The 144,179-nt window shown below is 41.2% G+C and overlaps 4 protein-coding genes across 56 annotated transcripts in view; all 4 read right to left on the bottom strand.

Annotated features, from left to right (window-relative positions):
• Positions 1–1,926, bottom strand: part of LOC110533415 (disks large homolog 2) — a 312,764-nt gene extending 310,838 nt beyond the window's left edge. For 6 of the 18 annotated variants that reach the window (XM_036989771.1, XM_036989777.1, XM_036989783.1 and 3 more), the window contains exon 1: positions 542–1,920. In XM_036989771.1, the coding sequence (XP_036845666.1) occupies positions 542–560 (19 nt within the window). In that variant the 5' untranslated portion in view covers positions 561–1,920. Of the gene's footprint in view, positions 1–541 lie in introns of all 18 variants that reach the window. The other 12 variants (XM_036989772.1, XM_036989774.1, XM_036989778.1 and 9 more) reach the window with 5 other exon arrangements.
• A 14,660-nt stretch (positions 1,927–16,586) lies between these two features.
• On the bottom strand, positions 16,587–19,653 carry LOC110533414 (CREB/ATF bZIP transcription factor). Of its 3 annotated transcripts, none has more exons than XM_036989770.1 (4): positions 19,409–19,653; positions 17,820–18,674; positions 17,494–17,616; positions 16,587–17,057 (listed from the first exon to the last, which is right to left on the bottom strand). In XM_036989770.1, exons 2-3 carry the CDS (start codon positions 18,623–18,625, stop codon positions 17,505–17,507), a joined length of 918 nt encoding a protein of 305 aa, XP_036845665.1. In that variant the 5' UTR covers positions 18,626–18,674; positions 19,409–19,653; the 3' UTR covers positions 16,587–17,057; positions 17,494–17,504. The 3 variants fall into 3 exon arrangements, 2 of the variants coding, with proteins under 2 accessions (XP_036845665.1, XP_021473263.1); XM_021617588.2 differs by having other exon boundaries at positions 17,541–17,616; XR_005053589.1 differs by having other exon boundaries at positions 17,494–18,674.
• Positions 19,654–20,888: 1,235 nt separating this feature from the next.
• Positions 20,889–67,429, bottom strand: sytl2a (synaptotagmin-like 2a). 16 transcript variants are annotated; one of them, XM_036989753.1, is made up of 20 exons: positions 67,133–67,428; positions 51,165–51,287; positions 50,736–51,075; positions 48,171–48,322; positions 47,422–47,548; positions 39,506–39,551; positions 39,059–39,167; positions 36,546–37,307; positions 33,215–35,767; positions 29,576–29,674; positions 29,294–29,350; positions 28,478–28,593; positions 26,318–26,437; positions 25,664–25,833; positions 25,158–25,260; positions 24,704–24,865; positions 24,470–24,566; positions 24,269–24,374; positions 22,091–22,296; positions 20,889–21,699 (listed from the first exon to the last, which is right to left on the bottom strand). In XM_036989753.1, the coding sequence occupies exons 3-20, from the start codon at positions 50,834–50,836 to the stop codon at positions 21,551–21,553; spliced, it is 5,235 nt and encodes a 1,744-aa protein (XP_036845648.1). In that variant the 5' UTR covers positions 50,837–51,075; positions 51,165–51,287; positions 67,133–67,428; the 3' UTR covers positions 20,889–21,550. The 16 variants fall into 16 exon arrangements, with proteins under 16 accessions (XP_036845648.1, XP_036845654.1, XP_036845649.1 ...); XM_036989759.1 differs by having other exon boundaries at positions 35,693–35,767; positions 67,133–67,413; XM_036989754.1 differs by lacking the exon at positions 26,318–26,437 and having other exon boundaries at positions 67,133–67,429.
• Positions 67,430–75,945: 8,516 nt separating this feature from the next.
• LOC110533412 (phosphatidylinositol-binding clathrin assembly protein) lies at positions 75,946–139,368 on the bottom strand. Of its 19 annotated transcripts, XM_021617571.2 has the most exons (25): positions 139,224–139,360; positions 138,845–139,061; positions 120,334–120,476; positions 114,729–114,804; positions 113,182–113,284; positions 112,765–112,858; positions 112,447–112,558; positions 110,589–110,695; positions 110,446–110,487; positions 109,504–109,515; positions 109,244–109,329; positions 108,494–108,617; positions 107,802–107,938; positions 106,485–106,585; positions 99,208–99,291; positions 98,758–98,838; positions 98,414–98,524; positions 95,834–95,953; positions 94,888–94,918; positions 94,682–94,781; positions 91,904–91,927; positions 87,274–87,333; positions 82,568–82,672; positions 81,495–81,598; positions 75,946–80,503 (listed from the first exon to the last, which is right to left on the bottom strand). In XM_021617571.2, the coding sequence occupies exons 2-24, from the start codon at positions 138,972–138,974 to the stop codon at positions 81,506–81,508; spliced, it is 2,076 nt and encodes a 691-aa protein (XP_021473246.2). In that variant the 5' UTR covers positions 138,975–139,061; positions 139,224–139,360; the 3' UTR covers positions 75,946–80,503; positions 81,495–81,505. The 19 variants fall into 19 exon arrangements, with proteins under 19 accessions (XP_021473246.2, XP_021473247.2, XP_021473250.2 ...); XM_021617572.2 differs by having other exon boundaries at positions 107,802–107,932; positions 138,845–139,367; XM_021617575.2 differs by having other exon boundaries at positions 95,834–95,932; positions 138,845–139,366.
• Between the last annotated feature and the right edge of the window lie 4,811 nt (positions 139,369–144,179).

Genomic DNA, 144,179 nt, shown 5'->3' with positions numbered 1-144,179 from the left:
GTCCTTTACTGAATATGATGCAAAATATTCAATTACACTTATGATAGGCCTTACTTTACTGAATATGGCATTATAAATCCCTACAAATGTGAATAAATGCTGTATAACCTATTTTACGTGAAATGCTTTCAGAAATATTTTACTAATAGGCCTAGTAACATTACTTACACTATTTAAGTAGGCCTAGTGTAGCTTATTAATGCTTATTCATTAAAGTTATTAAAGGTTTACCCAAAACTCTTGTCCAAAATAAACTATTATCAATGACTGTTCTGTTTCATAGGCCAGAGGGCCAAGGTGCATGCAACAACATATTTTTATTAGGCTTATATTACAAGTTATGGGTCATTTTTATTTGGTTTGCCACTAGCCTACCTACAGGAGCATATTAAGCCGAGAAAGGCAAATGAAAATTGTGTCCTACTTACATAAAGACTACATGCTGAAATCTAGAAGTGCTGAATCTCAATAAAGATCCACTTGTGGCTACATAGAGGCAGCGAGACAACTGTTGTGCCAATTAGTATACGTTTCTGCTCACCTTTTTTTCTTACAGGCATAGTTGAATGCTGGATTCGTATCGGTGATTTACTCTTGCGCCAATAACATAACGTATTCCCAGTTCTCTTCAGTGCATTATTAAAAATGTCAGGCAGTGGTGAAAAAGCGAGTCAGTTGTGCTATAACGTGTAGCCTTAGACACAGAGGCAGTAGGTTTTAGGCTTTTGCTCCAGCAGAATCCGTGGTCTACAGTCTAAAACAATAGACGAGCACAGGGCAAAACAGGCCACAAACAAAAACTATGTTTGCAATGTGGCTGTGTATGCTTGTTCAGTTCATCTTCAACAAAGTATTTCCGATTGGTGTGTGCTGCTGCTGACAGGTGCAACGGCAGTCGCGCACGTTCTGATATCATGTCATGGACATTGACTATAGCCTAGCATAAATGGTAGGTCAATTCCCTCAACTGACAGGAACTTTTCGTGAGCACCCAGCGAGATGTTCCGCGTTCCTACCACTTCCCTTGCAGTTTGATGCTGGCATTGAGTCAATGGCGCTCCCATGTGATGAGCTGGGGATTTAAAACACAAATCCAATGGCAGTCCAAAGAAATGTTAAAGGCGCCGTAACGTTACCCGGCGAGGTGAAATATGCAACCAAGCAAGTCTATTTTGGCTCGTGCAAAAAACGTTGCAGCATGTCATGGGATATGATGACATGAGCAGGGGTATAGCCTATTTGTAACTTAACAGCACAGCAAGTTTAATAAGGCTACACACCTGGCAGCAATTCCTCATAGCTTAATATTTTTTTCTATGCATTTGGGATGGCCCAGTTGGCTAAACGAACCAGGTCTGCGGCTAAGTAGCCTAGCCTTAGGATAACTAGCTATCAAAATACATAACATTGGCTGGCCAACATTTATTCCAAGACATACCACAACCAATAAAATTGTTATGCTCCATCCAATAACTCGGTTAGCTAAGGTTATGTAGCTGTGTGATTCTCCGTCATCTCTCTTTCGTTTAGCCTACATGACATTATTTTTAAATAAGTCTATTCAACTATTCACAAACTGAAATTAACCCAATACTCGCAAACACATGCATCATAGTAGCTTAACCAGCTAGGCTACTTAAAACGAAAACCTGGGCAGTGAAAATGGAAGTTGACAGAGCGTTTGGCTAACGATAACCTAATTCCAGTGAGCAGATTCTCTCCTGACTGTCTGTTGGAAAATACCTGCCTGTCTGATCGTGCCGTAAAACGCATGGCTTTGCAATAACCCCGTCTACTTTACACATTTCATATATTCTTTGCGAAATATCTGGAACTTCCTCGTCCTCTTTTTTTCCCTGTTCCTTGGCAGCTGTCACATCACCACGTTTTTGATTCCCAAGTCTACAACCACGAAGTAGAAAGCAGCAGCATCAGTACCAGTTTTACCAATAGAGAATTAGAGGCCTCTAGTGGCTAAAAGGCCTTACTAGCATGGGCAGCGCCGTTGAAGGTTTCCACCATTTTAATGTAGTCAACTGGGTGGGACTTACAACTTCATTGGCTGATCCTTCCTGGTGACCCTGGTGGAGTCACGTCCAACTGGGTCATCAGGAGGGATCAGCCAATCGGGAAGAAGAAAAATGACTACTTGACAATGGAGATTGGCTCAATGGCGCTGCCCATGCTGTCAGACACTATAACGGCATATATTAGTCCTATATATCTCTATGGTTTTACCTTAGCAGTGGCGAGGTTGGTTACTACCCCTTGATTGACAAAACATTACATCAAATGGCATGTCGAGTTTTTTGTCCATGCTCGGGCTTACTTGCCTCCCAACAACCAGATGTGCCGGTTTTCAGGTGAGACTGAAAGGGCCCGTACACCGTGGTACTTGGGATCCTTGGGACGTCGATACCCTAATGTAGTTGACATTTTAAATAGTTATGGTACAGTTATTATTAGGTAATGGTTTGGAGTATGGACGTCCCTTACAAAAAAAAAGGTAACTATATTTTAAGACGATTAAATACTCTACGAATAAAAAAGCTGTCCTTACACAAGTGTCCTTGTGTAATGTGATATTCTACCCCCTAGCCCAATTGTCCTTCGTGTATTATTTATATATGCTTGTGTTCGCCCATATACTTTCTGTATTGATTTGTTAAAACATATTTTAAATAAAAGTAAAAAATTAATACAAAAAAAAACAAAAGAAAGAGTGTGGGTTCCTGGTAGTACTGACCAAATGGAAAGAGAGCCTGTGATGGGACTTCCGCTTTTGTAAATTAACCTGGGCTGCGTTCAGTACGTTCTGGACTGTTAAATTGAACGGAAACGGCGCTCCTGAAAAACGGGGAAGTTGTGGGTTGGGGAACGCTTTTTAATTTTTTTATTAACAACAAATCATTACATAAAGCACATGAGGGAACACAATCATACATAGATTACAAACAATGGATAATTGAGCTAGGGGGTACAATATCACATTACAATTACACAAGGACCTTAAGGGACATACATGTACTTACAATGTACTTACAAAAAACAAACAGCTTTTTTGTTAGTAGAGCATTTAACCGTCTTAAAATACAGTTACATTTATTTTTGTAGGGTATGAAAATGTGGTTTTCTGTTTGTAAATGTACATTTGTGAATATGAAATTTGGCCAAAAGAATAATGAAATGAATTACATAAAAATGTTTCAGCTTATTTCTATTGTATGTAAAGAATCCAAACAGTACATCTCTCCACAATTGTGTAAAATCTTCATAAATGTGTTCAATTATAAACCTACTGATGTCTTTCCACAGTTTTCTTACATGCATACAATGCCAAAAAAGATGCAACACTGTTTCTGGGTGGTCATTACAAAAGGAGCAATTTGAGTTGATGTTTTCCTTAAACTTCTTCATATAGTGTTTGGCAGGATAATGTTTATGAATCATTTTAAAGGAAACGTCCTTAATTGTGTTAACAAGTAGGTATGTGTGTGGCAACATCCAAACTTTTTTACAACAGATATTATCAATAAATCCATTCCAATAAGGCATGACATAATACAACATCCTGCTGAAACAAGGTTCATATCGCTCTGTTGTTGAATGGACCAAAAGAGAAAAAAAAATCTTTCCTACTAATGAGTCAACAGGGTCAATAGAAGGTAGGCTCTGAGGGTCAGGTCTTGACACGTTCCTGAATAACATAGCAATACCTGAGGGAATGGCATCTAAACCAATTGCAAAATCTTTAGGTGTTACAGGGATCTTGTAAAGTGATAAGAATTCTTTATAACTGAGTAAAAGACCCTCTGCATTTACAAGTTGGCTCACCAATAGGATATTATTTCGGAACCAATATTTTAAAAACAAAAGTATTTCTATACAATATATCCCGATTATTCCATATATAATATCTGTGTGGAGAAAAATTGGGTTTATAAATTAAGGACCATGACAAGAAAACATGCCGATGAAAAGCAGAAAGTTGCACTGGAACTTTGTCCATATTATAATTGCAAAACAACATGAAGTTAAGGCCACCAAAAGTAGGGAAGACATTATGAGGAATAAAATTCCAGATAGAAGTGGGTCTTCTTAGGGAATTGTTTTATCCAATTGATCTTAAAAGTATTATTTAAAGTAGTAAAGTCCAGAAAATTCAGTCCACCATTCTCATAAGTGTTCATTACAACAGTTGTACTAATGTAATGGGTACGGTTTCTCCAAAGAAAGTTTGTTGAACGCTGCTGTACTGAATGAGAAGTTTAAAAAATGGCCGGCGTTGGGTTGTGGGAATGCTATCACTCATTGTTATACCCACCAAACGGGAGCAAATGTACATTAGTCTGTTCAAAAATGTACAAGAACGTTTTGGGGAAACGTGTCGTTCAGTACAAACCATTCTGCAAATAGCAAACTGAACACACCGTGACTGTTCTCAGAGCGGGTCAGCCGGTTTTGACTAGCAGAAGTGACTTTTCAGATAGCAGGTTAGGATAATTAGGTTGTTAGGAAAAGGGTTAGCTAAAAGGTTTCATCAACGCGACTCAAATATATCTAAGCCTGCCCTGAGAAGTATTCATTTCCGCTAATGCAATGCTACTAATGCTGCAAACATAAAAGAAACGCAACCCCTGGTCTGATAGTTTCAACCGGATTGGTTGAACGCTATACACAACAGTCGGGATCAGCATTTAGCCACTTTCAGAAGGAAAGTATACATATCCCCCCCCATTTAATGAAGTTGAAGAAATCAAAGCCTATGCAGCCCGAATGGAGAATGTTTTCGGTACAAACCGGTCCAGGAGGGAGTGATATGAATTGTTTGCCAGCAGCATGCAATGCGTTTGGACAGTAAAATGAAAACTACTCAATATGCCACTTGCAGGCTACCCACAATGTTTGGATTGGGGAGGGGAAACATCCTAGATCTATCTGTAACTATGGGTTATTCGCGGAGTATCTAGCCAATGTTCATTAAAAGTAGTTAAACCTACGGCCCGGTTTGTCATTATACAAGGGACAAACATAACATGGAGTCAGATTGGTAGTCGCTATGACGAGACAGAGAAAATGAGTAACTCTGCAAATTTCCGGACGAAAACTTAACATTCTACCACAAGTCCAGTGACATGAGTAGTCGAAGATGCTAGCTTGCAAGAGCGAGGACAACGAGCCGCAGCAGAGAGTGACATCAGTGAGAGCAAGGCTGCATTGGAATCTGTTGATGAGCAACATACTGAATGAAGTAAAAGAAATTGACACGGTTCCTGTTCTCCATCATGGATAGGCTTAGTCCTCCTACTCCTATGCAGTTAACAGGCAATCTAGCTTCCATTTTTCTGCACGTTATTGGAGAGCATGTATTGGACATTTACAATAGCTTCAGCAAGAGGAGGCAAACTTGACATTGACTGGCTAAATGGCTAAATTTGAGGAGTACTTTGTACCAAGCCTAGAACGTCACGTTTGAGAGATACATGTTGTTCTCTTATGATCAGAAACGGAGTCAGTTTTGAGCAGTATTTGGCTGAGCTGAACACACTAGCAAAACGTGTGAATTTGAAAATCTGAAAGACTCACTAGTGAAAGACAGGATAGTCTGTGGCATACTTGATAATGGACTCAAGGAGAGATTGCTGTATGAGCAAGATGTAACTATGGATAAAGCAGTGAATGTGTCTAGCAGCTGAAACCACCAGAGCACAAGCTAAAGAGCTGCGCAGGGATGAGATGTCAGTGCATGCAATAAAAAGAGGAGCACCACACACAACACCTTACAAAACAAAAACAAGCAAAAGAGAGAAATCAAAACACTACATGTGGATTTATCCACAAGCCAAAACAATTGCCCTGCATATGGCAAATCATGTAACAACTGTGGGAAAAATAATAATTTCACAAAATGCTGCAATGCTGAGGCTACAAAGAAAAAAGGTTCACACAGTCAAGAAGGAGATTGAATAATTATTTGTTGATTCTGTGGAAATATGCAATGCAGTAAAAGCTGAATGGATTGTGCCATTGACTGTGAATGAAACTATAATACCATTCAAGCTTGATACTGGGGAGAACGTACCAGTCAAAGGAAGCTGCATAGTAACTTTGCAGCACAAAGGAAAACAGTGCAGAGCACAGCTGCTGATTGTAGAAAAGAGTGTATAGCAATCTAGAAATCAATGCATGTGAAAAGCTCAGTTTGTTGAAAATAGTGTATGTAGTGACATCACAGACTGAAAATGACCAAGAATCGCTACTGGCTGAGTATGAGGACGTGTTTGAAGATCTTGGATGTTTACCAGGAGAAGACAAAATATGTACTGATGACAAAATTACTCCAGTTGTGCATGTATGCAGAAAAGTTCCATTTGCACTGAGGAAAAAGCTCAAGGAGGAACTCGAACGCATGGACGTCATCACAAAAATGGATGAAGCTACAGACTAGGTAAGCTCACTGGTTATTGTGGTAAAAAAAGAATGGCGATCTTAGGATATGTCTAGACCCGAGAGATCTCAACAAAGCAATCAGAGAGAGAATTTTAAGTTGCCAACCAGAGAAGAGATAATGTCACAGTTTGCTGGAGCAAAGTGGTTCAGTAAGCTTGATGACTCATCAGGATTCTGACAAAATAATGTAGACGATGCAAGCTCAAGGCTATGCACATTCAACACACCTGAGGGCAGGTACAGATTTCTTCGTCTACCATATTGGATTCTCTCAGCGCCAGATGTCTACCGCAAGACAATCCACATGATCTTCGAGCACATTCCTGGAGTGGAGACCATGATGGATGACATCATCATCTGGGGATCCACAAAAGAAGAACACGACACGAGAGTGAGACAAGTGCTGGACCTGACACGGAAGGTCAACCTAAAACTAAACGAGGACAAATGCGAGTTTGGTGTGAAAACACCTTCGTGGGAGACGTTCTTTCAGAGGATGGAGTCAAACCAGACCTGAGGAAAACCTTAGCCATCAACAACATGGAGCGCCCGAAGAACAAGGACGATGTGAGACGGACGCTTCATGGGCATGATCACCTACCTTGCAAAGTTCATACCTCAACTGTCAGCACAGTCCGCTCCACTCAGATGTCTTCTGGAACAGAAAAATTAATGGGAATGGTCCCATGAACAGGAAAACAGCTTCAAAAACCTAAAGAAGACAATCACAGAAGAGCCAGTGCTCAGGTTCTATGATCCAGAGAAAAGCACAAGGATTTCTGCAGACATGTCACAGTTTGGCCTGGGAGCAGTTCTGCAACAGCATGACGGCACATGGCAACCCGTCGCTTATGAATCCAGAGCCTTGACAGGCACAGAGACAAGGTATGCACAAATAGAGAAAGAACTACTGGCAAGCACATACGCTTGCGAAAGGTTTCACCAGTACGTCTACGGACGAGACTTCGAAGTAGAAACCGACCACAACCATTGGTGTCAATCATGTCTAAACCACTAAATGATTGTCCAATGAGAATCCAGAGAATGATGATCAGACTGAAAAAGTATGATATGAAGACGATCTATACCCTGGGAAAGTTCATGATCGCCGCAGACACTCTTTCTCGAGCAGTCGTCACACAGAAAAACACAGATTCAGGCCTACGTCGCCATGATCGTAGCATCACTTCCTGTGTCTTCTGAGAGAATGGAGCAGATCAAAAAAGAGACCGCACCTGACCGAACAATGACAGAGTTGAAAGAAACAACACTGATAGGATGGCCCGCACAGAAAAACAACTGTCCAAGGAGAATAGAGGATTACTGGATGTGCAGAGCAGAGCTCACCATTGTGGATGACAGTGTTCAAAGGCAACAAGATTTGTCATTCCCATGCAAAGAAATGCTACACAAAATACACGAGGGCCACTTGGGCGAGGAAAAATGCAAACGACGAGCATGAGAAGTAATGTACAGGCCAAGAATGAACCAGGAAATCAGCCAGACCACTGCTTCATGTGAACTGTGTTTGACCTACAGGCCAAAGCAGCAAGCAGAGCCGCTAATGCCTCATCCACTACCCAACTGACCCTACTACAAAGTTGGAGTTGACCTTTTTTACTGCAATGGTAAAAGTCACATTGTTGTTACGACTACTACTCAAACTACCCTGAAGTAGCAAGACATGGGGTTGCGTCTGAACTGTACTCGGACAATGGCCCGCAGTTCTCAAGTTCCGATTGTTCGCTAACGACTGGGGATTCCGACACAACACCTCCAGCCCCAAGGTCCAACGGCTTAGCAGAGTTCAGTCAAAAAAGGTTGGATGAAAAAGGCACACGGTGGAAAGGAGGATTTCCTAAAAGATCTGATGATCTACCGCAGCGCACCGCTGCAGAACGGACTTCCACCTGCACAAATGTTGATGGGACGTCGCATCAGAACCAACCTACCCATCCATGAGGACTTGCTAACACCCAGAGGTGCTCACAAAGGAAAAACAGAAAGACAAACAAAAAGTGACACGACAAAAGTGCATGACACTTACCTGAACTGAAACCTGGAGATCATGTACAGTGCCTTGCGAAAGTATTCGGCCCCCTTGAACTTTGCGACCTTTTGCCACATTTCAGGCTTCAAACATAAAGATATAAAACTGTATTTTTTTGTGAAGAATCAACAACAAGTGGGACACAATCATGAAGTGGAACGACATTTATTGGATATTTCAAACTTTTTTAACAAATCAAAAACTGAAAAATTGGGCGTGCAAAATTATTCAGCCCCCTTAAGTTAATACTTTGTAGCGCCACCTTTTGCTGCGATTACAGCTGTAAGTCGCTTGGGGTATGTCTCTATCAGTTTTGCACATCGAGAGACAGAATTGTTTTCCCATTCCTCCTTGCAAAACAGCTCGAGCTCAGTGAGGTTGGATGGAGAGCATTTGTGAACAGCAGTTTTCAGTTCTTTCCACAGATTCTCGATTAGATTCAGGTCTGGACTTTGACTTGGCCATTCTAACACCTGGATATGTTTATTTTTGAACCATTCCATTATAGATTTTGCTTTATGTTTTGGATCATTGTCTTGTTGGAAGACAAATCTCCGTCCCAGTCTCAGGTCTTTTGCAGACTCCATCAGGTTTTCTTCCAGAATGGTCCTGTATTTGGCTCCATCCATCTTCCCATCAATTTTAACCATCTTCCCTGTCCCTGCTGAAGAAAAGCAGGCCCAAACCATGATGTTTGACAGTGGGGATGGTGTGTTCAGCTGTGTTGCTTTTACGCCAAACATAACGTTTTGCATTGTTGCCAAAAAGTTCAATTTTGGTTTCATCTGACCAGAGCACCTTCTTCCACATGTTTGGTGTGTCTCCCAGGTGGCTTGTGGCAAACTTTAAACAACACTTTTTATGGATATCTTTAGGAAATGGCTTTCTTCTTGCCACTCTTCCATAAAGGCCAGATTTGTGCAATATATGACTGATTGTTGTCCTATGGACAGAGTCTCCCACCTCAGCTGTAGATCTCTGCAGTTCATCCAGAGTGATCATGGGCCTCTTGGCTGCATCTCTGATCAGTCTTCTCCGTGTATGAGCTGAAAGTTTAGAGGGACGGCCAGGTCTTGGTAGATTTGCAGTGGTCTGATACTCCTTCCATTTCAATATCATCGCTTGCACAGTGCTCCTTGGGATGTTTAAATCTTGGGAAATCTTTTTGTATCCAAATCCGGCTTTAAACTTCTTCACAACAGTATCTCGGACCTGCCTGGTGTGTTCCTTGTTCTTCATGATGCTCTCTGCGCTTTTAACGGACCTCTGAGACTATCACAGTGCAGGTGCATTTATACAGAGACTTGATTACACACAGGTGGATTGTATTTATCATCATTAGTCATTTAGGTCAACATTGGATCATTCAGAGATCCTCACTGAACTTCTGGAGAGAGTTTGCTGCACTGAAAGTAAAGGGGCTGAATAATTTTGCACGCCCAATTTTTCAGTTTTTGATTTGTTAAAAAAGTTTAAAATATCCAATAAATGTCGTTCCACTTCATGATTGTGTCCCACTTGTTGTTGATTCTTCACAAAAAAATAGTTTTATATCTTTATGTTTGAAGCCTGAAATGTGGCAAAAGGTCGCAAAGTTCAAGGGGGCCGAATACTTTCGCAAGGCACTGTACGACTCCGAGACATTAATACAGGAACCTGGATGCAGCAAGGGTGTGTGCAGAGAGAAGTTGCACCACAATCCTATGAGATCCAAACGGAGCATGGATCACAACGGAGACAAAACAGAGTGGATCTAAGGCTTCAACCATTCACTCAAGGGACTGAGGATCATCAGGATACTGCTGAAGCGTCAAATGCCTTTAGAAATGGCACTTCAGAACGACCAAAAAGGACTGTCAGACCCCCTGAAAGGCTTACTCAGAATTGCTAAATAAAAAAAAAGGGGCACCTGGACGTTTTTTTATGTTAAAAGAAATAGAGCCACAATAGAGTATTGTTGGACAGACTATATTTAGTTGGAAAAAAAATACATCACAATGTTTATTGCCTCTTAAGTGATGAGAGCAATGTAAAAATTAAAAATGGGGGAAAGAAAAGTGTTATTGAAAATTGCGTGTTATGCAGGTTGAGTAAACAAATGTGATGTAACGTGTAGTTACATAGAAAATAAGTTATTTTAAAGGAAAGATGTGTTAATAACATTTAGACTACGTTACCCAGCAGGCTATGTGGGCGGGGCAGGTGGTTGAAGAATGCCTTGCATGGCTAAACAAGGAGTTTTCTAGCTGAAGTATACGTTCATTAAAAATTACTTAAACCTACACCCCGGTTTGTCGTTATACAAAGAACAAACATAACAGAAACGTGTTTTTGGATGAACATTATCCAACCCATCCTGAGGAACATGGGTGTTGTGATTGTGCTACAGGTTCTCTTTGGCACCTACCTAGGCTCCAGACATTTTGACAGCTAATTGAAGTTGCTTCAGTTGTCCACCTCAGGTGACAAGGAACTTGAGGATTAAAACAGTTTTAAACAAACCTAAAATGTGCAAAGTTGTATTTTTATTAAAGTCCATGAATTGCGAAATGCCAGTTGTACAATTTTTGGGGGGGAGGGGGTATACCATTTCCAGCAGACCTTGTCCAAGGCCGTTTACAGGCAGCACAATTCCAATAGTTTTTCACTAATTGGACTTTTGACCAATTAAATAACATCAGAATGGTCTGCCTGTCTGAACAGCCTGTGAATCCACCTTGATTTTGAAGTGGCTAGTATATTAATGAGATGCATAACTGTCTTACCTCAACAAACCAACTCCTCCCATCATTATGCTGTCAAGTTACACATTCAAAATAAATCCTCCCCTTAAGTGAACATTCTTTGATCACTATAAATATAATTTAAATCCAGAATTACACTTTGCTCTGCCCAGAGTACCCCCCCTCACGTGCTTTTTACCAGTAGGCCTATGTTCTTACAATTCTTCCCAAGTATCCCCAGGTTGACAAATACTATATTTGCTCCATTGTTTACATTTTAGTTGGTGGCCGCATTCATTGTGGCACTATGTAGTGCGGTGGTTCCTAAACTTTTTATAGTCCTGTACCCCTTCAACCATTCAATCTCCAGCTGCGTACCACCTCTAGCACCAGGGTCAGCGTACTCTCAAATGTTGTTTTTTGCCATCGTTGTAAGACTGCCACACACACTACATGATACACTCATTCTTATGTTTAATAAATGTGACTTTGTCACAACCCGGCTCATGGGACGTGTCAAAGAGCTTTTACAGGACCAGGGCACAAATAACAAATCAGTCATTTTGCTCTTAACCACCTTACATATTAAACCTCATTTGTTCATTAAATTGTGATTAACTCACCACAGGTTAATGAGAAGGGTGTACTTGAAAGGATTCACATAACTCTGCAATGTTGGGTTCTATTGGAGAGCCTTAAATCATTTTCCACAATCTGTGCCTGTATTTAGTTTTCATAAAAGTGAGGGCCGAGAATTCACTCTCACATAGGTATGCGGGTTGCAAAGGGCATCAGTGTCTTAACAGCGCGATTTTCAAAGGCAGGCTACACTCAGCGCAGCCCTATCCAGAAATCTGGCAGTGGCTTCTGATTAAATTCAATTTTCACAGAACCGCATGCTGCAATTTCGACAAGGCTCTCTTGTTCAGATATCGGTAAGTGGACTGGAGGCAGGGCATGAAAGGGATAACGAATCCAGTTGTTTGTCATCCGTTTCAGGAAAGTACCTGCATAATTGTGCACCAAACTCAGGTGATTCGCTATATCACATTTGACATTGTCCATAAGCTTGAGATAATTTGCACAAAAAAAAAATGGAAAGACCTGTGTGTTGTCCTTGTTAATACAGACAAAGAGCTCCAACTTCTTAATCATAGCCTGTTTTGTCCCACACATTGAATATAGTTGCAGTCCCTGAAATCCTAGATTCAGGTCATTCAGGTGAGAAAAAACATCACCCAGATAGGCCAGTCGTCATGCAAGCGGTCAGATAAGTGAAAATGTTCAGTAAAAACTTTAAGCTTGTCTCTCAATTTTTTTTAAAACACGTCCTTTGCCCCTTGATAACCAGCGCACTTCTGTATGTTGTAAAAGCGTTACATGGTCACTGCTCATATCATTGCATAATGCAGAAAATACACGAATTCAGGGTCCTTGCTTTAACAAAGTTAACCATTTTCACTGCAGTGTCAAATGTCTTTCAAGCCATCGGGCAATTCCCTTGGCAGCAAGAGCCTCAGTGGATGCTGCAGTGTACCCAAGTGGCGTCGGGAGCAACCACTCCACTGTCTCCCTGTCATGGCTTATGCGCCATCAGTAGATACCAACACATCTTGACCACCAAAGTCCATTTGATGTCACAAAGCTGTCCAGTACTTTAAAAATATCCTCTCATGTTGTCTTGGTTTCCAGTGATATACAGAAGAGGAAGTCTTCCTTAATTTAATTGACCCCTCAAATGTAACGGACTCATCCAGCTGTAACGCATATAAATTCACTGGCTTGAATGCGAAGCAGTATTTGTTTCAAAACATCTCCTGCCATGACACTGATGCGTCGTGAAAGTGCTGTCTGATGAAGATATTGTCTGTATAGTTTTTTGGGCCTTTACCCCCAGCATCGTCCCAGCCATATCCACAGCAGCAGGAATAATTAAGTCCTCCACAAAAGTATGGGCTTGCCTGTCCTAGCCACTCGGTAGGTCACCATATAAGACGCTTCTAGACCCTTATTAATGGTATCCGTTGTGGTTATACATGCCTTACCACTCGAAATTCATCTTAATTCTAGCTCAAACTCCCGCGGCTTATTTTTCAAATTGGCACGTTTCTTTTCTAGGTTTCCCGTGAGACATTAACGGTTCATGTGATTGGATGTGAATTATTTGACTAGGCTACCTGTATTTGACATTGCGTTGTTATTTCACTGAACACTAGATGGTTTAATTTTATTTTGGGCAGTGAAACAAGGCTACTCAGGCGAGGGGATTAAAAATACTCACCCAGATGTATAGCCCCGTTGGAAAATGTTAACAAAAAAAGGGAATCACATTTTTCGTGGCGTACTCCCGACAACATTGCACGTACCCATTTGGGAATACTTGATGTAGTGGAACACTCGTAGATATATGTAGAACAGGCCTGACATGGATTCACATCTGCTCTATTCATGGCAATTCTAACATTCAAATAGGTTTGCCTACTGAACGTGGCCCACATCAAGTGTGCTTTATGGGATTACCAAATTACTCAGTGTTCTCACTGTAGTTTCATAACCATATGGACAACTGTAGTTTAACCTCGGGAGAATGGGGCATTCTCGCTTCACTGAAATTAGTATAGAGGACAGAATTCAAAACAAATTGCGCAGAACATTGCACTGCAATTAACTTGTAAAATGCTTCTGCTGTGTTTGAAGTGGAATCCCAGCTAACAGACATTAAATAACATGCCCAGTTCAATATACATGTTATAACGTAATGCTAAATGTTAATTAAAATATGCATTAGGTGATTATCAGTTTGTATAACTGTTCTGGATTTTGAAAATGTTTTTACTTGGCATATTTTTACTTAATGCATGATCCATTGGCAATTTTAGTGGTAAGAAATTACACCTCAGAATCAGGATCGCGATACAATGGTTGTTTAAATCCAGGCCTACCTCAAAGCTGTGTGTTAAATGCCCATAAACTGAGGGTCCTAAATTATTTGAAATGGACACTGTCACAACCCGGCTCATGGGACGTGTCAACTTCAGGATTTTGGCAATGAAGCCCTTTTTCTACTTCCCTAGTCAGATGAGCTCATGGATAGAATTTTTACGTCTGTGTGCAATATGAAGGAAGTTTAGGTAGTTTCACGAACCAATACAAACTAGCATTAGCGCATGCTAGCAGATAGTGCATTGACTTGAAGTCTATGGGTAACGCTAGTTAGCAATTGCGCTGCCGTTACTGATCAACTTCCTTCAAACTACATGCAGACAATGGTATCCACGAGTTCATCTGATGGGGAAGTTGATAAAGGCGTCAAATCCTAAACAAACCCTTTAACACAAAGGCCCCCCAAAAAAGCGTACAACATACCCTATGTGCACAAGGAAAATGTTGAGTGACCTGACATGAAAACAAAGGTCTGAGAGTGCCAAATACATTCATTCATCATTCGGCGGCAGGAAGCCTAGCAGTTTGGAGCGTTGGGCCAGTAAGCGAAAGGTCGCTGGTTCGAATCCACAAGCAGACTTGGTTAAAAATCTGACGTACCCCTGAGCAAGGCACTTTACCCCAATTGCTCCTGTAAATCACACTGGATTAGTCTGCTAAATTAATAAAAATGTAAATGATTCCTTACCCTGACAGTGGTATATGGGCCAGGAGTCTAAATCCAATTGGGATTTTTTTATTTTATTTTTTTAAAGCCACTCACTGCTAACAAAAAAAATCAATGGTCGTGATGAAGGCACCTGTGAAGTGTTCACTTTTGGCCAAATCACCTTTCGTGATTTCAAACCAAGTCATTAAATTGATTTTAATTTATTTGCCAGTGAATTGTTCAAAATTGGACAGCAACCATCACTCCCATTGATTTTTGGTTAGCAGTGGCTAAAGTTGGCTGGAGTTGTGTTTTTAAGAAATCCAAATTGCAGCCAACTGGCTCCTGGTCTACTTTCAGTGCAAAAAAAAACAATTTAACTGTAAAGGTCTTAAATACCAAACTTATTCTAATGGCACAACAATTAAATCAACAGCACCACTACTTGGTTTGCTACAAATCTGCGTGATCACAGGGCTGGAGAAATATAAGCACTCAATTCATAGGATGCATGTACTGACTGTCCACGTGATAGTTTTAACCATATTTTGAAGCTATAGTGTATATAAACAAAGATATTCTTTAAACAATGGATTACAAAACAAATTGGGGGCTATGGTTTCAACGGTGTGTTTTGATTGGGGTCCTTGAAAATCATGTACACCTCAAGTAATCAGCTAAATGCATCAGTCTAAAAATGTTCTGTGTCAACAGGCTCTCAAACCCTTTTACGGTTTCCTATGTCCAACATATATGCACACATCGCAAAATATTCCAGATTTTTCATAAAAACAGTTTAGTTTGCAGTGCATGCCCAAATAAGTAGCCTTGCACGCCACCACCTGTGAATTTTAGCCACCTACCTATACCTATGGATTCTTGGAATACAGCTTAACGCCCCCTGAGCTAACGCCATGATAACCCAAAATAAGGTTGTTTCAAACTATGTATAGCTTAAATATAAACGCAAACTATCATTTCGATCTCATGTATTGTCACTCCTTTCAGCAATAGCTTCGTCTATGAATTTGAAGGTGGTTACATTTCTCCAACCAATCCTTTGGCTTTATAGCAAACAAAAAGTGTTTAGGTCTGAAAAACAATTTAAGGACGGTACCTTTTAACAAAGTTAATTTGTGAAGTAGCCAACTATTTACTTTTCAGATCCAAATGAAAGCGTTGTGGGTTCTCCACATTAAATGCCACTGAAATGCCATCCAGCTCGATAAACTTTAGTGACAGTCCCTTACACCATTTGTTAGATATTTTCAGACCTCAGAAGTGGTCTGTCTAAACGAATCAATGGCCCAAGCTACCAGGTGTGTAAATCCCACTAAATGCCTCAACCCCAAGGAAAGACAGGTGCCATCTGAAATTATTTGAATTTGCATTATTTTAATCAGCACCTGTATTTTTTGGGGGGGGTTCATTTGCGATTGAGGCATACAGCTGGATCTATACAGGTGGTGGGGTGGGACATGAACTTATTCATTACACCAATTTTGAAGTCTGAAAACACCTGAAGCTGATTTGAGTGAAATATCACTTTAAAACTAAATGCAGCAGCATTATGTAAAAAGTACATCGGACTAGTAGGCTTTGAACTCTCCACTGAAATCAGCCCTCACAAACCATCACCACATTTTTCCATTTTGTTGAGGAATTGATAGACCTTTGTCTGCAGAAAGAGCTTGCTGTTTGAAAAGAGAAAAAGAGATGTGTTAATGTCAAATACATTGGGTCACATTCAAGGTAAAATATAACTGAAACGTGTATAATCAAAATAAGATTTATTTTCAATCATATCCATGTTCCTGAAACATTGTTCTCTCATTTAGAAAAAAAAGTTGCCACATCTTTGTACTTTACATAACATTCGTTAAGATTGTCACTTTATACAAAATTGGTGATGTCCATTTCTATCAGGATCACATCGATAACAAGATAGTTTGACTAGTTTTTTTTTTTAAACAACTGGGTTACATACCAATGTGTCAACAAGTCAGGTTAAACTTGTGAACAAACTGTAATAGGACCTCTAATATTGTCAATGTAATAGGTAGTGGAACACTTGTCATCCATAATATATTCTAAATTCACTACTTTTTTACAAAGAAGGTGTTATGGGATACTGGTTGAATGTAGTCACTTACACCCTTTGTTATACTACCTTTAAAAAAATACCAGGCCAAGTTGGCAGCAGCGGGTCCCGCCTCTTCAGCTTCCCGAACAGCAGAATCCACTTTAGCAATAAAGAAAAATAGGGGCGCTAAATGAAAACATCCTTCAGCAGAATAGTGACGTTTCACAAAAAGACAAGTTCTAACCAAACCATGCTACGCCATTATATGTTCTTGTTTTTACCCATTCTGGTTTGAGAGCCAATATGAACTAATAATCATATACTATGAAAACTCTTTGTGAAACGTCACTGTAATCTATTTACAATTATTTATTTTTTTACAATTCCAATAAACTTGACAAATTCAACAGCCCCCATTTCTTTATATTTGGGAGGGAAATCAGTTTGATTTAATATTTACAGGTTAAACGCTTACTGCATAGCACTTAAAACAAAAGTAATTCAAACTAAGATGGAAAGATATGTTCCAATGTAAACTTAATGTTAGTGTAAAAGCCTTTGGTGTATTCTAAGAGGAATAAAACTTGAAAAACACCTTAGAATTTATCAAATCATCAGCTTTTCTTCATCTGAGATCCTTACCATGGAGCCAAGCAGACAGGGACGTTCTGTAACCCATTCATCCAGCATGGTAGAACAATCATCACCTAGAAGAAAACTGGCAACAAGGTTTAACGAGTAACGTGTACTTAAATCATTGGTAAGATTTTTTACACATGCTCAATCATTCAACATTTCTTAATTAAGTATTGATCTCAAATAGTTTTAACAGTGTTCATAGATTCCCCTGACGTTCATTACACTGAAGTTAATCAGGTTCAGTCTCAACATCTGAAAACAGATACAAGTACTTGACCCTACATTTTGAGTGATGCGCTTGCACTCTCTGCACACTTAGTGCAGAACTCCACTGAGACGTTGTTCTTGTCCACGTGCAGACAGACGCCACCAGAAGTCTCCTTTTCCTCCACCTTCACACGTTTCCGCGGCAAGGCATAATCGTGGTCGTCATTCTTGTTGGACCCCTGGAAAAGCGAGGAAGATAATTTCATGCCGTTCACACCGCTCAGCCTTGACAACAGCTGGGCTAACATGCTCTCGTTGGCCAACACAGCTCTCAGGTACCTCGTCTCATCTTCCAACTCTTCTACCCTCTTATTCAATTGGACGTTTTCCTGTTTGAGTATGCGGTTTTCTGACGACAGAGACCCAACTTTATTTTCCAGCCCGTTCACGTATTCCTTCTTTTTCAGACGATTAATTCGCGCAGCGACAGCGTTTTTGTTGATCATGTGCCCAGACGGGTCATCTCTCCCCTTCCTTTTCTGAACAGCAAACACTCCTTCGGGCGATGGGGTCCTGGACGTGCCAATCCAAAAATCTTGATCTGTTGTGTCACCCACACCTATTTCGGTCAACCCAATGTCGAAAAGAGGGGAGACTGCATCCTTCTCAAATGTCCAGTTTAACTCGTCAATTCCAAATAAATCATCCAGCTCTAATCCAACTGTACTATCCCCATTCTCTGACCTAATTTCTTCAGAGGGACTCGTTTTAACATTTTCTATCATTTCAACAAAGTCAGTGACTTCAACGTCAAAAGGACAAGTTGAAGAGTGCACCTCCACATTGGTGATGTCTGAACGACCTCTTCGTCTGGTGATCATTTTTAGCTTTTGATGAGGGACACCACCAATGTATTCCCGCTCAGATTATCTGTGAGAATACAACAAGAACATTGATTAGTGAATTAAGTCTGTTTAATGAATATATTGGGTTTCATACCCCCTAGACATGAGTATTGTGTCCTGTGCTTCAGTGAGTAATGTTAAATTAGGCCTAGCTAGCCTTCAGATCCTCTGTCCCTTACCTCAACCCCCATTTTGAAGGGACTAAAGTCTAGAGGCCATACACGTTTCCTTTACCAAATAACGTTAATCAGTAGCGTTGAGCGATTAGTGCTTTTTAAGTTGTCATATTTCGGTTAGATCATTTGAAATAATCACGGATTTCGATTTATTTTTTTACTGTAAACGTGATTTTAGAGCTTTTTCATGGAAATTCCAAAGCCAAACATCATGAACATTCAATTGCAAAAACATTCATTCTGTGTGGATCTTTCTCGAGAAATTAAACATTTCTAGTTAATGCAGTTGTTCAATGCGTGCTGTATCTAACGTTAGCTAGCTAATTTAGGCGCCATAATGTTGTCTGAACAAGAATGACGTTACATTAGGCCTAACTAGCTAACATTAGCTACCATGCAATCTTTATGTTTTTTGGAACATGTTATAAGTACTCACATTGATATTTTGTTAACTAGTTTGTGGTTTCAACAACGTTAACGTTATTTTTTATTTAACGCTAGTTAGTTATAACAATATTAGCTAGTTGGAAGACCATTGCGCACAAACAAAATGACAAAGCATTTTTGAAGTAACCACACTTACCGTCCGTGAAGCTTTAACTGGATCCTATTGTAGCTATTTGTTCGTAATATTATTCAGCTTTCGTAGGAAAAGATTCGATCTTGTTTGACAGTCTGTAAATTTGTCTAATCCCGAAACAACTACTTGCTGACTAGCGGAGACAACTTCTAAACGTACAAAGGACGCAAAGAATGGCGACTCAACCTGCGGAAATGGTTTTCACAGGTTACCACACCCACAAAGTCAAAATGGCGACTCAACTCACGGAAATGGTTTTCACTAGCTACCACAGCCAAAGTAAAACAGCTATATTGTAAAAAAAAAAGATATATATATATATATAATATGAGATTTTTTTTGCCTTTTGCTCTTAATTTAATTTACGGTTAGACATAATGTTAGCATTGTGGTTAGGTTTAAAATCTGATAAAGATCAATTGTAGACATGGGCGTGGTTAATGACTTTGTGGCTATGGTAACTAGTGACGAGACGGAAAAACATCACTAATAATCATATACAATGAAAACTCTTTGTGAAACGTCACTGTAATTTATTTACCTTTTTTTTTACAATTCCAATAAACTTGGCAAATTCAACAAGCTCCCATTTCTTTATATTTGGGAGGGAAATCAGTTCCTCTGCCCAGGCGTTGCTAACGTCTGCCAGACCTTACATAGGTATTTTACTTCTCAGCGAACCCCATCATGTTATAGCAGTAACTGCCAGTCGGTGCTGCAACCATTGGTTGATGCACGCAACGTCTGAGCAAATGAAGGCGATCTTTCCCATGGGGTCTAGCGTGAGTCTATAAAAATAGTCGCAGCTGTGCTTAGTTATTTGTGCACATTATGAAGGGTTGGGCCTCCTAGCAGGGCTACCTTTTAAAAATAAATATCTTATTTTAAAATATCGAATTGTATACCACTTGGCCTTCATTCGCTCCTGGTTCACAGGGTGGCCCACACGTGGCTGAAATTCGGCCGCTGTAGCATCTTAGACCCTCAGCATTTCTCTACTCCGTTCCACCCCCTCCTCCCTTTCTACTGCTCTAATGTGCGCAAGGCAGCTCTGATCACGCTTGGATGTATTGTAGCCAGATTCGTCAGACTGAATAAGTCGATGCTAGAGAGATCTATAATCACCAGATGTTCAAAAGACTCAAAAGGTCTCATAAGACAAATGAGAGAAACGACCTCTGTGCAGTCAAAAACGTGATACTATGAAAATTATGATTAGTGCCCTGTTTGAAATGACCGCCTGAAATTTCAGCCTGTTATGGTATGCTGTAATGGAGTTTGGGTCTTGCGGTAAATTAGTTAATAGACCAATAAGAAATAGAGTTCCAAACCTCTCTGCCAAATAACAGCAATATATTGTTATTAATAATAATACAAATTCTGGAGCATTTAAAAAAAACTCTGTCCCAAATTCCCCATAGGATCACGGCTCTTTTTGCATTCTCTTGGAAATCCAACTTCCAGTCTATTTGAAAATGTTGTGGTTATTTTTCTCATTGCTTCCTGCCAATTGCTGGCGAAAAATGTCATTCTTTGTGTACAACCATTACTATTGAATTCACACCCCAAATAAATTTCAACATGTGATATTCTATTTATTGTTGGGGTGCCTGAATTAGTGGAAACATTAACTTTGATGAAAAATATATGCTGTTACTATATTGAGTAATGTGAAAAAATGTATTTTACAAAGACAACAATGATAACATAACACCACATTTCTGATTATATATGCTGTTGTATCAATAGTGGAAACATTTTCTTCAGTTAATTTACCATGGAATAACATTATGAAAACATATATAGGAATATATACAAATAGCGATAAATATGCATTGGAATGAATCAATTAAAACAACCTATTTATATCTTAACAATTTCTGAGTAGGTATTTGATCTGTATGACAACAAGCATGATTATGTAAAATGTTAATCTTTCAAAAAAATAAAATACACACTTGTAATGTAATTCTAAGAAGAATCTAAGCACCAAGCACAATACTCCAATGTGCCTGTATGGTCTTTCTCTTTAAAAAGTGAGAGATTATATTACTGATTACATTATCGGTTATAAGTTTCATCAAACTGATACACCCAATGAGCAACTTTCTTCTCATTTTGACATCCAACTTTTCACACACCATCTTATTTTGATAAACCTCTTGCCATTATCAACATTCTCAAGGGTATAATATCCTCAACCCATTCATTGTGAGAATGCATCATTCTCTCCCATAAACTTGCTTCTTCAGAGGTTGAATCCATCCAATCCACCTCTAACCCATAACTTTTACCTGTAAAGACAGATTTGAGATGATCCAGTTAGCTTCCTATTGGATGTATTGTGTATGCATTTCAATATTAATAATTAGGTTTGGAACGACTCAAGAAACTATTTCAATATAAAGACATACTACCTTAGAGAAAAGCATAAATCAGATTCAGAAATGTGGGGAATTTTGTCAACCCATCAGATGCTGTAATTCAATCGGTGCTATAGCACAGCTGAGAATGTGCCTTTTAAAGACATTTTCCCGATGTTCTCAGAGATCGCATTCATGGTCAACGTTGCGCATGTCGGCTCATGTGTAAATTACCTTTAAAAGTCTGTTATAGTGTGTTGCATTTTAACGTGCCTTGAATTGAGTACAGGCCAAACTTTAAACAAATTACAAAGTATCTTACCTGTTCCAAGGCCCAGCCTTAAGCCCCCAATGAAATGGTTAGTGAGCCGGTCGTGATCCCACACTGTGACTTCAATGCAGGCCTCTCGTAGGTCGTCCGGCCGAAAGCCATCATAGACCATGGTGTGATTGAACATGGGGTTGGCTGTCTTCTTCACCACCCTAGTCTTCTGTCGGCTTTTCCTGCTCGTGTCTGGAAGCACGGTGCTAAAATAGCATACAACAACAACGGATTAGTAGCCTAGCACACTCTGGCCCACAATCTGATCCTGTGCATTTCAAGGAAGAGCTTTAGCTCTAACAGTATACTGTAAGTTTAGGACAAAAGCAATCAATGGCCATGTTAGAATATTACAGAAATGCATCCTATCCTTCCTCACTACCATTCTTGAGGTAATCACAGATATGAACTGGGTGGCTTGTTGAAAGTAATAGGGTGTTCACCTTATACCTATCAAATTGCATATAAACTCAGCAAAAAAAGAAACGTCCCTTTTTCAGGACCCTGTCTTTCAAAGATAATTCGTAAAAATCCAAATAACTTCACAGATCTTCATTGTAAAGGGTTTAAACACTGTTTCCCATGCTTATTCAATGAACCATAAACAATGAATGAACATGCACCTGTGGAACGGTCGTTAAGACACTAACAGCTTATAGACGGTAGGCAATTAAGGTCACAGTTATGAAAACTCAGGACACTAAAGAGGCCTTTCTACTGACTCTGAAAAACAACAAAAGAAAGATGCCCAGGGTCCCTGCTCATCTGCGTGAACGTGCCTTAGGCATGCTGCAAGGAGCCATGAGGACTGCAGATGTTGCCAGGGCAATAAATTGCAATGTCTGTACTGCGAGATGCCACAGACAACGCTACATGGAGACAGGATGGAACGCTGATCGTCCTCGCAGTGGCAGACCAGGTGTAACAACACCTGCACAGGATCGGTACATCCGAACATCACACCTGCGGGACAGGTACAGGATGGAAACAACAACTGCCCGAGTTACACCAGGAAGCACAATCCCTCCATCAGTGCTCAGACTGTCCGCAATAGGCTGAGAGAGGCTGGACTGAGGGCTTGTAGGCCTGTTGTAAGGCAGGTCCTCACCAGACATCATTGGCAAAAACGTCGCCTATGGGCACAAACCCACCGTCACTGGACCAGACAGGACTGGCAAAAAGTGCTCTTCACTGAATGAGCATTACACCGAGGCCTGTACTCTGGAACGGGATCGATTTGGAGGTGGAAGGTCAATCATGGTCTTGGACAGTGTGTCACAGCATCATCGGACAGCTTGTTGTCATTGCAGGCAATCTCAACGGTGTGCGTTACAGGGAAGACATCCTCTTCCCTCATGTGGTACCCTGCCTGCAGACTCTGTCTATGGCGTTTCACATGACCCTCCAGCACGACAATACCACCAGCCATACTGCTCATTCTGTGCATGATTTCCTTCAAGACAGGAATGTCAGTGTTCTGCCATGGCCAGAGAAGAGCCCGGATCTCAATCCCATTGAGCACGTCTGGGACCTGTTGGATCGGAGGGCTAGGGCCATTCCCCCCAGAAATGTCCGGGAACTTGCAGGGGCCTTGGTGAAAGAGGTGGGTAACTTCTCACAGCAAGAACTGGCAAATCTGGTGCATTGCATGCAGAGGAGATGCACTGCAGTACTTAATGCAGCTGGTGGCCACACCAGATACTGACTGTTTCTTTTGATTTTGACCCCCCCTTTTTTCAGGGACACCTTATTCAATTTCTGTTAGTTACATGTCTGTGGAACTTGTTCAGTTTATGTCTCAGTTGTTGAATCTTATGTTCATACAAATATTTACATGTTAAGTTTGCTGAAAATAAACGCAGTTGACAGTGAGAGGACGTTTCTTTTTTTGCTGAGTTTATATGCATAAGTGCTTACCTCAAGGAAAGAAGGGAGGATGCATTTTCAAAGTATTAAAACAGGGCCAATATTCAGTGAGTAAAAGAGGACAAAAAATTGCCATCTACAGGAGTACAACAGTATAAAAAAATCTGTATTTCTACAGTGAGTGAATCGCTACAAATCCAATGGTTTAGTTTATATATGACTAAATGACACATTGGCACTATAAACATATTCAATACTAAATTATGCTTCACACCCGTATTTAACCAGGTGCAACATATCCAAAACACATACCATTTCACAAAGGGGTCAATGATCGCACCCCTGATAGCAGGCAGGTTCTTGCAGTCTTTCACCCAAATCTGCACCTCACCCGTCTCAGTTTTGGATGACCTCTTACCTACCAATTGAGTAAAAACACACATAAGTAAGTTATGTTCAATAGAACACATAACAGGCTAGATGATGATGAGAGTGGTCTGAGAAACCGCTTACTGTAGGAGATCTGTGGCAGGAAACGCAATCCTATTCTCATCTCTCCTCTATGGTCAATAGATTGGGAGTGAGAGGGACTGAGAGACTGTGTTGAGATCTAGAGTGAATAGAATAACTTTATTTTTAGTTGTGGCAAGTTGGTACCAGATCAGTCTTTATGAATTACCACCTATATAAAAATTGACACTGCAAAACAGACTGTATACGACCAAAACTAATCCTCTTGCAGTTTACCCTTGCTTTCAAAGCATAATCATTCATCTGCGTGTTGCTAAAGTCCCATTCAGACAAATCCAAGTCCACCTCGCCAAGGAAGCTGTTCCGTCCAAAGTTGTCATTGTGCCACACGGAGACATTAAGTGCTTGAGTCTTGAGGGTCTCCATGGTAACTTTAAACTGCAGGGGTAGAAAAGGGGATAAAAGTTGTTTACTCAATATAGACACAATAGACCGAGCACTGATAGCTTTGTGTCCAGCTAATTTTGAACTGTTGAAAAACAATTTCCCGAGTATAAAATCAGGAATGTACCCCCCCCCCCCCCCACACACACACACACACACACACACACACAGACTTCTGCCATACCCCCTATTGAGATGTTTGTTGAGTGAATCAGGTGATAAATAATCTGAAAAGGAGATTGGATGAGGACTTTAATAACCAGCCATCATATCTCTTCTCTCTTACCCTAAGGATCTCATTGTAAGTGGGGTTCAAGGTCTTCTTTTTCACACTGGCTTTTCTCTTTCCCATCTTCGCTTTGTCCGGTAAGAGGTAACATTTCACATATCTGAAAATGAATATCCAACATCAGATTCGTAGCCACTACACAAATACAAAGCAAAAGCAACTACGGCTGGGATTAAATTAGAAGCTGTGCTATAGTGCGCTGGACATTTAAAGGTAATTAACAACTAAGCAGGCATCTGCAATGTTTACCTTGAATGCGATCTCAGCAAATGCGGTAACATGTCTACAAGTGCAATCGGATAGAAGTCGGTGAAAGTTTCCAAGGCACATCATTGCTTTCCATGCACCTAGTCTCAAATTGCAATAACACACTGATGATCCTATGTAAGGTAATGGGAAACATCAACCTCTGTAAACCTATGCACCTGGAGATGGCAGATTTATTTTACAATGATAGGATAATCACACACACACACAATCTTATTTATTGCAAGAACACCTACGGATCAGAACGGTTCTTCTTGGGTTCTGCCACGGCAAGATCTCTGCAGTGGACAACAAAGATGTGGAACTCCCCGAGCTTCTGGACATAATTCATGGCAAACCGGATTGTTCCCTTCACTTCCACATCCCCATCTACTCCACTGTAGATGCTTGCCACACTGCCGCTCACCTTAACGGTCCACATGATGTTAGGAAGAGACAACAGCATCACCAAGTGTTGTATCAAGCCATCAAACCAGATGTTTGATGTGTTTGATACCCTTCCATTGATTCTGTTCCAGACATTACAATGAGCCTGTCCTCCCAATTTAAAGTGCCACCAGCCACCACTGAACCTCAGCATTATTTTCTTCTAGATGCGGAACAAATGCCTCTCTTAGTCCACATTCAGAACCCTAATATTCCCGATTCTCTATAACCCTAATATTCCCGATTCTCTAGAACCCTAATCTTCTTACATCTGCTATGGGACAATTGTATGATTCCTGTGTATCACATGTGGGGGAGAAAACAAATGTTCTGCTGTATTATGCTAATAACTTTTGTTATTAGCATTATTAGGATTGCAGCCATGTGAATTCAAAGCAAAGTGAGTTTGATTATTTCATGGCACACGTCAACATATCTGATAGGGAAGCTGCATGGGAACATACAGAGGACATGGACGCCATGCCAGAGGAGAGGCTAAGGTTAGTGAGGGAACTGCCCATCCGCTTTTTCCAGCTGAAGTTGAGACTTTCCACTGAGGTGCTGTCACTGTCTCTGCCATCCTTCTACAAGATAGTGCAGAAACAACAATGGCGGGTGGTCAGAAACACACACACACACACACACACACACACACACACACACACACACACACACACACACACACACACACACACACACAGGTTAAAACACATTGTGGGCCTACATGGTGGTTGGAGCCAGGGTCTGCTACATGCACATACAGTGCCTTCGGGTAGTATTACACATTTTGTTCTGTTACATCCTTATTCTGAAATAGATGTTAAAAACTCAGCAATCTACACACAACACCGCAATAATGACAAAGCGGAAACAGGTTTTCAGATTTTTTTGCAAATGTATTACAATTTTAAAACAGAAATACCTTATTTACATGTATTCAGACCCTTTGCTATGAGACGCGAAATGGAGCTCAGGTGCATCCTGTTTCCATTTATCATGCTTGAGATGTTTCTACAACTTGATTGGAGTCTACCTGTGGTAAATTCAATTGATTGGACGTGATTTGAAAAGGCACACACCTGTCTATGTAAAGTCCCACAGTTGACAGTGCATGTCAGAGCGAAAACCAAGCCATGATGTCAAAGGAATTGTCCGTGGAGCTCCGAGACAGAATTGTGTCGAGGCACAGATCCAGGGAAGGGTACCAAAAAATGTCTGCAGCATTGAAGGTCCCCAAGAACACAGTGGACTCCATCCTTCTTAAATGGAAGAAGTTTGGAACCACCGGGACTCTTCCCAGAGCTGGCCGCCCGGCCAAGCTGAGCAATCGGGGGAGAAGGGCCTTGGTCAGGGAGGTGACCAAGAACTCGATAGTCACTCTGACAGAGCTCCAGAGTTCCTCTGTGGAGAAGGGAGGAGCTTCCAGAAAGACAACCATCTCTGCAGCACTCCACCAATCAGGCCAATAGGGTAGAGTGGCCAGACAGAAGCCACTCCTCAGTAAAAGGCACATGACAACCTGCTTGGAGTTTATCAAAAGGCACTTAAAGACTCTCAGACCATGAGAAACAAGATTCTCTGGTCTGATGAAACCAAGATTCAACACTTTGGCCTGAATGCCAAGCATCATGTCTGGAAGAAACCTGGCACCATCTCTACGGTGAAGCATGGTGGTGGAGTATCATGATGTGGGGATGCTTTTTAGCGGCAGGGATTGGGAGACCAATCAATATCTAGGCAAAGATGAATGGAGCAAAGTACAGAGAGATCCTTGATGAAATCCTGCTCCAGAGAGCTCAGGACCTCAGACTGGGGCGAAGGTACTCTTTCCAACAGGACAACAATCCTAAGCACATAGCCCAGACAACGCAGGAGTGGCTTCGGGACAAGTCTCTGAATATCCTTGAGCCCGGACTTGAACCCAATCGGACATCTCTAGAGAGACCTGAAAATAGCTGTGCAGCAACGCTCCTCATCCAACCTGACAGAGCTTGAGAGGATCTGCAGAGAAGAATCTGAGAAACTCCCCAAATACAGGTGTGCCAAGCTTCATACCCAAGAAGACTCAAGGCTGTAATTGATGCCAAAGGTGCTTCAACAAAGTAGTAAAGGGTCAGAATACAGTTTTTTTTCTTTGTCATTATGATGTATTGCGTGTAGATTGATGAGCAAAAACAACTATTTAATCAATTTTAGAATAGGCTGTAACCTGACAAAATGTGGAAAAAGTGAAAGGGTCTGAATACTTTCCGAAGGCACTGTACAAGCCATGTTAAAAATGTACTCAAATGTGGGACAGTTTGGTTATCAATAGCTCATGCGTCTTATCCAAGCATGAAAAATACATTCATTATATGACCTCAAAAAAGGAAAGGTCTTGAGAGTGACCTGACCCCTGAATATGTTATGCATTTGGTCATAAATGGTTGATTTTGAAAGCCATTAAAATGAATTCAAGAGGAAAGAATTCTATAAAATCAGTTATTTTGTATTGTTGTCATCTTAAAGCTAACAAGGCAATTCACTTCCCCCTAATTCAGATGGGGTATATCACTCTAAAAATGCTTAGGTATTTTTTTTACAATGAACAAAGGGCACTGTATTTTTATTTGTATTTGTTTTACCTCATCCTGCATAACAGACACCGACTTGCTCATATTCTTCATCTGCTCCGGGACTGAAAGGGTGGAGGGAGGAGGGAGACGGAGAGGAAGGAGGGAGGAGGGAGGCACTGCAGAGACTGGAAGAGGCAAAGCAGATAGGTGGATAAGGACTTTTACAACTCTCTAACTAATCTCTCCTAATGGCTCAAATCAGCAGGGTCTTCACTGAAATAGTGAAATTGCCAGACAATGTAATGACAGCTGATGTAATCATATTGGCCAAACGACATGCTTTCCTTAATATTCCCCTGCTCTCAATAATCCACTTCCTGAATCATTCCTAAATCAACCCCTATTATCTTCCCCTTGGACAATTGAGTAGATCGGAGAGGATTGGGAAGGTGTAAGCGAATTGCGGAACTTCCACCTTGCCCTATGATAGTACAGGTGCATGAATTGTTGCCATATTGGGCAGAGTCAAGGAAGATTGATTTAAACAATCACAAGATCAAATGTTGTTATAACCATGGCATCACTGTGCCTGAAACCACAACAACCAACAGAACAATGTTATTTGAAAAATTCTAGTTTCCTCAAATTGAAATAAAATATGAATAGTGATATTTCAACAATGAGTTATAATTCTAATCTATTCTCAATACTGATAGTTCACGGTTTCAACTCTCACCAATAAATACAGTCAAAATCTAATAATACAATTTAGTAGAAACCAAGTATAACAAAATTGTATTTGTTTGCACAATACTCGGTGTCTGCCTTCAAACAAAAAGCAAATGTACACTGTTTTATCAAATGAAATTGAGCAGAAATATTTACCATCATCCACATTTAGATTCATTTCACTTCTTTGGTCAGTTATACTTCTCTCTTCTCCTTTGGAAGAAAATAAAGGGTTAGAGGATTAAACAGTTAAATTCAGATATCATGAAAACAACATCATAATGCTCATTGAAAACTCTTTCTTAAACAATTTATTTGAATGGTTACAGCGACAATTGGCCACGGCTAACCACAGTCTAGGATTGAGAATAACACTGAGTTAAGGAATTCAAGAATCAAGCCTATTGAGCTCAGGAAAACCAAGAACTGTCTATTTACGTTTTGGTGGTGATAAAACGTCCTCCAGACTTCTGGATAAGGGTCTTGAAGACATTTGTTTAAACTCTAACCTGATAGGGCTTGAGTTCTCACCATGACCTGCCACAGATCAAATAAAATCAGCTCTGGAAAATATTGCAAAAAACAGACAAACAAACAGACCGGTCTTCATAGATTGCATGACATTAAGAAAAATGTCCCCATCTCATATTTCCAGATACTTGTTCTGAACAAACAGTTGCACAGCATTCCAAAAATCTATTGATTGTACTTTATGAAGATTAGGGAATATTTGAATTAGTTTGTTTTCAATTCCATCAACTGATTATTTAAAACACCCTGACAGATAATACAAATATATATTAGCTTACTTCAGTTTCTTAATGATCCAAGTCTGTGGCATACAGAGTGATTTGAAAAGGTGATCTACTAAACATTTTACATTGGAAGCATCTAGAAATCAAAAAGGTTCTCTTTACACTTCATGTACTTATTTGAATCAGAGTTAATCTACTCTACAGAATGGTTATCATGATAATGTTAGAGACAATCATCTTGTGCCTATGTCAGAATGCAGATACAATAAAATGACAATTACAAATATGAAGGCAGATTAGTCCCATGAAATGTAGGAATTTGTATATAAATTAAAAATCTAATTGAGATCTTATTGGCTCCTGCAAAGTGACAGTCTTAATGGCATTAGTAGTTTGGTACAGCACAGTATTTTCAATATTGTTACTTCCTTTTACCGCAAAAGTTGTCGGTTTGCTCATCTATTTCGACCCATTAATGTCATGAAGAGACTTTGAGTGATGCAACCGTTGGCTATGCACACCTGGCTGAAGGAGCGACGAGATAAAGTTGAGTAAAGTTCAACGACACAATAGCGTGCTATCCAATAGGGACACAGAAGGTCTGGCAAGCTAGCTTTCACTTTTTGTGTGTGCGTGTTTAGATCCTCTCTCTTGCTCTCTCTCTCTCTTACATGCACACACACTTACTGTCTTGACCTCTGAATGCTCGGCTATGAAAAGCCAACTGACATTTACTCTTAAGGTGCTGACCGGTTGCACCCTTCATAACCACTGTTTATATTATTTTACCCTGCTGATCATTTATGAATGTATGAACAGCTTGAAAAATTATCTAGCCTTTATGGCCATGTACTTTTATAATCTCCAACCAGTTCGGATTTAAGTATAACTTTTGTATGACTGACGCCTTTAGTGAGAGGTCTAATGCTTAAATATTGAATCATTTCTGCCCACCGATTTCATATCCATTTTATAAATAGGCCCATGCGCACCTTCATCAGAGGAACCGCAACATGTCGACTAAAGCGATATAATCCATAAATGCATTTTAAAGTTTTTAATATTGTGATAGTGATCTGTTATCCAACAATTATTATTATTACTAACCCTGCATTATAATCATATAAAAGCCCCTTAGATATTGTGTGTTTTTATTTACAGTAGTGATGGACAGCTGGAGGCATTTTGTTTTTCACAAGCGTGGTTTTAGAGTACTTAAGCATTAAATACATTGCAAGTTTGCCCATATTGGCCTTTAGACTACACTTTACAATAGGACAAATATGTTATTGAAGTCGATAAAAAAAACTGTTATAAAATGTATATTAAGTAGTCTTGCTTGTCTCAGCGCAGCTCGAAATGGTGCTGAAATAGTTGACCACAAGCAGCCTTCTAGGCAGAGCTCCAAAGAAAAAGTAATATCTCAGACTGGCCAATAAAAAAAAGATTAAGATGGGCAAAGGAACACAGACACTGGACAGAGGAACTCTGTCTAGAAGGCCATCATGCTGGAGTCGCCACTGTTGACTGGTGTTTTGCGGGTACTATTTAACAAAGCTGCCAGGTGAGGACTTGCGAGGCGTCTGTTTCTCAAACTAGACACTCTAATGTACTTGTCCTCTTGCTCAGTTGTGCACCGGGGCCTCTCACTCCTCTTTCTGTTCTGGTTAGAGCCAGTTTGCGCTGTTCTGCGAAGGGAGAAGTACACAGCGTTGTACGAGAGCTTCAGTTTCTTGGCAATTTCTCGCATCGAATAGCCTTCATTTCTCAGAACCAGAATAGACTGACAAGTTTCAGAAGAAAGTTCTTTGTTTCTGGCCATTTTGAGCCTGTAATCGAACCCACAAATGCTGATGCTCCAGATACTCAACTAGTCTAAAGAAGACCAGTTTTATTGCTTCTTCAATCAGAACAACAGTTGTCAGCTGTGCTAACATAATTGCAAAAGGGATTCTAATGATCAATTAGCCTTTTAAAATTATAAACTTGGATTAGCTAACACAATGTGCCATTGGAACACAGGAGTGATGGTTGCTGATAATGGGTCTGGACCCTATGTCAGAGAGGTGTTTTTGGGACCACGTCATGTCTATAGTCCTGCTAATAGCCCTTGTGAAAAACAAGTGTTTGAAAACATGTTTTCAAAAGGCCTCCAGGGCCGACAGGTTCCTTACTTTCTCCCCCTTCCACTTGCCTCTTCCATTTATTCCCATAATAATTTGTTATGGTTTGCATTGCAAATGAGGGCATAAACTGGGTCAAGACGTCAGAGTAAGTCATCCTTTATGTAGTAAAATAAAGGTTAAGTAAAAATACATAAAATACTTTTAACAGCACATTACTCAACACTAGTGAGACTCATGTCGCCTACGGTAGGCCTAAAATATTTTTTACATCTCTACATGTAGGTCTCCTGATGTTAACCCGATCGAACTTGTTGTAACTAAAATGTAGTTGAAATAAACATTTGCATGTTTGCCTGGCATGGATTGTGAATCCATCTCGTTCCTCGCCCTATTCAACCCTGCCAATGCCACCTGACTCTCCACCAATGACGAGACTCTCCGTGAATAATATCTAAGGGTTTTTCGTTAGGGCAAATCTAATCTGTGAGAATATCTAAGGGGCTTTTATATAATAATAATGTATTGTGAAAGAAAAACGACATGCACAAGAGACAGTGGTATTTATTTTTATTTATCACAATTTTCTTTAACCAATTTCGGTCTTTAATGCTGGGCCGACAGACAAGTTCCTTACTTTTTCTTTTTTTTTTTGCTGAAATTACAACCAATTTTCTATTGCTTGTTTAAAAAATTATTATATTTTGGAGATGATTTCATTTGTAATCTGAATTTGTAATTCTTACTAATTTATAAATGAAGCCAGTTTGTTATTTAGAATTTTTTATTCCTGTTTTTAGAGGGCGAGAAACCAAAAGCCCACTGTACCTATTTTTTGAAAATCGTCAGTCCACATGACTGTTGAAAACGCCTCCATTAAGCCGCCACAGTTCCTGACTACTGATAGATCAGCGTTCTAACTCCCCCTTGTGATAGTGTGGTGAAATGACAGAATGCCACCATCTACCACAAACGGTCGCGGCACAAGCTTGTAACTTTTAAAGGAAGAACCACTGTATAGCTACCCAAAAGAGGCCAATTCTGCCATGTGGAAGACATTGTCCTGTATGTCTAACCCTGCTGCTCCCATCAAAGTTCAGAATGATGTGGCCAACATGATTTGCCCCCACATTTAAATCATTAGCCATTTCACTTCTAAATCACTAAATCTATGTTTGATGAGAAAATGCAAAGCTCACAGCTTGAACTTGCCCGAGATTGAGACCAGATCTCAGGCATGCTTCCTCTGGATAAGCGACTGTCGACATTCTCCATGGACCTAGGACTGATCCAAGATGGACTCCCCTCACTGCTTCTCATGCTCAGGAGCAATGGAGTGGGGACAGTGGGACTCAGATGGTCATTCCCCACTTTATCTGAGATAAACTGAGGGATGTGTGTCTGCTCAGGGAGCCCCAAATAATGTTGGTTGCTCTGGGGAATGAAAGATCTTGCAAGGCGGAGATATGTTTCAGAGACTTCAGATGCTCCCGAAAGCTTTCTTTCACCAGGATCCCTATTGATGGGCTGTTGACCAATCTTGCCAGCTTCAAAGGCTCTTCTTATATGCGGGTCCCCATGATTTGGCCTAGAGGACCAGTGAGGACTGCCCTCCTGTACACTTAGGTTCCCTAAACTGGTCCTTCTGAAGGGGCAAGGGAGCGACCTAGTAGGTGATAGCGGGGACATCATAGAAGTTAGTGAGCTCTGTGCCGAGCCTCTACGTGGAAAGGTCAGGCGATCCTGACCCTTCTCTTCAGATCTAAACTGTGGAGAGGTAGACGTGATTCCTAGGGTATGTTTGGTGGACTCTGATCCTGACTGCATTGCTTCATGTGAGAGTCCTTTTCTCTGTTTAACCACTGGTGTTGCTCTCTCTGGATCATCCTGATGCTCTCTTGTGGGTGAGGCAATGTCTATGGAGAAGGATTTAAATGGAGAACTATCACGCCTGGCTCCTTGGAAAGTGGATGAACCTCTGGGCAGGACTTTTGGATGACAGGTCTTTGAAGGACTTCTCTTAAGTTCATCGTCAGTTTTGTCTTTCCACTTTGGAATTTCAGATCTAGGCAGAGGTGTTTTAGGACTTAAGGGTCTTTCTTGATTCAGGGTTGGCCCTGCTTCCATCTTACATGAATCTTGCTGATTTATAGAATCAACATCGCCAACACTACAGTGACTACTCGGTAGTGATGAGTTTGAACTCCACTTGATGAAACCCTTTTCTATTCTTTCAGCCATGGACAAGTCGGAGGCGCTGGCCTTAACCCCGTATAAGGAAGAGCTTTGCTTGTCACAGTCACCCTTCCCTGGGTCAGTTTCAATTGCTCTTAGACTAGACTGAGAAGTGGCAATTGAGTGGTGGACTGGAGGTGTTTCTGAAAATGGATGGGTTTGACTATCTAAAGCCTCCTTTGGTTTGCCAACAATGACCCTTGGTCCACTATTCTCCTTCTCCCAGAAGGACTTGAGGTTATTGATCTTGGCCTTTCTGCTTTCCTGTTGACTGAGGGAACGTCTAACAAGGGGCACTGGGACACGCCCCTGCCGGCTTGTGCGGGTACTGGATGGAGAGACATGTAAAGGAATGTCCACCTTCTCATCTGGCTGGACTGTCTGAGAAGGCACTGTCAAGCCCACAGATGAACTGGAATTATCTTCAGAGATAAGGATGGATTTATCCCTGAATGTACCATTGTCACCTGATGTTTTTAACATGTAGTTACTTTCAACAGAAGATGAGGACTTTTCGTCATATGACAGAGCAGCACTGAGGTCTATGTTACACTGCTCTGAGGTTTCCACCTTTTGGGAGAAGGGATCGTTAATCAGCCTATGTGAGTCATTACTATCATTGCTTTTTGCTCCAAAGATATTGGACTTTCTCATGCCACTAGTGTCGAGGTGAAGCTGAATATTTTGAAAAGATGATGATGCTTCAACAGTCTCAGCCTTGGCAAAATCTTTACCAAAATCATGAATTTTTTGGTCACAAGTATCCCCAGCACTGACAAGTACTTCACACCTCATTGTATCAGTGCTTAGTTTACTGAGCAGTATTTTAGGGCCAATTTCTCTTTCCCAAAATGATTTCAAGTTGGAGAGTTTATCTGGTAACGCATCTACTCCACATGCACTCCCCTGTGGCTCCTGTTGAGTTTGGTCTATTTCTTTTTTAAGCACTAGTTCTCTAACCTCCGGTGTCTTCTCATTTTTAGCTGACTGTTTGTCAGTAGCACATTTATGCAGATCTTGCTGCTGGTCAGAATAAGTATTCACAGTGGACTGGCAGAAGACGAAGTTCAGGGTGGTGTCGTCAAGCTCTTTCTGTTCACAGAGAACCACCTCCTCTTTAACTGGGCTTTGCGGCTCAGGGATTTTCTCTTCTCTTGCTTCCCATCTACTAAATATCCCTAGGAGCCCTCTCCGAGGCTTTGGAGACACACGACTAGATGGCTTCTTAGAGGCAGCATCACTTGGCATCTCATCTGTGATGATGTCGACAGGAGTCACTGGTTCATCACTGGGTTGTTGGGGGAGCTGAACCTGTGGCTTGTCACAGCTTCCCAGGTTCCAGCTGAACCAGTCGCGAACCTTAGCCATGGATTGACCGTCCTCCTCTGTTATCGTGGTGGGGGAGATCCCCTGGGCCGCGGCCCCCAAGAGAATGGGCTTACCTGTCTCTTGCTCAGCACAACGGATGTCGGACACCTGAAGGGTAAGGGACTCAGCATGACGATGGTCAAGTTGATCTGTAAAGGAAATCAAAACAACTTGGATTTCTCATCACTTGTATTTGCTGACATACAAATGTAGGATCTTAATTTGAGCCAGTTTGCTACAGCAGGAAAATAATCCTGCAGCAACAGGAAATGTGAATTATTATGTGGATTATAATGAATGGACATTTTTGCAGGGGTTGATATATTTTTCATTAGGGCAAATCAAGTCAGAAGTTTAAAGTGGAAATGACACATTTTGGAAGCCTTTTTTAAAACTCAAATATACTACAACCAGGAAAATTCTCAGCAACAAAAGAATAATCAAATTCAGATCCTACATTTGAACAGAGCAATAAATAATCAAGCAAATTATTGAATTGAACTATGTCATCTACAAGTCAGTATAATGATGAGCAATAGCATGTAAGAAGAAAATGATTTATAAAACATTAGACAACCATATAATTTCAAAGCCTGAATGCCCCCACCAATGAAAAAAAGAGCACATTCCTTGCAGTCCAAATTCACCAATCACCATCAGCAAATATTATCATCATACAATAAATGAATGTGTACATTCATGTATGAAAGCAAGCAGGTTAGTGATTAAAAACAGATCTTACAACACAAACATGGTGAGTAGTTTATAAAGTTTTATTTCCTAAATTAATTGAATACAAACCTAAAATCATTCTCTGCACTCCTCACTACAAATATTTGAATAGATTAATGGGTTGATTGTTGACTGATAGATTGAATTAATTAATAAAATCATCAAATGAATTAAATGGAGATGCACTAGCCTTACCAGCAGGGACCTGGGCTGGGCCTGTGTCTAGGCATCTTATATCTGGCTTCTCTCTGCAACTCAGACCCTCACCTATGTCCACCTGTCTCTGCATATCATGAATGGGCTGTTGGAGCCAGCAAGGTGAACCTACAGCTGTCAAAACCTCAATGTCTTCCTTTAGTGGTCCGTGATCACCCTGGTCAATACCACTGTTGATGCCACTTTTGTCTGACTGCCCCGTCTCCTCCTCTCCCTCTGGGGGGCTTGTACAGTCCAAATCCAGGAGACTGTGTTCGCCCAGCTCCTTTCCATCCTGCATCTCAGTGGGCCACTCCACGCTGCTCCTGCTCACTGCTAGGCCGAATCTCACCTGTTTCCTGTCTATCCAGACCAGGGTCTCTCTCTCTTTAGCAGGCCAGGTGTCTAAAGATGGCTCTAAGACCCCGTTACTGGAGTGCAGCGTTTGTGGACATTGTGGTTCTGGCTGGCAGCTGCAGACGTTTCGGAACTGAAGAAAGTCAGTGGAGCTACTTTGTTTGAGGATGCTCCTAGGGGCGGGAAAGCTGGCCTGTCTGGCTGCTGGGCTGTCTGGCTGCTGGCCTGTCTGGCTGCTGGCCTGTCTGGCTGCTGGGCTCTCCAAGAGAGAGTCCTGGGATCTGTTAATGATTGTTCTTGTTTTGGGGACAGGCATGCGCAGAGGTGCACTCTGGATGTTTTCGGAACAGATCGATTTTAAGTTAGTTAGATGAGCAACGCAGAACTCAGATGGTGGTAGAAACTCTGGGGGAAAGACAATGGGGGGTGGTGGATAGAAAATTAGGGCACAAAACAGGTGGATAAAGCAAGCATGTTTCAAGAAGCGATGACAATGACGTCTTATGGTTAACACCACAAACATACAATGGATCCCAATGTAAATGCAATACATTAATTGGGTGGTGGGGCTAGGGACTTTTAGTACATTTGCATCGGATTACTTTCTTGGTTTACTTCCTTGGTTTAATTCCTTCATGGTTATTGTTATTATCATGATTTTCATAATACCTTGGGAGATGATTCTACATGAGAGAATGTTAAAAAATACCCACTGGGCACAGTCGTCAGTTCAATGTCTAGTTTTGATTTACATTTTGGTTAAGTTGTCAACTAATGTGAATTCAATCAAAAATGTCACCATGTCATTGGATTTAGGTTAAAAGTTGGGTGAAAAAAATATGAAATTCCATTAAATTGATAACTTCTTTCAAATCCAATCAGTTTTCCATGTTGATTCAACGTCAACACATGACATTTTTTGGTTTGGAATGATGTGGAAACAACGTTGATTCAACCAGTTTTTGCCCAGTGGGTAGTTAGTGCCTAGATTCCTTGAAAAACATGGGGGAAATATTAAGGATCTCCAGCACAGACAAGTCATGCATTGCAGCTTAGGGCTTTGGAGTCAGGGTACATGCCTTTATGCGTAATCCCTCTGCTAGTCTGTATTTGCATACCTCCCCCTTTGGCTCGCCTTCCTTCTGGGAAAAACCTGACTGGTTGCTAGATACTAATTGGCTCATTTCATGAAATGCAATTGTTTCAGAGAAATTGCCACACTATTGTTGCACGTCTTGAAATTAAGGGCAACTGGCTCAAGCACTATAGTTACAAAACTGAAGTTTACCTAAATACTAGACCATTAGTTATTATACAAGGGAAATGCAGGTTAATCTTTTAGCCAAACAATGAGAATGAACAATGGTAATCATTCTTGCATTCTGTTTCGGTAATTGAAATCTACAAAATGGCTAATGGGAACTGTGTTTTCCTCTTCCCTTCTTATGAGAATGTTATGAAAGAAAGGTGGAAGAAATACAACATACATATTATGTTCATGACAAAAATACATGCTTACAACAATCATGCAAGGAGAACATGCTAGCAATCTGTTTAAAAAGCAACGGAGAAATACCGAAAGCCCAGGAGAGGGTTTACACGCATGGCTTTCAATGGGATCAGTTCACCAGACTTACGGTTGTTTGCAAGGAAAATGCTTTGACTGTTTGTCCATCTAGCTGTCCACTCCATTAAAAACACAACACATGGTGTGTTACAGTTGAATCATGAATCCTGAATTACTGTAGTAAACGTGCAAATTACATGACGCCAAATCGAAACCACAACCTCAAAATGTTTCACTAAAATGGTGGTGACTTGGCATAGGAACCATAAAACAATATGTCAGTGATTGGTATGTATTTGAACATTTCTGAATGTTCCGTGATATCATTAACATAAGACTGCTAAAAACACAACTTACAGTAAGATTCATTAAAGTAACTAACTTCTCAGCTGTAAGGTTTCAGAACATTTTTGGTGCAACATGCAGCGTAGCATTAAGTCATGTTTATGACCACCTTACATAGACATTATGACAGACCATTCAAATGAAGTGTTATTACCAAATCCATATATTCACTTGATGTCCTTTTTCAGTTTATTCTTGGATACTAAAATGACACCCACAGATAATGTACAGGTAAGGAGCTCACCCCCGTCAGGTGTCTTGGTTTGCTCCATTGCTTCATTGGGCAACTGGCTGTCTGTTTCCTCCAAAGTTTCAGGTGTAAGTGGTGTGCTGTTGAATGGGTTCTGTCTTTGCTTCAGTACAGTAAGAGGAAAACACAGGTTTGCATCAGCAATGAAACACCCATGTTGTCCACTTTTGTGTGTGTGTGTGTGTGCGCGTGTGTGTGTGTGTGTGTGTGTGCACGTGTGTGTGTTTGTGTGTGCATGTGTGTGTGTGTGCGTGTGTGTGTGTGTGTGTGTGTGTGTGTGTGTGTGTGTGTGTGTGTGTGTGTGTGTGTGTGTGTGTGTGTGTGTGTGCGCGTGTGTGCGCGTGTGTGTGCGCGTTACCATATACTTTGTTACTAAATAGTAAATCAATAGAATCAATGAACATGAACTTGAAATAAAGTGTAACAGTTACTTCAACCAACCTTTGTGGGGGACTGCAACACTTCTGGCAGATTGTAGCTGTCGTCCCTATAGTGAATACAATTTAAAATGTAGACATCATTATTATCTTAATCTTTTAAAGAATAACATACACTTGATTAAGGCATGGGATAATGGGAATAATGTTTAATGTTTTTAAGTTATCACTCTAGCAATTATGTGGACAATTGGTCGATTATGCCTACAGTCGACCACATAACTGCCACCACATCAGTTAAGTGCAGGTGCATTTTCATTTGCTCTGCAAGCTTTGCATGCATTCATGAAAGCCCCAAGTATTGCATGTATCAACATTGACAAAAAACTCAAATTTTCACATCTCAGATATTTTCACTGTAGTTGGCTGACTGCAGTCCAGTTGTTTTCCTTGGTTTTTAGAGTGTAATGGTACCACTCATTCACACAACATACATTCCTCAACAATGTATGAATGAGAAGTACCATGACTGTGGAAACCAAGGAAAACAAGGGCATGTGAGTTCTAACCTTAGAAGCAGATTACTAAATGTCGACTTACTGTAATGCCTGAATGACTCCTCCTTTAGCAATCATGCCCATATGATCTGGGCTAATGCTTGATCCCATTTAATGTATGTGACAGCCTTACTAAACAGGGGCTGAGATTCAAGTTAGCTTACTTCTTTGATGGTGAAGACAAGACATACAGTGACCATTTACTTTCCCCACATTTTATTAGGTTACAGCCTTATTCAAAAATGTATTAAATCGTTTTTTCCCCTCATCAATCTAAATTTGAGCAAATTTATTAAAAATAAATAACTGAAATATCACATTTACATAAGTATTCAGACCCTTTACTCAGTACTTTGTTGAAGCACATTTGGCAGCAATTACAGCCTAGAGTCTTTTTGGGTATGACGCTACAAGCTTGGCACACCTGTATTTCGGGAGTTTCTCCCATTCTTCTCTGCAGATCCTCCCAAGCTGTCAGGTTGGATGGGGAGCATTGCTAAACAGCTATTTTCAGGTCTCTCTAGAAATGTTCGGTTGATTTCAAGTCCGGGCTCTGGCTGGGCCACTCAAGGACATTCAGAGACTCCTGCGTTGTCTTGGCTGTGTGCTTAGGGTCGTTGTCCTGTTGGAAGGTTAACCTTCATCCCAGTCCTGAGCGACCCGGAGCAGGTTTTCATCAATGTTCTCTCTGTACTTTGCTCCATTCATCTTTCCCTCGATCCCGACTAGTCTCCCAGTCCCTGTCGCTGAAAAACACCCCCACAGCATGATGCTGCCACCACCATGTTTCACCGTAGAGATGGTGCCAGATTTCTTCCAGACATGATGCTTGGTTGTCTTTCTGGAAGCTCCTCCCATCTCCACAAAGGAATTCGGGAGCTTTGTCAGAGTGACCATTAGGTTCTTGGTCACCTCCCTGACCAAGGCCCTTCTCCCCCGATTGTTTGGTAGTTCCAAACTTATTCCATTTAAAAATGACCAGGCCACTGTGTTCTTGGGGACCTTCATTGCTGAAGAAATGTTTTGGTACCCTTCCCCAGATCTGTGCCTCGACACAATCCTGTCTATGGACAATTCCTTTGATCTCATGGTTTGGTTTTTGCTCTGACAGGCACTGTCAACTGTGGGACAGGTGTGTGCTTTCCCAAATCATGTCCAATCAATTGAATTTACCACAGGTGGACTCCAATCAAGTTGTAAAAACATCTCAAGGATGATCAATGGAAACAGGATGCAACTGAGCTCAATTTTCGAATCTCATAGCAAAGGGTACTTATGTAAATAAGGTATTTCTGTTTTTCATTTGTGATAAATTTGCAAAAATGTTGAAAACCCTGTTTTTGCTTTGTCATTATGGGGTGTTGTGTGTAGATTGCTGACGATTATTATTATTTTAATCCATTTTAGAATAGGGCTGTAACGTAACAAAATTAGGAAAAAGTCAAGGGGTCTGAATACTTTCCGAAGACAGGAAGAGCGATATCTCACAAACTGCTAATTTCTTATATTTGTCTGTTTGTTACCTGTTTAAAATGCAATAATTAAGAACCTCTCTATGGCATTGCACTTCTTAGCACAAGATGGTAAATAATGCAAAGCAACAAAACTTTGAGTGGCTGGGAGAGGGAGAGGAATATGTATGCGTGGTGGAAGAAGACTGAGAGGAAGATCATGAGCTGTAGCCTCAGATGAGAGTAGGGCTACTATAATTGATCATGTAATAAATCATGGTCTATCAATGAGAGAGGCTGGTGTTGAGAGTGCAGCCAAATCTGCAAAATAACAGGTAAGATGTGCATTCTGTAAGGGCATCTGACTGAACTGCACATGAAGCTTACAAGGGTTATAGTGCCCCTAACAAAGACAACTTCCCACAATGACAAAGGGGAAAAAGGCTGCCTAAGTATGATTCCCAATCAGAGAGAACGATAGACAGCTGATAGACAGCTGTCCCTGATTGAGAACCATACCTCTGACAACTCTGACAAATCAACTGTAAATTTGGGTGTTCCTCAAGGTTCCGTTTTAGGACCACTATTGTTTTCACTATATATTTTACCTCTTGGGCATGTTATTCGAAAACATAATTAACATAATTAACATTGTTAACTTTCACTGCTATGCGGATGACACACAGCTGTACATTTCAATGAAACATGGTGAAACCCCAAAATTACCCTCACTAGAAGCCTGTGTTTCATACATAAGGAAGTGGATGGCTGCTTTTAGACTCGGACAAAACAGTGATGTTTGTTCTAGGTCCCAAGAAGCAAAGAGATCTTCTGTTGAATCTGACAATTAATCTTGATGGTTGTACAGTCGTCTCAAATAAAACTGTGAAGGACCTCGGCGTTACTCTGGACCCTGATCTCTCTTTTGACGAACATATCAAGACTGTTTCAAGGACAGCTTTTTTCCATCTATGTAACATTACAAAAATCAGAAACTTTCTGTCCAAAAATAATGCAGAAAAATTAATCCATGCTTTTGTTACTTCTAGGTTAGCCTACTGCAATGCTCTACTTTCCGGCTACCCGGATAAAGCACTAAATAAACTTCAGTTAGTGCTAAAGACAGCTGCTTGAATCCTGAATAGAACCACGTTTTTTAAATCATATTACTCCAGTGCTAGCCTCTCTACACTGGCTTCCTGTTACGGCAAGGGCTGATTCCTAGGTTTTACTGCTAACCTACAAAGCATTACTTGGGCTTGCTCCTACCTATCTTTCCGATTTGGTCCTGCCGTACATACCTACACGTACGCTACGGTCACAAGACGCAGGCCTCCTAATTGTCCCTAGAATGTCTAAGCAAACAGCTGGAGGCAGGGCTTTCTCCTATAGAGCTCCATTTTTATGGAACGGTCTGCCTACCCATGTGAGAGACGCAGACTCGGTCTCAACCTTTAAGTCTTTATTGAAGACTCATCTCTTCAGTGAGTCATATGATTGAGTGTAGTCTGGCCCAGGAGTGTGAAGGTGAACGGAAAGGCTCTGGAGCAACGAACCGCCCTTGCAATCTCTGCCTGGCCGGTTTCCCTCTCTCCACTGGGATTCTCTGCCTCTAACCCTATTACAGGGGCTGAGTCACTGGCTTACTGATGCTCTTTCATGCCGTCCCTAGGAGGGGTGCGTCACTTGAGTGGGTTGAGTCACTGACGTGATCTTCCTGTCTGGGTTGGCGCCCCTCCTTGGGTTGTGCCGTGGCGGAGATCTTAGTGGGCTATACCCGGCCTTGTCTCAGGATGGTAAGTTGGGGGTTGAAGATATCCCTCTAGTGGTGTGGGGCTGTATTTGGTAAAGTGGGTGGGGTTATATCCTTCCTGTTTGCCCTGTCCAGAGGTATCATCGGATGGGGCCACAGTGTCTTCTGACCCCTCCTGTCTCAGCCTCTAGTATTTATGCTGCAGTAGTTTATGTGTCGGGGGGCTAGGGTCAGTTTGTTATATCTGGAGTATTTCTCCTGTCTTATCCGGTGTCCTGTGTGAATTTAAGTATGCTCTCTCTAATTCTCTCTTTCTCTCTTTCTTTCTCTCTCTCGGAGGACCTGAGCCCTAGGACCATGCCTCAGGACTACCTGGCATGATGAATCCTTGCTGTCCCCAGTCCATCTGGCCGTGCTGCTGCTCCAGTTTCAACTGTTCTGCCTGCGGCTATGGAACCCTGACCTGTTCACCGGACGTGCTACCTGTCCCAGACCTGCTGTTTTCAACTCTCTAGAGACAGCAGGAGCGGTAGAGATACTCCTAATGATTGGCTATGAAAAGCCAACTGACATTTACTCCTGAGGTGCTGACTTGCTGCACCCTCGACAACTACTGTGATTATTATTATTTGACCATGCTGGTCATTTATGAACATTTGAACATCTTGGCCATGTTCTGTTATAAACTCCACCCGGCACAGCCAGAAGAGGACTGGCCACCCCTCATAGCCTGGTTCCTCTCGAGGTTTCTTCCTAGGTTTTGGCCTTTCCAGGGAGTTTTTCCTAGCCACCGTGCTTCTACACCTGCATTGCTTACTGTTTGGTGTTTTAGGCTGGGTTTCTGTACAGCACTTTGAGATATCAGCTGATGTAAGAAGGGATATATAAATACATTTGATTTGATTTGATACCCGGCCAAAACATAGAAATACAAAAGAATACATAGAATCACACCCTGACCAAAAAAACTAGAGACATAAAAAGGCTCTCTAAGGTCAGGGCGTGACAGACCCTCGAGACCCTTGTTGCTGGAGACCCTCGTTGCGGGCCCCGGACTGGGGACCCTCATTGCGGGCCCCGGACTGGGAACCCTCGTTGCCGGCCCCGGACTGGGGACCGTCGCTGGAGGCTCCGGACTGGAAACCGTCGCTGGAGGATCCGGACTGGAGACCGTCGCCTCGTTGGAGGCTTCGTGCCATGACTCCTCACTGGAGGCTTCTTGCCATGGATCCTCACTGGAGGCTTCATGCCATGGATCATCACTGATGGCTTCTTGTCATGGATCATCACTGGAGGCTTCATGCCATGGATCATCATTGAAGGCTTCTTGCCATGGATCATCACTGGAGGCTTCTTGCCATGGCTCATCACTGGATGCTTCGTGCCATGGATCATCACTGGAGGCTTCTTGCCATGGATCATCACTGATGGCTTCTTGCCATGGATCATCACTGGAGGCTTCGTGCCATGGATCATCACTGGAGGCTTCTTGCCATGGATCATCACTGATGGCTTCTTGCCATGGATCATCACTGGATGCTTCTTGCCATGGATCATCCCTGGAGTGAGGAGACGTCGTGGAGCTGCCACAGTGCTCACCAGGCTGGGGAGACATACAGGAGGCCAGGTTCTGTGAGCAGCCACAGGACTCACCAGGCTGGGGAGACATACAGGAGGCTTGGTTCTTGGCGCAGGCACTGGATACACTGGGCCGTGGAGGCGCACTGGAGGTCTCGAGCGTAGAGCCTGCACAACCCGTCCTGGCTAGATGGTTATCTTCGCCCTGCAAATGCGGGGCGCTGGCACAGGACGCACTGGTCTGTGCAGACGCACCGGAGACACAGTGCGCAGAGCCGACGCAGGATACCCGGGGCCGAAGAGACGCACTGGAGACCAGGCGCGCTGATCCGGCATCATCCGTCCTAGCTGGATGCTCACCCTAACCCGGCAGATGCGAGGAGCTGTGATGTAGAGCACTGGAGACACCGTGCGCTCCTCCGCACAACACGGTTCCTAACCAGTACCTCACGGTAAGCACGAGGAGTTGGCTCAGGTCTCCAACCTGACTCAGCCAATCTCCTCGTGTTCCCCCACAAAACATTTTTTGGGGCTGCCTCTCATGCCTGCTTCGTTGCCGTGACTCCTGGTATAGTTGTCATTCCTCCCTTGCTACTTCCGCCTGTTTCCATGGCAGGGTCTTGTCCCCTGCCATAACCTGTCCAAGATGTCCTCCACTCTCTCTTCTCCCGGGCCCAGGATCCATGCTCCTCCTGGCCATGCTGCTTGGTCCTTTGGTGGTGGGAAGTTCTGTCACGACCGTCGTTAAAGGAAGACCAAGGTGCAGTGTGGTGAGCGTACATTTTCATTTATTTAGTAAAATGTCACCAACAAAACAAGAAATAACAAAAACGACTGTGAAGCTTACAAGGGCTATAGTGCCCCTAACAAAGACAACTTCCCACAATGAGAAAAGGGAAAAGGCTGCCTAAATATGATTCCCAATCAGAGACAACGATAGACAGCTGTCCCTGATTGAGAACCATACCCGGCCAAAACATAGAAATACAAAAATATAAAAACAGAACATAGAACGCCCACCCAAATCACACCCTGACCAAACCAAATAGAGACATAAAATGGCTCTCTAAAGTCAGGGCGTGACAATTCCTCAACCCCATTGAGGAATTATTTTCCTCGTGGAGGTGGAAGGTTTATGACCACCATCCACATGATCAAATGTCCCTCCTGGACGAAATTAATGCTGGATGCCTGGACATATCTGCAGAAGATTGCCAGGGATGGACCAGGCATGCCAAAATATTATTTCCTATGTGTATTTCCCAAGATGACATAAGATGTGATGTGGATGAGAACCTGTGGCCAAATGCAGAAGACAGGGTTGACTAGCATTGCTACTGTATCTGTAGATGGTGAATATAGAAATAATTGTATTTTGGAATCACTCAAGGCCAAAAAATGACATAAAACATATTGAAGCATATTGCATCATGTCTGATTCATTCCTGTAACATATACTGAAGTGAATTCTAAACAGTAGAGAGGTGTCATTCTTGTTTTGTAAGAAATGTTACAAAAGAAAACATTGTGTAATGCTACCTATTGTTAGTATTTTTTAGGTCATTGTTAAATGAGTGACAAAGTGTGCTTGTTGGGTGACAACCTTTGCTGGTGTTATGGAAGAATTAGTTGATTTGAGACATGTATGAAGTGTTTTGGTAGTTTTACTACATTTGGGATGTGAAATTAACTACTGTGCCAAGCTGAAAGTTGGTTAGGAGAACTGTGTGAAGAGTTTTGAAAAAGTGACGTAAGTATTGAGAAATGGGTCCTAGCGATTGTAAAGAAAGTGGAAAGCAGCATCATTCTTGTCTCAAACAATTTGTTGACTGCATTTGATCTAACAGAACAGCATGCAAATGTATGTATCTAACTTTGAATCTAACATTGATGAGAAGGAACTGCGCCGCTTGCGTGACAGAGGGCGAGGCTTTGTGTGTAGGAAACAGCCGCAGCAGGAGAAAGGGAGAGAGATGACAAACAGAGTAAACTATAAAATGGGCGTTACACGCAGCCCTAAAAACAACCATAGTTCCTAAAAACATGAACACAAGGGCAGGGGAGTAAAGTACTTAAGTAAAAATACTTGAAATGACTACTTAAGTATTTTTTGAGGGTATCTGTACTTTACTTTACTATTTATATTTTTGACAACTTTTACTTTACTACATTCCTAAAGTAAAGTATGTACTTTTTACTTCATACATTTTCCCTGACACCCAAAAGTACTTGTTACATTTTGAATGCTTAGCAGGACAGGAAAATATTCTAATTCACACACTTATCAAGAGAACATCCCTGGTCATCCCTACTGCCTCTGATCTGGCGGACTCACTAAACACATGCTTCATTTGTAAATTATGTCTGAGTGTTGTAGCGTGCCTTTGGCTATCCGTAAATTTTAAAAACAAGAACATGTTGCCGTCTAGCTTGCTTAATATAAGGAATTTGAAATGATTTTCCATTTACTTTTGACACTTAAGTATATTTAAAACCAAATACTTTTAGTCTTTTACTCAAGTAGGTTTTTTATTGGGTGACTTTCACTTTTACTTGAGTCATTTTCTATTAAGGTATCTTTTACTCAAGTATGACAATTTTTCCACCACTGCACAATGGGTCCATATCATGGAACTCTCACCTGTAGTAGTTCTTGTGCTGTGCCAGTGGCTCCTCTAAAAGGCCTGAGAGTTCTGGAGGAACATACACATCCTGGTTCTCACTGTTCACGAAACTGGGCCTCTCTGCCCACATCTGGGAAAGCTCCACTACAACACAGAACAAATGGGATGCAGGCCTCAGTAAAACCACTGACAAACCAGATGAAGACACATACTGTATGTCTGTGTCACAGGTGGGATCTAAACCCCAATCTACTGCTCGGGAAACCGACCATTAAGCCAAAAGGAAATTAACTTTTGGGCCAAGGGTAACATTGATTTTGAAGTTGCAGGCAGGGCAACCTCATCCCAAGAGCGTGAGTCCAACTCACCTCCACTCTATATGTTACAATACATCTAACAGCCATCCCTCTCATGAAGTGAAGGATGGAATGAGCATTCCTATTGGATAAACTTAGGTGCAACACCCTCTATGTCTACTGAACGTCAACCAGCTATAGAAAATAGGAATGAAGAGTAAAATGCATTATTTAATGATTATTTTATGGTCTTGTTTCAGAGTCAATTGTTCATATCAATGTTCACCAATGTAATATCCACCAAACAATATTTCAACAAATTAAATGCCTAGGAATAGAGTTACTGCACATTTTAAGGGAATTTGTGAGCAATTTCTGCAATGCAGCATTTAGTCATACACATCCGTAATGGTGTTTGCAAGAGTCAACGGCTGTCTAAAGTTGCATAGCTTGACACAGTTATAACTCACATATGGTCACAGGTTTCCTCCGACTTATGGATGCTCTGATGATGTCAGAACCATGGATCCTGTCTCTGTGACGCCTTGACTTTGTCTCATAGAACCACTCTCCAGTCAGGTACTTCAGCTTGCCCTTGTCACGTTCTTGCTTTTGTAGATTCCTAAGTGGAGAGAGGGTAAACGTTCAAAATATGGACACTTAACAATAGAAAACCAGTAATGGAGACCAGGCAGAGGCAATACAATAAGTTGATGACAGCTTATGTCAGAACCTGGAAAACCTTGAGTTCCCTGCTAGTAGGGGCATTTACAGTAACATAAGCATATGTGCTGGTTTTTTTAAAGAAGGTGCATGCTGTTAGTTATGAATCTGTGATGTAATCCTTGTTATGAGTCTCATGTATTACAGTTGTTTCACATGATTGCAACAATACCTTGTCAACATTTCTTGTGAACAAAACACAGTGCAATCAAGCACACGTTTGAATTAATGTTGTCTAAGTGTGTGTGTGTGAGAGAGAGAGAGACAGAGAGAGAGAGTGCGAGAGAGAGAGCGAGAGAGAGAATGAGAGAGAGAGAATGAGAGAGAGCGCGAGAGAGCGAGAGAGAGAGAGAGAGAGAGAAAATGTAATATTCAAACCATTTATATGTTGAATCAATTGTGAAAAAGTAGTAGAAAATACACCCAGTAAGTTTTTAAATACAAAAACAGTAGAAGAAGGTGCACCCAGTAAGTTTTTAAATACAAAAACAGTAGAAGGTATACCCAGTAAGTTTTTAAATACAAAAGCAGTAGGAGGTATACCCAGTAAGTTTTTAAATACAAATGCAGTAGAAGGTATACCCAGTAAGTTTTTAAATACAAAAGCAGTAGAAGGTATACCCAGTAAGTTTTTAAATACAAAAGCAGTAGAAGGTATACCCAGTAAGTTTTTAAATACAAAAGCAGTAGAATGTATACCCAGTAAGTTTTTAAATACAAAAGCAGTAGAAGGTATACCCAGTAAGTTTTTAAATACAAAAGCAGTAGAAGGTATACCCAGTAAGTTTTTAAATACAAATGCAGTAGAAGGTATACCCAGTAAGTTTTTAAATACAAATGCAGTAGAAGGTATACCCAGTAAGTTTTTAAATACAAAAGCAGTAGAAGGTATACCCAGTAAGTTTTTAAATACAAAAGCAGTAGAAGGTATACCCAGTAAGTTTTTAAATACAAATGCAGTAGAAGGTATACCCAGTAAGTTTTTAAATACAAATGCAGTAGAAGGTATACCCAGTAAGTTTTTAAATACAAAAACAGTAGAATGTATACCCAGTAAGTTTTTAAACACAAAAGCAGTAGAAGGTATACCCAGTAAGTTTTTAAATACAAAAGCAGTAGAAGGTATACCCAGTAAGTTTTTAAATACAAATGCAGTAGAATGTATACCCAGTAAGTTTTTAAATACAAATGCAGTAGAAGGTATACCCAGTAAGTTTTTAAATACAAAAACAGTAGAAGGTATACCCAGTAAGTTTTTAAATACAAATGCAGTAGAAGGTATACCCAGTAAGTTTTTAAATACAAAAGCAGTAGAAGGTATACCCAGTAAGTTTTTAAATACAAAAGCTTGAATTCTGTCACAACTTTGTGTTTTTATTGTTTATGAAGCTCTTCACATATCTCAGCAGTATGTTTTTTATTTTAAAATGCCTTTGTAGTCAACCCAAACCAACATTTTTATTATTAAACAAATTAGGATAAAAATAATAAGGAAACAGACATTTCTATTAAATACATGCTCAATAACTTTGGTGACTAATAAGTATTTTTTAAGCTGGATGTATCAATGTGTAGTTCAAACGTTCATAATCTATGAGCACAATTATTGTCTTACTTCAATTAGCCACATTATCCCTAAAAACAACTGTTTTTATGCATGCTGTTCTGCACCATTTTCCCTTATATTTTCCCCTACATGGGCCAGCCCCCTAGCAATTTGAGTTCTAGCCAATGAGCTACAGCCCCTCGCCATTTGAGTGACAGCTAGCAAAACATACACACAGTAGAGTGAGAGAGAGAGAGCAATGACGTGGTGCACATATCTGCACATATGTGCGGTAGTACGCAATTTTTGGGGACCACTTTTGGGGACTACTTTCAGAACCACAGAACTACTGGCTAAAAAAGTATACAAAGGTACCAGAGAATCTCTTTAATATCTTGGAGTTTCCCCACACTGCTATAATACTTTTCTTTAACCCTGCCACTGTTTTCCAGGGCGTGTCCTCAGGGCATGTGCTTACCATCTGGCAAGCATCTTCACAGACATTTTCAACCTCTCCTTGTCCCAGTCTGTAATCCCCACATTTTGAAGCTGACTACCATCATTCCTGTTCCCAAAAACTCTAAGGCATCCAGCCACAATGAATACCGCCCTGTAGCACTCACATCTGTAATAATGAAGTGCTTTGAAAGGCTGGCACACATCAACTCTATCATCTCAGACACTCTGGACCCAATCTAATTTGCACACAGCCCTGACAGATCCACAGACAACTCACTCTCAACTCTAAGGCATCCTGTGAACTCACTTCACACGCTGTTCCTCGGCCCTCTTCAGATCTGTGTCCCTCTTTAATACGGACAGGATCATCTCCTGCTCCTCCTCCGTCAGGTAACTCAGGTCAATCATGGTGCCAAGCCCACTCTGCAGGTCTTATCTCTTCTCAGAAAACAAAATGGTTGCCAATTCCACTCAAAGCCACTGTTCAGGGTGTCTGTGATGGTGATGGTTCTCCCTAGTTTGGGTCAGTGGCTTGGTGGAGAATCCAGGTATAGTTATGGGTTATTGGAATTCCAGCAGCCCCTGGTACAGAGGTCCTTGAAGTCAACGTATGGGTTAGTGAAGGTGGTTTATGTGCTAAAGTCCAGGCGTCAGTTGAGTTTCCAAAGGCTCATATTCAGTGGGTAGATGGCTGGATGAGGGGACCTCTGTCTCAATCTCAGTATTACTGATTCACTTTTTGCACTCTCCTTGCTGAAGGGGAATGTATTGCCAGGTTTGTATGGACGCGGTAGGGTTAACTTGGTGCAGCTGCTCGTATATGTGTGGTGGTGGTCTGTCAGTGATCCATCATTAGCACCTGCAAAACACAGCAAAACACAATATAAGTCTAATTTTAAAAATCTATAATAATAATTCTTCTTTTAGACAGACACTAAAACATACAGACCTGCATCTTCTTACATATTCTCTAAACACTTTCATGATCTTTTATTGAAAACATTTGTCCCTTTAGTAGCTTTTTATTCCAGAGCCTTTTCATCAAGTATTCAAATGTAATAATTTCCCATGATTGGGGTAACAGGCAGGATGCCATTTTCCCATATCAACCTCACGAGTCAGAGTGAGGCGTTGTGATTATAGGAGACATGTGATACGGTATTGTCAGCTGACTGAGAGAATGTGGCGTTTGAACACTCTTAAAAACATGTTGAGTGGATTCCCGTAGAGAAAGCCCTAGTTGTTCTAAAATTGAATTAAGCTTAACTCAAATTAGGCACCAGTTTAGGACTTGTATCCATATGGAAAGGCCATTTTATTTTCCTACAATCAGTTTTTGTTTCAGTTACGGTTTAAGTTATAGTATCAGTAAACGGTTCAAATGACGAAGAATTAACTTGTTTAGGTGAACTTCGAACTGGAGCTGATGTGTGACGAGACAATAGGACAGTGGAATGGTGCTGTAATGGATAGCTGCCGTTTTACGGAGAATCCTCGATGAAAGGTGAGTATCGGTGAGGACACTTCTGTTCGCCTACTAACAAATTGACATCTCCTTGACCACTTATTGGTTTCCGGGTCACGGAGGAGAGAGGGCGGAGGAGAGAGCATAACATTACTGAACGTCGTCACTTCCTTTTGAACGCGGAACGAGGGAGAACTTGGTTTGTTGTTTTGGAAAGTTTTGAAAGTCTCTGAAAAAGTGATCTATTGAAAAGGTTTTGTTACTAGCTAGCTACTTTTTGAATTTGGATCCCGCAACGGGGTTGGCATCCGTTGCTGGGACTGCTGCTATCTGTCCAGGGATCCTGCCGACCAAGGGTCTGATGAGCTGCTTGGTGTAGCAGCTAGCCTAGCTGCCACTGTTAGCTGCCTATCAATCTAGCAAGTGTTACGGATACCATTATCCTGTGTGTATCCTGTGTGTGTTTCTTTTCTCTCTGTCTCCCCTCACAGGTGAACATCATCACTCCCCAATCAGTCAACAATCAACCCATCAATCAGAAGACACACCTCCTCCTGTTTCCTACCCTATCACAGTTCCTTCCCCATGGTTTAAAAACCCCATCATTTGTTTGCTCTAGAGCTCAATCTCTTTGTAAATTCCATGTTGGTAGATCTCTGTTATTCATAGATTTCGGTAGCTCAATCTCTTTGTAAATGCCATGTTGGTAGATCTCTGTTCTTCATAGATTTCAGTAGCTCAATCTCTTTGTAAATGCCATGTTGGTAGATCTCTGCTCTTCATAGATTTCAGTAGCTCAATCTCTTTGTAAATGCCATGTTGGTAGATCTCTGTTCTATATAGATTTCAGTAGCTCAATCTCTTTGTAAATGCCATGTATGTAGATCTCTCTCTTTGCGTCTTAACCTCTTCTTTTGTTTGAGCACCTCCAAATCACTTTGTCATCTCCTGTGAGTATTGTTTTGGTTATGGTGTTTGTTTGTTGCTGGTGGGAAAAGGGGAAACCAAGACAAGTCGCCCATGGGCATACACTACCCGTAGGTGAACTTTGTTAAATACACTAGTTAGAACTGGGCGGACCACCCACTGTATTTTTGGTTAGTTAGTTAGGTGTTGTTAAAATAGGCTAGTCTAGCTTAGGGGTGTTTTGAATACTTATTGTTTCTTTCCTTGGGTCCAGCTCAGCCCCTTTTCCTGCTCCCCCCATTACCGTGTGTTTATAAATAAACCCTGAGTTTGACGGTATTATTTCAGTTGTCGTGGTTATTTCGTTCACACTTACTTTGTCACGGCTATAATTTACATGAGTTATGTTACGGGTCTCATTACCATCCCCCCCCTAGACTGTCGGGCCAAAAGGGATTCGTAACATAAGTGGAGCCTCATCCGGGATCTGTCTTTACTGACACCCATGCCGCTCATGTAGATTGTGATCGTGGTATAGTTCAGTGTTGAGCGTCATAGCTGAAGTAGCAGTAGTGTTTGCTATTTTCTTTGGCTCTTGTGAAGTAGTGTAAGATGGCTACTTTTGATTTGAAGTCCTTTTTGGATAATCCTTCGTGGGAGGTTTTTGATAAATGTCGTAGAGTTGATTTAATGACCTTGGCTGACCATTATTCAATATCGATTCCGCAGAGTGTAGTTAAGGCGGAGGTTAAACAGCTAGTGTTAAATGTATTGTTGGAAGAGCAGGTGCTTGTGTTACCGCTGTCTGAGTCTACTACCCCTATAGGGGATGTTGCTGCTCCTGTAAGCCCATTGGTGTCTGAGAATGAGGGCGAGGCTAAAACACCAGCCACATTGTCCCGTTTTGATCCACTCTCCCCACTGTCAAATGGTGATGCCAGGAGGGATGTCCGTTTAGCACAGTTCCAACTAGAGGTGGAAGAGAGCCCGAATTAGGCGAGAGACTCTCCAGTTGGAGATGTGTAAAATTGAGGCAGAAAAAGAAAGAGAACAACGGCATTTGGAGATGTGTAAAATTGAGGCAGATAGAGAACAAAGGCAGTTGGAGTTCAAAATGCGCCAGATGGAACTGGAGGCAGAGACAGCAAGGCTAGCCTTTGTTCCTACTGTGCCTGTTTGTGAGCCGTCCTCAAACACGTTTGACATTAGTAGGCAGATAGCCTTAGTACCTTTATTCAGAGAGTCGGAGGTTGACTCCTATTTTTGTGTATTTCAGCGTATAGCCGTAGCATTGAAGTGGCCTGAAGAGGTATGGTGCCTATTACTTCAGTGTAAATTAACTGGTAAAGCCCAAGAGGTTTTGTCAGCGCTACCTCTAGAGGACAGTTTGAATTATGAAGTGGTCAAAGCTACTGTTCTTCGTGCCTATGAGCTTGTGCCCGAGGCATACCGACAGAGATTTAGGTCTCATAGAAAGTCTTCTAGTAAGACTTATGTGGAATTTGCTAGAGACAAGGGAAATCTGTTTGATAAATGGCATGCTGCTAGTAAGGTAACTGATTTCAACTCTCTCCGGGAGTTAATCTTGTTGGAAGAGTTTAAAAATTGCTTACCCGAACGCATTGTAGTTTACCTAAACGAACAGAAAGTATCCTCCCTGGCAGAAGCGTCTGTGTTGGTAGACGAGTTTGTGTTGACGCACAAGAGTGTGTTTTCGGCTCAAACTGAGAGTAGAACCACTGAGTTTCCTACCTTTAGCCCTAGTCGACCAGCAGTGGTATATCAAGCACGCCAGAAGACTGAGCGTTCCTGTTTCTATTGTCATAAAGTGGGACATATGATTAATGATTGCTTCCTGCTTAAACGCAAACAAGGGATGCCTCTTCGTGCCAAGCCACCAACAGGTGTTGGTCTAATTCGTACGGTTGTGAGGTCTGCAACAAAACAGGTGCCTCAGAGTAACTGTAGTTTGAAAGACTCAGTCCCCGACCGCAGTTATGAACCATTCATTTCCGAGGGGTTTGTGTCCCTAACGAATGACGAAGCGTCTCAGCGTCCGGTTAAAATCCTTAGAGATACTGGTGCGGCGCAGTCGTTTATATTGTCTGATGTGTTGCCCTTATCTGACGATACATACTGTGGTTCCAGTGTGTTAGTGCAGGGTATTGAAATGGGTTTTGTCCCCGTGCCATTGCACTTTGTGAAAGTACACTCTGAGTTAATCAGTGGAATATTCAGAGTGGGGGTACGTCCTAAGTTGCCAGTGAAAGGTGTGACCTTTATAATGGGTAACGATATTGCCGGAGGAAAGGTAGTACCCGTATTGGAAGTATTGGATAAAAGTGACCACTCTCTCTCGAATGAGATGGCACAGAGTTATCCACATGTGTTCCCCGCTTGTGCTGTCACTCGTGCTCAGGCACTACAAGAGGGTGACGTGATAGATTTGTCGAACACTGTTCTGTTCAGAGGATGATCAAGAGGATGGATTGTGTGATACCTCTGAGAAGTTGATCACCTCTGACAAACAGCCCAGGAAAGAATTAAAGAACGTTGAACTTATTGCTTATGCAATACAGTTACCAGTCACTCGTGAGCAGCTGATTGCTAACCAAAAGGTTGACAACAAACTTGCTAAATGTTTTACTAGTGTTGTCTCATTGGAAGATGTGAAGAAGAAGAACGTGGCTTACTTCATTGATGGTGATCTCCTCATGCGTAAATGGAAATCCCATGTTGACGCGGGTGGAGATTGGAATGCTGTTTACCAAATAGTGATTCCTACAGCCTTTCGACAAAATGTGTTATCCCTTGCTCATGATCACCAGTGGTCTGGTCATTTAGGAATTACAAAGACGTATGATCGGATCCTTCGACATTTCTTTTGGCCGGGTTTAAAACAAGATGTGGCTCAGTTCTGTCGGACATGCCACACATGTCAGATAACAGGAAAACCAAATCAGGTTATTCCTCCCGCTCCTCTTTGTCCCATACCTGTCATAGGTGAACCATTTGAGCATGTGGTGGTTGATTGTGACGGACCGTTACCGAAGACAAAATCGGGTAACCAGTTTTTGTTAACGATAATGTTTATGGCTACAAGATACCCCGAGGCTATTCCTCTGCGAAGGATTACAGCCCCAGTAGTGAGTAAGCAATTACGAGTTTTTGTCTCGTGTCTAATGATTGTTGTATGTTTTGCAAGGTTGTTGACTTTGTTATTGTTGTGAGTATTCATTAATACTGTGGTCGCAATCCCCCCTAGGGTTGCTCTTTTAAGGGTGGGAGTGTTACGGATACCATTATCCTGTGTGCGTGTATCCTGTGTGTGTTTCTTTTCTCTCTGTCTCCCCTCACAGGTGAACATCATCACTCCCCAATCAGTCAACAATCAACCCATCAATCAGAAGACACACCTCCTCCTGTTTCCTACCCTATCACAGTTCCTTCCCCATGGTTTGAAAACCCCATCATTTGTTTGCTCTAGAGCTCAATCTCTTTGTAAATGCCATGTTGATAGATCTCTGTTCTTCATAGATTTCGGTAGCTCAATCTCTTTGTAAATGCCATGTTGGTAGATCTCTGCTCTTCATAGATTTCAGTAGCTCAATCTCTTTGTAAATGCCATGTTGGTAGATCTCTGTTCTATATAGATTTCAGTAGCTCAATCTCTTTGTAAATGCCATGTATGTAGATCTCTCTCTTTGCGTCTTAACCTCTTCTTTTGTTTGAGCACCTCCAAATCACTTTGTCATCTCCTGTGAGTATTGTTTTGGTTATGGTGTTTGTTTGTTGCTGGTGGGAAAAGGGGAAACCAAGACAAGTCGCCCATGGGCATACACTACCCGTAGGTGAACTTTGTTAAATACACTAGTTAGAACTGGGCGGACCACCCACTGTATTTTTGGTTAGTTAGTTAGCTGTTGTTAAAATAGGCTAGTCTAGCTTAGGGGTGTTTTGAATACTTATTGTTTCTTTCATTGGGTCCAGCTCAGCCCCTTTTCCTGCTCCCCCCATTACCGTGTGTTTATAAATAAACCCTGAGTTTGACGGTATTATTTCAGTTGTCGTGGTTATTTCGTTCACACTTACTTTGTCACGGCTATAATTTACATGAGTTATGTTACGGGTCTCATTACCATCCCCCCCTAGACTGTCGGGCCAAAAGGGATTCGTAACACAAGGTTTCCACGAGGGCTAGAATGCATACCATGAGACAGTTAGACCTTGTGGCTGGAACCGAGCATTGTGTTGGGCTTGTGACTGTCTAGATCCATGCTGTTTGTTTCTATTTCCATTATCACTGCGACCTGCTCTGTCCGGAACTGCGAGGACTAACAGTGTAGCCTACGTTGCTACCATGACAAAGACCAAAGCCGGTGGGAGTACTGTTGAAGAAAGTGGTTTCTCTCTATCATGGGTGAAGGGTCTTTTAAACAAACAAAAAGACTTCTAACTGCAGTTGTTACAAAAACTAGAAAATAGCTACAAGTTTTGTGCCCAACACTGGTGGAGTCAACTAATAAAATAATGGACGACCAGACCAGCGAGGTCCAGGACCTGAAGAACAGTTTGCAGTTCTCTCAGGGTCAGCTCGATGAGTTTAAACAGGAAACCGGCAAGATGACAGCAATCTGTAAGTCATTGAGAGAGGACATCAGTTCTGTATGTGAATCCATGATAACAATGACAGAGAAATCAGATTATCTCGAGGGACAATCAAGGCGGATCAACATTGTTGTGGACGGAATTGCAGAATGTCCACATGAGACCTGGACGCAGTCTCAAGACAAAGGGAGGGAAATGATCTTGGAGAAACTGAAGATGGACCACAGGAAGATTGAGGTAGAGCATGCCCACAGGACTGGAAAACCCACCCCCGGCCCAGGTGACAGACCCAAGCCGATAGAGGTCAAGTTCCTGAGGTTCAGGTACAAGGTAGCTGTTCTGGAAAGAGACAAAAACTTGAGACGACGTCTATCCGGAAGCTGTGCACCAGAAGAGAAAATAACTTATCCCGGCCATGTAAGCTGCCAGAGCAAGTGGGGACAGTGCTTACATCCGCTACGACAGGCTCATTGTCCACCCTCCCTCCCAAAAGCCTGGAAGGGATGAGAGAACCAAGCCTATGGGTTTGTAGCTTCAACCCCGCAGCACACACACACACACTTAAACACACCAACTGATTAATGGAATGCTGAATGTTTTCAAAAAAATATATCTTGCTTTGTTTGTTCTTTTCCATATTAATGTGCCTTGCAAAAGTATTCATCCCCCTTGGCGTTTTTCCTATTTTGTTGCATAGCAACCTGTAATTTAAATTTATTTTTATTTGTATTTCATGTAATGGACATACACAAAATAGTCCAAATTGGTGAAATGCAATAAAATAAAAAAACTTGTTTCAATTTTTTATTTATTTTTTATAAACGGAAAAGTTTGCCCTTTGCTATGAATATATGTATTCACCCCCTTTGCCATGAAGCCCCTAAATAAGTTTTGGTGCAACCAATTATCTTCAGATGTCACATAATTAGTTAGATTGCACACAGGTGGACTTTATTTAAGTGTCACATGATCTCAGTATATATACATCTGTTCTGAAAGGCCCCAGAGTCTGCAACACCACTAAGCAAGGGGCACCACCAAGCAAGCGGCACCATGAAGACCAAGAAGCTCTGCAAACAGGTCAGGGACAAAGTTGTGGAGAAGTACAGATCAGGGTTAGGTTATAAAAAATATCAGAAACTTTAAACATCCTACGGAGCACCATTAAATACATTATTAAAAAATGGAAAGAACATGGCACCACAACAAACCTGCCAAGAGCGGGCCACCCACCAAAACTCACGGACCGGGCAACGAGGGAATTAATCAGAGAGGCAACAAAGAGACTAAAGATAACCCTGAAGGAGCTGCAAAACTCCACAGCAGAGATTGGAGTATCTGTCCATAGGACCACTTTAAGCCACACACCCCACAGAGCTGGACTTTACAGAAGAGTGGCCAGAAAAAAGCCATTGCTTAAAGAAAAAAATAAGCAAACACGTTTGGTGTTCGCCAAAAGGAATGTGGGAGACTCCCCAAACATATGGAAGAAGGTACTCTGGTCAGATGAGACTAAATTTGAGCTTTTTGGACATCAAGGAAAACGCTACACCTTTCACCACTCCAAGAACATCATCCCCACAGTGAAGCATGGTGGTAGCAGCATAGTGCTGTGGAGATGTTTTTCATCGGCAGGGACTGGGAAACTGGTCAGAATTGAAGAAATGATGGATGGCATTAAATACAGGGAAATTATTGAGGGTCTTCCAGAGATTTGAGACTGGGACAGAGGTTCACCTTCCAGCAGGACAATGACCCTAAGCATACTGCTAAAGCGACACTCGAGTGGTTTAAGGGGAAACATTTAAATGTCTTGGAATGACTTAGTCAAAGCCCAGACCTCAATCCAATTGAGAATCTGTGGTATGACTTAAAGACTGCTGTACACCAGTGGAACCCATCTAACTTGAAGGAGCTGGAGCCTTGAAGAATGGGCAAAAATCCCACTGGCTAGATGTGCCAAGCTTATAGAGACATACGCCAACAGACTTGCAGCTGTAATTGACTTTGGGGGGGGTGAATAGTTATGCAAGCTTAAGTTTTCTGCCTTATTTCTTGTTTGTGTCACAATAAAAAATATTTTGCATCTTTAAAGTGGTAGGCATGTTGTGTAAATCATATGATACAAACCACCAAAAAAATCAATTTTAATTCCAGGTTGAAAAAAAATAATAATAAATACCACATTTACATAAGTATTCAGACCCTTTACTCAGTACTTTGTTGAAGCACCTTTGGCAGTGATTACAGCATCGAGTCTTCTTGGGGATGATGCTACAAGCTTGGCACACCTGTATTTGGTTAGTTTCTCCCATTACTCTCTGCAGATCCTCTCTGGCTGGGCCACTCAAGGACATTCAGAGACTTGTCCCAAAGCCACTCCTGCGTTGTCTTGGCTGTGTGCTTAGGGTCGTTGTCCTGTTGGAAGATGAACCTTCGCCCCAGTCTGAGACTCTGGAGCAGGTTTTCATCAAGGATCTATCTGTACTTTGCTCCATTCATCTTTGCATCGATCCTGACTAGTCTCCGAGTCTATGCCGCTGAAAAAAACATAGGGATGGTGCCAGGTTTCTTCCAGACGTGAAGCTTGGCATTCTTGTTTCTCATGGTCTGAGAGTCTTTAAGTGCCTTTTGACAAACTCCAAACGGGCTGTCATGTGTGCCATCTGGCCAGTCTACCAGAAACGCCTGATTGGTGGAGTGCTGCAGAGATGGTTGTCCTTCTGGAAGGTTCTCAAATCTCCACAGAGGAACTCTAGAGCTCTGTCAGAGTGACCATCGGGTTATTGGTCACCTCCCTGACCAAGGCCCTTCTCCCCCTTCAATGCTGCAGACATTTTTTGGTACCCTTCCCTAGATCTGTGGCTCAACACAATCCTGTCTCGGAGCTCTACGGACAATTTCTTGGTTTTTGCTCTGACACGCACTGTCAACTGTGGAACGTTATATAGACAGGTGTGTGTCTTTCCAAATCATGTCCAATCAATTGAATTTATCACAGGTGGACTACAATCAAGTTGTAGAAACATCTGATATCACCAATGTCAAGGATGGAAACAGGATGCACTTGAGCTCAATTTCGAGTCTCATAGCAAAGGGTCTGAATACTTAAGTAAATAAGATATTTAACATTTTTATAAATTAGCAAACATTTTCAAAAGCCTGTTTTCACTTTGATATTATGGGGTATTGTGTGTAGATTGCTGAGGAAAATGTTTTATTTAATCCATTTTAGAATAAGGCTGTAATGTAACAAAATGTGGAAAAAGTCTAGGGGTCTGAAAACTTTCCGAAGGCACGGTATATATCATAAGTATGTGGTACTGGTGATGTTTAACTCCAATCGTTATTGAGATTTGGTATTTTGCGCAGTGCAAGACAAAAACATAGGCCAATGTCATAGGCCTATCATCAACCAATCAAATCCTTTCGGGCTAAACTTGGAGAGGATATTTAGGACTAACTAATTTTAAAAAGTGTGCTTTGACATAGAGCTACACAAGTAAGTAAATAGCCGTATTAGACTGAAAGATATAAGGTAATTTCATCAAACTTGTGAGGCTCTCCATGTACATTAGTTGCTCATTCAACATCTCTGCTGCTACTTCACTCAATCCTGTTTTAAAAGACTCCCATACTAGCTGTTTCACATTCCCTGAGACCAACCAGAAATGTTTCCTTTGACAAATATTCCCAGATTTTCATAAAACAGCCACACGTGGTCTCTTGTTTCTACATCATCAAAATTTTCACAAGTCAAAAGAGTAGGCTATAGCCCACTAGGTGCGTGTCTTTTGGTGCAGCGGGAGCAGGCAGGGGTAGTGCTGCCAGAGTGTCGCTCAGGCACTTATCCCAATGCTGCTGGTTTAGTAAAGTTAGTTCAAAGTTGAATTTCTTGGAAGATCACATAATGATTCATTATTATACAACATAACCAAATATAATAGCATAGTATAACGTTACTGTTACAACAAAAACACCACCTAATTTCTTGTTAAATGTTCGGATGGTTAGCGAAATAGTCCCCAAAAAATGATAATACGACCAAAACTCAACCACACAAAGCACTAGCCAGAATGTGCTTGGATTAAAACAAAATACAGGAAGGCTATATAGTTTGTTAACACCATATGCTCTAATTTGCTCACTAAACAGTAACTCCAGAAGATCCAAATGTATATTCCCATGAAACTGATTGAGATCAAGTGATTGGTATGCAGACAAAGTTTGAAGATTCACTGGTAAAACGTGAAGAATTATCATTCACAATTGACAGTGATGATAGACTATTTTGGTGTGGGGGTGCTGCCCACTCTAGCTCACATCAACACCATCATACCAGGCACCCTGGACCATTAGAATTCACATAACGCCCCAACAGATCCACAGATGACGCAATCTCTATTGCACTCCACACTGCCCTCTGACACCTCTGTGAGAATGCTGTTCATTGACTACAGCTCAGCGTTCAACACCATAGTGCCCTTCAAGCCCTCCACTAAACTAAGGACCCTGGGACTGAACACCTCCCTCTGCAACAGGATCCTGGACTTCCTGATGGTCCGCCCCAGGTAGTGAGGATAGGCAACAACACATCCGTCATGCTGACCCTCAACACGGTTGCACCTCAGGGATGTCTGCTTAGTCCCCTTCTGCAGTCCCCGTTCACCCATGACTGCGTGGCCGTGTACGACTCCAACACCATCATTAAGTTTGTTGACGACACGAAGGTGGTAGGCTTGATCACCGACGACGACAAGTCAGCCTATAGGGAGGTCAGACTAATGGCAGTGTGGCGCCAGGACAACAACCTCTCCCTCAAAGTCAGCAAGACAAAAGAGCTGATCGTGGACTACAGGAAACATAGGACCGAGCACGCCCCCATTCACATCGACAGGGCTGTAAGGATCTATCATGGTCCACACACACCAAAACAGTCGTGAAGAAGGCACAACAATGCCTCTCCCCCCTCAGGAGGCTGAAAAAAAGTGGTATGGGCTCTCAGATCCTCAAAAAGTTCAACAGCTACACCATTGAAAGCATATTGACTGGCTGCATCACCGCTTGGTATGGCAACTGCTTGGCATTTGACAGCAAGGCGCTACAGAGGGTAGTGCGTACAGCCCAGTACATCACTAGGGCCGTGCTCCCTGCCATCCAGGACCTCTATACCTGGCGGTGTCAGAGGCAGGCCCACATTTTTTTGTCAAAGACTCCACCCATCCAGGTCATAGACTGTTCTCTCTGTAACCGCACGGCAAGCGGTACCAATGGACCAAGTCTGCAACGAACAGGACCCTGAACAGCTTCTACCGTCAAGCCATAAAACTGCTAAATAGTTAGTTATATAGTTGCCCAGACCCTTTTTGCACAAACTTGTTTTTAACTAATCACATACGCTGATGCTACTGTTTATTTTCTATCCTGTTGCCTAGTCACTTTATTCCTAGTTATATGTACATAGATAACTCAATTACCTCGTACCCCTACACATCGACTTGGTACTGGTACCCCGTGTATCTAGCCAAGTTATCATTCATTGTGTATTTCTTATTACTTTTATTATTACGTGTTTTACTTTTCTATTATTTTCTCTCTGCATTGTTGGGAAGTTTCACTGTTAGTCTACACCTGTTGGTTACGAAGCATGTGACTAATAACATTTTATTTGATTGGATTCCTTTGACCACACAGTCCCAGATCATTGGTACTCTGTTGTAACATGCAAGCATTCCTTTTGGTGTTCTAAGAGTTTCCTTCAAGACAGCTCGTGGTGTATGAAGGAGATTGGCGCTCGATAGTTAATTTCCATTCGATGTTAATCAGTGGGCTCGTCACAAGGTAGATTTGTCATACACTACATGACCAAATGTATGTGGACACCTGCTCATCTAACATCTCATTCCAAAATCATGGGCATTAATATGGAGTTGGTCCCCCCCTTTGCTGCTACAACAGCCTCCACTCTTATGGGAAGGCTTTCCACTAGATGAGGCAACATTGCTGCGGGGACTTGCTTCCATTCAGTATTGCTTCCAAGACCATTCGTGAGATCGGGCACTGATGTTGGATGATTAGGCCTGGCTCGCAGTCGGCGTTCCAATTCATACCAAAGGTGTTCGATGGAGTTGAGGTTAGGGTTCTGTGCAGGCCAGTCAAGTTCTTCCACACCGATCTCTACAAAACACTTCTGTAGGGACCTCGCTTTGTGCACGGGGGGGCCTAAGGGCCTACCCCAAACTGTTGCCACAAAGTTAGAAGCACAGAATAGTCTATAATGACATTGTATGCTGTAGCATTAAGATTTCTCTTCACTGGAACTACTGCACACTTATTTGCCATAGAATGATACGTGGCTGGCCCGGTTGAGATCTAAACACCTGATAAAATCTCACCATTAGCACAAAGCAGGATATTATGCAACATCAGTGAGAGGTGCCTTTGACTATATTTGGAAGCGAAATCGTTCTCTATTCAATCACAGAACTGTTGAATTCTGCTGGCTCTGAGGTTGAGTCATAAGTGAGCCATAAAGAGGTGCTTCATTGTGAGGTGAAAAGGGAACAGATAGGGAACAGACAGGGAACAGGGAGGGAGGGGCAGCATCCCAAATGGCACCCTATACAGTATAGTGTATTACATGTCACCAGAGCCCTATAGGCCCTGATCAAAAGTAGTGCACTGAATAGGGAATGGTATGCAACTTGGGACCCAAGCAAATCATCCCCAACTTGTTGTATCAATAATAATCAAATAATATTTCTGTATTTTGTAGATCTCTTTTGACAAAGACAAGAAAGACACAGTGTGCAACTTTGCATCCATAAAGCCTCATTGGCCACCCCTCCAATAGCTGTGGTGTTCTTGAGCAATTTAGATACATTTAGATAATACTTTTGCTAAAGACCATGTAATGGAACCCAATTCATAATGTATAATTGTGTCATGTATGAATTTAGATGTAGAGTATAGTTTAAATAATCTGAAATTATTGCGCACAAGATGATTTAATAAATTGTCATCACAGAGAGAATCTGCTCAACCTGGAGCAGGGTGAAATTGCCCCTAGACGCTGATCTTGGGTCAGTTTAGCATTTTCCTTACCTAATGGTTAAGATTAGGATTGGGGAGGGGAAGCTGATCCTAGATCTGTACCTAGGGGCAACTTCACCACGGGGCGCACAGCCTCATCAAATACATGTTTCCATTTTCCATTTTCCATCATTTAGCAGATGCTCTTATCCAGAGTGACTTAGAGTTCTTGCATTAATCTTAAGATAGATAGGTGGGACAACCTCATATCACAGACATAGTAAGTACATGTTTCCTCAATAAAGCAGCTATCAGCAAATTTCCATACTGAACATGGTGGAAATTAACTATCAATCTCCTTTACACAACTGGTGAGTTGTCTTGAAGGAAACTATTAGAGCACCAAAATGAATGCTTGCATGTTACAACAGAGTACCAATGATCTGGGACTGTATGACTGTGGTCAAAGGAAACCAAATCAATGTGACTGGCAAAGCTTGAGGTACTAGGGGATTACCAATCATCTTCACCATTTTACAAAAATTTAACTAGGCAAGTCAGTTAAGAACAAATTCTTATTTTCAATGATGGCCTAGGAACAGTGGGTTAACTGCCTTGTTCAGGGGTAGAACAACAGATTTTTACCTTGTCAGCTCAGGATTTGAGCTGATTTGAGCTAGTCCAACGCTCTAACCACTAGGCTACTCTGCAGCCCATAAACAGAGCACATCATTAACTTTAAAGAATGCTACAAATCCTGTTTTCCCCAAGGGGACTGGTTGCTTTGCTATGTACACAATCAGATTAGCCTTCATTTCCTTACTTGCAGCAGTAGCACTTCCTTCAGAGAATGGAAGTTTGAACCAAGACAACTATGCCAGTGATAAGCAATATGGGCACATATATTGCTTGTAGTCGTCCATGTGTCTTTCAATGTTGTAGCGAATGTATCGTAAAATAGGTTAGAACAAAATGGCTAATGGAGCTACAGTAAAATACTTCTATTCGTTCTTTGTCACCGGATGAAATGCATGAGACTGAAATAAAAACAGACAACTAATGTATAAATCTACTAACTAAGTTCCACAATCAGAGGCAGTACACTTAGGGTGGCAGGTAGGTTAGAGTGTTGGGACAGTAACCAAGAGGTTGCTTGTTTGTAATCCCTGAGCCGGCGAAGTGGAAAAATCACCCGTTCTGCCCTTGAGCAAGGCAGTTAACCCCACAACTGCTCCCTGATGATGTTGATTAAGGCAGCCCCCTGCTCTTCTTTGACTCAGAGGGGTTGGGTTAAACGCGGAAGACACATTTCGGTTGAATGTTTTTCAGTTGTGCAACTGACTAGGTGTCCCCTTTCTCTACACTGGCCTTTAAACCTGACATGTTTTCCCAATGCCCGTAGGGGCGGATCAGTCTATGAATAGGCAGCTAAGGAAAGATCTCAGATAAAAATATACATAACTATTTTCATTTACAATCTGGGCTACCCTTGGTTTAGGTTTGTTATACGCTGTTGAACACATTTGAAAATCTGGCCTTTAGATCTCACCAACCACATATCATTCTATGGCAACTCGATGTACTGTACAAATTATTTGTATGCTAGAAGCAGGATGTATGCTTATAGGGATTTTACCCCCCCCCCCCCCCCCCCCCCCCCCTACTTTACACAACTGGTGAGAAGTTTTGAAAGAAACGCTTAGAGCACCAAAAGGAATGCTTGCATGTTACAACAGAGTACCAATGATCTGGGACTGTGTGGTCAAAGGAAAATATCTGAAAATATGTGAGATCAATGTTAAGCCACAGGTTTGCAGAGAACATAACACAAATGTCAATGGAGTGTACCATTTTTTGGTATTTGTTTACGGTGGTTTATGGTTGTAGGTGAAACATCTAATGAGTGTAGCTTGCATAAGCACGTCTGCCCTGTGCTTGCTCACTTCCGAGAGCTCACCAATTTAGAGGTTGACTTGAGCGTGCAGCATCCAAGACTCCTGGCACAAGTATTTTCAATTGAGACCAATGGAAGCTGATATTTTAAAGGAGGCCTGTCCACCTGGGCTCTGGAGTTGAAGTTTCCCCTAGGTACAGATCTAGGATAAACTTCTCCTCCCCCAACACTAACCATTAGTGGAGGGAATTCAAAACTGACCCCAGATCAGGGTCTAGGGTCAAATTCACACACACCATTGCCCTTGGATTTAACAATACCTTGGATTAACTTTTAACTGGCCTTTCAACAAAGCATGAACATGCATGAAAAATAATTATTCCCAAAATGTATGTCCTCCTATCATTTTAATGTTGTGATCTGATATTTTTTCTAGAGCTTGGGCATACACATTATTTTTCACTGATCTGATTCATTTTAGCAGAGGCTACTGGGAGAGATACAGTTGAGTTGGAACTTCAATTGAATTTACGTAACAATGGGGAAATGGCAAAATGATCAGTTTGCAAGTTTTATTGAATCCAGGAAACAAAATTTACACGACATAAATCAAGTGCGGCAGTTGATTTACAATATGTAACATTTCCCGCAATGTATTGTTTTATGGCAAAAATATTGCGTTAGTTACAGTATTCAGAAATAGCCTTATTAAAACACGACTGTCATCATCGCACGCAATACATAGAGAAAAATAAACATTGTTTTAATTTATAATCAGAAAAAGGCAGATAACACTTACCCAAGACAAGACAACTGCGTTGCACCGTGAGAACAACTTCTTGAGTGGTCCCGAGGAGATGGATTATGTCCAAACCCAAGCACGAGGCTCAGCCGATGAGTCGAAACTCACAGCATGAAACATTTCGTTAGATGCTGACATTTCCTGGTGAGCCTCGCTACTCAATGAAAGATTGTTGATGATGAACATGTCATAAAGAAATATGAATGCTGACTTCGTTGTTCTATTGGTTTTGTGACTGTTTAAATTAGTTTAAACTAATTTATTAAGTCTGGGTGGGGATTGCGTTAGTGTGTGTGTGTGTGCATGGGAATGTAGAGTTTTTTGGGGGGAGAAATAACGGAATACATACATACATACTGTACATACATACATACACCTTGCCTTTCTACTTTATCCGAAATGTAATGTGCTGCTCTACCAGCTAACAATCATAGGGAAAGAGAACGGGTTTATAATGTTACCCGTAATGTTCCCCTAATGTTTGAGTGTCCAGTTTTCCGTTAGTTAGTGGAACATTCAGGAAGCATTCACACCCCTTTACCTTTTCCACATTTTGTTCTGTTACAGCCTGAATTCAAAATGGATTCAATATATGTATTTATTTTTGTCACTGGCCTATATACAATACCTCATAATGTCAAATTTGATTTAAAAAATAAATACAATGTGTCCAGCTTTAGGAGAATATTCCATCAACTTCCCACCAAATATGCACACAACATGGTTGCCACTTGCTCAGAATATAAGATATTCATGTTCTAGACACATTTAATTGGAATGTTGCAAGAACATTTCTGTGTATATCAGTTGTCAGGACTTCACCTGATGGTCCCAAAGAAACGTTCTCCAAAAAAGAAAGACACATCACACCCTGTTATTGTTGCCAAGCCCATCAAGGTCCTTATTGGTGAGCCACTGATCCATTCACAGCTCTTTTGTCAGTTGGCAAGGTTAGTGATACTCACACACAGTGCATGTTCATTTATACAGTAATTATTATTCAACATATCTTCACCTAGAATATGAACTCACAACCTCTTGGTTCACAGCATTTAGATATTCCTGCTATGCCACCATGTCTGTGTCAGTTATCTGTTAATTTGACTATTCTCTCATCATCGATTTTATTGACTTGTTTCAAAAATTGAAGGGCTATCTGCATAGTTGTCTAATCTTGGTGGGGCATATTAACCTGTTTTAATGATACTTCTGAATCACTATAATTAATGGAGAAAAAAACATTCAGTGTACTTTTAACAGAGCTGAGATTTACTTCAAAGTGCATTCCCCGTATTGCTTACACCTATCAAATTGTTTCAGATCTGCACCCGTGGAGGGGGTAGGTGTCACGACTTCTGCCGAAGTCAGTCCCTCTCCTTAATCGTGCGGCGTTCGGTGGTCGACGTCACCGGTCTTCTAACCATCGCAGATCCACCTTTAATTTTCCATTTGTTTTGTCTTGTCTTCCCACACACCTGGTTTCAATTCCATCATTACATGTTGTGAATTTAACGCTCTGTTCCCCCCATGTCCTTGTCTGGAATTGTTTATTGTAGTGCTTGTGCACGTTATGCTGGTGTGTAACGGGTTTTGTTTACCATTGATTTATTGTTCTGTTTACTGTGGTTTTTGTTTATTAAACTGAGCCGTTGTAAATCAGTTTTTGCTCTCCTGCGCCTGACTTCTCTGCTGCCAGTACACACCCCCTACAGTAGGGTTTCTTCTGGACATGGCCTAACTATACTGGCCCAATAAGCACATTCCCTAGAGCAGGAATCATAAATTAGATTCAGCCACAAGCCAATCTTTTCTTGAGCGGATGATTGGGGGGCCGGGACGTAATTCCAAATCATTTGTAAATTAGCCGCAAGAAGCCAAAACAGACATATTACTAAAACATAATAATTTCAAACTTTGCTTACATTTGTAGACAATCACGTGTCTCTAAATTATGCGTGGGAATATTGGGAACAAATTTCCAAAATTAAAATGACTTAAGCTGATTTCCTGGTGTTTTTACAGAATTTCATGTTCTTTTTTTTTTAAATGTAATTTTACCCCTTTTTCTCCCCAATTTCGTGGTATCCAATTGTTAGTAGCTACTATCTTGTCTCATCGCTACAACTCCCGTACGGGCTCGGGAGAGACAAAGGCTGAAAGTCATGCATCCTCCGATACACAACCCCACCAAGCCGCACTGCTTCTTAACACAGCGCGCATCCAACCCGGAAGCCAGCCGCACCAATGTGTCAGAGGTAACACACCGCTAACCTTGGTTAGCATGCACTGCGCCCGGCCTGCCACAGGAGGCGCTGGTGCGCAATGAGACAAGGATATCCCTACCGGCCAAACCCTCCCTAACGACGCTAGGCCAATTGTGCATCGCCCCACGGTTCTCCCGGTCGCGGCCGGTTACGACAGCCTGGGCGCGAACCAAGAGTCTCTGGTGGCACAGCTGGCGCTGCAGTACAGCGCCATCCGGGAGGCCCAGTATTTCATGTTCAACAATAAAAAAACAAAAGAAAACTTGGGGGGCAAAATAAAACCACCTTGCATTTCTGTCTGTAACATTCCTAATATGCTGCTGAAACATGTCCCAGAAATGTGTATATTTACAGTACCATGTCTGTACTTTCTCACATTTTCCATTTAAACAATGATGATGCCAGGTATACCAAAACAATACACAACACAGTTCCATCTCCAAGTTTTAATGTGGAAAAACAGACAAATTGCAACAGAATCACTTAGGACAAATCACAGAAATCACAATATGTTAAATCTCCAATCTGCAGTTGCTACATCCATTTTTTTTACTTTTAAATGAATAATATACATGGTATGTGGTGTGGATTTCAAGAAGACAATCGAGAGATGCTCAGCTATATTGAATGAATCAATACTGATAACATATCAGAGTTAGTGGAAATGTGGTCATAATTCGTGCTAAAGGGGTAATCCTACAGATTCCCATCTTTCAATGAGAAATTAATTTGAATTAGATCAGATAAGGGTGTTATAACTGTTGCCAAATAATGACATTAACGTACATTGCTATGAATGCGACAGTAGAGTGACTGCCAGGTCTTGAATCCAGGCCGCCAGCACCAACTACAAGCACCCTTATCGCTGTCCCAATGAAGGATATTTCCAGGGTATGTGCTTATTGGGCCAGTATAGTTAAGCCCTGTCCAGAAGAAACCCTAAACCCTTCTCCCTAGACACTTGTGTAGGTCTGAAACAACTTGATAGGTGTAAGCAATGGGTGTGAATGCACTTTACAAGTAAATCTCTGCTCTGTTAAAAGTAAAGGACCGAAAATATTTTATTGATCATAATGTTTCAAGAGAATCATTAAAACAGGTTAATATGCCCTACAAACATTATACAGAAGGCCCTTAAATTGTTGAAATAAGTAAATCACATCAATGATGAGAAAATAGTCAGATTAACTGATACCTTACACAGATATGGTGGCAAAGCAGGTAGATCAGAGTACTGTGATCAGAGAAGCTGTAAATTAAAATCCCAGGTGACAATGTTGAATAATAATTACTGATTTATTGAACATGCAATGTAATCATGTAGAGTACCAGTGAAAAGTCAGGACACACCTACTCATTAAAGGGTTTTTATTTATTTTCTACATTGTAGAATATTAGTGAAAACATCAGAACTATGAAATAACACATATGGGATCATGCAGTAACCAACAAAGTGACTTGTTACTTTTATTTCTTATTATTACTCATATTTTTTTAAACTGCATTGTTGGTTGGGGCTCGTAAGTAAGCATTTGACTGTAAAGTCTACACCTGTTGTATTCGGTGCATGTTACTAATGACATGTTATTTGATTTGAACAAGGTTTTCCAGGAAACACAGCTTGGCGCCTGCTACAGTACTTGGCCAGGTATTGTACTTCAACCGGTATATTCTTACTCGTGTGATGGGAAACCTAGAATTGATAGGGGCATAAATTAACAGGTCAGGACCTATTGGCATAACAGGTCAAATGTAGGCTAAGGTTTTGGGGTGGAGGGTTAGTGGCTGTAAAGGAGGGTCGACCCTGGTTCAAGTCCATCCCTCACTAGTTGAATAAGAAAAGATGCGACCTTATCAGCATATTTGTAGAGAAAGATTGCCTTAAGGCTAGCTAAATCTAACTCTGTTAATTAACATTTGGCTGAGGGGAGGAGGTGGCGATGCAGACACTATATCGCCCGCTAATACAGAACTACTAAAGGCCCAGTGTATTGCTTTAGTGAAAAATATTTGTTCAATATTTTTTTATTCTGATTTTTCAGCACCCCTACTTCCCGAGGCTATGCTTATGTCCATTTACCAAGCTAGCTGCATGGTTGGGTAGATTACTTTCTAAATGTAATCTGTTACAGTTACTAGTTACCTGCCCAAAATTGTAATCAGTAACATAATTTTTGGATTACCCGAACTCAGTAACATAATCTGATTACATTCAGTTACTTTTAGATTACTTTCCCCTTAAGAGGCATTAGAAGAAGACAAAAATGTACCTTACCAATTGAATGACATCTATTGAAGGATAAATCCATGTTAAAGATGACATAGCTGGCAATATATGGACGTTACATTTTACTTTATGGGTTGGTTATGTAGGCTTCTATCTAACCCATCGTTTTCTACTACGTACAATAATATGATTAAATTAGATATTTACATTAATACATAGAATTTATGTATACATCCAAAAATGGATGTAGCAACTACAGATTGCCCCTTTAAGTCTATCAAAAGTTTGCGAGTTTTAGCACGTGTCCATCAGGACTATTTTTTTTTATCAGCATGAATTAGATTGAGCAATAAAAGTGGGGCTTTTATTCCATAGACTGGGATCAGCTCTATGCAGCTGTTGCAAGAGCGCATTTTTCACTGGCTGTCCACTGGTTAGAAAAACTATGACTGATAGGTAGATTCAACTTTTTGAATTAAACTATTCAATAATAGTTCAAATACTCACTTAGATTTGTGAACAGCCATCCACAACAACCACAATCCGTAAGGCGCAAATAACTAAATGAGAGCGCAGCAGTGTGATTCACATCAATGCGCTATGTAGATATCAATAATAAGTTATATCCGTATCACCGTAGACTACACCACTGCTGTCATCCTTACCACCAAGCGTTTATTCAAATTGGATAATCTTTGGATGCCGACAGCAGTCACACCATTGGAAGACATAGCTTGGACTGTAGCCTACAAAAGCCTATTCCTGCTCTTTCCCCCGATCCATCAAACACATTTAGTGTGTCATCATATTGGTCCCTGACTTGTGGTCAGACTCGTTCAGGTGGAATCAATTTAAACTTGCGCCTTTTTCAAAGCTGATTTGAATGTCATTGAGAAAACAGAGAAGTGTCAAATATTTTTTTTTGCAAACATCCTTTCTGAATTTAAAATTAATACTCGAAGTAATCATCTCATTTTTCAAAAGTATCTGTAATGCGATTGTATTTATTTGCTGGTAACGTAACGGATTATACAGCTACCGTTTTTTTTGCAACCCCTTACATGATTACATGTACTCCGTTACTCCCCAACCCTGGCTAGCTGCGATCTGAATTGAAAATCCCTACATTTAAAGCCTTATTTTTTATGATCCATTAGCTACAGTTGAAGTCGGAAGCTTACATACACCTTAGCCAAATACATTTAAACTCAGTTTTTCACAATTACTGACATTTAATCCTAGTAAAAATTCTCTGTTTTAGGTCAGTTAGGATCACCACTTTATTTTAAGAATGTGAAATGTCAGAATAATAGAGATAATGATATGTTTCAGCTTTTAATTCTTTCATCATGTTCCCAGTGGGTAAGAAGTTTACATTCACTCAATTAGTATTTGGTAGCATTGCCTTTAAATTGTTTATCTTGGGTCAAATGTGTCAGGTAGCCTTCCACAAGCTTCCCACAATAAATTGGGTGAATTTTGGCCCATTCCTCCTGACAGAGCTGGTGTAACTGCGTCAGGTTTGTAGGCCTCCTTGCTCGCACACGTTTTTTCAGTTCTGCCCACAAATTTTCTACAGGATTGAGGTCAGGACTTTGTGATGGCCACTCCAATACCTTGACTTTGTTGTCCTTAAGCCATTTTGCCACAACTTTGGAAGTATGCTTGGGGTCATTGTCCATTTGGAAGACCCATTTGCGACCAAGCTTTGACTTCCTGACTGATGTCTTGAGATGTTGCTTCAATATATCTACATAATTTCCCCTTCCTCATGATGCCTTCAATTTTGTGAAGTGCACCAGTACCTCCTGCAGCAAAGCACCCCCACAACATGATGCTGCCACCCCCGTGCTTCATAGTTGGGATGGTGTTCTTCGGCTTGCAAGAATCCCCCCTTTTCCTCCAAACATAATAATGGTCAATATGGCCAAACAGTTCTATTTTTGTTTCATCAGACCAGAGGATATTTCTCCAAAAAGTCCGATCTTTGTCCCCATGTGCAGTTGCAAACCTTCGTCTGGATTTTCTATGGCGGTTTTGGAGCAGTGGCTTCTTCCTTGCTGAGCGGCCTTTCAGGTTATGATGATATAGGACTCGTTTTACTGTGGATATAGATTATTTTTTCCTCCAGCATCTTCACAAGGTTCTTTGCTGTTGTTCTGGGATTGATTTGCACTTATCGCACCAAAGTACATTAATCTCTACGAGACAAAACGCTTCTCCTTCCTGAGCAGTATGATGGCTGAGTGGTCCCATGGTGTTTATACTTGCGTACTATTGTTTGTACAGATAAACGTGGTACTTACAGGCATTTGGAAATTGCTCCTAAGGATGAACCAGACTGGCGGTCTGGCTGATTTCTTGGCTGATTTCTTTTGATTTTCCTATGATGCCAAGCAAAGAGGCACTGAGTTTGAAGGTAGGCCTTGAAAAACATCCACGGGTACACCTCCAATTGACTCAAATGATGTCAATTAGCCTATCAGAAGTTTCTAAAGCCAACTTAGTGTATGTAAACTTCTGACCCACTGGAATTGTGATACAGTGAATTATAAGTGAAATAATCTGTAATTATTTTCTGTAAACAATTGTTGGAAAAATGACTTGTGTCATGCACAAAGTAGATATCCTAACCGACTTGCCAAAACTATGGTTTGTTAACTAGAAATTTGTGGAGTGGTTGAAAAACAAGTTTTAATGATTCCAACCTAAGTGTATGTAAACTTCAGACTTCAACTGTAATAGAAAATAATGCTTCAGAAATGCACAAGGTGTGTTAACTCTAGCTAGCTAGATACAGAGTATTTGTCTTAGAAATAGACAGATAAATGAAGGCTCTGGCTACATAGAGCTAGAGGTTTTGAGAACCAGAAAATGACATCGACTCCAACCACACATTCCCAGACTATGACTTTGTGTGGTATTTAGACTCCAAGCGAAGAGAAAGGAAATGCAAGAGTTCTAGGTCAGTCAACTCGAGGCAAAAAAAAGTGAAGATTTGCAAATGTGAATTCACATGGTCTGTACTCATTTTCCATTTCCTAAATCAAGGTATTATGGAAGCAGGCTAAGGAACAGGAAAGGAAGCAGGAGCAGAGAGAGGTGGTAAACAGAGAGCTGATGGAGAAACCTCTGAAGCAGAACTTGGAGCTGGTCTGCAGACAGGAGAAAGACCTGGCAGGAAGCCTCTACTAGGCTCTGCAGTAGGATATTATAACAATCATCAAGCGTCCTGTCAATAACTGTTTTTGACCATTCACCGTTGCTCCCAACCTAGAATATTACATTTCCCAATAATGTGTAATGAATGTGCAATATTAATGTAACATGAATGTTACAAAATTAATATGTAAATTGTTTGTCCCTGTGTGTGTGAAAGAGCTGCACGCTGAAGTCAGCTGTCCAGAGGAATGGAAGATACCTAGTCAGTTGTACAACTGAAATGTGTCTTCCACATTTATCAGAGTGGTGCAGAAATCAGAGAGGTGCAGGAGCTGCCTTAATCGTCATTGACGTCATCGGCGCCCGGGGGACAGTGGGTTAATTACCTTGCTCAGGGGCAGACAGCTAACTGTCCAAAATAACTTTGTTTTTGGTAAATATAGATTTAAAATAAGGTATTATTAACTGAACATCAACAACAAATATACAATATTTTTTTTTATGAACCAGAAAATCATTTATCAGTTATATGTGGCTGTTTATAAAAGTTAGCTGGCAAATATAATAGTCCTGTTTTCTGGAATAGCCAACAGCTTGCCATTTACACAAGAGAGGTATACATTATGGAATTATGTTTCCATTATGGAAACTGGAGGAGAACCTTGGGCACGAGTCAACTGTTTGAGCATTGCCTGGACGACCTGCAAATCTCAACACAACTATTCACCCACATTCAGATAGATGGCCATATGTCCTGATGTATTGGCAGCATTAAGGGATAGGCTACTATCTCTATCTTTTCACTGTCTGTCACATTGTGTGACATGACATGTCATGTTAGACTGAAACTGGATAGCCTGGTCCCAGATCAGTTTTGTTTTGTATAGCCAACTCCTGTGGTCAATGTCATGCCATTTTTAGGCAAGACAGCCCAAACTGATCTGGGACCAGGCAATCAATTCTATGCAATGCTATACTATTCATACACTCACCTGTGGTAAAACAGCGCTCTCCTTGCTTTCCACCTGTGGTCTCACTCATCTCTCTGCTGTCCTGTCCACAGAAACGTCTTCCTGACTCAAGCGGAAGGACTGGTACCCTCTGACTCCACAGAACAGGAGACCATCATAAAGAAGAACGCTCTGCTTGGTCCACCATCAGGGGATGACAATGTTTTTTATATTTTATTATTATTTGACAAATCCTTGTACAAATGGCAACAAAAATCTGAACTAAAAGTACCAGTTACAATGAAATAATTAAATATGAATTATTACAAGTTAACAAAACACAGTTAATATACAAAACAAAGCTATCTTTAACTGTTTAGCAGGCGAACCAATGCTGGGATGGCACTGCAATGATCACTCTCGGCTCGATTTAGGATGTCTTTCCAATTGAAATTATACAATATTTTTTTGTTGTTGCTATAAGTGATGACATTTGTCCAATGATGCCAGTAGTGTTGCTCCTTGACTCGAAGAAGGGAAGAGCACAAGAGGGACAGAGTAGTGACTCCTTGTGACTTTTGGAGTTTGTCTGTGCAACAGTTGCTGCCACTGTCTTGACAAGCATATAGCATAAATATAAATATGTTAGCCTTTCTGAAATACACTTACAAGTTTCTTTATCATCTGATATTGCAACTTCATCTGTGGAGTAGTGCCCAGATGATACAAATTTAAATGATCACAATCGTCTGAAAAAATAATATGAATATTGATAATGATCAATGCACAATTTCACATTTGAAATGGGAAGCATAGCGGATGGGCAAACAGAAATATACCTGATAATTTTTGATCCACGATTAAACGTAAAAAAAAATGACGACGACAATTGTCCTATGATTGTTTTACTAACCAATCTGACCATAAGTGGGCACCAGTGTGGGAACGGGAAGCCACTGAGTCACACCACCCTTCCCAAGACTATTTGGCAACACTCATTTCCCTCGGAGACAGCATGACCTCTCAGCTAAACTCAAGATAAAAACTTAAACCAACAATGGCTACCACCAGTACGTTCCTCTCTTGGAAAATTGTGCTTTCATTTACTGAGCTTCTAATTATTTTCGACACCGAAACTCTAAACATTTTTTTCTCCATGTTGGGTACTGTACGGGCTTTTTTTTCAGTCAATAATTAATGTAATTTGAACCCCCTCCCTCCTCCCCATTTCTAATGATTTTCATGGTTCCCACCAGACAGGGTAAGCAACAGCCCCGTATCTCCCTTCCACCCAGCAACGGAAGCATAGCGGTCTCAGAAGCAGGCCAAAGAGCTGGAGAGGGATGAAAGGAGCGGCAGCTGCAGCGAGGCATCCCACGGGCCAACAGAGGACCTCAGTGTGCTACTCTACGGCAGCCAGACCCACCTGCAGGCAAGACCCCATTAGGTCCTCCTCGGGCCATTCTTGTGTTCAACACATCAACTGGAGTCAAATTATAATTGATGTCTAGACTATGGGCGTATCTCAATAATCATATGGTTTCCTCTACTTGCTTTTCCTCCATTTTCTTAGTAGCCAAAGTCCAATAGAAATATAAAGCTGTGCTGGCAGCCTCCAGTGTCATCTGTCTATGGATATATAGGTCAGCCTCAGCTGAGGGGCAGCACAAGCTAAAGATTACTTTGTTGTTTGGGTTGGGTGTTCCTTATGCGTGCTGCTAAATTGGGTTGGGGGACCGAGTGAAGCAGCGGTCTAAGGCACTGCATCGCGGTGCTCGAGGCATCACTACAGACCTGGGTTTAATCCCAAGCTGTATCACAACCGGTCGTGATCGGGAGTCCCATAGGGCGGCGCACAATTGGCCCAGCTTCATGAGGGTTTGGTCAGGGTAGGCCGTCATTGTAAATAAGAATTTGTTCTTAACTGACTTGCCTAGTTAAATAATGGTTAAAAATCACTCCTGATTCACTTGTGATAACACTTCATTTGGGAATTTCATTTTACCACAGTATTGACGAGAACATGATTTCAGTATGGTGCTAAAACAAAGTCATGAATGTGACATAGAACTTGGCTATCCTTTAACAAATATGCCATTCATTTTAGACTCAGAAGGTATTGAATCAGACATTCAGCTCTTTATTGAATCCTCCCCCCCATAAAAAGTCCAAGGCACAGAGGCTATGGAGAGTGAAGGGAGGGACGGGTGGAGGGAGAGCCTTAGGGATTGCCTCTGTGCCACTTCCATTTGGCAGTGGACACAATCGGGAAAGAGTAGCAATCTGAGAGTAACAATGTCTTTCCTTGTTGCGATGGGAAATCTCAGGCCAAACAGGATGCATCTCTTATATGGGACTACTTCTCCCCTTCTTTCTCCCTCCCCACTTGGTGCTGTCCAGCAGGGATACATGCACCTGGGACCTCTGGAGCAGAAGCCGAGTGTGGTGGGCCCTTCCCTATCCAAGACCCCGGCTCCGAAAGCTCCTTCTCAGCCCCAGGGATGCTCCAGGCTCCTGAGAACTAGCCCCCAACTGCCCACATCATTTAATTTATTTATGAACCTTTATTTAACTAGGCAAGTCAGTTAAGAACAAATTCTTATTTACAATGACGGCCTAGGAACAGTGGGTTAACTGCCTTGTTCAGGGGCAGAACAACAGATTTGACCTTGTCAGCTCAGGGATTCGATCTAGCAACCTTTCAGTTACTGGCCCAGGCTACCTTCCGCTACCGGCTACCTGCCAGCTACCTATCATCCACAAGAGGTTCAAGTAGCCAGGCCAAAGCATGGATACACACACACACTTTTGTAAATCTAGCATTGGCCTCATGTTGGCATCAGAGACATGTATTCCCATTAAACATGCAATGAAACTACAAAGCAAGGATCCGGGAATGCTTTCTTAAACAAATATGCCACATGATGCTTCACAGGGTTAAATCTGCCCTGGTTATAACCTGGGGGGAATTAGAGCAATTTATTAGTCTCCCTCATATAAAACCCATCTACCTCATTTGGCCACTCGTGTCATGACCTGTATGTAATACAGTGGATTACAATGAATTATTATTCATCATCCATTCACATACACCCACACAAACTCAAGAAACTGGGGCAAAATACTATGTGGAGAAAAAAAAAGAAAGAATTAAAATAAAACCCACTGGAAACTGCACTTTATTGGAAAATCAACCAAAAGTCTGCATACAACAATTTTTTTATATTTAATATAAACAAAAATATACTCTGCAGGGACAATGCAGTAAATATTTGATGAATAGAATAACCTTCAGGTTCTGACCATCCTGCACATATCCTTTCCATCATGGGATAGGCTCTCTTCTATATACACACACACACACAAAGCACCGATCAACAGTGTTCCATTTCTCCCTGCTTAACTGGACCCTTCTGCCCACTTACCAGACATGGGATCAAATACTAATTTCACACTTTCTGTGCTTGATTGAGCTCGTCTGGCTTAATGGACCAATTGAATCGTCCCAAAACTGCTAACACAGCATATCTGGCACTCTAGACAGGCTAAAGCAAACAAAGTATTTAAAAGATGTCCAATAGTAGCTGAACCCAGGTCTGCCACTTACACAGAACTGACCTTCCAGTGACACAATCACGACTTTTCCCCCTGCCTCCTGTGAAGATCACCTCCCTCTTTCCCCCAATCCCAGTGCCGGTCTATGTAAAGATGGCCCCGAGCCTGAAGGACACACTGCACATTCAGGTTGGAAAGGCAGCCATGTAAAATAAACAACATGCCAAGCGTAAAGCAGAAATGCGGATCCATCTCAATGCCGCCGAATCACAAATGTAGTGCTTTGCTAGTGCGTGAAAATGTTCCCTTGCAAAAAAAGAAAAAATACCCTAGCTCACAGAATTGACTGTATTGAATGAATACCCTTGTTTGACGTCCATATCACCCCTTACACATGGAGGGTTGTAACTTTGAGCCACAAAGAACTGTGCTTGACATTATGCCAGTTCAGTGATTAGAGCTAAACTGTCTGTTGACAGTGAGTTACATTTTTTCATCTTTATATTAACTATTTTTTACTCTCACTCTCAAACTCCAATCATACAATCAATCATAACCATGTATAAACCTGAATACCTCCCACAAGGAAGAGTTCAATGACATTATTTTTATCCCCCCCCCCCCCACACACCCCATTTCCTCCATGGGTAATTATAAATAAATACTAACAATACACAAGGAATGTCTACTGCAAATGTAATAACTTTTTTGAAAGAAAAAAATATTGAAATCATGGTATAAAACAGAGGTTAGCGTTACTAATCAGTGATGGTTAAATTAGATAATGCACGATTGATGATCAGATCAAGCAATTCTTCCACTCGTCCCACTTGAACCCACGTCCTCACCCCAAGAACATCAAGCTGTGTGTGATAACCCACTATTTTTATACATAACAGCAAAGTCAAATTATCTCCCTTTCCACACCCATGTTTATCTTTTACAGAAGACAAATGGGATGAGTGATCCCTGTAGAGGGGTCACATACTTTCTCATAAGACAAATTACAAAATGGGATCCTTGTCCTATGTATACTTGACACGTCTTGGACATGGCTTCCTCCCCTTGATTCCTTCAAGTCCTTTCTTATTTGGGCTGATATTCTCAACGATGAGTAAAAACAGAATTTTACTTGAAAGTGAAAGTTTAGCTGCTTCTTGGTTTGCCTTCAGAGGACAAAAGCCTCCCTTTCAGGTTACATGAACTGCATCTGAGAGAGAAAGAAAGGTCATGCTGAATACAGTCACTAAGACGGGTTATCATTCAAAGCATTTGTTTTAGAAAATTATTATGCCAAACATTCATACTCCTTGCTTTCCTTGATAACAAATCAAACTCTTTCACAAACATAGGCCAGAATACAATAAAAAAATAATTTGATTGTGTTTTTTAATGAATTTTTTTACACAGGTGTTCTCAGCTGTGTGTTTGATTTGCACAGCAGTGTCCATAATGGAGGGCATTGACACTGATTCAGGAATCCCCAGTCCCGTGTCATGACCTGTTGAGCGGTCCCCCGGCATACAACAGGACTGACTATTCTTGAATCCAAAATGCCCTCCATCCAGGACATACTGCTGGCCAAATCCAACACACCTGAAATTGCAGTGCAGAACAATCTATTGAATTCTGGCCTCATTTAGATTTAATTTGATGCAAATATGATGTATGCAAACAAAAAATGTAAATTGCAGCATGATAAACATACATATAGGGCTCCAGTCCACTCTGGAGAAAATAATCAACATATTTAGCAGTCTACATTTGACTTAATTAACTGTGTTCATTTTTTTTTTAAACAGTGGCATTTAACAGTCAACTTCCACAACATAATTTATGCAAATGTTGATTTGATATTTGATGCAAACCAAATTGGGCTGTGTTTTAAAAGAAATGTCTCAAAGGTTAGTCAAGTGATAGACATGGTTTAATAACAGTACTACTTTTATTACACTGTCAAAATGTCACATGGACCAATGTACTTTTTGAAAAGTGTTGTTTCGCAGTCTCGGTCAGACTTCCGTGCAGACATGCAAGGCATCTTACAGGTGGTTGAGTGACTATAAAGGGAATGACTGAGCCAGTGTTAGTTTTTGAAACACAAATAAATCAACAAACTCACTGTGTACACGACAAGCGGAGCAAAAGTTTGCAGATATGAGCATGCAGCACACACGCCAAGACGCACACAGGACATGTACCTAAAGATGTTCTACAAGAAATCCTTGAGAGAGAGCTGGGCAAAAGGGTCCTTTCCTGGTGCTCTGAGAGGACTCTGACTGGAGGGACTAGAAGCTGCCGAGGACTAGTTCAGAGAGAATGACAGGGTCAGGGGAATGGAGGAACAGCTAAAGAGGGAAAAAGAAATGGGAGGAGGGGAAAACCTAGCTACAGATATGAAGGGAGTAGAATGGAGAGAACAAGGTCAGGTCCAGAGTGTAGCTGCCTAACATGTTCAGTGTGGAGGTAAAACCTTACAACTCTTGACATGAGGACAGCAGATCAGAGTATCGTGTCAGAAAAGATACCCTGCTTCCCCAAAATATATTCTCCTAAGGTTGCTACCATTCTGATTTAGAGCCTACTGAAGAGATGACAGGGATGAGGGTGTACATATCCATAGAGACTTACAGTAGTGAGTGCATGCATACATTTTCACAACATCACTGAAATGGCATGAGGGTGAATGTGGAAGCGCATTCTGAATAGAAGTCCCAAAACACAGAATTCCAATTGCCCTCCGGAAAGGAATCTTTATGCCACATTACATCATTTAACAGTGATATATGGAATACCTATGTGTGTATTCCAATACCACTTTTATGGAGAATGGGTTGTGGTGCTGGATGCTTCCTGCTGACAGATTTTTCCATACATACAACAGGCAGACCACCTCAGTGGGAGTTAATTTGGCCACAGAATCAGACTTAGATAGCAGAGATCAAATCCAATTTTGGAATTAAATTTAAATAAACTTGCCGAATTTAAATGGATTGACCCCATTCTGATAGATACTAGTTCAAGGACGTGGACAATTTAGCCAGGCACCTCTCCTCAGAAAGCAAGAAGATTTGGGATCTGCTCCAGGGTGAAATTTCCCCTATGTACAGATCTATGATCAGCTTCCCCTCACCCATTCCTAGCCATAGCCATTAGTGGGGGAAATTCTAAACTGATCCAAGATCAGTGTCTAGAGGGCAACTTCACCCTACTCCTTGGCATCCGTTCAGATGAAAGCTCCTGGGGAAGGGAGTAGAATGGAGAGCACCTGTACCTGTGCTCCTGGGGCCGGGCCAAAGGGGTTGGCCGGCCTCACAACCGGTTGGCTGTACATCATGGTGGGTTGGTTTATCATGGCCATGGAACCCATCTGGGGAGGCTGAAGAAAGAGAAACAAGCAAACAAAATTAAAATTGTGAAAATCAAAATGACATCCTGCTGAAGAAATGGCCATCATTCTGACATAACTGCTTGTGTTATTCCAGTGAGACATGACGGGTTATGTAGTAGTACGATTTCTCAAGTGCAGTGGAATTTGAACAGAACAAAATAGTTTAAGTTCCTCGGCTGATTTCACTCTGGTGACTAATTAACTGTAGTTCAAATATACAGTAGCTCCTTAATGAGACAAGCATTGGGCAGTAAAAGTTAACCACTACAGCTGAATCAGCCCATCTTGTGATGCATGGCATTGTCAATCATTACAAGACATCTGTCACTTTTCCATTTGATTCGTCATGAACCCTTTGGCTCGTCTATGGATGTAGAAATTAACGAGACCATAGTTTACACTATACTGTGCAATACACTGCCACAAATTGGTCCGGGTGTTACATGCTTCAAAAGCCAAACAAACACTGATTAAAAACATAAAAGGTATTCCCCATAGAAATATAATGAAAAAACAATGGCTTAGAAACCTCTATCCCTGGCAATTTGACTGGTAAAATCATGGGTACACTCACAATGGCTACCTGGTATTGAAATGCAATTATTTCCATGGTAATGTAGGAATGTTCATTCAAATGATGTGGCTCATGCAACGGAATATTTTTTGCAATATCAGTTGAGTTGAATCAACAAATCACAGCACATATTGATGGGTACACTTCCTGTTTTACTTCCTGATTTGCACCTATGGCCGTTATTCCATAATTGCCTTGAATGTGGACGCCTGTTCTATTTATTCTATGGTATACATGCGGTAAAGAGGTCAATCAAACCCGACCAAAACAATGGAACTGCAATGGAAACGGTGGGGGAAAGATCCCGAACCTCCTTGTTGCCCCCCCAAGCAAAATTTGCCTAGTTAGGTTATTGTTTATATGTGTATTTTACACTATGTTGAGGTAAAAATCAAAGTATAATGCTTGTAAGGATGTCAACCCCAATATATGTTCATGTGATCTTAATCAACTGCATTACAGTTAAAAATGACTGACTATCACCACCGATTTCCAAGTGCTAGCTTTGCCACAAGCATATACGAATGGGAGTTAGCATTTAGCAGTCACTTCTTCTAAACCCAAAAAAGGGACAACTTACAAATATTTTGCAGCGTAAACAGCCAAATGTATATCCAAATCAGACTGTAGTAACCACATTGTGGGCCTGTTACAATACATCAATCATAACGGACACAGTGGAGTGGCACTTTGGTCTGTAGCTCTAAGCAGCTCTTTAACCACCCACAACATCACCGCCGCTGACAAGAACACCAGCTCTCTCACCACCACCAACTCATCAACACATCACTAGAGTTGGGCTCTGATGGTCATGGAATTTCGGTTATACGATTATACATTAATTGTGCCAGCCCTACACTGGAAGTCAACCAAATCTGTGCTACTGCAGTATTATGCTGGTGAAATAGTACATTTTAATTATTGTAAGGACTTGGCCTTTTAGCTTCTTTAAAAGCACAGGAATGGTCACCTTTGCATTGGAAAGGCCTGTATTCATAAAGTGTCTATAAGAAGGAGTGCTGATACAGGTTCAGGCCCCCTCGGTCCATTCATTATAATCTAAAAAGGCTAAATTGATCCTACTATGATACGCTTTATGAACCCGGAACCTGGAGTGAACCAGTGTTAAAGGATTTCTTTTTTTTTGCAGAAGTCAACCTAGCAAACAACAATTGTCATTGGTTCAAAGAAAGGGGAATGATAATTTCTTTCTGACAAACAGAAGGCTTAGAGATGTAAACAACATCAATTAATGTACTGAATGTGGTACTCACAAAGCTCCAAAAAGGTCTCCTACAGTATGGTGCAACATTCTCAGAACGTGTAAAAAATAATGTTAGATATACAGTACCAGTCAAAAGTTGATACACCTACTCATTCCAGGGTTTTTCTTTATTTGTACTATTTTCTACATTGTAGTATAATAGTGAAGACATCAAAACTATGAAATAACACATGTGGAATCATGTAGTAACCAAAAAAAGTGTTATACAAATAAAAATATATTTCATATTTGAGATTCTTCAAAGTAGCCATCTTTTGCCTTGATGACAGCTTTGCACACTCTTGGCATTCTCTTAACCAGCTTCATAAGGTAATCACCTGGAATACATTTCAATTAACAGGTGTGCCTTTTTGTGGAATTTCTTTCCTTCTTAATGTGTTTGAGCCAATCAGTTAGGGGTGGTATGTATACAGAAGATAGCCCTATTTGGTAAAACACCAAGTCCATATTATGGCAAGAACAGCTCAAATAAGCGAAGAGAAAAAGCAGTCTATCATTACTTTAAGACATGAAGGTCAGTCAATCCAGAACATTTCAAGAACTTTTAAAGTTCCTTCAAGTGCAGTCTCAAAAACCATCAAACGCTATGATGAAACTGCCTCTCATAAGGACCGCCACAGGAAGGGAAGACCCAGAGTTACATTTGCTGCAGAGGATAAGAGGATTCAGAGGATTCATTAGAGTTAACTGTAACTCAGAAATTGCAGCCCAAATATATGCTTCAGAGTTCAAGTAACAGACGCAGCTCAACATCAACTGTTCAGAGGAAACTGCGTGAATCAGGCCTTCATGGTCGAATTGCTGCAAAGAAACCACTACTAAAGGACATCAATAATAAGAAGAGACTTGCTTGGGCCAAGAAACACGAGCAATGGACATAAGGCAGGTGGAAATCTATCCTTTGGTCTAATGAGTCCAAATTTTAGATTTTTGGTTCCAACCGCTGTGTCTTTGTGAGACGCAGAGTAGGTGAACGGATGATCTCCGCATGTGTGGTTCCCATCATGAAGCATGGATGCAGAGGGAACACCCCCCTATCCACATCGATGGAACAGTAGTGGAGAGGGTAGCAAGTTTTAAGTTCCTCGGCATACACATCACAGACAAACTGAATTGGTCCACTCACACAGACAGCATCGTGAAGAAGGCGCAGCAGCGCCTCTTCAACCTCAGGAGGCTGAAGAAATTTGGCTTGTCACCAAAAGCACTCACAAACTTCTACAGATGCACAATCGAGAGCATCCTGGCGGGCTGTATCACCGCCTGGTATGGCAACTGCACTGCCCTCAACCGTAAGGCTCTCCAGAGGGTAGTGAGGTCTGCACAACGCATCACCGGGGGCAAACTACCTGCCCTCCAGGACACCTACACCACCCGATGTCACAGGAAGGCCATAAAGATCATCAAGGACAACCACCCGAGCCACTGCCTGCTCACCCCGCTATCATCAAGAAGGCGAGGTCAGTACAGGTGCATCAAAGCTGGGACCGAGAGACTGAAAAACAGCTTCTATCTCAAGGCCATCAGACTGTTAAACAGCCACCACTAACACTGAGTGGCTGCTGCCAACACACTGACACTGACTCAACTCCAGCCACTTTAATAATGGGAATTGATGGGAAATGATGTAAATATATCACTAGCCACTTTAAACAATGCTACCTTATATAATGTTACTTACCCTACATTATTCATCTCATATGCATACATATATACTGTACTCTATATCATCGACTGTATCCTTATGTAATACATGTATCACTAGCCACTTTAAACTATGCCACTTTGTTTACATACTCATCTCATTTGTACATACTGTACTCAATACCATCTACTGTATCTTGCCTATGCTGCTCTGTACCATCACTCATTCATATATCCTTATGTACACATTCTTTATCCCCTTACACTGTGTACAAGACAGTAGTTTTGGAATTGTTAGTTAGATTACTTGTTATTACTGCATTGTCGGAACTAGAAGCACAAGCATTTCGCTACACTCGCATTAACATCTGCTAACCATGTGTATGTGACAAATAAAATTTGATTTGATTTGATTTGATTTAGGATGTGTGATGGTGCTTTTCTGGTGACACTGTCTGACTTATTTAGAATTCAAGGCACACTTAACCAGTATGGCTACCACAGCATTCTGCAGCGATAAGCTCAAACCAGATGGAATGGCGTAGTGGGACTGTCATTTGTTTTTCACCTCCAGGCTGTGTAAGGGTTATTTGACCAAGAAGGAGTGCTGCATCAGATGACCAGGCCTCCACAATTAACTGACCTCAACCCAATTGAGATGGTTTGGGATGAGTTGGACTGCAGAGTGAAGGAAAAGCAGCCAACAAGTTCTCAGCATATGTGGGAAATCCTTCAAGACTGTTGGAAAAGCATTCCAGGTGAAGCTGGTTGAGAGAATGCCAAAGGTTTGCAAAGATGTCATCAAGTCAATGGGTGGCTACTTTGAAGAATCTCAAATATAAAATACATTTGGATTTGTTGAACACTTTTTTGGTTACTGCATGATTCCATGTGATATTTCATAGTGTTGATGTTGTCACTATTCTTCTACAATGCAGACAAACATTTTTTTTTTAACATTTAAAAAAATATAAAAATCCTTGAATGAGTAGGTGTCCAAACTTTTGACTGGTACTGTATATATAAAAAGGGTTCCGAGGCATGGCTTCATGAGATTGAAAAGATAAACCCCCCCAAACTACTTACCATTCCATATGCCATCATTCCCGTCGGCGTCGTTGCAGGGAAGGCCATGACAGATGGTGCCTGAAATGACACAAGCAAAGATGATCACTCAATGAACCAGGACACTTTTACAGAAAGTTAGTCATCTTATATGCAGTCAGTTACATGCTAGTTACAAGTCTCTTTGGATAAAAGCATCTCCTAAGTGGCAGTGCCTATATAAAGTCTAGGCCCCCTCCATAAAAATGTATTAACTAAAATGGTTGTCACACAAGATTTCATCCCCTTGGTTTACGCAAGCCTAAATCAGTTCCAAAGTCTAATTTGGCTTAACGAAGTTAAATTATATGGAATCACTCTGTATGTAAACTGCTCTCGAGGTCATGCCACAGCATCTCAATCGGGTTGAGGTCAGAACTGACTGGGCTACTCCAGAAGGCGTATTTTCATCTGTTGAAGCCATTCCGTTGTTGATTTACTTCAGTGTTTTGGGTCGTTGTCCTGTTGCATCACCCAACTTCTGTTGAGCTTCAATTGGCAGACAGATCGCCTAACATTCTCCTGCAAAATGTTGTGATAATCTTGAGAATTCATTTTTTCATTGATGATAGCAAGCAGTCCAGGCCCTGAGGCAGCAAAGCAGCCCCAAACCATGATGCTCCCTCCACCATACTTTACAGTAGGGATGAGGTTTTTATGTTGGTGTACTGTGCCTTTTTTCTCTCCACATAGTGTTGTGTGTTCCTTTCAAACAACTCAACTGTAGTTTCAACTGTCCACATAATATTTTGCCAGTAGCGCTGTGGAACATCCAGGTGCACCTTTGAAAACTTCAGACGTGTAGTGAACAGCAGTGGCTTCTTCCATGGTGTCTTCCATTCTTGTTTAGTGTTTTACGTATCATAGACTCGTCAAAAGAGATGTTAGCATGTTGCAGAGATTTCTCTAAGTCTTTAGCTGACATTCTAGGATTCTTCTTAACCTCATTGAGCATTCTGTGCTACGCTCTTGCAGTCATCTTTGCAGGATGGCCACTCCTAGGGAGAGTAGCAACTGCTGAACTTTCTCCATTTATGGACAATTTGTCTTACCGTGGACTGGTGAACATCAAGGCTTTTAGAGATACTTTTGTAACCTTTTCCAGCTTTATACATGTCAACAATTCTTAATCTTAGGTCTTCTGAGATCTCTTTTGTTCGAGGCATGGTTCACATCAGGCAATGCTTCTTGTGAATAGCAAACTCACATTTTGTGAGTTTTTTTTAATAGGACAAGGCAGCTCTAACCAACGTCTCCAATCTCGTCACATTGATTTGAATCCAGGTTAGCTGACTCCTGACTCCAGGTTAGCTGACTCCTGACTCCAGGTTAGCTGACTCCTGACTCCAGGTTAGCTGACTCCTGACTCCAGGTTAGCTGACTCCTGACTCCAGGTTAGCTGACTCCTGACTCCAATTAGCTTTGGAGAAGTCATTAGCCTAGGGGTTCACATACTTTTTCCAACCTAAACTGTGAATGTTTAAATTGTGTATTCGGGCAAGAAAAATACAATAATTTGTGTGTTATTAGTTTAAGCACACTATGTTCATCTATTGTTGTGACTTACATGAAGATCAGATCAAATTTGCTAACAAATGTATGCAGAAATCCAGGTAATTCCAAAGGGTTCACATACTTTTTCTTGCCACTGTGCACACACATGCATGGTCCCTCAGTCAAGTATTGAATTTCAAGCACAGATTAAATGACAAAAACCAGGGAAAGCATAAATTACAAAAACCTTTTTGAAACCATGAAGAAGGGCAATGGTTGGTAGATGAGTAACAATAACAAATCAGACATTGAATATATCTTTAAGCATGGTCAAGTTAATAATTATGCTGTGGATTATGTATTAAACCACCCAGTCACAAAGATACAGTTGTCCTTCTGAACTGAGCTGCAGGACAGGAATGAAACTGCTCAGGGATGTCACCATGAGGCCATTGGTGATTTTAAAACAGCTACAGAGTTCAATGGCTGTGATGGAAGAAAACAGAGGCTGGATCAACAACACTTTAGTGACTCCATAATTAACAACCTAAATGAGTGAAAATAAATAAATATACAGAATACAAATATTCCAAAATATGCATACGTATGCAACAAGGCACCAAAGTAATGCTGAAAAAAAAACAAAAGCAAAGGAATAACATTTTTGGCCAAAATGCAAAGCCTTATGTTTGGGACAAATCCAACACAACATCAGAGTAACTGCCTCCTTATTGTCAAGCATGGTGGTGGCTGCATCACAGGGAGAGGATTTCACCTTTCAGCAGGACAGTAACCTACAACACAAAGCCACATTCACACTGGAGCTGCTTACCAAGACAGTGAATGGTCCTGCTTGAAAATCTATGTCAAGACTTGAAAATTGCTGTCTATCCATGATCCTGAACAACTTGACAGAGTGCTTGAAAAATCTTTGAAAAGAATAATGGGAGAATATTGCACAATACTGGTGTGCAAAGTTCTTATGAGACTCACCCTAGGAGACTTACAGCTGTAATCACTGCCAATTGTGTTTCTAACACCTATCTAATGAAGGTATATTAGTCTTTTATTTTTCATTCACCTTTTTAATATTAGAGTTGTGTATGTTGTGTAGATCGTGGACAAAAACATGGCAATTACATCAATTTTAATCCCACTTTGTAACACAAAATGTGAAGAAATCCAGGCGGAGTGTCAACTTTCTACAGGCACTGTAACTTAGCATAAATAAATAGTTTCATATTCATGTTTAGTTAATGAATCACTTTTACAAAATAACAGGTGCAAACTTAGTAAATTTGGTCCTCTCCAGAAACAACCCACCTGATCAATGTTCTCTTTGTTCAGCTCTCTGACAAGCTACAATTGTCCAATTCACATGCAACACGTCATACTCAATGCCTGCCTGCTTCCACTTTGGCAAGGCTAATGGAACATCTGGGAACCATTTGTTGCATGCTTGTCCTTATTTCCCCTAGTTTACCCTTACAGTGTATGTTAGGGCTAACCAGAAGAGCTGTGTGGGAATCTTAAGCACAGAGAGAGCGAGAGAGCCCTGAAGCAAGAAGCTGTTACTTGCAGGTGCAGAGCTGCTCTGCTGAAAAAGACAGAGGGAGGCTTTTATAGAGGAACTGCTAGACTATCACACAGCCCCCACAGTAGTAAGTAACAAACCCTGATTTGTTCAACATCACAGGCATTCAGTTGCATGAAAAAGGCACACTTGTGAAGGAAATATTTAATCAGCAATCAAGCCATTGAAAAGGGTCAGAATTATGGATGTACAAAGAATAAATGTTGGGGTAATTACAGTCGGCACTTGTTTCGAACACCCAAAAGTCCTTTTTCCAACTTCTCACTTTGATCAGAAATGCTTTGCATAAAAGCATACTCAGCAGGCAATATTTCCGTCATTGCAGAAATTTGCTTGAATAGTAAAATATGGGAGGATCACCAGATACTATTTAGAACGACCAAATGGAAAGCAGTCATTTTCAACAAAAGGAGGTGATGTGCGAAACATTGACTGTTGGTGATGTTATCCGAGTTAAGGTAGAATTTTATACAAATCAGGGGGTGATAACCAAATCGGGATAGGGTATGTCTCGCTAGCCAGCTTTGACACTGTGGTAGATAGGCTTCCAGTCAACATGCTGTTTTGCACCCTGTTCAGAAGAAACAACCACGAGGGGAGAATGAGGAAAAGCCTTACGGCAAAGTAATATCTGGTGAAAACGTTTTAAAAAAGAAAGAAAAAAGTGTGAGTTATCAACCATGTAGTTACCTAAGATCATACCCCAGTTTATCGTTTCAAACCAGACTTGTCCGTATCAATAGACAAATATACCATGGTCTTTCAGTATATTTCCATAAGCGTTCACTTGATAATAGCTGAAACGTTCTTTTGGGGGGGGGGGTTCTGAATGTTAACCACTCACAAAACATGCTTTTTTGGGGAAACCCTTCACTTGAGTCATTAGGCTTAGATGAACAAGTCTTAATAATGATGTTTGAAAGTGTTGTGAGCAGGTGAGATCAGCTTACGGAAACTGAGTTTAATAACTAACTGAGTTGGGGTGGCCTAGTGGTTAACAACACACACGAGAAGGGCACCCAGTGGCTAAAAATGTGTTCTTATTGTAGAAATTCAGATATATCCTAAAAATTTTCTCACGGCTCACGTCATGTTATAACTGTCATGATGTCACACCAGTCATGTAATTATTATACAGACAGTATGTGACCCTCGTGACGCAGGCACTGAGCAAGGTGTGACCAGAAGTTCAATAACAAAATACGACAAAGGATGTTTTTTTTCTACAGTAGGTCTAAGACTGTCCATGGACACTTGTCCCATTCTAATGGTCTACAGACATGTTGTCAGACCTAGTATAAACCAGCCTCTGGAGAACAAAGGGCTGCAATAAGGAGGAGAGGAAAGCCAGGACAGGTCATGCTGTGGGTTCTGTGTTAGATTGAGGTCAACAGGTCAGAAGAAGCCCATGGTGCAGACCACACCGGTCAGAGAGAACACGTGGCTGGGTGAATGTGTGGGGTTAATACCAGGCATGCCAGCTTTGGTCAAAGAGCAGGAAATAGTACAACCATTGAGACTTACGTATTGTGGGAAATGCATGCCGTTCTGTATTTTTTCCCCAGGAGAACATTTATACAATGCAAAAGACATTTGAGAAACAGATTAGAAAATATTGTAACAACAATGTTTAGTGAACACAGAGCAAAACCACACACACACACACACCATTGGTGCTTTCTGTCCATATGATCTGAATGCATCAGGAACTTAAACCAAGCAGTGTTTGTGTTGGATAAACAATTCCCAAAGCAGATGAGGAAAAAGCACATTTCTTTTCATAAATCATATTATTTTATAGGATCCATTAGCTGGCACTAATGGTGACAGCTTGTCTTCCTGGGGTCTGACAAAAGGAAAAAGACATACAAAATACTTTACAATTTACATATACAGTGTATTCTGAAAGTATTCAGAATACCTTGACTTTTCCCACATTGTTACATTACAGCCATATTCTAAAATTGATTAAATTATCCCCTCCCCTGACGCTTCAAAATTCAGGCCAAAGAGTTCAATCTTGGTTTCATCAGACCAGAGAAGCTTGTTGCTCATGGTCTGAGAGTGCCTTTTACTGAAGAGTGGCTTCCGTCTGGCCACTCTACCATAAGGCCTTATTGGTGGAGTGCTGCAGAGATGTTTGTCCTTCTGGAAGTTTCTCCCATCTTCACAGAGGAACTCTGAAGCTCTGTCATAGTGACCATTGGGTTATTGGTCACCTCCCTGATCAAGGCCCTTCTCCCCTGATTGCTCAGTTTGGCCGGGCGGCCAGCTCTGGGACGAGGCTTGGTGGTTCCAAACTTCTTCCATTTAATAATGGAGGCCACAGTGTTCTTGGGGTCCTTTAAAGTTGCAGAAATGTTTTGGTACCCTTCCCCAGATCTGTGTCTCGACACAATCCTGTCTCGGAGATCTACAGACAATTCCTTCGACCTCATGTCTTCGCTTTGTCATTATGGGGTATTGTGTGTAGATTTATGAGGAAAAATATTAATTTAATACATTTTAGAATAAGGCTGTAGCGTAATAAAATGTGGAAAAAGTCAAGGGGTCTGAATACTTTCGAATGCACTATATTTAAAAACATGTAGTGTGCATCTATCAGTTACACACACAATGGGGCAAAAAAGTATTTAGTCAGCCACCAATTGTGCAAGTTCTCCCACTTAAAAAGATGAGAGGCCTGTAATTTTCATCATAGGTACACTTCAACTATGACAGACAAAATGAGATTTTTTATTTTCAAATTATGGTGGAAAATAAGTATTTGGTCACCTACAAACAAGCAAGATTTCTGGCTCTCACAGACCTGTAACTTCTTCTTTAAGAGGCTCCTCTGCCCTCCACTCGTTACCTGCATTAATGGCATCTGTTTGAACTTGTTATCAGTATAAAAGACACCTGTCCACAACCTCAAACAGTCACACTCCAAACTCCACTATGGCCAAGACCAAAGAGCTATCAAAGGACACCAGAAACAAAATTGTAGACCTGCACCAGGCTGGGAAGACTGAATCTGCAATAGGTAAGCAGCTTGGTTTGAAGAAATCAACTGTGGGAGCAATTATTAGGAAATGGAAGATATACAAGACCACTGATAATCTCCCTCGATCTGGGGTTCCACGCAAGATCTCACCCCGTGGGGTCAAAATGATCACAAGAACGGTGAGCAAAAATCCCAGAACCACACGGGGGGACCTAGTGAATGACCTGCAGAGAGCTGGGACCAAAGTAACAAAGCCTACCATCAGTAACACACTACGCCGCCAGGGACTCAAATCCTGCAGTGCCAGACGTACTGGCTTAAGCATGTCCAGGCCATGTCCAGGCCCGTCTGAAGTTTGCTAGAGAGCATTTGGATGATCCAGAAGAAGATTGGGAGAATGTCATATGGTCAGATGAAACCAAAATATAACTTTTTGGTAAAACCTCAACTCGTTGTGTTTGGAGGACAAAGAATGCTGAGTTGTATCCAAAGAACACCATACCTACTGTGAAGCATGGGTGTGGAAACATCATGCTTTGGGGCTGTTTTTCTGCAAAGGGACCAGGACGACTGATCCGTGTAAAGGAAAGAATGAATGGGGCCATGTATCGTGAGATTTTGAGTGAAAACCTCCTTCCATCAGCAAGGGCATTGAAGATGAAACGTAGCTGGGTCTTTCAGCATGACAATGATCCCAAACACACCGCCTGGGCAATGAAGGAGTGGCTTCGTAAGAAGCATTTCAAGGTCCTGGAGTGGCCTAGCCAGTCTCCAGATCTCAACCCCATAGAAAATCTTTGGAGAGAGTTGAAAGTCCGTGTTGCCCAGCAACAGCCCCAAAACCAAAACATCACTGCTCTAGAGGAGATCTGCATGGAGGAATGGGCCAAAATATCAGCAACAGTGTGTGAAAACCTTGTGAAGACTTACAGAAAATGTTTGACCTCTGTCATTGCCAACAAAGGGTATATAATAAAGTATTGAGATAAACTTTTGTTATTGACCAAATACTTATTTTCCACCATAATTTGCAAATAAATTCATAAAAAATCCTACAATGTGATTTTCTGGATTTTTTTTCTAGTTTTGTCTGTCATAGTTGAAGTGTACCTATGATGAAAATTACAGGCCTCTCATCTTTTTAAGTGGGAGAACTTGCACAATTGGTGGCTGACTAAATACTTTTTTTGCACCACTGTACATGTCAGTACATACACACAAGTAGCAGTACGATTAATATTGATCAATGCATTACAATTTTGTGATCAGAACTTTGGATACTATAGTAAAGAAATACTTATTCCAAACAAACTTACCATAGTGGCAGGGTTCCATGTGGTAGAGGGAGCACTCTTTGGTTGCCAATTGTATCCACCTGTCAACTTCTTCTCACCAGGCTGACTCCAATGAATATCACTACATAGGAAATGGAAATGGTAATTATTTTCATTCAACTGCAATATATCAGTATGGTAAAAAATTATAATTAGTCACTCCAGTTCCGTTATCATTGCATTCTTACTTTTTTGCCACACCATTGCCAATTCCCAAATCTAAAAAGGAGAGAGAATACATTGTTAGTTGAGCGCATAGTGCCGCTGACTTGACCATCTCTCATTAAAATACACCAAAAGAGATAGCATGTGACACTTCATCTGGCAGCTGGTCTGCTAAAATGTTAAGTATCAATAGCACATGTGCAGCAGACCATTATTTCTAGCACACCAAGACAGTCGTGAAGAGGGCACAACAAAACCTATTATATTTGGCAAGGGTCTTCAGATCCTCAAAAGGTTCTACAGCTGTACCATCGAGAGCATCCTGACTGGTTGCATCACTGCCTGGTTTGGCAACTGCTTGGCCTCTGACCGCAAAGCACTACAGAGGGTAGTGGGTACAGCCCAGTACATCACTGGAGCCAGGCTTCCTGCCATCCAGGACCTCTACACCAGGCGGTGTCAGAGGAAGGCCCAAAAAATTGTCAAATACTCCAGCCACCCTAGTCAAAGACTGTTCTCTCTGCTACTGCACGGAAAGTGGTACAGGAGAGCCAAGTCTAAGTGAAAGAGGCTTCTAAACAGCTTTTACCCCCAAGATATAAGACTCCTGAACATCTAATCAAATGGCTACCCAGACTACTTGCATTGCCCCCCTTTTACGCTGCTGCTACTCTCTGTTATTATCTAAGCATAAGTCACTTTAATAATTCTACCCACATGTATATATTACCTCAATTACCTCGACTGACTGGTGCACCCGCACATTGACTCTGTACCGTTACCCCCGTATATAGCCTCACTATTGTTATTTCCCTGCTGCTCTTTAATTATTTGTTACTTTATTTGATTTATTTAGGTATTTCACTGTAAGGTGAAACAGGTGTAACCTGTTGTATTTGGCGACAAGCAAAATGTGATCATTACAGTATGGTGGGAGTAAGACCTAAGGAGCGCGTTGATGATACATACTGCCCACAAGGTTGGCCAAGGACGAGTCCAGGTCATCCGACACCAGTTTCCCAAGCTGCTGCCCGTTTGGGATTAGCCCCTGGCTGGGCGAGGAGGCCACTGTGGGTTTGAGGACACCACCTAAAACATTATTAATAAAAAAGGAAGAAGGGTGGGAGAGGGAGGGAGGGTGTAAAAGACAGAAATCCACAGACGAAACAGGAAATATGATGTGGTTAACGTGAGCGGTGGGAAGCAGATGTCGCACGTGAAAATGACAATAAGTTTGCTGGCGCAGTCCAGGGCTGAGGAGTGTGTCATCAACTCACCCAGTCATGTGCCATAAAACAGCCAAGGCCCAAAGTGTGTGTTCACCCAATGGACAAGGGAGAGAAACAAAACGATGGTGAGATTGTGAGTGAAGCACCCCAAAACCCACACATTAGATACATGTACACCACCGGTCAAAAGTTTTAGAACACCTACTTATTCAAAGTGTTTTCTTTATTTTTTACTATTTTCTACATTGTAGAATAATAGTGAAGACATCAAAACTATGAAATAACACATATGGAATAATTTAGTAAACAAAAAAACAAAAAAAAGTGTTCAACAAATCAAAATGTATTTTAGATTCTTCAAATAGCCACTCTTTTCCTTGATGACAGCTTTGCAAATTCTTGGCATTCTCTCAACTAGCTTCATGAGGTAGTCACCTGGAATGCATTTCAATTAACAGGTGTGCCTTGTTAAAAGTTAATTTGTGGAATTTCTTTCCTTCATAATGTGTTTGAGCCAATCAGTTGTGTTGTGACAAGGTAAAGACACGAAGGTCAGTCAATACGAAACATTTCAAGAACTTTGACAGCTTCTTCAAGTGCAGTCTCAAAAACCATCAAGCGCTATGATGAAACTGGCTCTCATGAGGACCGCCAAAGGAATGGAAGACCCAGAGTTACCTCTGCTGCAGAGGATAAGTTCATTAGAGAGTTTCCAGCCTCAGCAACGGCAGCCCACATAAATACTTCAGAGTTCAAGTAACAGACACATCTCAACATAAACTGTTCTGAGGAGACTGTGTGAATCAGGCCTTCATGGTCAAATTGCTGCAAAGAAACCACTACTAAAGGACTAAAAGTTCCAACTGCTGTGTCTTTGTGAGACGCAGTGTGGGTGAACGGATGATCTCCACATGTGTATTTCCCACCGTAAAGCATGGAGGAGGAGGTGTTATTGTGTGGGGGTGCTTTGCTGGTGACACTATCTGATTTTAGAATTCAAATTCTAAATAATATTTTAGAATTTGTAGCGATAAGCCATCCCATCTGGTTTGGGCTTAGTGCGCCTGTCATTTGTTTTTCAGCAGGACAATGACCCAACACACCTCCAGGCTGTTTAAGGGCTATTTTACCAAGAAGGAGAGTGATGGAGTGCTGCATCAGATGACCTTGCCTCCACAATCCCCCAACCTCAACCCAATTGAGATGGTTTTTGATGATTGGAGCGCAGAGTGAAGGAAAAGCAGCCAACAAGTGCTCAGCATGTGGGAACTCCTTCAAGACGGTTGGAAAAGCATTCCAGGTGAATCTGGTTGAGAGAATGTCAAGAGTTTGCAAAGTTGTCATCAAGGCAAATGGTGGCTATTTGAAGAATCTCAAATATAAGATATATTTTGATTTATTTAACACTTTTGGTTACTACATGATTCCATATGTTGTATTTCATAGTTTTGATGTCTTCACTATTATTCTACAATGTAGAAAATAGTACAAATAAAGAAAAACCTTTGAATGAGTAGGTGTTCTAAAACTTTTCAGTAGTGTATGTGTATATTCTCCACTCTTCACTATACACTTTATTGAGCACCAAAAGGCACTTTGCTGACAAATGCACCTTTCTGTGATGTACTTATGACTTCGTAGGCATAACTACTCAGGGGCAGAAGGCTATGTTGAGAGAAGTTGAAATGGTGCCAATACTCATTTCCTAAGCTCTTCCATTTCATGCAAGATTAGACAATGTGATGGAGAATTGTTACATTGCAGTGAGAAGATGAGGACAGCACTACCCTGACTCTTTGGGTTCTGTTCATGACAAACTGTCATGTTCCAGGCCCTGGCCGTGGCAGTGAAAGAATCAAGAATGTATGGCTAAAGGAGCTCGGAGGCACCGGAGCAGACCTTGCCAGTTATGAAACCCGCCATGTGTCGAATGACAGACAGGTAATTTAAAATCCCTGAGGGAAGGCTGCGCTTTCCCATGCAAAATAGCAACAACAAAAATAAACATGAATGCTACTTTTGGAACATTTCAAAGCAAATCATTCATGACCATATCTCATGGGGGTACATTTCCTCAATCATTGATCAAGCACTCACTGCAAGTATTTTGAATTCCTTTCCAAAACATCCAAGCCCAGCGATGGCCCATGAGGTGAGACGCCCCCAGTCACGAGGTGAGTTGGGCCCAGTGGGCAGCAGTGCGGAAGTGATCTAATTGCTGATCCTAGATCTGTGCCGAAGGGTAACTTCTATGTGGCACTTGTGCATGTGAAGAGAGGGATGGGGAATTGGGAGAGATCGGGGAATGTATGATCCTTACCAGCAGAGTCAACATTGTTGGCGGAGGCTGAGTTATTGCCAAACACAGAGTCAAAGTTGACGTTAAGGCCTCTGGCGGTCTGGGGCTGCGTGGTGGAAGACACTGAGAATCCTGGTTAAGAGGAAGCAAGAGTGTTGATATTAGCTGAGGCATTAATCGAGCTATAAAGCTTTCTGATGCAAAACAGAAGTCTTTATTTCGCTTGTTAACTTAAGTATGATGGTGCCGTCATCTTTGCAGACACCCTTCTTGTCCATTTAAACATATTCTGTACACCCAATAAGTTTTATTCAGGCCAGAGAGTAGACAGGGGGCAGTAGGAATGGCCAGCCCCAGGTACCTACCTCCAAATAGACCAGCTACAGCAGAGGGCTCAGACTGGAAGAGAGGAGTGGTAGGGTATGATGCTGGCCCACAGAAAGAGTCTGACACAACCAGAGGCAAGCAGGAGGGGAGAAAGGCAAAGAGATGTTTTAGAAACAAGATTAGAAACAAGATTAGAAATAACGAAAAACACAACAAATGAAATGTAGTATAGCTCCAGAAAAGTAAGCAAGAAGATCAAGTCAAATGATATATATCTAGCTCAGCAGTTTGAGAAAAAGGAAGAGAACTAACATTTTTTTTAAAGCCACCTCAAACAAAACGCAAAATACTCAAATGTTAGCACTAAAGGCAAACAGCAATCAGGGAAGCAACTAGACTAGAGCAAACATGAACCCGGTGTAAGTTCAGGGTCCTATGCTTCCAGGAGTTTTCAGAAAACAGGTCAGTCAGGTTCCCGGTCATAGTACCTGAGACAAACTGCTCTATCCGCACTGTGTGCTCAAGATCAGATGCAATGGAAGAGCTCGAAACAATAAAGGGATTGTAATGATCTGGAAAATTAAAAATACAATTCAAATTCAAATCAACAATGTGGATTGTTTTTCTTAACACTTAAAAAAAAAATGCAAAAAAAAAAAAAGAGACAGAAGTTGTAAAGTGACATGCGACGAACACACATAGGTAAGGAAACGTAGTGAATGTAAATATTTTAAGGCCCATGCTATAAATAACCTAATCAGTCAGCGGCCTGCCACGGCACACAGTCAAACAAAAACAAATATACAGTAACAGCAAGGTTTAGTTAATGGTGCTAGCAAGCTTTGACAAGGACCACACAGCTGAAATGCGTCAGCTTAAAAAAAAAAGCATCATAAACTTAAAACCTTGTACAGTGCCTTGCGAAAGTATTCGGCCCCCTTGAACTTTGCGACCTTTTGCCACATTTCAGGCTTCAAACATAAAGATATAAAACTGTATTTTTTTGTGAAGAATCAACAACAAGTGGGACATAATCATGAAGTGGAACGACATTTATTGGATATTTCAAACTTTTTTAACAAATCAAAAACTGAAAAATTGGGCGTGCAAAATTATTCAGCCCCTTTACTTTCAGTGCAGCAAACTCTCTCCAGAAGTTCAGTGAGGATCTCTGAATGATCCAATGTTAACCTAAATGACTAATGATAATAAATACAATCCACCTGTGTGTAATCAAGTCTCCGTATAAATGCACCTGCACTGTGATAGTCTCAGAGGTCCGTTAAAAGCGCAGAGAGCATCATGAAGAACAAGGAACACACCGAGATACTGTTGTGAAGAAGTTTAAAGCCGGATTTGGATACAAAAAGATTTCCCAAGCTTTAAACATCCCAAGGAGCACTGTGCAAGCGATAATATTGAAATGGAAGGAGTATCAGACCACTGCAAATCTACCAAGACCTGGCCGTCCCTCTAAACTTTCAGCTCATACAAGGAGAAGACTGATCAGAGATGCAGCCAAGAGGCCCATGATCACTCTGGATGAACTGCAGAGATCTACAGCTGAGGTGGGAGACTCTGTCCATAGGACAACAATCAGTCGTATATTGCACAAATCTGGCCTTTATGGAAGAGTGGCAAGAAGAAAGCCATTTCTTAAAGATATCCATAAAAAGTGTTGTTTAAAGTTTGCCACCAGCCACCTGGGAGACACACCAAACATGTGGAAGAAGGTGCTCTGGTCAGATGAAACCCAAAATTGAACTTTTTGGCAACAATGCAAAACGTTATGTTTGGCGTAAAAGCAACACAGCTCATCACACTGAACACACCATCCCCACTGTCAAACATGGTGGTGGCAGCATCATGGTTTGGGCCTGCTTTTCTTCAGCAGGGACAGGGAAGATGGTTAAAATTGATGGGAAGATGGATGGAGCCAAATACAGGACCATTCTGGAAGAAAACCTGATGCAGTCTGCAAAAGACCTGAGACTGGGACGGAGCTTTGTCTTCCAACAAGACAATGATCCAAAACATAAAGCAAAATCTACAATGGAATGGTTCAAAAATAAACATATCCAGGTGTTAGAATGGCCAAGTCAAAGTCCAGACCTGAATCCAATCGAGAATCTGTGGAAAGAACTGAAAACTGCTGTTCACAAATGCTCTCCATCCAACCTCACTGAGCTCGAGCTGTTTTCGAGCTGTCTCTCGATGTGCAAAACTGATAGAGACATACCCCAAGCGACTTACAGCTGTAATCGCAGCAAAAGGTGGCGCTACAAAGTATTAACTTAAGGGGGCTGAATAATTTTGCACGCCCAATTTTTCAGTTTTTGATTTGTTAAAAAAGTTTGAAATATCCAATAAATGTCGTTCCACTTCATGATTGTGTCCCACTTGTTGTTGATTCTTCACAAAAAAATACAGTTTTATATCTTTATGTTTGAAGCCTGAAATGTGGCAAGAGGTCGCAAAGTTCAAGGGGGCCGAATACTTTCGCAAGGCACTGTAGCTGTGGTCATTAATGGGAGATGCCATCACCGTTCCTTGTTTTTTTAATACCAAGGATCTACAACGACCAAGATAAGCATTCCTGAAAAACCTTTAGTAGCAGCAGTACATCTAAATACCACATCATATACCGTATGTAAACACAAATTGTACGCACCCACACACACAATGTGAACAGCCCCAAACATTCACTGTTGAATTCTATATTCCCCTTCAGAATACTGGAGTTCTGAAGCAAGCACTTTTGACTCTGCATCAACTCAAGGGGCAATCTGCAGTGCTACATCCATTGTTGGCCTTCAGTCATATGTACCCACTGAGTCTTGAAGAATATACCTTAGAAATACCTCATGAGCTTAGTTTAATTTCATACCGCATCAGAACACAAAATAAGCGTGTTTTATTTACTCCAATGTTACTCCATCATGGATGGTCAGTCCTTGCATCCATAGCTCTGTCTATTAATTTGAGAGTGGTTTAATTTCTCCAGCCACATCTCTCAGCTCTTTACGAAAAAAAAGGGGCGGGGATTAAGCTTTTGCGTTATTGTTTAAATTGCTGATTGCCGCTTTAGTATCACTTTTGAGGCACACACACACACACACACACGACAAGTAATGGTGCAAAGTCCCCAGTGTCCGGTCTGGAGCATTAATTCACGAGTTCTGCTGGCAACTTCAAACTAGCAGTGCCAAAAGCCCTGGTCTGCACTAGAAAGCCCCAAAAATTGATGGATGTATTGGGCTATAGAATTTGTTTATTATGATTAAGTTCGATCCCCACAGTGAATGATTCATAAGATCGCTACAAATGGAGATAGTTAATTAAATAGTGATCCATTCTGATCACTGCGTTTGTTGTCACACAGACCATGTGCCGAAACAGACCAATCACAGGCCGGCAGGCTATGAGGAGGCTCGCGCCCTCATGCCATAGACACTAAGGTTAACCCGCTCAGGCACGATGAAAACGACTACATCGACCATGATCCTTTGCTAGTTACAGGCACTTTCACCATGATTTTAACTTTTTTTTTTGTGCCATTCAGTAATATTTCTACTTTGCACAGTCTTCCATTGCAAATCTACCATTCCAGTGTTTTACTTGCTATATTGTATTTACTTTGCCGCCATGGCCCTTTTTTGCCTTTACCTCCCGTATCTCACCTCATTTGCTCACATCGTATATAGACTTGTTTATACTGTATTATTGACTGTATGTTTGTTTTACTCCATGTGTAACTCTGTGTCGTTGTATGTGTCGAACTGCTTTGCTTTATCTTGGCCAGGTCGCAATTGTAAATGAGAACTTGTTCTCAACTTGCCTACCTGGTTAAATAAAGGTGTTCTCAACTATCCTACCTGGTTAAATAAAGGTGAAATAAATAAAAAAAATAAAAATATGGCGCGCTTCAAATGTAAATAGTTTCCGGCTTCATGCACCATCGGGAGTTTTCCATAGGAATACATGGCTGATGTCAGAGTTATCACCATCTAATGGTTTTTATGTCTATGGAATGGTGCATTCAGGCTGAATATGACAATGGGAGACATTTCTGACAACACCATAACAGACAAAGAAAACGTAACACTAAAAAAATGTAAATGTTGTTTACCACCAAACATTTCATGAGTGGATGTCCTAGAACTAACACCATCGAAAGACACAACAGGCAGATGAACCACATCGACAACAGGATGTGTAAGGAAAGGGTTAACGTTTGGAATGGAGTCTTCGATAGCTTCTGTATAAGTGAAAGGATCTACACAGGCAAAGGGGACAGAACAAAAAGAAGTTAGAAGAGGACGGCGAGTCAAGTCAAAGGAAAGCATGCAGAAACACAACACCGGGTGCGGCTGAACATAAACCCCATGCCCCAGACAGAATTCTCCATAAACTGTGATAGTATCACAAATACTCCAAGTAGCATTGCAAGGAAACAAATATTGAAGTAGACTTGGAAACAAACAGCCTTATGTTGTCATCTAGAGTCACAATAATCTTTGCCAAGCTATAACAAACAATATTTTACGTAAAGCAGGTTATTTCATCACAGTGGTTATACCAAAGGCCATACTGAATTTTAACATGACATTTAAGTAATTTAGCAGAAAAATAGCGACTTAGTTAGTGAATTCATCTGAAGATAGCCAGGTGGAAAACCACATCTCAGTCATAATAAGTACATTTGTCCTCAATAAAATAGCTATCAGCAAAGTCAATTCTAGTGGAAAAGAAGAAGAAACATGTGCACCATTCGATAATGTTCACTTCTAGACATGACACAAACCAAGACAGCCTTAATCCATGTAACCTACACTTTACCGTCCTTATTGGAAATATTCAATTGGAACAAATGCAGCACATTTGCTTTAAAAACGTTTTTGAAAAGTATACTTTTATCAAGTAAAAAAAAAAGTTGTGTACAATTATAAATAACAAGAATACAAAAATAAATAATTCTAGCTTCAAGTTGATTAACCTGAAACTTTGCAGGACTGACAAAAAGTAACAGTGGATTCATACTGTGACTACAATTCATAGTGACTACAAGAACCCGAAAAGTATATTTGTAAGTGAAAAGGAAAACACAGTTAAGTAGGTTTATCTAATAATTTCAACCCTATCATTATTTACTTTCCATTGACACATGACCCTGAATTCCAAAGCACACACAACATTACAAGGCACTCTAGATAAAGGTGCCTCTTAATTTGGCACCTGCATCACGAGGTTTAAATACAAATGCCATGAATGGTGGACAACAGGTGTCATAACGAATCAGAAAAGGTCCGTTACTAACTTTAATGATATGAATAAATAAGGTTACAGTCATGATACAGACCGTTATTTTAGAGTTGCGGACAAACTGGCAAACTACTAAACTGATAATAAGATTTCAGGAGCTGTTTCATTAGACTTCAGTGCAGCTTTTGACTTGCCAGACAAACACTACGCCACACCCACTGATGTTAGTTTCTTCTCCGCAATGAGTCTCGATCTGAGTACCTCCCATACGATTTCTAGAATGGAAATACGTTCTAGACCATCTGATTGGTCCTAGAAACCGATGGATTGAGTCAGAGACAGCACACACGTGGGTAATGCAACGTTTTGAAAATTTGTCATTGGCTTTGATACTCTGATTGGTTAGAGATGATCCAATCGCTGATTACTTTGTCTTATACAACACCCCTCATTTTGACATCACCACAACCAACTTCAAAGATGGCAGTCTCAGACTGAGGTATGTCTTTTTAAAAGAATGTAACTAGGAAGTTAGTTAAGAACAAATTCTTATTTACAATGAAGGCATACCCCGGCCAAACCCTAACGACGCTGGGCCAATTGTGCACTGCCCAATGGGACTCCCAATCACAGCCGGTTGTGATACATCCTGGAATTAAACCAGCTTCTGTAGTGACGCCTCTAGCACTGAGATGCAGTGGCTTAGACTGCTGTGCCACTCGGGAGCCCTACAAGCAAATGATTCAGTGGAATAATTCAGTTGAGTCATCAGGCAAGCTTATGACATTATTGATCATAGTCTGCTGCTGAAAAAACCCCTGTGTTATGGCTTTACATCCTCTGACATCTTTAATGGAATTCTCTAACGTAAACCAGGTATTTAGGCATACCTCAAGATCTTGGCCCCTTACTTTTTAAAATGTTTACTAATGACCTACCATTAGCCTTGAGTAAAGCCAGTGTGTCTATGTACACTGATGACTCAACATTACACATGTCAGGTCAGCTACCACAGGAAGTAATAACTGCAACACTTAAAGAGCTGCAGTCAGTTTTAGAATGGCATCCTAAATATATCAAAAACTATCATATTTGGGACAAATCATTCACTAAACCCTAAACCTAAACTAAATCTTGCCATGAATAATGTGTAAATTGAGCAAGTTGAGAAGACTAAACTGATTGGTGTAACCCAGGAATGTAAACTGTCATGGTCAAAACACATTGATGCAACGGTAGCTAATATGGGGAGAGGTCTGTCCATAATAAAGCGATGCTCTGCTTTCTTGACATGACAATGAACAAAGCAAGTCCTACAGGCTCTAGTTTATCACACCTGGACTACTGCCCAGTCACATGGTCAAGTGCCACAAATAAGGACATAGGCAAATTACAGTTGGCCCAGAACAAAAGCAGTACGACTGGCCCTTAAATGAAAACAGAGAGCTAATATCAATAACATGCATGTCAATCTCCCCTGGCTCAAAGTAGAGAGATTGATAGCATCACTGCTAGTCTTTGTGAGAGGTATTGACATGTTGAAAGCACAAAACTGTCTTTTCAAACTAACACATCCAAACATACCCCACAAGACATGCCACCAGGGGTCTCTTCACAGTCTACAACAGACTCTGGGAAACATACCCCACAAGACATGCCACCAGGGGTCTCTTCACGGTCTACAACAGACTCTGGGAAACATACCCCACAAGACATGCCACCAGGGGTCTCTTCACGGTCTACAACAGACTCTGGGAAACATACCCCACAAGACATGCCACCAGGGGTCTCTTCACGGTCTACAACAGACTCTGGGAAACATACCCCACAAGACATGCCACCAGGGGTCTCCTCACAGTCTACAACAGACTCTGGGAAACGCACAATAATACAGAGCCATGATTACATGGAATTTTCTTCCACATCAAATAACTCAAGCGAGCAGTAAAATCAGATTTAAAAAACAGATAAAACACCTCACGGAACAACGCAGACTGTGAAGAGACACGCGTAACCCACACACACTAATATTTTAATGCTGTACATTTTATGTTGATGTTTTTTTTTATATAGTAATTATGTCTTACATGAAGTATTGTTTTATTTATGATGTAGGCTGTTGTTTTGTTATCATGTAATTGTTATATTCCTTTTTGAATCCCAGGAAGTATAGCAGCTAATGGGGATCCTAATGAATACCTAACTGTGATTTGATTGTTGATCAACTTTACCTGATTTTATCAGTGGTCTTAACATCCAATTTCAAATTCAAGCTCACCGATAGCTTTCAGGAGTGAGGTCAAATACACCAGGTACTGTATATCCACTACCAGCAAGCTTATCGAGTTAATAAGCTGTTTGAGAATGCTAAGGGTTGTATCCACTATGACCTGTGGAGAGGCCCATCCCAGTTTACACAGAGGAATCTGAATGAAAAAGAGTGTGTGTGAGAGAGAATCAGGCGTGTAAAACAGGCAACCGGCGGTGTGACGGGAGCTCTCACCTCCCCATGTGTTGGCTGTTGGTAGGCCAGTGGAGAGTAGCAGTGCCTGCTGCTGAAATGCAGGCTGCAAGTCCAGAAGGTCACTCGCCGCCTTGGAAGTGCTTGAGGGGGGAGGAGGAAGGGAAGTTAAAAAGTCTCCCAAAAACAAAACCCCAACTCTCCCATAGCCTACTCAAAAGGTTTTCCTAACGCTCCAGGTAGAAGTTTCACCTAGCAAAGGGTAGGGGGGGAACATTCTACCTACTCCTTACTCCCACCCTTCACCTACAAAAAAATAAATAAAAGTCAAAAACACTTCACGTACACTGAAGGCAAACTTGGCAGGCTTGATTAAGCAGCCAAGAGGGAGAAACAATGGAGTCTCTGAAAGTCACATGCAATCAATACCCTCTGTACAGCCATGGAGGCTCCGTAAACAGCTACCCCTGAGCTTCATGCCTTCAAACGGGGGAATGCACCCTTTCCATCCACCTTTAAATTGGCGCTACGATTTATTCATTTTTCTTCTTATTTTGTAATGCTCACATTTATGTACAATATTATTTTTAGAAGGCCATTGTAGAGCAGGGTGATATGGACAGAAATCCATACCCGATAAATGTCCTGAATTGATGCAATAATGATAAATAGAAAGTCTATAACATTAATGTGTTGTTGTTTTATTATTATTCTGTAAACTACTACTATGGTTGTAGCCATCAATTTTCCCATTAACAATCACCCATATTAGCAAACTTATTTCATTTCAAACTTCACATTTCTCTAGTATAGGCTACTTATCGTAATGAACGATATCAGCATAATGCCTGCGATGTGATCGGTACGGTCGGTGTCCATTGATCATCCCAGCTTTAGTACACTGACATGTGTGCAGCTGGGGCACTACAGAATAGTTCCACTAGCATCAAATTCATTAGGTGGGCAAAGGCATAGGGAAGAGTGGGTAAGAATAGATGGGCAGGCCAATTAATAGCAATGGAGTCTTTGGCTCTATGGATACATGGCATTGACGGTCTAGTCTGGCTTCAACAACCCCAACCACTACGCTATTATTAATACTCCCTCAAACATCTGAAACAACTGCAAATGTAAACATAGTTTGCATCTCAAATGGCACCCTATTCCCCATTTAGTGCACTACTTTTCACCAAGGTTCATAGGGCTCTGGTCCAAGGTAGTGCACTATATAGGGCACAACCATAAACTCAACAAGGAGCTATGAACCGTGCCTGGGCACTATACATGTAACCTAGCATTTTGGCAAAGTCAGTGGGGGAGTGATAAGGGTAAGGCCTAGGAGAGAATGGGTGCTCTAACCTGTTTGTGGAGCTGGGTGTGGAGAAAAGGTCGATGGCCGGTGCTGTGTTGATGGTCCGCCCGTCAGTGGACACAGGGGAGGCAACCGTGGTGGCATAGGAAGAATGACCGTTCTGGAGTTCCTTCAGACGCTGCTCCTAGGTGGAACGGGCAAAAGTCAACAAAAACAAGCACCCGGGCCTACCTACAGTACACTGGCCAGCTAACATTTTCTGAGAGCATGAATTTTGACTTAATTTTTAACCAAGGTGGTGGGGACTCCGTGGCCTGATGACCGCTGGAGAGCAACTTATTAGCTAAAAAAATATCCCTTCTTTGGATGACCTCGGGCTTGATGCTTGGTTGGATACCATAGCATTAATTTAGATTAAAACGAGAACAAAAACCTAATTGAAGACTTGATCGCTGTAGTGTGAATACTGCTCAATAAAATGTTCGACCAACTTAACGGCAGCTTATCCACTCCAAAACAAAATAAAGAAACTCCCTCGACATTGCCTTTCCCCCCCCCCCAAAGGCAGAAAATCATTTAATTTTTGTTCATTATCACTGAATGTTCAACAGATGCTGCTGACCAGTCAGCACAGATTAAACCCAGTAGGGCAATAAGCCGAGAGGATAGTTGAAGGGGAGAGCGAGAGAGATCAGACAGTCAGAGATAGAGAGAGGAGCACAATGGAAGGAAAATGTACCTTCAGCGCTTTTAGGCGAGCCTGCTCTTCCTCCAGAGCTGCCTGCTTTTCCCTCTCGTCCACTTTGGTGAAAGATATGCCCGTGTTGGCCAGAGAAGAGACAGCGTTGGAGAGAGTGCTAGCCCTGGATGGACAGAGACATAGGAAGAGAGAGACAGTGGTCAGTTAGTGGGGGCTATGGTAAAACGGTTTACTGATCATTGTCAAAAATGCTGTGTTCTACAAGCTCAGTGAAAGAAAGTGGCACATCTTTTTACAACTGCACTTTGATAGATACAGGCTATAATAGTAACAGGAGGTTGGAATAAAATAGAAAGGATTCTGCTTGACAGGGATAGTTTATAACACACCTTTCCCACTAAACAGAGAACCTGAATGAGCACTGATGGTACGTGCATACTATTATAGTACATTGAAAGACACAAAAAGGAAACTAATTCAAATGCTCCTGGCATTAGCCACAGACAAGTAGGTCTTTATTAACAATATAGGGCTTTCATAAATTGAGGGTAAAAACACTGCAACTGTGGCATTCGTCAATATTTTCTCAGAAACAACTGGCAAAACACACAGGAAATAATACTTTGGACCGCAGTACAAAAACATATTTTTGAGATTGCTGCCCACCAACAAACACTTCAGCTCCAGCTCACACCCACTTGCTAAATTTGGTACCTGAGCAAAACAAGCTTTGTCTGACTGGACTGTATTGAATAGGCAGTGAGTAAATGGAAGGGAAAATAACAGTACCTGCTGGCTGCTGTGGAATCTTTCACCTTCTTCCCTTCTAAAGAAGCCAAATGCTGCTCTAAGGCATCCAAGAGGCTACTGGGGGCCTATTAAAATGGAAATAAATAGTGAGTTCAAAGGTTGGGGGGAAAAATGCAATCACAAAGGTGGAATAGCAGACGGAACACAAACAGTAAGCATGCCTAGTTATTTCACAATGCACACAAAGAAAACAAACTACCCTTACAAACACTTAAAAAGAGTGGGATACAGATACTTACACAAACTGTAATCTGAAGATGGAACGTTAAGGAAAAATACAGAATACAAAGGTGGCAATTATCAGCGATGATAAAGATCAGCGATGATAAAGTTTTGGGAGAAAGGTACTATCGAAAGGCATTATTTACAATCCAAAACTGTCCTATTAAAATACAAATCACAAAATGAATGCCCTTGCAAAATACCATTTGTCTTGCTAAAGCACCATCTGAACATGGTGAGAAGAATAGTAAAAACATAATACCATTTTATTGTAAGACTGGATACGCAAGCGAGAGATGTAGCTAACCCCATACAACATGTGGCCCTTCTTGAAAGTTGACATGGAACAGTATAATAGCATACAGTGTTTATAATTTGCCATTTTCAATGTATACAAAGTGGAAGTACATTTTTCCTTTTATTCCTTTCATCTCGGGTCTAGCCTACTCTGTGTATGCCTTGACAAAGGTCGATGTTAACACCTTTATGTGCTGTATGCCGTGCAAGGTCAGGTGAGAGGGAGTCCCTGTTCGAATGCAAATAAAGTGCACCCTTCCTTCCTCGATCACAGATCTAGAAGTGATTGGAAAGATGAGGGCAGGTTTTCATCCTACTGCTTTCATCAATCCAACCAAATCAGATCTGTGATTTGATTACTTGAAGGAAAGAAGCATTTTGAAAGTATTTGGGCTGGGCCTGAGTCTGGCGTTTCCTTTAGTAAGGAAACATGCAGTGTGCGCCCAAGAAAGCAATGTATGATAGCTAGGGCTGTGCAGAGGTAACCATTTGGAAGGTCTGAAACTGCAGGAGGTGGCAGGGTGGTGAGAGAGGCTGGCAGCCAGCACACTGAGGAGTGTTGAAATAAAGTCAAGCTGAGGGGTTCAGCAGGACTCCATCTCAGACCCGCTGCACTTTCAGGCCACAGAGATACGAAAGCGATAGATAGCATCAGGTCTTACCTGGGAGAGGTCTGGGATGTCCCCTCGATCTATCCCTACTTGCTGCAAGGAAGGAGGGAGGAGGGTCAAGATAACATGGAGGTAAAAGTGAATATAGGGGTAAAAAATCTGATCACACAGAAGTTAGCAGGGTTGGATCTTACCGCCGCTACTTTAAGGAATTCAGAGATTCTTGTCATTCTAGTGAGGAATTTCTTGTAGATGTCAAGGCCCTCTTTGCATTGAGTTTTCTTCATGTCAAAATACTTCTCTGTGAAGTGAAAAGAGTAACATAAAAATGAAGCACTGGAACTTAAATGTCATCAAATAAGGATAAACTATCAAACTGTATCAAATTAATCAAACTGCCTTTGCAAATTAATGGGGGAGGTGTTGAATATTCCATAGTATAATTCTAATATTACACTTTTCTCCAATCAGAAAATCGTCCCTTAAAATGTAGATGTCTGCAGGAAGTATACAAACTCTCCAGAAGGGTGCATGAATCCTAAACATGTCTCACTAGCTGGTAAACGTTCCACTGATGTTTGCACATATCCAATTTGCTCCTCCACCCCCCCACAGGCCTGCTCAGTCCCCCAAAAGGAACAAGGCTCTCACCTGAGTGAGAGAGGCATCCATCCTCATAGCAGAGAATACAGCCTTGACCTGTATGTAATGACCAGCAATTTATCATAGTCTAGGAACCAAGTGCAATTCTCTAACTCCAATCTAATGTCCAACTTTGTGGAGAAATAGAATGTTAGTGTTCTGGAATTTCTATTTCCAACACTATTGACATTATTTTCATTTCCAACTTGTGCACTGAACTACATGTGCACTAAACTACATGTGCACTAAACTACATGTGCACTGAACTACATGTGCACTGAACTACATGTGCACTGAACTACATGTGCACTAAACTACATGTGCACTGAACTACATGTGCACTGAACTACATGTGCACTGAACTACATGTGCACTAAACTACATGTGCACTGAACTACATGTGCACTGAACTACATGTGCACTGAACTACATGTGCACTGAACTACATGTGCACTGAACTACATGTGCACTGAACTACATGTGCACTGAACTACATGTGCACTGAACTACATGTGCACTGAACTACATGTGCACTGAACTACATGTGCACTGAACTACATGTGCACTGAACTACATGTGCACTGAACTACATGTGCACTGAACTACATGTGCACTAAACTACATGTGCACTGAACTACATGTGCACTGAACTACATGTGCACTGAACTACATGTGCACTGAACTACATGTGCACTGAACTACATGTGCACTAAACTGCATGTGCACTGAACTACATGTGCACTGAACTACATGTGCACTGAACTACATGTGCACTGAACTACATGTGCACTGAACTACATGTGCACTGAACTACATGTGCACTGAACTACATGTGCACTGAACTACATGTGCACTGAACTACATGTGCACTAAACTACATGTGCACTGAACTACATGTGCACTGAACTACATGTGCACTGAACTACATGTGCACTGAACTACATGTGCAAACAGATATGCAGAGTAGTCGAATAGACTGTGTGCAAGACCAGTCTCTCCACCAGCATTGGGGTGCAATTTCATTTTAACACAGTCCCTTCAGGAAACTAATTTAGAATGAATTGGAAACTAGATTTCTTCCCCAAAGTGTTTCAGACATTGTCTGAATTTCAAAAGGCAATTCAACCAACCTACAAACCTTATGACATCTTGCAAACCCAGTTCACTAAAACAAAGCAGAGCAGTAGTAGAACACTGTCGTTTATTGGCCCTCGTTAAGTCAACCTGATAACATGGGGCAGGCTGATAGTGAGTTGTGTAAAATAATTTGAGGCCAGAGATACAGTATCAACCCAGAACGACAGGGTGCAAAGGTGTCTCTGCATCAGCGCTGCTCCATGGTTACGATGATATGGCAATAATGACTGGCAGGCCAGAGCCTCTTGAGAGCCAGAAGGCAGAAGTACTTACCCAACAGGTTAATAATGCCTTCGTTGTAGGCCGCAAACAGTCGAATGGCATCTTTGAACAGAAGCATGAAGGCCGCGTTTATCACTCCGTTGGTGAGCTCATTGGCATTGACCTGGAGATGGAGGGGGGGATCCAAAGCAGACCAATTGAATTGACAGACGACCCATCAAACATTCTCATTGGTCTGACTCAGCGGTAACTCCTAACCACACGATAGAGCTACTCATTCACCGACAGTTTTTTTTGCAATACTGTTATATTCGAGAGCTGGAGCGTTTATTCAGGCCATAGCAGTACAACAAGTTACAAGGAACTTACATTGAAATCAAGTAGTGCATCCATCTGGTTTTGGATAATGGGTAGGGTCTTCAGTAACTTCTCTGTGTTCATGGTTCTCATAACGCCATCCGCCCTTGGGGAAAGAATATTTTCCAATCATTAGGAGCCCAATATTATTGATGTTGGACTGTCATCAATGTCATGAAGTATGCAACCTAAAATAATGAATTTGAATTAGGCTTAGTGAACGACACTTCACTTACTCAGATGCCCAATCCCAAATCAACCCCTACACCATGTGCACTTCATGCAGGAGTAAGCAATATACCCAAAAATATATCCAAAACACACTTCCCAGGAGTCGACTGTACATTGTATATACAATATAGGACAGACTAGGTAGATCTGGGCCAGATGCTATAAGAAAACATTTGAACAGAAAATTAAAGTCCTTACCCTCGTTTTACTTTGGTGAAGTCAAAAGCGACCTGTCGATACGATACAGCCTTCTCGTTCAGGTAGCGACTATACCTCCTTATGAACGTCGACATGTCATAGCCTGAAAAAGACAATAGGGGAATAAATGTTTTAGCATCAGCTGCATCGTGATGGTGATACACATCTCACTGTAGAACTGCCACATAATAATCTTTTCAAACAACTAGCCTATACTCTTAACTGTTTATTTGTGGAACTAAGCGATACAATAAGCAGAGGCAAAATCTTTCCATTGATTTTGGAAATGAAGACAACTTCAGAGTTTATTGGTGGATATACGAGTAACTGATAAAATAAAATAAATACTAACAAAGTGTCTTAAATAGGACATTGGGCCACCACGAGCCGCCAGAACAGCTTCAATGCACCTTGGTACAGTTTCTATAAGTGTCGAACTCTACCGGAGGGATGCAATACCATTCTCCACGAGAAATTCCATCATTTGGTGTTTTGTTGGTGGAAAACGCTGTCTCAGGCGCCACTCCAGAATCTCCCATCAATGTTAATTTGGGTTGAGATCTGGTGACTGAGACGGTCATGGCATATGGTTTTCATCGTTTTCATGCTCATCAAACCATTCAGTGACTACTCGTGCCCTGTGGATGGGGGCATTGTCATCCATTGTAGCAAAAAGGAATGGGCAACTGCATTTTTTTAAAATATGGTCTGTCCCGTATTTTCTTCTACTGTCAAAGACAGCCCAATAGGCTGTCTTTGACAGCTCACCATCTTGTAGATTTCTGTCATGAGTGCTATACTCCCCAACCAAGTCATCATCCTTAAACAAACTGACAGCTCCCTATTACCGTGATTTATCAGTAACACAATCTGACAAAAGGAATGTGGGTTATTATGATTAGGGATGCTTACTCTTCCATTATACTCCCACTGGTCTGGGCTGCCAGGCATCTTGTTAACATTTATTTTTATTTAAACTTTATTTAACTAGGCAAGTCAGTTAAGAACAAACTCTTATATACAATGTCGACCTACCGGGGAACAGTGGGTTAACTGCCTTGTTCAGGGGCAGAAAGACAGATTTTTACGCTCTAACCACTAGGCTACCTGCCGCCCCATGGGACATATTTACCTTGAGTAAATCAATTCTGCTGCGCTTGATGTGAGCGGAGAGTCTGCCATGATGCCTTAACCATTCCATTGGGAATAGAGCGGAGGGAGAAAGGGCAGGACTGTCTAAAATAACATTTCTCCACTCCTCTCAGTCTTGCTAGTCTCAATATTACACACAGTGTAGTAAGCAAAAGTTACGGAAAGTTGCATTTCTAGAATAGAGCTGACGTGATTCCTTATTCTATTTCAAATGTATTTTCTAGAAGAAGCATGCCTATCTGAATGTTCAGTGACATTGTTCCCTGCTGAACGCAGCCCTGTTGATTGACCTGAAAGAATAGACCTTAAAATACTGTATGAGATCAAATGCTCCAGTGAAGACGATACTGAACCTGTGATAAAATGCAGAGTGCTGCAGAGCTGACTTCACTCACCTTGTAGGCCACTTTTGTCCAAAAAGTTACTGAGGTTAAAAAGTGTATTCCTTGAAGCCAGGTACTGTATAAATCTCTGCAACACAGAAACATGTGTAAAAACTTTCTGCAATACAAAAGGAACTCCTAGATTGCCAATAATTGCATTCACCAACAGCAATTGAAAATGCATAGCAATGTTACATACAGTTGAAGTCAGAAGATTTACATACACCTTAGCCAAATACATTTAAACTCAGTTTTTCACAATTCCTGACCTTTAATCCTAGTAAAAATTCCCTGTCTTAGGTCAGTTAGGATCACCACTTTATTTTAAGAATTTAAAATGTCATAATAATAGGAGTGTGTGATTTATTTCAGCTTTTATTTCTTTCATCACAATCCCAGTGGGTCAGAAATTTACATACACTCAATTAGTATTTGGTAGCATTGCCTTTAAATTGTTTAACTGGGGTCAAACGTGTCAGGTAGCCTTCCACAAGCTTCCCACAATAAGTTGGGTGAATATTGGCCCATTCCTCCTGACAGAGCTGGTGTAACTGAGTAGGGTTTGTAGGCCTCCTTGCTCGCACACGCTTTTTCAGTTCTGCCCACAAATTTTCTATGGGATTGAGGTCAGGGCTTTGTGATGGCCACTCCAATACCTTGACTTTGTTGTCCTTAAGCCATTTTGCCACAATTTTGGAAGTATGCTTGGGGTCATTGTCCATTTGGAAGACCCATTTGCGACCAAGCTTTAACTTCCTGACTGATATCTTGAGATGTTGCTTCAATATATCTACATAATTTTCCCTTCCTCTTGATGCCTTCTATTTTGTGAAGTGCACCAGTACCTCCTGCTGCAAAGCACCCCCACAACGTGATGCTGCCACCCCCGTGCTTCATGGTTGGGATGGTGTTCTTCGGCTTGCAAGCCCCTTTTTCCTCCAAACATAACGATGGTCATTATGGCCAAACAGTTCTATTTTTGTTTCATCAGACCAGAGGACATTTCTCCAAAAAGTATGATCTTTGTCCCCATGTACAGTTGAAAACTGTATTCTGGCTTTATGGCGGTTTTGGAGCAGTGGATTCTTTCTTGCTGAGCGGCCTTTCAGGTTTAGACGATATAGGACTCGTTGTACTGTGGATATAGGTACTTTTGTACCTGTTTCCTCCAGCATCTTCACAAGGTTCTTTGCTGTTGTTCTGGGATTGATTTGCACTTTTCGCACCAAAGTACATTAATCTCTAGGAGACAGAATGCGTCTACTTCTTGAGTGTTATGACGGCTGCGTTGTCCCATGGTGTTTATACTTGCATACTATTGTTTGTACAGATGAACGTGGTATCTTCAGGCGTTTGGAAATTGCTCCCAAGGATGAACCAGACTTTTACAGTTTTACTGGCGCTGTTACTTTTTAAAGTCATAATTCCCTAAATCTCAGTGAAAAGATAAAGACAAGACAGATGTGTGCTGTGTTTTATTCTGAAGCCTGAAGGTTGATTTTATTATTTTTTTAAAGCAGCTGTGTGTACTGTTCACGTGAACAGGGCATGTGGAATCCCAACAAATCAATCCTGGATGCTCACGTTGACAAAAAGGGCAGTGACAGCCATGGAGCTAGCGGAGGAGCTGAAGAACTGGAATTTTGGCTTCCCTGTCAAATATGATGGCGGAAGAAGGGTGGTGGACAACACCATTACGGTGTGTAGGTATTGTGCCACAAGAAAGCCGTATGATCATTGAGCATGGCCACACATTTAAAGCATCATCACCTGTCATCACAGTGACAGGAGCCTTCTCAGCCAAGAGACAACAACTTCTCACCGTGGCATTTAAGCAGCCCTTCGCTGCAGAATCAGACCGGGCTAAAGCCATCACCAAATATATTGGGATGTTTATCGCTGCAGACATGAGGCCATACTCTGTTGTGGAAAACAAGGGTTTAAAAATATGTTGAAAGTGCTTGAGCCACGCTACGAAATCCCCTGGCGCACCCACTTCAGTATGAAGATCGTGCCAGATGTTTATGAACAGGAAAATAGCAAAATTGTCGACAAATTATCCAAGGAATCCTCTGTTGCCCAGACGGGTGGACCTCCAGGGCAACGGAAAGCTACGTGACTGCTCACTACACCACAGAGGAGTGGACCTCCAGGGCAACGGAAAGCTATGTGACTGTGACTGCTCACTACACCACAGAGGAGTGGACCTCCAGGGCAACGGAAAGCTATGTGACTGTGACTGCTCACTACACCACAGAGGAGTGGACCTCCAGGGCAACGGAAAGCTACGTGACTGACTACTCACTACACCACAGAGGAGTGGACCTCCAGGGCAACGGAAAGCTACGTGACTGACTACTCACTACACCACAGAGGAGTGGACCTCCAGGGCAACATAAAGCTATGTGACTGTGACTGCTCACTACACCACAGAGGAGTGGACCTCCAGGGCAACGGAAAGCTACGTGACTGACTACTCACTACACCACAGAGGAGTGGACCTCTAGGGTAACAGAAAGCTACATGACTGTGACTACTCACTACACCACAGAGGAGTGGACCTCCAGGGTAACAGAAAGCTACGTGACTGTTACTGCTCACTACACCACAGAGGAGTGGACCTCCAGGGTAACAGAAAGCTACGTGACTGACTACTCACTTCACCACAGAGGAGTGGACCTCCAGGGCAACGGAAAGCTACGTGACTGACTACTCACTACACCACAGAGGAGTGGACCTCCAGGGCAACATAAAGCTATGTGACTGTGACTGCTCACTACACCACAGAGGAGTAGACCTCCAGGGTAACAGAAAGCTACGTGACTGTTACTGCTCACTACACCACAGAGGAGTGGACCTCCAGGGTAACAGAAAGCTACGTGACTGTTACTGCTCACTACACCACAGAGGAGTGGACCTCCAGGGTAACAGAAAGCTACGTGACTGTTACTGCTCACTACACCACAGAGGAGTGGACCTCTAGGGTAACAGAAAGCTACGTGACTGACTACTCACTACACCACAGAGGAGTGGACCTCCAGGGTAACAGAAAGCTACGTGACTGACTACTCACTACACCACAGAGGAGTGGACCTCCAGGGCAACAGAAAGCTATGTGACTGTGACTGCTCACTACACCACAGAGGAGTGGACCTCCAGGGCAACGGAAAGCTACGTGACTGACTACTCACTACACCACAGAGGAGTGGACCTCCAGGGTAACAGAAAGCTACGTGACTGTTACTGCTCACTACACCACAGAGGAGTGGACCTCCAGGGTAACAGAAAGCTACGTGACTGTGACTGCTCACTACACCACAGAGGAGTGGACCTCCAGGGTAACAGAAAGCTACGTGACTGTTACTGCTCACTACACCACAGAGGAGTGGACCTCTAGGGTAACAGAAAGCTACGTGACTGTGACTGCTCACTACACCATAGAGGAGTGGGAGATGCGAAGTCCAGTGCTACAGACACGCCCCTATGAGAGTCACACAGGCACAAATCGGATGCAGGTACTGCTAGGAGCAGTAGCAGAGTGGAAGCTAGAGAGGCCCAATAGCAATATCCCAATCACCACAGATAATGCCAAAAACCAAGTAAATCCAGTGATAGAAGCTGGACTAGGGCCACAGATAGCTTCCTTTGCACATGTGATCAATTTAGCATCCCAAAGGGGAATGTATGTTGTTCTGTTCTTGTCTAATGATGTTCTGTATTATGTTTCATGTGGACCCCAGAAAGAGTAGCTGCTGCTTTTACAACAGCTAATGGGGATCCTAATAAAAAAATACCAAATCTCAGTGAACCAGACTGCCTCCTTGGGAGGATCAGGAAGGTGGTTTCCTTTTTCCACCGAAGCACAACAGCCACTCATGTGCTTAAGACCAAGCAAGAAATGTTACAGCTACCGACCCACAAGCTCGTACACGATGTTACAACAAGGTGGATCTCCACTTATGACATGTTGGAGCGCTATCTTGAGCGGCAGGCAGCTGTATACTCTGCACTGACAGACAAGACCCTGAAAAAATATAAAGACATCGTCACCTTATCTGATGATGACGTGAAACTGGCAGAGGAGATTCTCCAGGTGCTCAAACCCCTCAAAACGGTTACAACCTTATTGAGCACTGAATCTGCACCGTCTGTGTCCATGACCCTACCTCTGAAAACAAAAATTCTACAATACATGGCCCCAAGTGAGGAAGACAGCACCATCACTAGAGATGTCAAGGCTGCCATTAGAGAGGACCTGAACCCCAGATACCCCCTAATGTACAGGACTACCCTCATAGAGCACCTGCACTTGATCCAAGGTTCAAGTCCCTGTCTTAACCTAGACCCTGCCCTTAACCTAGACCCTGCCCGACATTCAGTGATGTCACCACTGAGATTGTGGCCACTGAAGAGGTAAAAAAAATGAATTACTTAAATAATAAATATAGTGCAGTCTAATCTTAGTCTATGCTATTGCTATTAGAATATATTTTTGATTTGGAATAAGAATGAATTTTATTAAATGTTATTGCAACAATTATAGTTCTATGAAATATGAAAATAAATAATTAGTTAGTTTAATAGATCAAGTAATTTTTCTGCAGGGTCAAGCCACAGAGACGACAGGAGCAGGGGCATCTCCTCCACAAAATAATTTGGCCATGAAGGAGCTTTTCGGGGAGACCTTTGTGAGCAAGAACACGGGCAAGACGTTTGCCAACACCATCAAAGAGGAGGTGGCATCCTACAAGGCAGCAAGCAGCATTCCAGTGGATGGTGATCGACTGGCATAGTGGAAATGCAACGAGTGTAAATACCCTCACATTGCCAAGATGGCAAGATGCTACCTGGCTGTGCCTGGCACTTCAGTTCCTAGAGAGAGGGTGATCTCCACGGCAGGGGACATAGTGACTTCAAAGAGGTCTACCATCTCCTCAGACAATGTAGACATCTACATCTCTTTGAAAAATAATTTGAAGTTAAGCTCAGGTCTGATTTAAAAATAATAATAATTATGTGGACACAGGCTATTTTTTCATTCACTCTTGTTCAAAGGAAGAAGCTATCATATCAATACAATGTTTTTCTAAGTAGTGGGAAGGTTCGGGAGCTGGCAATGTTAAAAATACATTTGTAGACATGTACTTTTCTTACATGCAATTCTGTAATTTACAAAAACAAAAAACAACAAGAAAACCGTGTTTGAAAAAGGTCAAGTTTTTGCTGTGAGCCAATGGGAAAACCTAGGTAACCACAGGTTGTTTTCCCCACGACTGGGACTACAAGTGCCAACAGATCAGAATTGGGCTGCCATTGGTACCATTACAGTATGAAGGGAGGGATGGAGGTTGATTTGGAGTTCGGAGTCCGTGTCTTGGATGACATGCCTCTCTGATCACCTGGGAGTCAGATTCATTATATAATATGTAGCTCAGCTGGGAGTGTGGAGTTGCAGAGCTCCAGGGTGAAGTTTCCCCATGTACAGATCTAGAAGAATCAGCTTCCTCTCCCAAAACTAACCTTCACCATGAGTGGGGAAAATGCAAAACTGACCCAAGGTCAGCGTCTAGAAGCAGCTTCACCCTACTCCGTGGAGTTGCAGACAGGTTTTGCTCACCTCGTTGCCGTAGACCATGAGGTGGTGTGTGGCGGTGAGAGACTTGAAGACCACCACCCAGCTGGTGCTGGCAGTCCTTTCAAACAAGGTGTCTGCCAGCTGGGGGATGTTCACGTTCATCTCATTGGTGCAGTGGATCAAGTCTGGGGGAGAGAGTGGGGGAAATGGTGGTTAATGTAGGGTCCTATAGGCATATTATTTTAAGTGATTGAGACACAGACAGACAGTCTGCCTTAGAGCAATAGGAAGTGTGACTGTGTGAGCATAGGCAGATGTTTTAAACAACCAGTTCCACAGAATCAAGCTGTTGTTGTGAGAAAATGACAAAACTTCCTGGTACAGGCTTTCGTCACATTGACCGACCGGGTTCGAGAGAGCACAAAGCCCTTAGCACAGCCCAGGATAGGATAGGCCAGGATAGGTTGCACCCAGGGTATATATTTGGCAGCTATGGTCACAAACGTCTGTCTGAGGATAGCACATGCATTCTGGGCATTATTTTGGACTTTGGCAGGGCCCCCATGCCATCTGGCCTGTAGTGAAAGCCGATGCCTTCTGGCACCTTTCCATCAGTGCCATGAGAATGTGCTCTCATGCCAGATCTCACAAGGTCGGACACACACACACACACACACACACACACACACACACACACACACACACACACACACACACACACACACACACACACACACACACACACACACACACACACACACACACAGCTAAAAAGGAGATCAAATCAAAGTGTACAGATTTGCAGATGCAGCGAAATTCTTGTTCCTAGCTCCAATAGTGCAGTAATAATACCTAGCAATACACACATAATCCAAAAAGTACAAATAAATAAATATCCTAACGAGCAATGACAGAGTCCGGAATCTAATATACACCGAGTATACAAAACATTAAGAACACCTGCTCTTTCCATGACAAACTGACCAGGTGAAAGCTACCCCCTTATTCATGTCACTTGTTAAATCCATTTCAATCAGTGTAGATGAAGGGGAGGAGACAGGTTAAAGAAGGATAAGCCTTGAGACAATTGAGACATTGAATGGCACACATACACAATCCGAGGGTGAATGGGCAAGACAAAAGATTTAAGTGCCTTTGAACAGGGAATGGTAGTTGGTGCCAGGCGCACAAGCTTGTGTCAAGAACTGCAGGGTTCTTGACACTGGGTTTTTCACACTCAGTTTCCAGAGTGTATCAAGAATGGTCCACCACCCAAAGGACATCCAGCCAGCCAACTTGACACAACTGTGGGAAGCATTGAGGTCAGCATGGGCCAGCATCCCTGTGGAATGCTTTCGGGGGGGGGGTGCTCAATATTAGGAATAGATTTTTCAACGCCGATACCGATTTATTGGAGGGCCAAAAAAAGCCGATACCGACAATAATAACAATAATGACAATAACACTGAAATGAACAATGAACCATTTTAACTTAATATAACACATAAATCAAATATATTTAGTCTCAAATAATTCATGAAGCATGTTCAATTTGGTTTAAATAATGCAATAATACAGTGTTGAAGAAAGTAAAAGTGCAATATGTGCCATGTAAAAAAAGCTAACATTTAAATTCCCTGCTCAGAACATATGAAATCTGATGGTTTAATATTCCCAGTTCTTCAATATTCCCAGTTAAGAAGTTTTAGGTTGTAGTTATTATGACGCGTCGACTATTTCTCTCTATACCATTTGAATTTCTTATACCTTTGACTATTGGATGTTCTTATAGGCACTTTAGCATTGCCATCCTAATCTAGGAGGTTGATAGGTTTGAAGTCAAAAACAGCGCTGTGCCTCAAGCATTACTAAGAGCTGCTCGCAAACGCAGTAAAGTGCTGTTTGAATGAATGCTTACGAGCCTGCTGCTGCCTACCAACGCTCAGTCAGACTGCTCTATCAAGTCAGACTTAATTAGAATATAATAAACATACAGAAATACAAACCTTTGGTCATTAATATGGTCAAATCCAGAAACTATCATTTTGAAAACAAAACGTTTACTCTTTCAGTGAAATACGGAACTAGTCCGTATTTTGTCGAATGGGTGGCATCCCTAACACAGAACCCAAACCGGCTGCATGCGTGTGCCATCGTGCATACATTTATTTTGTCCCCCCACACCAAATGTGATCACGACACGCAGGTTAAAATATCAAAACAAACTCTGAACCAATTATATTAATTTGGGGACAGGTCGAAAAGCATTAAACATTTATGGCAATTTAGTTTGCACTTGCTAGCTAATTTGTCCTATTTAGCTAGCTGCTGTTGCTAGATAATGTGTCCTGGGATATAAACATTGAGTTGTTATTTTATCTGAAATGCACAGGGTCCTCTTCCCCAACAATTAATCCACACATAAAACGGTCAACTGAATCGTTTCTAGTCATCTCTTCTTGACTTTATATTGCCAGTGGAATAATTTTGCACGCGCAATTTTTCAGTTTTTGATTTGTTAAAAAAGTTTGAAATATCCAATAAATGTTGTTCCACTTCATGATTGTGTCCCACTTGTTGTTGATTCTTCACAAAAAAATACAGTTTTATATCTTTATGTTTGAAGCCTGAAATGTGGCAAAAGGTCGCAAAGTTCAAGGGGGCCGAATACTTTCGCAAGGCACTGTATGTGAAGATTGGTTGTTTTTCATGAGATAAGTTTAATGCTAGCTAGCAACTTACCTTGGCTCATTGCAGCCACAAGGTCCTTTTGACGCTGCACTCGCCACGCAGTTTCCTCATGGAATGCAATGTAAGCGGCCATAATCGGCATCCAAAAATGCCGATTACTAAATGTTATGAAAACTTGAAATTGGCCTTAATCAAATCGGCCATGTCGATTAATCGTTCAACCTCTAATTAGGAAGGTGTTCTTACGGTTTGGTATACTCAGTGTATATAATGGTGTAGATACAGACAGTATGGACAGTATATGAATATAAAAGGTGTGTACCGCAGTAGTTATATAGGATGAGTCATGCATAGAAAACAGTATATCCATATAAAGTGAGTAAACATTATTAAATAGGGGCAGCAGTCTCTATCTAAGGTGCAGGGTAGAGTACCGGATGGTAAACGGCTAGAACAGTAACTAAGGTGACTGGCATGGAGATAGAAGCTGTTTATCAGTCTCTCGGTCCCAGCTTTGATGCACCTGTAGTGACTCCTCCTCCTAGATAGTAGTGGGTTGAACAGGCCGTGGCTCGGTTGGCTGTGATCTGCTGCTAGCACGGTACAGGATTGGTAGCATCAAGGTGAACAGAGTAGATGGCTGATCAAACATCGAAATATACTTTTTAATCTATTTCAATAGTTGACAACACACTGATTTAACGTACAAATTTGTAATCATGATTCAACTGTTCTACTTGTTCCTCTGAAGCGCTGACTGTTGCCATTGCCTGTTAGTGCAACATGGGTGGTCTACAGAGCACCTTTACTGACTGCAGAAGCTATTCTGACATCCACAAAAGGATGCCCATGTGAAAACAAAAGGCCTTTCAGGTCTGACAGAAATGACTGGTGGTGATGCACACATGCATCAACAAGTCCCATCAAAGTGATGCATAAGAACCAGATGGTGTTATAACCTGTTTGGAGTCTTCTCCCTTTAACAGGGCGTTGGACATTGACACACACCGCGTTCAAAACTGGGAACTCGGAAATCTCAGACTTCCGTGCATTCAAGACAACTAACTGAAAAAAAAAAAAAAAAAAAGAGCTCAGACTGGGAAAAATATTTTTAAAACGGTCGGAATTCCAAGTCGGGAACTCGGGCCTCTGTCTAGAGCTTCGACTTTTCAAACCTGATTTGACCTCGTCCCCCTCACACACTATCTAGGTGCATTGAATGTGCAAAATACTTATTATACAAGTACCATCCTTCTTAATGTGTGATCCATTAATTTCAGTTTGAAAGCAAAAAAGTTAGCAGCAGGATGATTTTCACTTCATGAGAGGATACTGAATTGAAATGAATCCCAGCTGCACAAGCACCTTATACAGGCAAAAAGCAGTCATATAGATGCCGCTATAGAAGCCTAAAGAGAAGAGGTTTGTGCTCAAACACCTAGACCTAGAGGTGCCATCTAAAATTAAAGGGATACTGAACATGGTTGAATGTATATCACGCCTCTTCATATAAGAATACTTTATCCCTAGATAATGCAATAAAAACACTTCACCGGGGTAAACCTTCAGAAAATCCTTCTATATCTGACTGGCACATCCCCAAGGGTAGTAGAGAGGAAACTGATCTACTCACAGGGAGTATTGAATGCCTTCAAAATCCATAAGACATTTGTCAACCTAAGCATAGCACCTTGTGGTAGACGGATACAGCTGACGGAAACGGAGTATTGAATAATGGCACACCGTCATCTCTCGTTGCTCTGCTTACTGACATCTGGATACAAAGTTGCTGTAAGTGCAGCAGGGGAAGTGGACGAAAACGAGCTTGACAGAAATTGAATTAGGCAGAGTGCCTGACATCTTGGCTCAAAAGGAGAGCCAGACAGAGCCAAGTCCAGAACATTACCTTGGTTTCACTCTATTAAGAAAACCAAGCCCAATTTGCATGTTCTTTCATCTGACCCATGTATTCCCAGTAACAAGTCAGATTCTGTTAAACTCACAAGATGTCACGCTGAATTCAGAGATTGTCTATGTGTACAGTAAGCACTGCAATCATGTAGGCCTACATACATCACAAATCTTATGCAACAGAGATATAGGGTCTCCTTGTGAGAGCAGTCTCTCTACCCAAAATAACATGGTTGGTCATCTGTCCTTTATTTTAGTTACCCAACCAAGGTTAAACAATCTGTCTGAAGTCAGCTGAAATTGTAAAGGACTCGAATCCAAAGCATGAAAAGGAAGTGAGTGCTAAGAGCAAACTGGTGGGAATCAGACAAAGCTGGATTTTGAATACTTTGTGGTTTGGGAGGGTTGTGTGGAAAGTAAAAAAATTAAAACCATGACAAAGGATTCCAGTGATGAACAACCAAGTTATTTCAGGGAGATGTCCGCAAAAGAAAAGCTTGCATCAGCAACTGTAACCACATGGCAAGTCATAATCACACATGGGAAAGAAAGTGAAAAAAAACTAAACCTTCCTATAAAATAAAAGCTAGGTCACATTCATAAGCTACTGTGTAGAATTGATTTGTAATCAATTTATTAAGAATTATAATACACTTTACCATTAATACATGTAAGTCATGAGTCCAGATTTAGTTTGATGACACTAAGTGCTATGTAATGCTCATGCAGTAGTTGACCTGGACTTCCTGTTGAAAACTTTTTTCCCACCATCATTTTCTCAACCGTCTGTCATCGAGTCTATGCACATTTATTCCAATTGTAAGGGTCAAGGCCAAGGGCTTGTACATAGGTCATGTTGGGTGGCTCAGTTTGCACTTGCAACACCAGAGTTGTGGGCAAGTCATTCTGGATAAGAGCATCTGCTAAATGACTAAAATGTAAATGTGAAAAATGTTGGGTGGTGTGGTATTCACTTGATTTTCCTGTGTTTTGTGGACCAATGCTAACGTTCCCTTAATGTACATTAGGGCATTTAATAGCCATTACAGGCTACTAGTGATGACATGGCCGGTGCAGCTGACATGAACTAAAAGCATTCAAATTAACTAAACATGAACTCTGGAGCAACGATCGGAATGCAATGGTCGAAGCATTTCCGTAGCTCGCATTCCTTTGAGAGTTCCTTCTTAATAAACACAACAGATTTCAAGGCCCAAAACATGCAAGGAACACATTGATGGCTTTGGCAAACAGTTCCAATAGGCTCAGCATAACAAAACGGTTTAAAAGATTATAATAATTCAAGTTTGGAAATATTGGGTAGCATTAATTAAATCAAAACAATTCCAAAAAGAACACCGACATGAGAATGCTGTTCAACGACTACAGCTCAGCGTTCAACACCATAGTGCCCTCAAAACTCATCACTAAGCTAAAGACCCTGGGACTAAACACAGACCCTCTGCAACTGGATCCTGGACTTCCTGACACCACCATGGGGCGGCCTAAGGGTGGGCAACAACACATCAACATGGGGGCCCCTCAGGGGTGCGTGCTCAGTCCCCTCCTGTACTTCCTGTTCACCCACGACTGCGTGGCCAAGCACGACTCCAACACCATCATTAAGATTGCCGATGACACAACAGTGGAAGGCCTGATCACCGACAATGATGAGATGGCCTATAGGGAGGTCAGAGACCTGGTAGTGTGGTGTCAGGACAACAACCTCTCCCTCAGGAGGAGGCTCAAAAGATTTGGCATGGGTCCTCAGATCCTCAAAAAGTTCTAAAGCTGCACCATCGAGAGCATCCTAACTGGTTGCATCACCGCCTGGTATGGCAACTGCTTGGCATCCAACTGCTAAACGCTAAAGAGGGTAGTGTGTATGGCCCAGTATAGAGGTCGACCGATTAAATCGGAATGGCAGATTAATTAGGGCTGATTTCAAGTTTTCATAACAATCGGAAATTCTTATTTTCAATGACGGCCTAGAAACGGTGGGTTAACTGCCTTGTTCAGGGTCAGAACGACAGATGTTTACCTTGTCAGCTCGGGAATCAATCTTGCAACCTTACAGTTAACTAGTCCAACGCTCTAACCACCTGCCTCTCATTGCACTCCTTGAGGAGCCTGCCTGTTACACGAATGCAGTAAGCCAAGGTAAGTTGCTAGCTAGCATTAAACGTATCTTATAAAACAATCAATCATAATCACTAGTTAAACTACATATGGTTGATGATATTACCAGTTTATCTAGCGTGTCCTGCGTTGCATATAATCAATGCGGTGCGTATTCCCAAAAAAGTACTGTCCTTGCTCCAATGTGTACCTAACCATAAACATCAATGCCTTTCTTAAAATCAATACACAGAAGTATATATTTTTAAACCTGAATATTTAGCTAAAAGAAATCCAGGCTAGCAGGCAATATTAAACAGGTGAAATTGTGTCACTTCTCTTGCGTTCATTGCACGCAGAGTCAGGGTATATGCAACAGTTTGGGCCCCCTAATTTGCCAGAATTTTACGTAATTATGACATGACATTGAAGGTTGAGCAATGTAACAGGAATATTTAGAATAATGGATGCCACCCCTTAGATAAAATACGGAACGGTTCCGTATTTCACTGAAAGAATAAACGTCTTGTTTTCGAGACGATAGTTTCTGGATTTGACCATATTAATGACCTAAGGCTCGTATTTCTGTGTGTTATTATGTTATAACTAAGTCTATGATTTGATAGAGCAGTCTGACAGCGGTGGTAGGCAGCAGCAGGCTCATAAGCATTCATTCAAACAGCACTTTCGTGCGTTTTGCCAGCAGCTCTTTGCTGTGATTCAAGCATTGTGCTGTTTATGACTTCAAGCCCATCAACTCCCGAGATTAGGCTGGTGTAACCGATGTGAAATGGCTAGCTAGTTAGCGGGGTGCGCGCTAATAGCGTTTCAAACATCACTTGTTCTGAGACTTGGAGTGGTTGTTCCCCTTGCTCTGCATGGGTAACGCTGCTTCAAGGGTGGCTGTTGTCGATGTGTTCCTTGTTCGAGCCCAGGTAGGGGCGAGTTGAGTGACGGAAGCTATACTGTTACACTGGCAATACTAAAGTGCCTATAAGAACATCCACTAGTCCAAGGTATACGAAATACAAATGGTTTAGGGAGAAATAGTCCTATAATTCCTATAATAACTACAACCTAAAACTTCTTACCTGGGAATATTGAATATTCATGTATTACCATTCTTCATATTTTCAAGCATGGTGGTGGCTGCATGTTATGGGTATCCTTGTCAATGGCAAGGACAAGGGAATTTTTCAGGATAAAAAGAAATGGAAAGGAGCTAAGCACAGGCAAGATCCTAGAGGAAAACCTGGTTCAGTCTACATTCCAACAGACACTGGGAGAATAATTCACCTTTCAGCAGGACAATAGCCTAAAACACTAGGCCAAATATACACTTTAGTTGCTTACCAAGACGACATTCAATGTTCCTGAGTGGCCTAGTTACAGTTTTGATTTAAATCTGCTTGAAAATCTATGGCAAGACTTACAGTGCCTTGCGAAAGTATTCGGCCCCCTTGAACTTTGCGAACTTTTGCCACATTTCAGGCTTCAAACATAAAGATATAAAACTGTATTTTTTTGTGAAGAATCAACAACAAGTGGGACACAATCATGAAGTGGAACGACATTTATTGGATATTTCAAACTTTTTTAACAAATCAAAAACTGAAAAATTGGGCTTGCAAAATTATTCAGCCCCTTTACTTTCAGTGCAGCAAACTCTCTCCAGAAGTTCAGTGAGGATCTCTGAATGATCCAATGTTGACCTAAATGACTAATGATGATAAATACAATCCACCTGTGTGTAATCAGGTCTCCGTATGAATGCACCTGCACTGTGATAGTCTCAGAGGTCCGTTAAAAGCGCAGAGAGCATCATGAAGAACAAGGAACACACCAGGCAGGTCCGAGATACTGTTGTGAAGAAGTTTAAAGCCGGATTTGGATACAAAAAGATTTCCCAAGCTTTAAACATCCCAAGGAGCACTGTGCAAGCGATAATATTGAAATGGAAGGAGTATCAGACCACTGCAAATCTACCAAGACCTGGCCGTCCCTCTAAACTTTCAGCTCATACAAGGAGAAGACTGATCAGAGATGCAGCCAAGAGGCCCATGATCACTCTGGATGAACTGCAGAGATCTAGAACTGCTCTGGTCAGATGAAACCAAAATTGAACTTTTTGGCAACAATGCAAAACGTTATGTTTGGCGTAAAAGCAACACAGCTGAACACACCATCCCCACTGTCAAACATGGTGGTGGCAGCATCATGGTTTGGGCCTGCTTTTCTTCAGCAGGGACAGGGAAGATGGTTAAAATTGATGGGAAGATGGATGGAGCCAAATACAGGACCATTCTGGAAGAAAACCGGATGGAGTCTGCAAAAGACCTGAGACTGGGACGGAGATTTGTCTTCCAACAAGACAATGATCCAAAACATAAAGCAAAATCTACAATTGAATGGTTCAAAAATAAACATATCCAGGTGTTAGAATGGCCAAGTCAAAGTCCAGACCTGAATCCAATCGAGAATCTGTGGAAAGAATTGAAAACTGCTGTTCACAAATGCTCTCCATCCAACCTCACTGAGCTCGAGCTGTTTTGCAAGGAGGAATGGGAAAAAAAATTCAGTCTCTCGATGTGCAAAACTGATAGATACATACCCCAAGCGACTTACAGCTGTAATCGCAGCAAAAGGTGGCTCTACAAAGTATTAACTTAAGGGGGCTGAATAATTTTGCACGCCCAATTTTTCAGTTTTTGATTTGTTAAAAAAGTTTGAAATATTCAATAAATGTCGTTCCACTTCATGATTGTGTCCCACTTGTTGTTGATTCTTCACAAAAAAATACAGTTTTATATCTTTATGTTTGAAGCCTGAAATGTGGCAAAAGGTCACAAAGTTCAAGGGGGCCAAATACTTTCGCAAGGCACTGTAAATGGTTGTCTAGCAACAACCAACTTGACAGAGATTGAAGAATTAAAAAAATAATAAAAATGGGCAAATATTGTACAATCCAGGTGTGCAAAGCTCTTAGAGACTTACACAGAAAGACACAGCTGTAATCGCTGCCAAAGGTAATTCTAACATGTATTGACTCACGGGTGTGAATACTTATGTAAATGAGATCTTTCTGTATTTCATTATCAATACATTTGCAAAAAAAAAAAATAATAATAATGTTTTCACTGTCATTATGGGGTATTGTGTGTAGATGGGTGAGAAAAAAAACATTTAATACATTTTGAATTCAGGCAGTAACAACAAAATGTGGAATAAGTCAAGGGGTAGGAATACTTTGAAGGCACTGTAGCGTACAGCTTTGAATGAAGGCTCTGCCTCCTCCAGCAAATCTAGATAAAGCAGAACAGTAACACCAGTAACGGTTGGAGTCAATTCAATTCATTTATTTTCAGAGAGGAATTTTCCCATTTTAGAATTTATTTAAATTCATTTTTTAAATTCTAAAGGGAACTGTTCCAGGTGAATACAATTAGGTTAGTTCATTATTTGATCTAGCAGTGGACAGATGAGAAAGCAATTGTAAATGTCATTTCTTGTCAACAATCTACACATAATACTCTGTCAAAGTGGAAATAAAAAATAAAATAACATTTTTAATTCTTAACAAAAATAGTCGCATAAGTATTCAGCCCCATGGTTTAGTTTAGGAGTAACATTTGGCTTAATAAATCCCTGTGTGTGAAGTAGTAGGGGTTGACATTTTTGAATGACTAACCCTTCCTCTGTCCCCCATACAACATCTCTAAAGCTGCATAAAGAAGGGCAGTGGTTGGTAGATGGGTAACAATAACAAATCAGACTTTGAATATATCTTTAAGCATGGTCAAGTTAATAATTATGCTGTGGATTATGTATTAAACCACCCAGTCACAAAGATACAGTTGTCCTTCTGAACTGAGCTGCAGGACAGGAATGAAACTGCTCAGGGATGTCACCATGAGGCCATTGGTGATTTTAAAACAGCTACAGAGTTCAATGGCTGTGATGGGAGAAAACAGAGGCTGGATCAACAACATTGTAGTGACTCCACAATAATGACCCTAAAATGGCAGAGTGAAAAGAACACAACTTTAGACAGACTGCCCACTTCACTTCATTGCAGACGAGTGGCTGCTGATGTTTATCTATGAAAGGTCAATTCTAGCTCTGAATAGTGGCACTGGAGCTTTTTGAGGCTAGAGAATAATGGTTTGGTGGTAGTGCCCGGTTTGCAGCCTTTGAATTGTGATATTGATTCTGAAAGGCTTTTTGAGAGTTACAGTGGGCTCTATTCAGTTCAGTGGTGTGTCAGCACTCTGATGGACAGTCATTCGATGCCACTGCGGTCACATGCGTTCCATGGGGGGGGGGGGGGGGGGGGACCTGTGGGCAGAGCCTCTCATGCACAAAGACTGCAGACATGTGTTAGTGTGTCCTCTGGCCTGACTCGCATGACCCACCAACATACTGCTGCCTCAGTGGTTACAGTGGACCCATGTGCTCTACATTTTAGCTACACCAGGGAGAGACTCTCAGCTTGTCATGCACCCTTGTTTACTTCATTGATCAACTTCAGTCACTAATTAGCTAAATTGCACCAAGAAAGATTGTGCACACTGCTGAAATTGTTCTCAAATGTGGATTTTAGAACTAGAATTGATTAAAATTACCATAACTAACCCGTCCAGAAAAAGCTTTTAACCCAAAGTCATTTTTTTGCTAGTTCCTATTTATGAGTGAACCAGGTTAAACACAAAACCACAGGTGATGATGAGAAAGAACATTCACACATGTATCATCATTACATGTCAATGAGCTTGCAGGCCTTGGGTGTGAGTGGGTGAGGCCTTATTTTATAACTTCATGTAGGCTATACAGGTTAGTTGATAGATTGGCATACAACCTACTGAATATAAGCCTCAAAGAAACAGCAGTATCATTTCATTATTTTACTTTGAAATCATTCAAGCTGTAGGCTTAGGCAACCTAATGGGATCTAAAAACAAGGCCCACTAATGTGCCACATTGTGCAATATACAAATGATAAGAAAGAGAAAAAAACAAGCAAAGAAGAGCAGGTTTAACATTCAGTGGTTCAGAGTTGAATTCATACTATCTATGAAAAAAACTAAATGGCGTCTTCATGGCACATGAACGTGGACGTTTACACTTATCATTACCACAGCTAAAAGAGAGGGCCCAATTCAACCAATCCCAGCTGTAACAATTATCCTTGTGGATCACTTTTATCAATCAACTTTTGGTTTCATGTAGGCTTGCTCAACATGCAAATGATAAAACTCAAATGCACATAATTCAAACCTGCTCAGCAAGGAGAATATTATTTCTCACTTTATTATCACAGAAACATGGTCACCAGTTTGATTGAATATGGTTGTCTCCATTTCAAATCCTGATGGCAAACAAGAAAAGAGCTCTGGAAAACTAAATAGATTTAGAATGTTCCTCTCCAAACACTGCAGTGGTTTGAAACCTACGTGGATCATGCCCTTTACTCTCTGCTGATTGTAGGGCGCATCATGTTGAAGTGTTGACTCATGAGTTGAGCTTCCAGAACAAGCTTGGATCCAATAGAACATGTTTGCTCAGTATTACCACATGCACAGAGAGGAGAAGTCCTCACAACTTAACATTGTACTAAAATGACCTTTTGCCTATTTTATTAATAATCACATTTTTATTTATTTTATTTGACCTTTATTTATACAGGTTTTTCTCATTGAGATTTTCTCTTTTCCAAGAGAGACCTGGTCCAATAGCAGCAGGGGGAACAACATTTCAGACAAAACTTACATACACTAACACAACATTAAACAAAACTTACATACACTAACACAACATTAAACAAAACTATAAAAACACACATACAGTACAACTAAAACATTTTACATTAAAAACACAAAGGTGTTGACTAAAAACAGCTGGCCTAAAAACAATTACACTCTTCTATGATATATACATCGATCAAGTGATTAAACTCCACAAACGAAACTAGATCATCGAATTTTTAAATGTTCAGGAGAAAATTCCAGGACCACGGAGCTAGGTAACTAAAACTATTACTACCATGACCTGTTCTAATTTTTGGTACTGTTAGAAGCAAATGAGAATGAGACCGTAATTGATATTTATTTACCGACCTGACAAAAAAAAAGAACCTGGCCTCAAAAGAAAAACAAGCCTTATGCCAGTAATAAAAACCTATTTTTAGCTTGAGCTTCCTTCAAGATCTCTTCATGCACAGTGAAGCTCAGCTTATCATCAACCCACACACCCAAATATTTGTACACTTTAACTTGCTCTATAGTATGTCCAGTCAATGTAGCAATGACATGATTATTAACGTGCCTGGCATTTGAAAATACCATGCATTTTGTTTTACCTGAATTTAGAACCAGCTTTAAATCATACAGATTCTATTGTATGATGTTAAATGCTCTTCGGGCATTTTCAAAAGCTAAAGATAAACTACTACCACTTGAATAAAGAACAGTATCATCTGCATGTAAAATGAACATCCGCTGTTTCAATAAGATCCCCAATCTTGTTGATATACAAAATGAACAACAGTGGGCCCAAAACAGAACCTTGCGGAACACCTGAGCACACCTCTATGGACTTATTTGCAACCATCCGCCATTACACATTGTGTACGATTTTATTGGCTTATAAATGACCTATCTAAAGCATGACCAGTAATTCCACAACATTTTAACCTTTGCACTGACACAGCATGGTCCACGGTGTCAAAAACCTTAGAGAGGTTAGAGAGACACACAATGTAACTTCTTATCAACAGCACAGTGGATGCCATTTAAAACCTTCAATATTGCTGAAACAGTGCTGTGGCCAGACCTAAAACCTGATTGCATTCCATTTAAGATGTTGTTTTCTTGGAAGTAGGCCTTTAGCTGCCTACTAACTAAGGACTCCAGTACCTTTGACAGTACAGACAATTTTGATATAGGTCGATAGTTGTCAAGTAGCGAAGGATCTCCACCTTTCAGGAGAGGCAGTACAAAAGCAGATTTCCATAACTTAGGCATTTCCTTTACATCAAGTGTGAGGTTAAAAATACATGTTAAGGGGGAGCAATGATGTCTGCAACTAGGTGTAGGAAGCGGTGGTGTAGTTCAGCAGGGCCAGGGGATTTTTTCCCCATCAATTTCTTTCAGGGCTTTACACACTTCTGAAACAGAGAAGGATGAAAAGGAGAACCTGGTGAAGGAGTGCACAGGGGTGTCAGGTAAATTCATAGGGGGCTGAATTATACTTTTGACCTTTTCAAATAAACTGCCTGCATCTAAAAGATGCTGATTCAAGGCTTTCAGAATGGAGGTTCTCTCAGTTACAATCTGTGTGTCTACCAAATTTTTGGGGGGAAGCTGTGTATCTTTTATGCACTCCAAAACCCTTCACTACTTGCCAAAATGTAGATGGATTATTTAAATGATGTGAAGTAGATTTCAGGTAGTGGTGCGCTTTCAATTTGCGGATCATAGCCACACCCATATTTCAAAGACGTTTAAAAGCCATTCAATCATCTGCCAAACCAGTCCCTCTTGCTTTAGCCTACATAGCATTTCGCTCCCTTATGATGTTTGTAAGTTCCTTAGTAAACCAAGGGTTCTCTCTGCCCTTAATAATGCATTTTTTAAAAAGGGGCATTGAAACCACTCCTGGCCTTGAGTAGGAGGTGGTTGAATTCGACTGAAACCACTCATAACTAACATATTGTCAAAATAGGTTCAGGAATCAAAACAAGTAAGGCTTGTACAAAACAATACAGATATTGTAGGCCTACATTTCAAAGTAAGACTATCAGGTAAACTAACACTTCCTAGTTTCAGTCTGACTAATACACCCAGTATTCTGACAACCTTGTTTCAGTACGGTAGCAACAATATAACTGAGACCTGTATTTGCATTGTCATAAAAGGAAACTATAGGAAAGCCAGTGTTGAGGTTTCCTCCCCAAAAGTAGTTAACTGATTCTGGCTGTGTGTCCAGATCATTAGGACCACCGAGGTACTATGAGTTGATTACCATCACTGCGGGATCTACTTCCTCCAGTTCATTTTGGTTTAGAGTGTGTGGAGTATGGTCTCAAGTTTTATGCTTGAGGTCAAATAATAAATCAATATTTCAGAATACTGCATCTCAAAGTAAATTCCTTCCGGAAATAAACAAAGTTTAACTTTCATCGTGTTTGCCAAATGATAAAGAACTTGGCATAAATACAAAAATACACAGGTAATTGTTTTACTTTATTGTTCACCAAAATGTCACCAGGTGTCAGGTGATGTGGGAAGTTGGGAACCATAGTTTCATTACCTCATTATGATCACACATCCTGTTTTGGGATGCCAAACAAGTCAAGTCAAATGACACAATAAAATAAACTTCCCATTTACAGGGGCTGAAAAGTCCCTAAAGCATCAAATAGGCTATACTTGCGATTGAACCTTGCACTTTGGGACTGACAAATGGGTTTACATAAATGGTCTAACATACAATAAAAGTGCAGTCTTTTTCCTCTCTCTATAAATAGATACATCAATATTGAGTGGATAAGTTACACCGATTATAACAAACTGGAATCTAAAGTGGTAGCTTGTCTATATTTTTAAAATGTCAGGAGCAGTCGTCTCTGAGCTCATCTCTCACCAAAGCAGACCAGCGTTCAAAGCAGGCTCATAGCCGGGAAAAAGACAATTGTTTGACCTTTCCCTATTTTCTTTCTCTCTGGTAACAAATTATTTGGTGGAGTTTCTTTAACAGGCCTGTGCTAAAGAATGTGCACACTGGCCGGAAACTCAACCCAAATCAAAGGAGCTAAGAGGGAGCCATATCTTGGGTACAAATCAGACAGGAGGAGAGCTAGACACGACACTGCTATTTCAGTCGGAGAGGAAACTCCAACACAAGTGCTACCAGCCCTCCTGAAATACCTAGAACCTTTGTCACATTCCTGCTCTGCTCCTGCAAGCCCCAGACTACAAAAGAGGTCTTAAGAGGTCCTCTCTAGCAGCATTCTCATGAAGGAGAAGTCCATCAAGAAGCCTTCTATGCACAGGAGTCACTCACTCAGAGTTTCATACATGCCCTTCAAGACCCCCCAACAAACACCACATATGGCATTTCTTATTCTGGAACCAATGCTAAAAATAGTGCCCAACAGGAAATTGGTTTCACCATCTCTCCCCACCAAAACGTTGTATGGGGGGGGGGGATAAGCAGCGGGGTGTGAACAGCTTGATGTGGTGATGCCTGCAGTCGAACTGCAGCACTGATGCTAGGGCACTGAGGTCAGCGCAGAAATAAAACCCATTGAACGGGAGTAACCCAACACAGAGAAGGAATGGAGAAGGAAACTGTGAAACTGTGAATCAACAATGGTAAAATGTCAGGAAGTGCAGAGGGTGTCTTTAACATCCGTAGTCAGACCATCTTGCGGACAACGACACTAAAAGTTGTTTCTCTTGAAGTTCCCCATTGAATGCCTGTGAAGAACTGAGTCAGCCAAAAACACGGAGGGGAGAAAACATCTACGTATGCTAAGCATAAGATCATGTAGGGACACTCACTGGACGGTAAATTGCCTGTAGGCATGTACCGTCGCTATTGAAAGACAATAAATAGGTAGACATCTCAATAGAAGACTGCATAAACAAATCACGGAGCAGTTAAGCGATTTATTTTATTAAATCATTGCATAAATAGCACTTTAATAACCATCATTCATAAGACGGCACCGACAGATAAGGCAGCTCTGCTTCTAGCACCTGAGCAACTTTCCAGTATTTTGTTTTTTTGTGTTATTTCTTACATTATTAGCCCAGAAAATGGTTTGTTTTATTACATACAGCCGGAAATAACTTTTGGATATCAAAGTGGCAGTAACTCCGGCATTATGACAAGGAATGCGACTTTCCCAAATTGGATCCTTGTTCGTAAACCCCAGGGCAATTGAACTTATTCCAGAGGGTGCTCCAAAATACCGCCGGCGGAGAAGGTGTATCAGGAGGAGTGCACACCATCCACCGCTTCAGAGTATATTACCCGCTAATGTTCAGTCTCAGGATTATAAAGTAGACGAGCTCAGGGCGAGGATCTCCTTCCAGAGACATCAGGGATTGTAACATACTATATACTGATATACTGCGACAGTGATATGTTCTGGGTAGCCTCTAAGAAGAACATTGACGAATAGACAGATACGGTGACTGAGTTCATCAGGAAGTGTTGTACCCACTCTGACTATGAAAACCTATCCAAACCAGAAACCGTGGATAGATGGCAGCATTCTCGCAAAACTGAAAGCACGAACCACCACATTTAACCATGGCAAGATGACTGGGAATATGGCCAAAAACAAACGTTGTAGTTATTCTCTCAGTATTGCAGTCAAACAGGCAAAACATCAGTACACAGAGACAAAGCGGAGTCACAATTCAACGGCTCAGACAAGAGACGTTTGCAGCAGGGTCTACAGACAATCACAGACTACAGGGTGTCATCAAGGCAAAGGGTGGCTACTTTGAAGAATCTTAAATATGTTTTGATTTGTTAAACACTTTTTTGTTTACTACATGATTCCATGTGTTATTTCATAGTTTTGATGTCTTCACTATTATTATACAATGTAGAAAATAGTACAAATCAAGAAACCCTGGAATAAGTAGGTGTGTCCACAATTGACTGGTACAATATATACTGTATTCTATTCTACTGTATTTTAGTCAATCTAATATTTCTATATTTCTTAATTCCATTATTTTACTTTTAGATGTGTGCATTGTTGTGAAGAGTAAAAAAAAAATAAAGATACTGCTGCACTGTTGGAGCTAGGAACACAAGCATTTCGCTACACCCGCAACAACATCTGCTAAATATGTGTATGTGATCAATAAAATTTGATTTGAAGTCAGACCATTTCTTGAAGTTCAAAGTCTAGGCTACAACCTCATCATCCAGTTAATCACATGATTTGCATGCCAAGCACAGCGCTAATTTCCATTGTAAAGATGATAGCATTTTAAAACAATTACCCTACATCATGCTATGAAATCTCGCATTGTTTCAGAGATAAGCAGTTATTTTCTGATGTTTGCCTGATTATAGCCTACCCACATGTAAAATAATAATAATAATAATACTACAGTGTACTTACTATATAATGTATATGTAATAAGCTGTAGTATCCCTTGACCTCCACACTGTAGTATACCCCTCGATCATGTAGTGCTCGTAGAATTTTGTAGTATAGTGACGAATACTATAGTAAATACTACAGTATTGTCCACAAAAACACTCGTTTTTTAAATTATAGTAATACCACAGTATGACATTTGCATAATCCACCAATTCCCCAATTTGTGCCACCCATGGGTGAGAAACCTTCATGCCAAGTATATACCATTATATTATGTTCCCTACAGGTTACAGAAAAGAGCAAACTCTGAACGATCCGTTCAGACTCCAGTCCTACCTACGTACAGGTTATGAAAAAGGTGCACATTTAGTATTTGTTCGGTAGGTTTCCTACTGGAAAAAGCCCGCACTTCTATGTCAAATATAATAAAGCAAAAACACTACAGTGTACTAGTTATGTCTGCAAAAAGACTGCAGTAAATACTACAGTGAATACAAGTGTATAAATATTGTAATACTACAACATTTATACCATAGTACTATATTTATATACTATAGTATGCACTATAGTATTTTTTCATGTGGGTTTGTAGGCCTCAGCCACAGTTCAATACCAAAGGAATAGACTACACACACACACACACACACACACACACACTTGAACAGACACAACAATGTAGCAACTCGCCGACATATTAATACTTACAATCTAAATGTTTCTTTTTTGGTCCCATAATTTCATGTGTGGTCGCCTTGCACACAGTTTTGGACACCGCGGAGCCGGTTACACTGTGTTGAGCTGCAGTTATCCTATCCGTAATGCTTTGTCCAGACATCTTCGTACTTTTGTATAAAGTATAGAACAAATGTTTCAAATCCTGTGGAATCGATATTGTCCTCTGTAGCTTCCACAGTTCAGCCACCTGACACAAAATAAAGAGAGGAGAGAAAATTTGACGTCAGGAACGTTTCTCGTGTAGCTAAATCCCAGGGTGAAATATGCACCCCACATCCACGACTTGATTTGAGGCTGTAATTTAAGTTTGGGTGTATCGTCTACGTCGGAAAACCACGAAGATACAAACCCAGAGTGTTTTACTTCCGTTCAATTTCCGAATGTCATCTAACTCCTCTCCCTAGAATTACTTTGTTCGCACTGACGCCCCCTCTCGTTTCGTTCTCACTGAAGAAGTCTGTGCTCTTTTCTACTTCGCCTCCCCCTGCTGGGTTTAAATGGACTGGAGGTTTTCAGGAAAATGGCGGGTCTCATTCCTCAATAGAATTGGAGCCTTCATAGAGATAGATAGAGGACTTATCTTTGTATCCGTGCCATTGACGTGCCTGTGACAGCATGGGCAGCGCCTTTTAGGCTATCTCCATTTTAAAGTAGTACATTTTCTTATTTTTCTTCATTGGCCCGACTTCTAGGAATCCCCACCCAGTTGACTACTTTAAACTAGTGGAATCCCTCAATGGCAATGTCCACGATAAAACACATCATATCCAAGATGAGTTCTCTATCTATCTCTATGGGAGCCTCCCAAATTTTATGTGGGTGTTGCTGAGTTTACAGCAGGGCCACCATTGTGGCTCTTAAGCTTCAATTGATTGATTGTTTCGGTCACCTACTTGAGCCAATATGGATGGGCAGGCGACAGTTTTGCAGCCATTATAATTTCCTTGCCACTTGCTTTCCATTCTTTTCACACAGGGACACTGTTTTTTGCAATAACTTTTTTATTATATTTTTTATATGAATCTTTATGTAGGCCTATAGTTAATCAACATGGTCATGCCCCATATTGTCCTAATCCTTCCATTTTCTCATGGCATTGCCCCTGATTCTCCTTTAATATCCATGGTTTCCACATTGAATATCTTTTAGATTTTTTAAAGTTTTATTTTAACATGTCATTATCTTTGTTGTTGAAAAGGAAAAGTCGGAACTCTCGCTCACCTGAAACCCAATGTTTAATTTAAGCAAAGTAAAAATAATATTTTCACATTGCTTAAATTAAACATTGAGTTTTTAATGGCAAGCCAGTGTTGCGCCTTTTCAATTCTGATCACATTTTTTGGTTGCACCTCGACTCATATTAGTTGAGCGTGTCAAACTCACTCCACGGAGGTCCTAGTGTCTGTAGCTTTTTCCTTTCAATTAAGACCTAGACAACCAGATGAGGGGTGATCCTTACTAATTAGTTAACATAATTAATCAATCAAATACAAGGGAGGAGCAAAAACCTGCAGACACTTGGCCTTCCGTGGAATGACTTTGACACATGCGATCTACAGCTATTAATTTGGTGTCCCATCCAGGGTTTTAACCAAGCCCTGCTTAGCTTAGCTTTAAAATTTGACACTGACTATTACCAATGTGCTATCATGAGAATGATTTTTGATAGATCTCTTAATAACTAAATATAGTCACTGTTCCTATCAAACTCATTCCAAAGAGTAGGTTTAACAGAGCAAATTAAATGTAACCATACTTTATAAGTCATATCATCAATGATACTATTTAGGCCTATATAGCATTTGCAAAGTCATCAACAGCTATTGTTTCAATTCAACCCAGGGTTAAATTAAAAATACACAATACGTATAGGCGTAGAGTTTCAAGAAAATAATAATTGATACGTTGGATTCATGTCTCCATCTCAACCTAAAATATAAGTTAAAGAATAGGACCATTCTTTAACTTTGATTCTTTGTTGTCCAACATAACAATTATTAACTTGTAGACTAACTGGAATTAAAGGCAGACCAAGTCAGTGGCACACAAGATACATATCCTTCAAATGTTGAAATTTGGTTGCATTGACAACCGAACACAATTCAATGTCATTTTTGCGATACAGTAAATAGCTTATTAACTGAAAATCCAGCCTTATGAATGTACAGTAACATTCAAACGTTTGGACGTTTCAAGGGTTTTTCTTTATTTTTTACATTGTAGCATAGTAGTGAAGACATCAAAACTATGAAATGACAATCATGTGGTAACCAAAAAACTGTTAAACAAATCAAAACATATTTTATATTTGAGATTCTTCAAAGGAGCCACCCTTTGCCTTGATGACAGCTTTGTAAACTCTTGGCATTCTCTCAACCAGTTTCAGCTGGAATGCTTTTCCAACAGTCTCGAAGGAGTTCCCACATATACTGAGCACTTGTTGGCTGTTTTTCCTTCACTCTGCGGTCCAACTCATCCCAAACATTCGGAACTGGGTTGAGGTCAGGTGATTGTGGAGGCCAGGCCATCTAATACAACACTCCATCACTCTCCTTGGTAAAATAGCCCTTCACAGCCTGGATGTGTGATGGGTCATTGTCCTGTTGAAAAACAAATGATAGTCCCACTAAGCGCCAACCAGATGGAATTGTGTATCGCTGCAGAATACTGTGGTAGGCATGTTGGTTAAGTGTACCTTGAATTCTAAATAAATCACAGACAGTGTCACCAGCAAAGCACCCCCACACCATCACACCTCCTCCTCCATGCTTCATGGTGGGAACCACACATGCAGAGATCATCCGTTCACCTACTCTGCGTCTCACAAAGACACGGCGGTTGGAACCAAAAATCTCAAATTTGGACTCATCAGACCAAAGGACAGATTTCCACCAGTCTAATGTCCATTGCTTGCATTTCTTGGCCCAAGCATGTCTCTTCTTCTTATTGATGTCCTTTAGTAGTGGTTTCTTTGCAGCAATTCAACCATGAAGGCCTGATTCATGCAGTCTCCTCTGAACAGTTGATGTTGAGCTGTGTCTGTTACTTGAACTCTGTGAACTCTATTTGGGCTGAAATTTCTGAGGCTGGTAACTAATGAACTTGTCCTCTGTAGCAGAGGTAACTCTGGGTCTTCCTTTCCTTTGGCGGTCCTCATTTCACGACTGCACTTGAAGACACTTTCAAAGTTCTTGACATTTTCTGAATTGACTGACCTTCATGTCTTAAAGTAATGATGGACTGTCATTTCTCTTTACTTATATGAGTTGTTCTTGCCATAATAAGGACTTGGTCTTTTACCAAATAGGACTATCTTCTGTATACCACCCCTACCTTGTCACAACACAACTGATTTGCTCAAACGCAATAAGAAGGAAAGAAATTCCACAAATGAACTTTTAACAAAGCAATGCATTCCAGGTGACTACCTCATGAAGCTGGTTGAGAGAATGCCAAGAGTGTGCAAAGCTGTCATCAAGGCAAAGGGTGGCTACATGGAATAATCTCATATATAAAATATATTTAGATTTGTTTAACACTTAATAATAAAGAAAAACCCTTGAATGAGTAGGTGTCCAAACTTTCACAAACAAAAATTATAATAAAAAAAAAAAATCCTTTTAACTTGTCGACAAGTTAACAAATTATACTATAAGTCTCCAACAGACAGTATCTGTTAGGACAGACGCTGGGAGACGAGAAGCAAGTACATGGAGTAAAGATTTCATGGATAAACAGACATAAAACAAAACAAGAACAGCATCTGGACAAGGGGAAGAAAATGACATTACGACACCAATGCTGACACGTGGAACAAACTGAGGAACAGACATAAAATCAAGTGTATTTATGAAGCCCTTCTTACATCAGCTGATATATCAAAGTGCTGTACAGAAACCCAGCCTAAAACCCCAAACAGCAACAAGGTGTAGAAGCACGGTGGCTAGGAAAAAATCCCTAGAAAGGCTAGAACCTAGGAAGAAACCAAGAGAGGAACCAGGCTATGAGGGGTGGCCAGTCCTCTTTTTGCTGTGCCGTGTGTATATATAGAGGGGGCAATCAACAAAGTGAAGGAGTCCAGGTGAGTCCAATGGAACGCTGAAGCCGATGGTGACAGGTGCGCCAGGGAGGGGGAGGGGGAGTGGGAGCGGGAGCAGGTGTGACAGTATCTTCATCATTCAATCTCAGATTGGATGAGAATAATTCAACCTCACTTTCAATTGAGGAATGCACTTTTTAAACTTTTTGGGGAGTAGGCTACATAGGTCTCACAAACACAAGTCAAATCGTTTTGGTGGCCTTGACTGAAAAAAAAACTCACATGGGCCACAGGTACAAGGACTGTCACAATGCACTTTGATTAAACCTGAGACATTGTTCATTCAAAGAGTGCTGTTTAAAACATCCTTAAAAAAACTCCCAAATTGAATGAACAGGTCTTTCAGAAATGTGCAATTGGTTGATGGATTTGAAAAAAAACATACATCTTAATCATCTCTTTCTTTTAGCTTTAGTTAGTTTTACATTATCATTTAGAATCACTGACTGCACATAGGCTATATCAACTCTAAAACAAAATAATTCAGATGAGCCTTTCTTTTCACTCCCATGCAGCCAACTGACTAGACTAAACTGTTAACAGTGACCACCTACATTTAAAACAAATACTGTTGCCTACACAGGAACTATAAAACATTCACATCTGTAAATCAAGTCCACCTATGTATTTGAAAGAAATAATACAATTTAAACCAAGGTGTTATTTACATACACATTAATTGTATACAACCCTGAATAACGTTTCAAAACCAATTTGTCATTACAAACAATATATTCACTTAGGCGGACACCTAGTGGCCAATATCTGCAATTACCTTAGATGATTTATCCACTTAACATGGCTGTTATTATGTAGTCGATTCCTCAAGACAGTTTTAGGATAATGCATTTCGTTTATATTTTTAAAAGTCACACAGCATTATTCTTGCTCTAACCCACAAAATAACACACACAAACTGTTGATGCTAAGAATTATTTGTATATTTTTTAAAGAAGTTAGTAAAATACGGTATGGGTTCATAGCTCACTTGCTCCTCTCCGTGACTATCCTCTTTAAATTAACTGGGTTCTCTTTCAATACATGTACAGGGCTAACAGTGACCAATAAATGTTTGACGTTGAATGGCTAGGCGACAGACCATAATGCCCCGTGTACACTAGTATGCGGTACCGCGCAGTGAAACACCGCTTCCCATTCATTTTCAATGGAAGGAAAGCGGTGAGAAGCGGAGAGAGCAGGGACCAT

This window comes from Oncorhynchus mykiss, chromosome 10 (assembly GCF_013265735.2).
Source record: "Oncorhynchus mykiss isolate Arlee chromosome 10, USDA_OmykA_1.1, whole genome shotgun sequence".
NCBI classification, from domain to species: Eukaryota; Metazoa; Chordata; class Actinopteri; order Salmoniformes; family Salmonidae; genus Oncorhynchus; species Oncorhynchus mykiss.
Note: the sequence above shows the minus strand (reverse complement) of the source record. Positions and strands in the feature narration are given on the sequence as shown.

Excerpts from the sequence above, each read along its gene's own strand:
- LOC110533412 (XM_021617571.2), bottom strand. The coding sequence starts at position 138,974 with ATGTCTGGACAAAGCATTACGGATAGGATAACTGCAGCTCAACACAGT. Across the intron at positions 112,859-113,181 it reads TTCACCAAAGTAAAACGAGG|GGCGGATGGCGTTATGAGAA; the intron begins GTAAGGACTTTA and ends TCTTTCCCCAAG. Across the intron at positions 87,334-91,903 it reads GCATGCATTTCCCACAATAC|GCACCATCTGTCATGGCCTT; the intron begins GTAAGTCTCAAT and ends GTGTCATTTCAG.
- LOC110533414 (XM_021617588.2), bottom strand. The coding sequence starts at position 18,625 with ATGATCACCAGACGAAGAGGTCGTTCAGACATCACCAATGTGGAGGTG. Across the intron at positions 17,617-17,819 it reads GCAAGCGCATCACTCAAAAT|TTTTCTTCTAGGTGATGATT; the intron begins GTAGGGTCAAGT and ends CCTTGTTGCCAG. Across the intron at positions 17,058-17,540 it reads CCTGTCTGCTTGGCTCCATG|TGGATTCTGCTGTTCGGGAA; the intron begins GTAAGGATCTCA and ends TTATTGCTAAAG.
- sytl2a (XM_036989753.1), bottom strand. The coding sequence starts at position 50,836 with ATGATTGACCTGAGTTACCTGACGGAGGAGGAGCAGGAGATGATCCTG. Across the intron at positions 47,549-48,170 it reads GAGGAAACCTGTGACCATAT|TGGAGCTTTCCCAGATGTGG; the intron begins GTGAGTTATAAC and ends TCTGTGTTGTAG. Across the intron at positions 29,351-29,575 it reads CGTTTTATCACCACCAAAAC|GAGAAGAGAGAAGTATAACT; the intron begins GTAAATAGACAG and ends TTTCTTCCAAAG.